The sequence below is a fragment of the Crassostrea angulata genome, chromosome 8 (genome assembly GCF_025612915.1).
Source record: "Crassostrea angulata isolate pt1a10 chromosome 8, ASM2561291v2, whole genome shotgun sequence".
Classification (NCBI taxonomy): Eukaryota; Metazoa; Mollusca; class Bivalvia; order Ostreida; family Ostreidae; genus Magallana; species Magallana angulata.
This window is the reverse complement of record NC_069118.1, coordinates 30,947,489-31,091,667: the sequence shown is the minus strand read 5'-3', so window position 1 is coordinate 31,091,667 and position 144,179 is coordinate 30,947,489. Positions and strand designations below refer to the sequence as shown.

Here is a 144,179-nt window from a genome sequence, read left to right as displayed (position 1 = left end):
CTAATTTACACCTATTCTAGGTCTTCGAGAAAGGTTGAAGAACGGAGAGTCATTAGTTGTAGCCGAAGGCTACATTTTTGAATTTGAAAGACGTGGCTATCTGAAGTCCGGAAGTTTTGTTCCGGAAGTGGTGCTTGAACATCCGGAACTTGTGAAGTCTTTACACGAAGAGTACGTTCGCTCCGGAAGTGATGTTGTCCTTGCATTTACGGTAGTATAAAGAATTTTCTTAAATGATAGTACGCAATTATATCGTCTTTGTTTGAGGAAAGAAATTATGTGCATACAAATCGTGTTTTTTAAAGTTTGGACTTGAATCGAATACATATAATTTATACAGATGTAATTACAGTTATGTTCTCTAAAGGACATTCGTGTTCTGTATTTTATATGTCATAACAACATGTAGATAATGCAAGGCATCTTTATTTCTGACGTGGTAAAAAAAATCCAATATCATAGAAATTTAGCATTTACGTACTATATAGACTAGTTTCAAAGATTTTTTTTTACAACCATTCCTACCGTCTCGTCTTGATAAAACATTGATTCAATCTGCCTACATACATTGTATAGAAATCAACTCTATATTTATAGATTTTAACCATTCTATCGGTAATAAATTGAAGGAGATCCTGGCATTACCCTAAAAGTCCGAAATGATGTGAATTTTTCATATTTCAAATCAAAATAATAATATTCTTTGTAAAGTTTCGAAGTGTTTTCATACCGATATGAATTGAAAATATCAAATACATGAATTTAATAATTGCATGGATATGATTTTAAAATCTTTAATCAATAATTACAGGGTCTATAAATATTTTTCAGTACTATGCACACAGAGAGAAACTTAAGTTGGTCAACAGAGAAGCAGACCTAAAAGCAATGAATATGAAGGCTCTTCAAATTGCGCGGGAAGTAGCAGACGAGACTGGTACATTGATGGCGGGAAATATTTGCAACACTACCGTGTACAAAAGGGATGACGAGGATGCAATAAACAAAGCACGGAACATGTTCAAGGTAAAATTGGCAAATTATTGTATTGGCAATTTATTCAAAACAGTCGAAACTCAGGCACGTAGCATTAATTTTGTAAGGGGGGGAGGGGGGGGTTAGACTCAACCAAAAAATCTCGACAAGTAAATTAAAAAAAAAAAAGAAGGAAAAATTCAAATTCTGCTTCTTCTAATGGTTATGGCCAAAAGATTAAAACTACAATATAATACCCAAAGTTGATATATGTGTCAAAACATAATTTTTGATTTATGATCATCGTGAACCTATCTCAGATGACCTTTTCTAAAATATGACCTCAATTATGACGATACATTTATAAAGAAGGGAAAAGCATAAGTCCTATTGAATTTACAAAAATATTTTATAGAAAGTAGCCTAGCTTGTCTACTGTTTAGTAACATCGACTTTATGTAATTTTGAAACTCTAACACTTCACTTAATCCACGAAAATATATTGTTTGTGTAGGAACAAATAGAGTGGGCAGTGGAAGGACGAGCTGACTTCATCGTGGCGGAGACGTTTGGAGAATTCGGAGAGGCAATACTGGCCCTGGAATGCATCAAACAGTATGGAAATGGTAAAGAACAAATAATCAAACAAACAATTTTTCAACGGTTATTAAGAGCTGCATGGTCATTGATCAATTCTTTAATTACTGTGTTGATCTCATGAAGAAGACGATTAAGAACTTAAAGGAAAGAATTGAAACTAGACAGATAAAATATACATGTAAACGGAATGTTCTTTAATAGGTCTATTCTTAAAAAAATAAAATGATCTAAATTTAAGGAAGAACTGATGTGTAATTTGTAAACCATCCTCCTCAAGATTCCTATTGATTTGCTTTGATCGAATTCAAAATTATTCTCTCTTTCTCTCTCTCATTCATTCTTTCCCGCCAAAGATATATAAAGAAAAATTACTCTCAAAATTTGGTTTCGACTCTGGTTTCGAGTCACTTTTGGCTCCAAAGATCCAAGGAAAAATATGAAGCTAACACGTTTAAAACGTTTTTACATGAATATTCCAGGCTTACCATCAGTAGTTACTATGTCACTTCCTATGACGCTAAATATGCATGATGGGATACCTGTTGATGAAGCTTGCAGACGTTTAGAAGAAGCTGGTGCGGATGTCGTGGGTTTGAATTGCGGACGAGGTCCTGAAACGATGGTCGAACCCCTAAAGATTATCCGCAAAGCTTGCAAGGTAAAAAATATATGTGTGATCCCTTTTCAGTACACTGTGCACATCGATATCATTATGAATATTATAAAGTCGTAGTATTTCGCTCAGGATTAACTTTTGTGAGTTTTACGATAACCACATACTTATAAAAATTACACACAAGTTCAAGTTCTCTAAAAAGTGACAAATTTTCTAGATTTGAAAAAAAAATCCACCACGCGTTTTCCAACTAGAAATGATCATCAAAACAAATAAAACAAATATCTTTTAAACAAGTTTTATTTCTAAAAGGGACCTATTGCAGCCTTACCAGTGCCCTACAGAACAAATGAAAACCAAGTGACCTTCTTCTCACTGACTGTACCGGGCACAGGTCAGTTTATCAATTTAGATGATGTCACTTCCTGTCTTGTTGTGATGACATAATTTTTTCTGAAATAATAGAAAATTACCTGCTATCTCAATAGGAAGTCTTTACTGTTTAATAAAACCTTTTTCCTTCTTTCTATGTCTAGAAAAAATGGCGTTTCCTCTAGACTTGTCTTCCTGTTACTGTACACGAGAGGAAATTCGGAAGTTTGCTGAGGAGAGCAAAAGCATTGGTGTTCAGTACGTCGGCCTTTGTTGTGGTAATGCACCACACTTCCTGAGAGAGGTTGCGGCAGTGTATGAGAAGCCAGCGCCCGCCCTGAAGTACTCTCCTGAAATAGAAAAGCATTTCATCTTCGGAGACGAAAAGAAGAACGACCCTTACTACACACAGACTTACAAGAAAAAAATCACCCAGAAATAAACTTATTGATCACTTATTCGAATTTTGGGGTTTAGTATATTGTTTTTTAGCTGGAGCTAACAAATATTGTAGGAAATTGTGTCTTAAATGAGTCGTTTTCTTACTTAAAGGCTTATCAAGGTTAAGGTTCTTATTAAAAAGCACACGTTGTACTATTAAAGTGTCTAAATAAATATTTAAGCACATTTAGTATTTTTATCTTCATTTATTTCGATGTATTGTTATTGTACACGAAGAGGATGAAAAGATATCTTGAAAACATATATATTTCTAGTTGCACATGTATGTAATCCTTTTAAAAGTAAAATATAGTAAATTAAAAGAAAAGCCTGTCGTATTTTCTTCTTTTTTTAATTCTGTAATTTTTAAATTTCTATTTATTATGTGTTTGAACTTCATCAAACCATCATAATCATGTTTATTCAATATAGCCATTCTGTTAATTATGACCCTATCAAGACTTGTTAATGTCATAAATACATTGATTTATGGCAAATATACATTGATGTGACTTTTCTTTATTCTTAAATTAAATAAATTTTTAAGAGTATAAAACATGATGGAAAAAAAATATTAATGCACTCCAGTATTCATAAAAATAAGCATAGCTAATAGATGGACTGTAGCTTCAATTATTCTATTCAACTTTACTTATTGCATTTTTTTGTATTTTACAACAAATGGTGTATTAATTACTCTTACACCACTAATGAAGCGCGAACTAATTTGTTTGTGCGCATTAACCGTAATTTCAATTGAGAAAGAGAGATAATTACAATGGCGTGACTGGGTCATCCTTTTTATTCAATTGACATCTCGTAATACAATAAAGTTAATATTATGATTTAATATAATATATGCATTTATTCAGCTAGACAATGACCTTGAAAACAAACCCCAAGAGGCCTAGGGGTTACAATGCTTACATAAACACAACAGATTGAATGATTAACTATTTTAAAAATTTGTAAATCTTGTAAAAATCCTCATATATTTCCCCAGATTTGACAATGCATTGAAACGAAATGTAAAGCATCATATGTAATTTCTATGAATCAACTGACAAATCTTCGTATACAAGGCCTCAATGTATCGGATATAAATGGATAAAGGTAAAATAATAAATTTACTTTGAAATCAGCATAAATAAGATTTTTTTTTATAGCTAATATAACTACTTTCAGGGTTTTGTTTTCATAGTAGTTCTCGTGTTTGTACTTACATGTAATATAATGTATGTTATCACGCAATGTTCTTATGTTTCGTTTTAATGTACATGTATTGTTGAGGCTGATTGCGTTATTTATCGTGCATTTATAATGATATATAAACAAACATTTCTTGGATACCTTAAGTGTTTAGCAGCAGCAGGTGAAGTTTACATGTAAGATTTAATTTTTGTTTAGTTTAATTTCAAGAAAATTTAATTTAAGGATTACGTTTACTCAGGGGCGCAAAAATTCCTCTATTCCTCTAACAAGACTACTTATTGTAAATTGTTAAACCACTATAGTTGAACTATTTTTCATTTTCAAAAAAACTAGGTTAATGACCTTGTGACTTGTGACCTCTGAATGTTTATCGAAAATCCGTCAAAAATTGTCCACGGGACCCTAACCAAGGTTTTCTTTATTTGATATAATTACAAATAATAAAACGATTTGGAGGGTGGAAATTAGTAAAATATGAATAATTTTAATTATTATATGATTAAAAAAAATTGTAACATCAAAGTTTGAATTTATTTTATTCCGAATTTTTCTTATTTCTTTGAGTGAGTATTATAACAAAATAACAAAAAAAAAAAAACAAAACAAAAAAAACAAAAAACAAAACAAAAAAAAAAACTTACTTATAGGAGCTTGAAACCATTGAATGTCTAAGATAACTTTTATTGCCTATATATGTGTTATTTTGTTATTGAATTAATACAAGGTGTTTTCAAAATTATGATTTGATTTCAGCCAGTAGTTTGAAACTATACACGAGACAATAAAACCATAATATAATATGTAAAACGATACGCAAAAACACATTGAAACATAATTTTTACGATTAGATTGTTGCAAAAAAAATTTTTTATGAAAAAAGGAAATGCAAAATTTGGTCCGAATATCCTCTTTTTCAATAAGTGCTTCCATCTCTTTTGGCGGGACATTTCGAAAATGGAAAGTCTACGGAGAATTTGCATTGCATTAGCCATAAAATTGCCCAGCTGACAAAGTTTATAAAATGTGCGAAGTATTCCGAGTAGTTCCGAATGGAGAAAAGATGTAAACATTTTCCATTATTATATAAATCTCCTTTAAAGACATTTTATTTCGTTCCTGTGAACTTTATGAGTAAAAAATGAAATTGTGTCAATGAAGATATCATGGCTATTTCCCCTTATATCAAATTTATCTGTATAATCGATATTTGTTTACAATATTGCTATTTTGTGTTTTTGAAACATCAAGTTTTGAGTATACATAATCCTTAACTAGGTTTCATTTTGATGCAACTGTACATCTGTACATTACATTTCATATGAAGTTGGACCCTCAATGGATTTCAAGACAATGCTTCCCTTTGTGGCGTTATTGTGTGTGCTTCTGACCAGCTTCTCAGATGCCGAACAGCAGAAACCAAGCAGCTTCCTCAGTAACTATTCCAGTTACAAAAACATCTGCCACAAACTAGGATGGGAACCAAAATGTAGAACCGAGTCCTCAAAGGGTAATAAATATGTATATACAAACGAAAAAGCAGACTTATCAGGGAATTTCACCCTGTTGAACGTAATTTTACCTGGGAACAGTTTCAGTTTCTCATTTGAGCCGTTTGCTTTCATTTCTTTATTTTTTTTCAATTTGTGTAATTATATAAACAGGAAAACATTTTATTTAACGAGGCTGAGTACAGTTCGAGTACGCATGCTTTCACGCAGCGTTTCTTTTGCATTGTGACATCATCATTTTGTTTGGCTAACGCAATGGCGTTATGGTGCCAACTGCAGAAATTCAGCGACAATTTTCGAATATACCTCGTTTGAGGTGTTAAGTTAATATTATGTTGTAGAATAAACATAAATGTCTTGAAGTATAATCTATTTGGGCTATGGTCGAAAACGCGAAGAGGGAGCAGCAAGGCTAGCACTCTGTCACATTTTCTTACCCCACCTAAATATAGCTTTATTCGTGTATTTCAAGACAGTAACTATGTATTTTATGTAAGTGACCCTTAATATGTGATGTTATGTATTTATCTATTATTAAATATGTGTGAATGTTTTAATAATATTATAAAGTTCACCATTTCCGCCTTTGTCAAATAAACAAATAGCCATTATCTGACAAATCTGGGCATACAACCCCCCCCCCCCCCAAAAAAAAAACAACAAAAAAACACCAGCTTTGATAACACCCCAGGAACAAACCAGGAGGTAAAAGGTTTTTCTATTTGACCACTTGATGCCTTTAAGCAGTAACTTTCGTATGTAGAACAGACGTAGAAATCTCTGGGGGAAAAGTTAAAAAAAAAAAGAAGTAAAAAATGTGCAAAATTTATACTTTTCAAGCAAAATCCCATAGGGTCCTGTGTTAAAAATTAACAAACTTTGAGATGACCCCCTAAAAACAAATGATGTGGTAAATGTCTGATTTTTTCATCTTAAAATACACATGTAATAATTATTTCAGTAGAAATTCATGTAAAAAAAAATTCATCAAAAATCTAGGGCAAAACAAATTAGACCCGGCCTCGCTAAACACCATAACAACTGTTGTCAAAAGGTTTTTGGATAATTTAAATGCCCTTTTTTTGTATTATCAACATCATAGACATCAGGTTGGTTTTTGTTGACTTTTAGAATTCTGACAATATATTTGCTTAACATTCTTTTAGCAGGTTGCAATGGGAAAACAATTGCCTTCCATGCAATTCTATCTTCAACGCTTACAAATACACCTGCAAATACCATCATTAAATTTGGAAAAGTTCTGGTAAACGAAGGAAGTGGATATAACCCAGCCACGGGTAGATTTACAGCCCCGGTGGATGGCGTCTACTCGTTTTCTTGGACCTACTGTACTCCCAAAGGTTCCAATGCATATCTTTGTGGATATGTAGATGGCAAGTTAATGGCCAGAATATCTAATTACGCTCAAACAAACACTTGGAAAAACACCGCGGGTCATTTCGTCATCAGACTGAAGAAAGGGAATCAATTCTGGGTCCAGACGTTCTCTCATACTGCTCAGCATATACATGGAGAGTACACATTTCTGTCAGGATACAAACTATCTGGTTGTTAAAAAGTTGGAAAAATAAAAATTGTTGTCAACTGATTCGTATTTAAACTATTTTATATTTTTTATCCAACAACATTAATCTTGTTTAATACAATTCTAACCGCCATCGTTTCATGGTTTCGAAGAAGACGGGACAAGTGGATGTTTTACCAAACGCAATACATGTGAAGGTGTAACTTTTTTGATTTATTTGTACCTATGTAACTAAAGGTTTACATCATAAAAAGAAAATAAATGACAAGAGGAAATGAAACGATGACGATAAGACATTCCACAATACTTCTAATTATGATGAATCAAAAAGCATGGGAAAAGTTAACAGTATATTACTACTATTTATTAACAATATTAACAATTAAAGGGGGAAAATCCCTTACCTGTTCTAAAACATGATATGAAAATGGTTAGTTCAGTAATTTGGTACATTTAATTACTTCATGTACAATGTATGATAGACTTGCAACAAGTCTTTAAGAGTGCATAAACATAACTTTCTCAACAATGCGAATGTATTTCTTCCTACATTCCCATTTCTCTACATTGTTAGAGAAACTTTATAGAAACAACTAGTAATAAATGATAATTAGAATAATAAAAGAATACATTCATAATGTATATGTACCTACTAGTATCTCCTAAATGTTAAAAAAAAATAATGCAGATTGGAATTCGTTGCCTGTTAAAAAATGAAACAAAACTTTGCATTAACTGTACATAATAATTAATTCAAAAGATAATGAAATCTTTAAAGCTGCTTGGTCCGATTTTATATCAAATTTTATGCACGCTTTTAAACGATGGCTATGCTTAGTATATGTATAATAATAAACATTGCAGCAGTTTTACCCGTCAATTATGCCAACTTTCAATGAAGAAAAATACGTACAAAATTTGCTAACAAAACAAACGACATTAAAAGGTACCGTGTTACTTCGCCTCATGTTAAATTTCACCCCTGACGACGAGACGGGTATAGTTGTATTACGAATTTGACACCGCTTTAAATAAAGGTCAAAATGATCAGACAAATTACAAATAAACGTATTCGTTTTGTTCGGTAATATTTCGAAAGTCTGCTTTCTTTACAATCGACGCATAGCAAGCGGGTTGAATAACCTTAATCATTCGGGGGACGAAACCACATTCCAGTGATGCATTTTGGTTTGTTTTTTCGTTTGCCTAAAGAGAAATTATTTTTATTTACTTTGAATATTTCTTACTTTGAAAGGAGACTGATTCTGTTGGTGTACATGTAAATAGGAGAAAGTCCATAAATTTCTAAGATAAACTATTTGTATGAAAAAAAATTGATACTGTAATTACAAAAAAATCGGACCAAGCAGCTTTAAAAAATCTTAATATATTCACTCTGAATTTTGTTTTCTGAAATATGGTTAAATCAATTAAGTAAAATTAGAAAACATCGTTTACGAAAATTGCAAAATATTACTTGTATGTGAAATGATTTGTATGAAAAAAAAATTGATACTGTAATTATAAAAAAATCGGACCAAGCAGCTTTGAAAAATCTTAATATATTCACTCTGAATTTTGTTTTCTGAAATATAGTTAAATCAATTAAGTAAAATTAGAAATCATCGTTTACGAAAATTACAAAATATTACTTGTATGTGACCGTAAACAATCAACATCCTCTAATTTTTAAATTGAATTTTCTCAGCCAGACATATTATACCTTAGTATGTAAACATTGCTTTATTATCACATCCCCCACGGCAGAAAGTTTTGGGGTATATAGGAATCACCTTGTCCGTATGTCTGTCTGTGCAGACGTGTCCGGTCCATATCTTTCTTATGGAGGAGCATTGGAAGTTATTAATTCACACAAATATTGCTTATAACCTAAGGGTGTGTCTTTATTTTGAACTAAGGCCGTTTGGGTAACATCAATTAATGTCACACGAAGGAACGGTACAAAGTTCCTGTCAGGTCCATACATGTGTATCTTTTTTATTGAGAATCATTGAAAGTTTTTATTTTACACAAAGGTTGTCAATGATTTGATGTTTTGTCATGCTTTTACAGAAGGTCATTTGGGCAAGCTCAAGGTCACTGAAAGGAAAAGTGCAAAATTCATGTCAGGTCATCTTTTTGAAAATATTGAAAACATTGAAAACATTGGAAGTTCTTACTTCACAAAACGATTGCTTTTCACTCTAGGTTTTTTATGGTTATTTCCCAGGGTAATTTGGGCAAGTTCAAGGTCATTGGAAGAAAGAATTTATAATTTGTTTCGCTTTATATCTTTCTTATCGAGAAATGTTGGAAGTTCCGACATAAAAATTGCCATTAACATAACAAGTTAAGTGTTACTCAAAGAAATGGAATCATTACATGCTTGCTTAAAGGTGATAGAACAAAACATCTGTTTTAAAAATCAGAGACCATTTCACTTTTAAATACTGTTTATAAGATTGCATCTGGTTCAATTGTTATTAGAATTTAAAAAAATATTTAGATAAGATAATTCCTCCTGACCAAACAGGATTTATACATGGTAAAAACATAGCTTAAAATATAGTATTATGCAATATACAGAGGAAGAAAAAAAATCTTTGGTCCTCTCCTATTGTTGGATTTTGAAAAAGCATTTGTTTCAATGCATCTTTTAGGAAGAGGGTTATTACTTTTCATTAAAAAATAACATCAGCAGTAAAACACGGAGGAAACATGTCAGACACTTTATGTTTGTACAGTAGATGTCGCCAAGGCGAGCCTTTATCATCTGATCTGCTCTTAATATGAGCTGAAATCCTGTCAGTTAAAATCCAAAAAAGCAAGGATGTCAAAGACACTCATTAATTGATTGTGAAAAATATCTTTATGCTTGCTTATAATACTTCATTGATATTGGACGGTAGTAAAAAATCTTTACAATCAAGTCTTTGTATTTTGAAAGATTTCACAAAAATATCTTGCTTTCATATAAACTAAAACAAAACACAAGTTGTTTGGATAGGTTGCAAACACATTGTGACGATATAATATGTACAAATGAAGCCCTGGAGTGGGACAAGAAAAGTTTTATATTACTTGGCATAAAATTTGACAAAAATCTGCAAAATATCTTTGATGTGAATTGAATTTTAGATTAAAGTTTCAAAATAAAAAAAAAACAAAAATCGACCGTTTGTTCTTTTTAGGGACTATCTCAAAATACAGGTACATTTACTAATAGGAATATGTAGAAAATTGTCACTTTCCGCATTTCAAAGCAAATTAAAGGGACATGGACACGATTTGACTTAAAATTTTCAAATTTATTTTTCCATTTTTAATGTTTATACTGATAGATTTCAAAGTTTTTAATGCTATGTCAAAATTTGAAAGTCAATTATATATATATATATATAAATATATATAAATATATAAATATATATATATATATATATATATATATATATATATATATATATATATATATATATAAGCAAGATACAAAGTACATAGTTCAAAATTCTCTGTTTTGTAAACAAAGCTCGAATGTTGTCATTTTTTTTTACATATGTGTTGTATTGGTGTAAGTTTCAATCAAATGTATCTTTCTTTTGTTGATAATAGTATTTATGAAGATATTGAATTAGTTTAAAATGTTTTTTACATGTCATTTCGTCTAAGAAATGGTATTCTCTACATTACATTTTTTGTAAACAACAATAAGACTGGAGCTTTGTGTACAACCAATTCTTGCCTCTGTATCTCGCTTGTAACTTGACTTTAACATTCAATATTTTGGCAAAGCATTTTATGCTCCAGTAAATCATTTTATACATAAGAAATAAAAATACAATTTTTGATCCCAAATCGTGTCCAAGTCCCTTTAAAAAATACTACAATAGCTTTTTCCTCATATTGTACATGTATTATGTGATTACTTAAATCATTTTCTACCTTATATGTAAAACATACTTAATTCTACCGTCTGGTTTTTAATTGGGACCATCTGAAAATATTAAAATGCACAAAATTTTGCCATATATTTGGAGTATTACAAATGTACATTGGTAAAATGGATTCATTCAAAAATAAAAAAAAATCCCCCAAGGATAACATTATTCCGTGTATTGATTTTCAACGGCGAATGATTTATACTTCTTCTTTTTTTTATTTCTTATAACGCAATCCAACCAAGCTTCATTTTATCATAACGTCATGAAAGCACAATGGCAACGCTCACCAACCGTACAACGGAAAAATCGTTAAAAAAAAAATACCTTAAAAAATCTTAATATTTTTATCTGTATTTTGTTTATTGTGTTAATTTTATAAATGATATCTAAAAAAATAATATAAAAGTATAAATACACTGTATTTTGTGCAGACGTTTAGAAAAGGCCAGGCCGGGGCGGATGTCGTAGGTTTAAATTGTGAAAAAGATGCTGGAACAATTGTGAAACACTTAAAAATGATCCACAAAGCTTGCAAGGTAAAATATTTACGTTCTCCTTCCTTTTTAATACTTTTTATCTATAATCATAATAACCATAAAATTATTGTATTTTGCGGTGAAATATCTTTGTAAGTTTAACAGTTACCCACTTGCAATGATACATAAACAAGAATAGAATTCCTGGATCCCCCGCCGGTCAAGCTGTATACTAGTATCGACCAAGGCTGATATAGGAACTTGACCAAAGTATTAGTGGTATAAACATTTGGTATAAATTTAATGAAAATCCGTCAAAATTTGTAGGCATGAGAGCGCTTACAAAAAAGTGTGACGGACGGAAACACGGACGCACGGACACACGGACCCACGGACGGACGCCCTGCATTTCTATGTGCCCGCTCCGCGTTGCGGCGGGGGACAATTAATGGTTTTATATATTGACCGACATTTTAGATGAAAGAAAAACCCAAACACTTACCAGTCCTTACAGAACAAATGATGAGGAACAGGTGACCATCTTCTCATTGGCTATACCAGACAAAGGTGTCATCATTTTATCTAAAAAAAAATTAAATAACATATTATTACAAGAGTGAGTCTTCTTATACATGTAAAATATTTTTTTTTAATTTCCATGTCTAGTACAAAAGGCATTTCGCCTAGATTTGTCTTCCTGTCACGGTACGCTAGAGGAAATCAGGAAGATTGCTAAAATCACCAAATGCATTGGTGTTCAATACGTCGGCTTTAGTTCTGGTAATGCCCCATATTTCCTGAAAGAGATTGCGGCAGTGTATAAGAAGCCGGCGCCAGCCCTGAAATACTCCTCTGGAATAGAAAAGTATTTCATCTTTGGATACGACCCCTGCTTCACACAGACATTCAAAATTAAAAAAAAACAAAAAACTCAGAAATGAACTTATTGATCCCGTATTTGAACTTTTGGGTTTGTTATATTACCCTGTAGCTAGGGTTAGTAGATATCTTTCGAATTTGTGTCGTTAATGTTTCGTTTTGTTACCTTAAAGGGGCATGGTCACGATTTTTGTCAAATTCTATTTTTCTGTTTTCATTATTTACAATGCTTAAGGAAATCATTTCTACTGATCAACTGAAATTTGAGGGTCTGTTGTAAAGTTATAAGCAAGATACAGGGCTCACAATTCTTTGTTATGTAAACAAGGCTCGTGCCCTGTTGTTGTTTACATAGGTTCAATATACCAGTAAACAATCTTTTTCAAACTGATTTGTTTATCTTCTTATTCATTTTAAGCATAAATAAACAGTTCCTTACGTTTAACACATTCATTAGGTCTAAAATTGTAATTTTCACTTCAACATTCGAAATATAAACAAAGGCTTTGTTTACATAGCAAAGAATTGCAAGCTCTGTAACTTGCTTATAACTCAACGAATGACACTCAAATTTTGGTTGCCTTTTAAATATGCCTTACTAAAGCAATGTGAACATTAAAATCGGAAAAAACATTTTTGATTAAAATCGTGACCATGCCCCTTTAAAGCTTAGGAAGGTTGAGCTTTTTAAAAAAGCACACATTATACTATTAGAATGCTTAAATGGGCATGGTCACGATTTTAGTCAAATTCTATTTTTCTGTTTCTATTAATTACAATGCTATAGGAATGCATTTCGAATAATAAAATGAAATTTAAGAGTCAGTCGTGGAGTTGAAAGAATGATACAAGGCTCACAATTCTGTCATGTAAAAAGGCTCGTGCAGGTTTAATATACCATTAAAAGAATTAAGCTGAGTTGTCTATCTTTTATTTATTTTCAGCATAAATATACAGTTCCTAACGTTTAACACATTCATTTTAGGCCTAAAACTGGAATTTTCACTTTCGCATTCAAAATGTAGACAAAAGTTTTGTTTACAAAGCAAAGAAATTAAGCTCTGTAACTCACCTATAACTCAACAAACGACACTCAAACTTTAGTTGCCTATTATAATAACCTTACAGAAGCATAGATAATTTTAAAATCAGAAAAATACCGACCAAAATCATGACCATGCCCATTATTATTTAGCATAATAATTTGTTTACTTGAAATTAAGATCCTTATATTATTTTAAGAGACTAATATTGTACGCAAACATGAGGGATAGATTTCTTAAAAATATATATATTTCTAGTTGCACATGTATGTTTAACTTTTAAAAGTAAAATAGAGTAAATTTTAGTTTTATTATCTTTTGTTTTTCTTTCAGCTGGTATGCTGTATTTCAAGTCCTTTTTGTTTTGTAAGTGAACTCCATGAACAATATTATAGTAATGTTTATTTATCATAACCATTCTGTGTATTGTTGCCTTGTCAAGATTAGTCGTTAACAGTTCATTGATTTATAGCACATATTTTCATCGATGTGACTTTCTTATAATAAAATAAATCAAAAAGGAGGAAACATAATTATAAAACAGTATGAAAAGCAAAAGATTTCTGCTACAGTATATAAATAATAAACATGAACAGCTTTGTATTGCATAGGTACACAGAGAGAGAGAGAGAAAGAGAGAGAGAGAGAGAGAGAGAGAGAGTAATAAAAATTCCTACGCGTGCCAGCATATTATTATTGCACATGAGTATAATGTTATTAATTATAAGTAAAAAGTACACTATAAGGACTTTGAATAGTCCATTTATCTTTAGATTTTTTTTTACACCAAATAATATTATTATATTTATAAATCTTACACCACCGTGCAAAGAACCGCAAAATTATATTTTTGTACGCATCGATCGTATTTTGAATTAGAGCGATTTTCTCCTCAGGTTTTAGATAGCCATTTTGAGTCATCTCTAGTTTGAAATTTCTGCATCACATTTAATCTTAGTAGTATATTTAAATTTTTACAAATTTACATATTTACAATTTACAAATTTGACAATGCCAATTAAACTTTATTGAATAAAATTGTTTAAATGAAATTAAATTTTTACGGGGTTTGTAAGGGACTATATTTTGTGGCGGAAGGTTTTCAAGAAGAAGATGAACAATTTTCATTACTCAATAGTTTTAGAGTACTGTTATTTCAGCTTCATAATTTTCAGCACAGACCGAACATCTAGATAATTTGTGTATTACTGTATATTCCTGATGTTCTAAATAACATATTAAACAATACTTTGATATTTCTACCGATATATTTTGGCATATGTATCTTATATTTCATAGAAGTTAAGAAATAATTAACTTCAATTTTGGCCTAAAATTAGCTTATTTCATGCTATATCTCAAATTTTGAGATGTGACACCAACTTTTTTTTCTTTTACATGAGACATTAAATGTATGTCTTATTGTATGCAAAGTTTTTGAAAGATTACATTATATAAATAGTGCCTGTTTGGGAGGGTAACAGTTGAAATTGACACCCCGAGAAAACCATTGTCAACCGCCGCTTCGCGTCGGTTGACAATGGTTTTCTCGGGGTGTCAATTTCAACTGTTACCCTCCCAAACAGGCACTATTTATTTTGTTATACTGAATGTCTTAATTTTTAAGAAAATTTTACTGCTTTTATATAGGAATAACGTGAGTTCTACAGCGAATCGTACGCGCATAATTTTCGCGCATGTAACATTTTTTAATGTTACCCGTTGCTAAGTGCGTTGCTAACGCTAAGGGTAATAGAACGGATTATGAACTGCGTCTTAACCAATCAGATTCCAGTATTTAACATGAAAGTATAACAATACTAATATCTTTTTAATTTGCGTTATAATTTGATTTTGTAATAATCTTAATGTTCTTGTGTTCATTATGTACTGGCATTTGAAGTCACCAGTAAAGCAAGATTTTTTTAAACTTTGACTTAGATATTACTCTTATAGTCACAATATGTGTTCAACTTCATGCCGTATCAAAATCATTATTAAATAATAGTTCAAACTATAACTATTTGTTTGATTTATTCAAATGATCAATTTCCATGCCAAATTTTAGCAAAATTTTAGGAAAGTGATGATTTCTGTCTGGGACCCTATATTTCCAAAAATTGGCATGTGACATGGGTCACAAATAAAACAAATGAACATTTTAGGTCCCCATCTTTATATTCAAGTGGTTTTTGGATTATTGACATTACAAGCATTTCAGGTGTCAACCTCCTTAAAAAAGAGACCATTTAATTCGGGTTATACATATATCTGTGTGATCCTTCGTCCTCGATTGGGATCTCATCAAACAATCAAGTCAGTGCTATAATTCTATATACATTAGATGATACCCCGCGCAAGCACGGTAACACACACAAATATGATATAATGCTTTATAAGTTGACCCGTCTTTTTTTTTGCTTCATTTTTTGTATATACTTTCAATTGTCCGATTTTTTCCTTAACTTATTTTTTAAAATTGAAATAAAAAACTGCATAGTTGGATATTTAGAGGAGCAGACGAATAAAAGTTGGTTTACAGTATTTTAGTAAAATTTCTATTACTGTCCCAAATAAGTATTTTAGATAAAAGACTGTTTTGAAAAACAACATGAAGAGGCGGGGCACCCCCATTAGACTTCCCCGTTTTATGCATACATCGTTTATCCATATAGACGTAGAATCTGTTCATTAAATAATGTTTTCTGTAAACTAATGTAAACTGTAAAATAAAGTTTTACTACCAATCCGTCGTGGTATGAAAATGTATGAAATTAAACCACGCTAGGTTATGCATATTTGTTTTCATTATTAAACCAAATTTGTAAGATTCAAAGTATCTGCCCGATGGTTAACTCGTCCTACACTCTCCGCCATGATGTCAATTAGTCAACCCGTTTCTTGGCACCCCGTTCTGAAAAGTTCTTTCCATCAATACTAAAATAGCATCAATTGTTCCATTTAATTTATTAACTTTTTGTATTAATCGAAGTCCGATCCTAGGTATCTGCCCGCGATGCATGATGACATCGTGTCACACTTTTCGTTAATTAGTCAATCCGCGTTCTTGGTTACCTCGTTCTGGAAAGTTCTATCCCATTCCCACCAGAGGTCGTGCTTTGCAAGCGAATGAGTATCAAAGCTAAAATCATCCACAGAAGAAACGAATCGACTCATTTTATTTATTCAACATTTGTCAAATCTTAACTTCTATGTATTTTCTAAATAGGCTCACAGTAAATACATTCACTCTTTACGTATTTATTCAATATTATTTCATTGCAAGTTTATATTTTGATCAAAACTACGCCTGAGCTAGATCCGCCAAAGCGTGTCCACCACCTTACTCTCATTTTTGCTATTTCGGGCTTGTTTATCGAAAATGAAAGTAGGTTTCTGATTAATTTTACAATTGTAACTTATCAGTTAAAATTCAATTATACCTTACGGACATCATTACGCATGTGTTGAAATACCAAAAGTGTAAGCAGTTACTCTGGTGCAGGCGTTTTGTAGTTTATTTGCAAAAATGTTTTAATTTTTAAGTACAATGTATAGATATTCATTCAAATAGAGAATGATAATGCATTAAAAACCCCAAGAGGCCAATGGAATTAAAAAAACCTCGCATTAACATTAGTTTTTTTTAGATGTCTTAAGTTTAAACTCTTCTTAAAAATTGTAAATCTTGCAAAACTTCTCAATACTTCTGCGATTTGACAATCCATGTAAACGTATTGTAAAACGTAGAAGGTGCATCAAAACACATTGATATGTATATATATAAATGGTTTATGTGTTTGTAGTGCGTTTATTTTTAGATGTTAATATGTTTTCCCATGCGCATGCACATTGATCATTCCTTATTTTGTAAACATTCTATAAAATGGTGAGATAAAAAGTGTCTATAGCCACCGTTTGATAAGAACTGACCCTTCAGATTTTCATTCGTATTAAGGATTGACATCTTAAGAACGCTTTTACGAGATAATTTGTTCGTTTAAGTGTGTGAACTTTGTATAAATCGAAAACGAAACCTAGGAGTCCAGAATGGCATTTGTGTGATGACCTATATGTACAGAGGTGTCTGCGAACATGGACGATCTGTTTTAGCAAAATGCATACGCTTTTGGTAGGTGATTCCCATGTAAGGAGATTTGAAAACTATGTGAAAGGTTCGCTTTGTAATGAAACATTTAATATTAGTGATTTGTGGATTTTCGATTTCTGCAGGATTAGTGGTGGATCTATCGCCAATCATGCGCACACCCGCGCCATCATTTTCGCTGTAAGAAACACTTGGCCTCAGCATGTAATAGTGAATCTGGGAGGAAATGATCTGGACTCGTCAGAGGACATTGAGTGTATAATATCCAGGCTCGTGTCGTTCGCATCTTTGTTAAAAAGACAATTCCACATTCGTACTGTTGTTATTTTACGTTTTATGCATCGTTCTCGGACAAGGAACATTGACATTACAAGTTACAACAGTCGAGTGGACACAGCGAACCAATTGCTCATACGTCCTACAAGGTGGTATGCTATTTTGGAAGTTGAAAGGCTTCACAAACAGTATCAATAACATTTTTAGTGATTGTGTTCATTTGAACTGTCTTGGCCAATACAAACTTTACAGACAAATTAGGGGAATTCTTCTTCTGTTTACCAGGAGCTAATAATTTCCCATGGATACAGGGGCTTCATGGGTACACACATTCATAAATCATAATCTCACATATATTTACATGTTTTCCCTTCCAATATAACATGTTTAATTTTCTTTTTTATGCTATTGCATTATTTTGGGTAATATTCTGGTTAATTTCTGAATTATCTCTTTCAAATTGCTATCTAGAGCAAACTCTAGTAATACTTACAATTTTCTTTTATTTTCATCATTGCAGCAGGTGTTTTTTGTGCACAAAGTGTGATATATCCTTGGTTGATTTATTGTTGTTACCTATGACAGGTAAGAATCTCATTACCTTTCCTTTTAAAGGGTTTTAGATATGGAAAATCTTAAGATTTGCCAAGCACATATTGCTTATACTTATTGAAGTTTTTTAATTGTGTTTTACCACAATTAAGTAGTGTCAGATATACCTATGTTTTCAAAGAAAACTACCATTGATAGTATTCTAAGTCAAGATGTGGTGCACGAATAAATTACAATCGCACTGCTTCGGCAGATATGTGGTTGTATATGATTCAACAACAGCTTCGGTAAATGGCTGTTTATAACTTTATAATTTTATATGAATCATGAATCGTTACCACACTGCTTCTGCAGATAGTGGTTATATATGATTCAAATACAGCTTCGGTAAATGGCTGTTTATAACTTTATAAATTTAGATGAATCATGATTTGTTACCATATGCTTCTGCAGATAATGGTTATATATGATTCAACCACAGTTTCGGTAAATGGTTGTTTATAACTTTATAAATTTATATGAATCATGATTTGTTACGACACTGCTTCTGCAGATAGTGGTTATACATGTATATGATTCAACCACAGCTTCGGCATCTGGTGGTATATATAAACATGTATACATATAGATCTATATATTATGATGAAATCACTCTACTATGGTTGATAGTGTGTGATTATATATATATATCATTCTCTGATATTATATGAGGTTATATGATTTCCCCATATAGATATACCTAAACTATTAGAGGTCTAGTACTCAATTTTCTAAAGCATTTGGTTTTATCATTAAATGATTGTATTATCAATATTTAATAGGATGGCATCCAGGCCGAAACGCAAAAGGACTGCGAACAAACGTTCAGATCCCTCCGCCACTGCAACCCAACAATCAGCGTCGGCCAGCAGAGAGGCCATGACTACACTATTGCAACAGTCCATGTCCAAGATCATGCCTACAATTGAAGAAACCTTCAAAACCTGCATTGCAGATTATTTCTCCAACACGAATCCTACAGCCACCCCTCAACCACAGCCTTTGGAGCAAAATGCAGCAATACAGCCACCTACCCTCCTTCATGAATTTACCGGCGGTAATCCTGTACCGAGTACATCTACAGGTAAACAAGATTGTCTGGTTGACTCCAATCCTCCCCAGACGTCTGTCATTTATTTTGATGTGTCTTGAATAAATGACCATTCCTAATCCTGTTACCTGCTTGTTACTCTTATGATTTTATAGGAGGGGTCAAACAAACATAAATGATATATCTGTTTATAGAAGGCCTGAGAGTATCGAACATAGATAAAGAAGAAATGGATAATTATAGTAAAATTCGAAAAGGAGGTAACTCTAACCTACTTTTTGTTAAACATAATTATGAGGTTGTTGGATGCACTAATTATCAAAGTTGATGAATTTTTGGTGATAACTATTTAACAAAATGGAAAATATCTTAACTTGTATAAATGTAATAAAGTTTGTTGAATTTAAGAATATTTTATGCATGTGTCCTCATGTCTGCATTCTGGCTGTATGTTTCCCCTGAATACCTGGCCAATACTTAGTCACCGTATTAAAAATAAAACATTTTGATTTAACCAATTTATGGTTTACATGTATTTCAGATATTTGATTTAAGTACATTGTAAAACTTGCTCACAAACAGCAGGTACATTCCTGTCATAACAATAATCACGAAAATATCCATTTTGGAAAATACCTCATAATAATAATTTTTTTTTTCTCAAAGGTAACACTTACTTCTTTTAATTGCAATATGCTTTAATTTCAACTAATAATCTGTTTGTATCCGCACACATTACCGTTCGTCTGAAATATATATTTTCATGAAATTTTCAATTGTTAATTGTGCCTTGATATAACTCCATTCCAATACAAGACTAATATGTAGTCCGCATATGTGGTCTGCATATACCGACTGTCACTGTAAATATAAAAAGCATGATTTAAAAAAAAAATAAGTGTTAAACAAATTGTTTTGTTTTTTTTTTTAATTTGAGCTCTCGTGTGCCTGCTTGATAGGTTATCACGCGATGCTCTAATATTTCGTTTTAATGTTTTGTTGATGCTTTTTGCGTTATGTATATTTATTCATAATATTATATATACTGATACATTTGTTATGACATTATTGTTTTGCCTCAGTAGGTAATGTATGCATGTAAGACCTAATTTTTGTTGAGTTCAATTTCGGGAAACTAACATTGTAAACTTAACTATTTTTCTTTTTGATTCACTTGTACAGCTGTGCATTTAATTTCACGTGAAGTTGAACCCTCGATGGATTTCAAGACAATGCTTCCCTTTGTGGCGTTTTTGTGTGTGCTTCTGATCAGCTCCTCCGATGCCGAACAGCAAAAACCAAGCAGCTTCCTCAGTAACTATTCCAGTTACAAAAACATCTGTCATAAAATGGGCTGGGAACCAAAATGTAGAACTGAGGCTACAAAGGGTAATACTAGTATGTTGTATATTTATTAACTGACTTACGTGTATTAGGACGATAGCAAGTTTCTTGTTCCACGAGCTGGAGACAGCAATTTTATACATGCTGTCGAGGGGGACAAATAACTTCCTATCGTCCAAGAAGTCAATTTTTATTATACAGAAAAACGATTTATTTGTTGGTGATGTAGATTTTCTTGATGGTAATGTAATTAGAGTTATGGGACTTTGACTTAATCGTAACGACTCGGGTTACACAAATTTTTCCGGGTTTAAAAAAGAAAATCGAATGCTGCCGGTGAATTTCGTCGTAGGCAAATAGCACAGAAACTCTGTCTCGATCGCATTTGATAAAAAAATTATTCAGAGGCATGATATGTCTGTCTCTCTCTCTCTCTCTCTCTCTCTCTCTCTCTCTCTCTCTCTCTCTCTCTCTATGTACAAACAGTCTTAACAAGGAATTTCACCAGATCAAACGTTTAACTTGGAGAAATAATTCCTCGTTAAGCCTATCTATTATTTTCATTAGTTGTAACTTCAAAACTACTTGAAATGTCATCTTAATTTCACATTAGAAAGTGCAATTAAATTATCGAAAGTGATATTTATTTAAGCTTCGCATTTATTTGTGTTGTATGTTTCCTTTTGTATATTTATCAGTTTAACTGGGGAAAAACATGCCATTGATGCACCATAATTATTTGTTGTCAAACGAATAATTTTCAAACCCCGTTTTGGCATCATCAACATCATTAGCATCCTGTGGATCTATGCTGATTTATAAAACACTAAAAATATATTTGGTCAACATTATTTTAACAGATTGCAATGGAAAAATTGTTGCCTTCCATGCGATTCTTTCTAAAAGACTTCATAATGTACCTACAAATACCATCATTAAGTTTGGAAAAGTTCTGGTGAACGAAGGAAGTGGATATAACACAACCACGGGTAAATTTACAGCCCCGTTTGATGGCGTCTACTCATTTTCTTGGTCTTATTGTACTGACAAAGGTACTAATGCATACCTTGGTGGATATGTGGATGGCAACTTGATAACCAAAATATCTAATTACGCCCAGGCAAGCACTTGGAAAAACACATCAGGTCATCTCGTCATCAAACTGAAGAAAGGGAATACGTTTTGGGTTCAGACGTATTATGTTACTGCTAAGCTTATACATGAAGAGTACACATTTCTGTCAGGATACAAACTATCTGGTTGTTAAAAAGTTGGAACAATAAAATTGTTGTCAAACTGATTAGTATTCAAACTATTTTATGTTTATGAATCTCAAAAAGCATGGGAAAAGTTAACAGTATATTACTCTTATTTATTAACAATATTAAAAATTTAAGGGGAAAAATCCTTTACCTGGTCTAAAACATGATATGAAAATGGTAAGTTCAGTAATTTGGTACATTTAATTACTTCATGTACAATGTATGATAGACTTGCAACAATTGTTTAAGAGTGCATAAACTTAACTTTCTTAACAATACAAATGTATTTCTTCCTACATTCCTATTTCTCTACATTGTTAGAGAAAATTAATAGAAATAACTAGTAATAAATGGTAATTAGAATAATTAAAAAAACCTAGAGACGAGCTCGTTGCAAGCAACGATTAGGTTTTCTGTCGTAGCTGCGTCATACTTGTGACGTATTACAAAAAATTGATAGCTGACAATAGTACAATATTAGATGTGTAAACACTGAGAAACAAAGTATTATACATGTATTTCTGTGACCGCGTAGATTTTACGGTGATAGAGAATTCGTCTGGATCTGCATCAGTCGTGTGCAGTACGAACCGGGTGAGGGAATGTTGGCGTAAAGTGTATAAGGTAAAAGGTTGGGGCGCGCTGTGGGCCGTAAGCTAAAACGAAGGGTAGGTTTGCCGTATTCCCGAAGGTCCACCAGTATACAGTTCCAGAGAAATAAACAGGCAATTGATGCAGGATTTCACATTATTGGACGAGACTCAACGATGGCAACATTATAACAATTTAACAGACAGACATGTTACAAACAAGTCGGATAAAGCCAGAAGTGGCGTCCGGACTCAAGACTCTGGGAGAGTCGGACGTGGCCGGGGCTGGCCGCCGTATTCCAGACTGCGCATTGACAATTGTACATAACTATTTATAAGAATCTTAACAATGAGTATAAATTGCAATTGACAGGTAATGATATAAGTAAGCTGAGTGAAAGGTTCACAGATAAAAATAATTAAATAAACTCAATGAGTCTTTGATGTCCAAGAAATGAAAATCTGATAATTGCACATTGTTGTTTTAAGAGATTAACAGTCCTTGAGACATGACACTCTGTCTCTTTGAAATCACATATAAAGTCTGAAAAGTGTCAATCACTAAATAAAAAAAGTAACTATGTAAGAAATAAACTGTGAGAAAAAATTACGAAACAGATGTTGAATTTTACAAGTAAAGTAAAAAAAAAAACTAATTGAACAGTGCATTTTGCACGATGATACTACATGTTTATAAGCAGATCTTAACACGTTGTCTCTAGTTTAATTCGCCGCATTTTATTCACAGAGTGGAACTGTGGTTATGCCCGGTACGAAGGTAAAAAGACCATTGGCAAACGTTTTACACGCATTTTTATCGAACGCAAGCGCCAATTAATCTCTCAGTAAATATGCGGAGATCCTGGAAGTTTTACAAGGGGTTTTGAAGAATAATTTTGCATTTCGAGGAGGGGGAACATGCGCGGATCAGAAAATTTGTCCGGGGTGGGGGTTGAAAAGTCAGACGGTTATTTGAGTTTGCCAAGGGATGTACGAGGCATATTTGGTATATTTGGTTTATAATGTACACGTAATTGAAAGAAATTTCGCTGGGGGGGGGGGGGGGGGGTGGTCTGGAACCATTCCCCTTCTAGATCCGCGCACGGAGAAGACCGATGCCGGTAATTTTACTGTAATTTTAACCATTTTTATTTAATTATTCATGTTCATAATTATCAGAAAACCAATATTACCTTTCAAAGCAGTTAAAACTTAAAACTTAAGATACGAACCATTTAGTCTCGGTGAGTATTGCGTCCACGTACGAAAATAATGGCAATTTTCAAGAAATTCGGATGGACGATCTGTGTCCTAGGTCGTCCATCCGATTCTTTTTCTGACTAAAAGCTACAGACCTGTAGTTAGAGGCTGTCAAACTCTTATTGATTATGTCAATTTGTTTGTCTCAAAGAATCATTTTTTAAAACAATAAAGTTTTACCTAAGAAAAAAAGAAAGAAATCGGGCAATATGGTCTAATAAAATTTCAAGAAACAACTCTTCATTGCTTTATCTGAAATATTGCATGAAAAAATTTACATCGCATTTTTTAAATTCCAAAAAGATATTCAAAATGAACTTGGATTAACCGCTAACAAACAGGCATAAAGAGAGACTGAGAACCAATTTCTTCTCTTTTTTTTTTTACATCAAAAGAAATTCAAAAATAAATCAAAATATATTTTTTCTTTGTATGCGTTAATGAAAATGTAGATCAGCAAGGGGTTCTTTTTCGTGCAAGCACCTACTTAACAGATTGCTATACGGGTCTACAACGATGACAAATATCGAAAAGGCAATAAATATTGTGAGTGAAGGATGAATGTGTAGTTTGTTTTTAGCTCACCTGAGCTGAAAGCTCAAGTGAGCTATTCTGATCACATTTTGTCTGTCGTCCGTCTGTCCGTCTGTCCGTAAACTTTTCACATTTTCAACATCTTCTCAAGAACTACTAGGCCAATTTCAACCAAACTTGGCACAAATCATCCTTAGGCAAAAGGGATTCAAAGTTGTGAAAATTAAGGGCCACACTCGTTTTCAAGGGGAGATAATTAGAAATTAATGAAAATTTTCGAGAAATTTTCAAAAATCTTCTTCTCAAGAACCAGAAAGCCAGGAAAGCTGAAACTTGTGTGGAAGCATCCTCAGGTAGTGTAGATTCAAAGTTGTGAAATTCATGACCCCCGGGGGTAGGGTGGGGCCACAATGGGGGGGTCGAAATTTTACAAAGGAAATTATAGAGTAAATCTATAAAAATCTTCTTCTCAGAAACTAATCAGCCAGGAAAGCTGAAACTTGTGTGGAAGCATCCTCAGGTAGTGTAGATTCAAAGTTGTGAAATTCATAACCCCTGGGGGTAGGGTGGGGCCACAATGGGGGGGTCGAAATTTTACAAAGGAAAATATAGAGTAAATCTTTAAAAATCTTCTTCTCAGAAACTAATCAGCCAGGAAAGCTGAAACTTGTGTGGAAGCATCCTCAGGTAGTGTAGATTCTAAGTTGTGAAATTCATGACCCCTGGGGGTAGGGTGGGGCCACAATGGGGGGTCGAAGTTTTACATAGGAATATATAGAGTAAATCTTTAAAAATCTTCTTCTCAGAAACTAAACAGCCAGGAAAGCTGAAACTTGTGTGGAAGCATCCTCAGGTAGTGTAGATTCAAAGTTGTGAAATTCATAACCCCTGGGGGTAGGGTGGGGCCACAATGGGGGGGGGGTCGAAATTTTACATAGGAAAATATAGAGTAAATCTTTAAAAATCTTCTTCTCAGAAACTAATCAGCAAGGAAAGCTGAAACTTGTGTGGAAGCATCCTCAGGTAGTGTAGATTCAAAGTTGTGAAATTCATGACCCCCGGGGTAGGGTGGGGCACAATGGGGGGGGTCGAAGTTTTACATAGTAAAATATAGAGTAAATATTTAAAAATCTTCTGCTCAGAAACTAATCAGCCAGGAAAGCTGAAACTTGTGTGGAAGCATCCTCAGGTAGTATAAATTCAAAGTTGTGAAAATCATGATCCCCGAGGGTAGGGTGGGGCGACAATGGGGGGTCGAAATTTTACATAGGAATATATAGAGTAAAACTTTAAAAATCTTCTTCTCAGAAACTAATCAGCCAGGAAAGCTGAAACTTGTGTGGAAGCATCCTCAGGTAGTGTAGATTCAAAGTTGTGAAATTCATGACCCCCGGGGGTAGGGTGGGGCCACAATGGGGGGTCGAAATTTTACATAGGAATATATAGAGTAAAACTTTAAAAATCTTCTTCTCAGAAACTAATCAGCCAGGAAAGCTGAAACTTGTGTGGAAGCATCCTCAGGTAGTGTAGATTCAAAGTTGTGAAATTCATAACCCCTGGGGGTAGGGTGGGGCCACAATGGGGGGGGGGTCGAAATTGTACATAGGAAAATATAGAGTAAATCTTTAAAAATCTTCTTCTCAGAAATTATTCAGCCAGGAAAGCTGAAACTTGTGTGGAAGCATCCTCAGGTAGTGTAGATTCAAAGTTGTGAAATTCATAACCCCTGGGGGTAGGGTGGGGCCACATTGGGGGGGGGGTGTTAAAATTTTACATAGAAATATACAGAGTAAATCTTTAAAAATCTTCTTCTCAGAAACTAATCAGCCAGGAAAGCTGAAACTTGTGTAGAAGCATCCTCAGGCAGTGTAGATTCAAAGTTGTGAAATTCATAACCCCTGGGGGTAGGGTGGGGCCACAATGGGGGGGGGGGTCGAAGTTTTACATAGGAAAATATAGAGTAAATCTTTAAAAATCTTCTTCTCAGAAACTAATCAGCAAGGAAAGCTGAAACTTGTGTGGAAGCATCCTCAGGTAGTGTAGATTCAAAGTTGTGAAATTCATGACCCCCGGGGTAGGGTGGGGCACAATGGGGGGGGGGGTCGAAGTTTTACATAGTAAAATATAGAGTAAATATTTAAAAATCTTCTGCTCAGAAACTAATCAGCCAGGAAAGCTGAAACTTGTGTGGAAGCATCCTCAGGTAGTATAAATTCAAAGTTGTGAAAATCATGATCCCCGAGGGTAGGGTGGGGCGACAATGGGGGGTCGAAATTTTACATAGGAATATATAGAGTAAAACTTTAAAAATCTTCTTCTCAGAAACTAATCAGCCAGGAAAGCTGAAACTTGTGTGGAAGCATCCTCAGGTAGTGTAGATTCAAAGTTGTGAAATTCATGACCCCCGGGGGTAGGGTGGGGCCACAATGGGGGGTCGAAATTTTACATAGGAATATATAGAGTAAAACTTTAAAAATCTTCTTCTCAGAAACTAATCAGCCAGGAAAGCTGAAACTTGTGTGGAAGCATCCTCAGGTAGTGTAGATTCAAAGTTGTGAAATTCATAACCCCTGGGGGTAGGGTGGGGCCACAATGGGGGGGGGGTGGAAATTGTACATAGAAAAATATAGAGTAAATCTTTAAAAATCTTCTTCTCAGAAATTATTCAGCCAGGAAAGCTGAAACTTGTGTGGAAGCATCCTCAGGTAGTGTAGATTCAAAGTTGTGAAATTCATGACCCCCAGGGTAGGGTGGGGCACAATGGGGGTTCGAAGTTTTACATGGTAAAATATAGAGTAAATATTTAAAAATCTTCTGCTCAGAAACTAATCAGCCAGGAAAGCTGAAACTTGTGTGGAAGCATCCTCAGGTAGTATAAATTCAAAGTTGTGAAAATCATGATCCCCGAGGGTAGGGTGGGGCGACAATGGGGGGTCGAAATTTTACATAGGAATATATAGAGTAAAACTTTAAAAATCTTCTTCTCAGAAACTAATCAGCCAGGAAAGCTGAAACTTGTGTGGAAGCATCCTCAGGTAGTGTAGATTCAAAGTTGTGAAATTCATGACCCCCGGGGGTAGGGTGGGGCCACAATGGGGGGTCGAAATTTTACATAGGAATATATAGAGTAAAACTTTAAAAATCTTCTTCTCAGAAACTAATCAGCCAGGAAAGCTGAAACTTGTGTGGAAGCATCCTCAGGTAGTGTAGATTCAAAGTTGTGAAATTCATAACCCCTGGGGGTAGGGTGGGGCCACAATGGGGGGGGGGTCGAAATTGTACATAGGAAAATATAGAGTAAATCTTTAAAAATCTTCTTCTCAGAAATTATTCAGCCAGGAAAGCTGAAACTTGTGTGGAAGCATCCTCAGGTAGTGTAGATTCAAAGTTGTGAAATTCATAACCCCTGGGGGTAGGGTGGGGCCACATTGGGGGGGGGGGGTGTTAAAATTTTACATAGAAATATACAGAGTAAATCTTTAAAAATCTTCTTCTCAGAAACTAATCAGCCAGGAAAGCTGAAACTTGTGTAGAAGCATCCTCAGGCAGTGTAGATTCAAAGTTGTGAAAATCATGATCCCTGGGGGTAGGGTGGGCCACAATGGGGGGGGGTCGAAGTTTTACATAGGAATATATAGAGTAAATATCTTCTCAGAAACTAATCAGCCAGGAAAGCTGAAACTTGTGTGGAAGTATCCTCTGGTAGTGTAGATTCAAAGTTGTGAAAATCATGATCCCTGGGGGTAGGGTGAGGCCACATTGGGGGGGGGGGGGTGTTAAAGTTTTACAAAGGAATATATAAAGTAAATCTTTAAAAATCTTCTTCTCAGAAACTAATCAGCAAGATGATTCTTTATGATTGTTAAAACTTTGGCTCCAGGACAAAAAGGTTCAGAGTTTGATGTAGCTAAATATCCCATATACATGTATAAACAATTGTAAAGGATCTTTTTGAGAACTGCAATACTCAACATGTGATATGACTATAAAATTGAGGCAGGCAGCTATTTTTTCATTAGAATCTTTTTGTATTACTGTATTGAGTTATTGCCCTTGATTTATTGATTCTTGATTATTTTAATTAATGCATCCACTGTTAACCAATTATTGTGATGATTATTTTTATGTACAATATTAAATATTCAATATATATAAGTTGTTCTGCATAAAAAGTTTTGGGTTAGGCCGGATTAGTTTGTTTATTTTTGATTTCCAATTTTTAGATACTTTGAATTATTTTAGGCCGGCACATATATAGGGACAGTGTCTATTGCATATCGATGAGCGACTGTTTGGGGTTAAACTTGAACAGGTATGGGTAGATTGAGTGTGTAAACATCCCTGCTCTATCTAATCTTCGTGTTTTCTATCCTTCGATACAAAGTGTGCGGTCATTCCTGCCCTGTATCGCATTAATACAAGTGTGCAGTCATACCTGCTTGTATTGGTGGTGGTTGCGGCGGAGCACTAGTGTATGTTGCGTAAACGTTGGTACCTGTTGAGTTGCGTAGGTGTGCGGTCATCCCTGCCTGCGTAACGTTGAGTCCCTATATATGTGCAGGAGCGGTGATTAAAGTCTGCTCTTGTAAATATTGGCAGCAATCAGGGCTATCCGAGTTCCAAGGGGGAAAAATGGATTTTATTTATACAGGATCTACATGTATTATTGTACATTGTCCAGATTGTTTGTATTATGACTCCATTAAGCTGACTTTATCATACCTATTGTTCCTCAGGTGAGCGATATGGCCCATGGGCCTCTTGTTTAAGTTTATTTTTGATACATGTAATTATTTTTATCTGGATCGGTTATGTTTGTTAGTTTGTTTTGTTTATTAAAGAGGGGAATAAAGAAATGAGTAATTTCCAAGCACGTAGCATCGTTTTTGAAAGTGTGTGTGGGGGGGGGGGGAGGGCAAACTCATCCAACAAATCTTGACAAGCAAAAAAAGAAAATTTTTTTTGAATTTTCCAAAATTTTCAAAATTTCACTCATAATTTCAAGATTTTCATACCATATTTTTTTACATGCTACCAAAATAGGGGGGAGGGGGGCAACTCCATGATAATTCAATTTTTTTATGTAAATTTTATAAAAATAGTTGCTTCGAGAAAAAGTGGGAAGAGGACATCTTTATGTCATATAACATGTGAAACTGATTTCATTCCACCCACAAGCTTGAAATAATGAAATAATTTTAATGAAAACAATATAAATAGATGTCATAAATCCCATATCAAACGACATATCACCACTTGATTCTGCGCGTCTTTTTAATGAATTTATAAACAGCGGCAAATTCTAAAATGTATTTTTAAAGGTAATGTTAGCTGCAAGTCTGTAGACCTTGTATGAAAAATTTCGGATGGTTGTCAATTTTTCCGGGATACAGACCGAGCGGTACATATATGCAGCTAAGGTAACTAAGAATGATTCTAATATAATACTTTGTTGAGTAATGCAAGCTTTTAAGAAAGCAATACTTATATTTGTTTAAAATATAACAGCCAAATACTTCGTCTTACATTCGCTATTTGTAGAACAAGCAGAACCAGTATCAGTCTGACCGGCCTCACCATATACATTGTTGGAATTTCATTGTCCTAGCATTGCATTGCTCTTCCTGTACACAATTTCTTTTAAAAATTAAACACTTAAAGTGTTCATCTACAGTACAGGCAACGCGGATCCCGTGTTTCCCGCGCCCCGTCACGGTATAGACACATCGAGGTGATCGGCCAGGTGAGACAGGTATACCGCGTTCCCATCACGGTAAACTCATCATCTACCTGTCCCCGCCACGGTAAAACTATCGATGGAAAAGTATCGTATACAAGCGGGAGTTATCTTTCCGGATGACTAATAAATTGCATGTTTCTTTATATCTAATGACGATATTTAACCAGATTTTGACAGAGATTATAATCGAAATACTTGGAGTCTTTTTTACTATTATTTTTTTTATTTCATAGCTATTAAATAAATTATAAAAGTATTTAATTTAATACTTGTGCAGCAATTGCAAATAAAATATTTTTGAATCCATTATCAAATTTTAAAAAGGTCGTTAAAATTAAAATTATCATGAAATGATTTTAATTGCCAATAAAATTATAAATGTGTACGCAGTGTGATTGTGTTTTCTTAACAATTAATTGGTCCGCTTTTATTTGTATTGTTTGTTGTTGAAGTCCATGCGTGTGAACTAATGATGAGCAAGTGATTAAAAAATAGGGCTTCCTCTAAAATTACCAACCCGGTATTTTTAGCACGTTCCGTTCATTTCTTACAGGGTCTTCTACGTGTAAAGAAATTTTTTTGTGAATTCACGTTTTAGTGAATTTGTGTTGCGTTACTTTAGGTACATGTATGGCTTGTCGTTTGTCATTGCGCGAGGATTCCCACTTTCTAGTGCGTTACGTTTTCGACGACAATCTTTAAGTGCGAAGCCGTGTGTTCTTCAAGACTAAGTCTGACTTGAATATTCAGTGTGGAAATGAGTATGACGTTCAGTGGGGCCGGCCTGAGGAAGTCGATCGAGCTGTGGTCTTGCATGCTGGATGTGAGTAGGACGTGAGTGCCAAGCTGCGAGAAATGGAAGATGCCGAGTGTCTACCAGCTTCTCCTTTCTCATCAATTTCTTTGCCACCTTCGAATACGTCCCATTCATTGTAATGCGAAAAATCAAATTTACGTGTATCCCTCTGAACCGAATTATAACAAATAGAGAGTAAGGAGCCTTAGAGATACCGAGAGTTGCATAAAATTATGTAATCGAAAGATATTGTGGATATCCCATGTCATGGTGTCGTGATGGTGTACCAGCTACCCGCCGTGACGTTCGCTCGCGAGCGAGACCCCCCCCCCTCTCTCTCTCTCTTAACAGAATAACTAGATAATTTTTTTGATATAATTAAACCGTTGTTATGTCTTACACATTTCAAAGAAATTAAGAACATGTTTTGAAAGTTTTGCTGTTGATATTTCATGCCGATAAGCCGATAAAAAAACAAACATTTAAACATTTCAGTAAATGTATTGATATAATTTTATGTGTGCATGTACATGTAATCTTATTGAAAGCTTCTACAAATATGTAAACCCGTTTCCTGTTATCGTAACCTAACCCCCCCCCCCCCCCCCAACTGCTCTATGACTGTCGAAGTTAACTTTATTTGACTTCAACCCCAATTGTTTTACACAAAGGTGTGAAACCGTCGCACTGACAGGAAATCACTCTACGCTTGAACGCACATAATACGCAGGAATGAGGCAGGTAGATAATCTGTGTAACGATATGGCTACACATAACGTACACACGTGATTCAAAATAACCCAGACGGAAAACGGTAAAGAATTCAGTCATTGAGTATACGTTTTATAGAACTTGTAAGAAAACACATTGCGGGTCTGAATGTTTGTTGATATGTCAATCTATCAATATACAGTTTGTTAATTATTTTCGATTGCTAAGGCTACAGCGTATTTGATGAACATTGAACAACATTTTTTCCATGCCACTTTTTTCCATGGAAGATAGCATATACAAGTATAAAGTATTTATAAAATTTATTTAATTACCTCTTTAGAATTGTGTATGGAATAAATAATTTATAAGTTGCTGCTGAAGGTTGTTTGGTATTTTCGTTTGTAGATGTTTTGCAAGTAAAAAACCTGAAACGCGGGGCAAGTCATAGTTAATATCCCTAATAACCGTAACTTAAAACTAGCGGCTTTGGATTCAAATATTATCGTATACGAATATTAAGTTCACTTTTTAAAATCATCTCCACGATGATAATTATATTATATCCATCGCAAATCAGTATTTTTTTTTTTTGCTTTCTATCGGGAGCAATCCCGCGTTCGTTTAAATTGCCAGCGTACATTTGTCGTGTCAGTAATACACATTGTGCTTTATATGACGGCCGTGTATACGTATTGTAGAAAAGTTGAGTTTAATTACCATGCATTGGAACCATTTTAATAACACATCTCCCAGTATTAAAACAATTCAAAATGTCTCTGTTACAGTAACACAGTGGGGCGTTAATCGTGTACGTCCAGCTCTACAGGCACGTGCACTGTCGTCTAGGCGACGGCCTGAATACAGCTAGCGACTCTCCTATCGATCGGTTACCTGAGTCTCGTAATGCATCTAAATATAGACAGGGGCACAGTTATGAAACAAACAACAAAAATAAGGTCAAAGAGGTTTATCTATATGAAATGAAAATGTACATATGTATAAAAACATTTGGGAATTTTATGTTGATTTATTTTTGCGCGCTACATGTATCAGTTAGTGCATTACAAGACGCCCTTTCATGACCTCATAAACGTGCGCACCCCCACATAAAATGGACTGAACTGACAACAATTGTTTCTGCAAATACTGACTATAAATTACGAAAACATTAAATTGAATACTATAGAAGGATTCAAAAGTAATTTCTTCACAACTTTGCTTCAATAATGCATTAGAAATGTTTATTCCTTTTTAAGTTATTGACAAGAAACTTTGGACGCCTCTAACTCCCTAATTATAAGGGCCAGCCTCTTTTTCGGTATACCGAATGAAAGGTCTGGGTAAGACCAAGAACTTTTAAAATACATGTTATAACAAATTTTTATCAGGTAGAAAACTAACACGGAAAATACGCGAATTTGTTTTTTTTTTTTTCTTACCTTTGTTTCAACATCTATACCACCCCTTTTATTTGCATTTAAATAATAAATAAAATATATCTCGCACAAATTCAATGTATTAGCTTCCAAACCAGTCCATCTTTGAGACTCTGCCAGTCATCGTTAAAGCCAAACCCCCTGGACAAAAGAAGTCGTTAAATTTTACTAAAAGGGGAATAACTAAAAACCGGATAGGGATTTTCCTCAACTAAAATATGCAACGACAACATCACGCGGCATGTTATCAGTCCTGAAAATTTCAAAAAAATCGGTGAACAAACGAGCGAAATTTAAGGATCAAATTTGGCGTTTAGAAGAAAAAAAAAAAATAAGAGATTTGAAAATTTTTCAGAATAATAGTAAGGTTTTCCGCTGAGAGCGGAAAACCTTAAATACATTCATAAACAGTATATTACTCTTATTTATTAACAATATTAAAAATTTAAGGGGAAAAATCCTTAATCTGGTCTAAAACATGATATGAAAATGGTAAGTTCAGTAATTTGGTACATTTAATTACTTCATGTACAATGTATGATAGACTTGCAACAATTGTTTAAGAGTGCATAAACTTAACTTTCTTAACACTACAAATGTATTTCTTCCTACATTCCTATTTCTCTACATTGTTAGAGAAAATTAATAGAAACAACTAGTAATAAATGGTAATTAGAATAATAAAAAAAAATACATTCATAATATAAATGTACCTACTAATATCTATTAAGTGTACAAAAAATAATGCAGATAGTAATTCGTAGCCTGTTAAAAAATGAAACAAAACTTTACATTAACTGTAGATGATAATTAATTAAAAAATTACTTAAACTTTAAAAAAAAATATTAATATATTCACTCTAATTTTTGTTTTCTGAAATATGGTTATATTAAAACATCGTTTTCAAAAATTGCAAAATATTATGTGACCGTAAACAATCGACTTCCCCAAATTTTAAATTAATTTTTCTCAGCCAGTCATATTTTACCTTAGTATATAAACATTGGTTTATTATCATACCCCTCCCCCCCCCCCCCCCCGCAAAGAAAGTTTTGGGGTAAAGAGAAATCACCTTGTCCGTCTGTCCGTCTGTCAGTCTGTCTGTGCAAACATGTCCGGTCCATATCTTTCTTATGGAGGAGCATTGGAAGTTCTTAATTCACACAAAGATTGCTTATAACCTGAAGGTGTGTTATTACTTTGAACTAAGGTCGTTTGGGCAAGTTCAAGGTCACAGGAAGGAAAAGTACAAAATTCATGTCAGGTCCATACATGTTTCTTTCTTATTGAGAAATATTGAAAGTTTTTACCTCATACAAAGTTTGCCTCTGATCTGATGTTGTGTCATGATTTTTACAGAAGGTCATTTGGGCAAGTTCAAGGTCACTGAAAGGAAAAGTGCAAAATTCATGTCAGGTTCATCTTTTTGAAAATATTGAAAACATTGGAAATATTGGAAGTTCTTACTTCACAAAACGATTGCTTTTCACCAGAGGGTGTGTTATTACTTTGAACTAAGGTCGTTTGGGCAAGTTCAAGGTCACAGGAAGGAAAAGTACAAAATTCATGTCAGGTCCATACATGTGTTTCTTTCTTATTGAGAAATATTGAAAGTTTTTACCTCATACAAAGATTGCCTCTTATCTGATGTTGTGTCATGATTTTTACAGAAGGTCATTTGGGCAAGTTCAAGGTCACTGAAAGGAAAAGTGCAAAATTCATGTCAGGTTCATCTTTTTGAAAATATTGAAAACATTGGATGTTCTTCACAAAACGATTGCTTTTCACCCGAGGTTGTTTCATGGTTATGTCCCAGGGTAATTTGGGCAACTTCAAGGTCATTGGAAGAAAAAGTTTATAATTTGTGTCGCTCTATATCTTTCCTATGGAGAAATGTTGGAAGTTCCGACTCAACATAAATAGGCCAATAACATGACATGTTAAGTATTACTCAAAGAAATGGAATCATTACATGCTTACTTAAAGGTGACAAAGCAGAACATCTGTTTTAAAAATTGGAGACCATTACACTTTTAAATACTGTGTATAATATTGCATCTGATTCAATTTATTGGAATTAAAATGTAGATAAGATAATTCCTCCTGACCAAACAGGATTTATACAAGGTAAAAATATAGCTTAAAAATATAGTATTATGCAATATACAGAGGAAGAAAAAAATCCCTGGCCTGCTCCTATTGTTGGATTTTGAAAAAGCATTTAATTCAGTGCATCTATTAGGAAGTGGGTTTTTATATAAATAGTGCCTGTTTGGGAGGGTGACTGTTGAAATTGATACCCCGAGACAACCATTGTCAACCGACGCAAACCGGAGGTTGACAATGGTTTTCGACGGGTGTCAATTTCAACAGTTTTATTATACTGAATGTCTTAATTTTAAAGAGAATTTTACTGATTTTATACACAAGTGAACTGAATTCTACGACGAACCGTACGCGCATAATTTAAGCGCATGTAACAATTCGTTGTGTTACCCGTTGCCGAGTGTTTTGCTAACGCTGAGGGTAATAGAACGGATTACCAACTGCGTCTCAACCAATCAGATTTCAGTATTGAACATGAAAGTATAAAAATACTTTTTATTCAAATATAACATCAACAGTAAATCATGGAGGAAACCTATAAGACATTTTATGTTTAGCTTAGGAAGGTTGAGGTTTATAAAAAGCACACATTGTACTTTTAGAGTGCTGAAAGGGGCCTGGTCACGATTTTGGTCAAGTTCTATTTTTTCTGTTTCTATTTACAATGCTTTAGGGTTGCATTTCTAATTAAATAAAATTTAAGAGTCAGTCGTGGTGTTGAAAGCATGATACAAGGCTCACAATTCTTTGTCATTTAAACAAGGCTCGTTCCCTGTGTTTGTTTACATAGGTTCAATGTACCAATAAAAATCTTTTTTAAGCTGTGTGATGAAGTTGAATTCAGTTTATTTCAGTTTTGTATTTGTTTGTGTTAACAGTTGTAATTTTGGACTAAGTTGTGTTCCATATTTCCAATCAAGAGTGTTTGGTATATTAGGGCTATTTTTAGCATAAGCGGTTTAATGAGTTATACTCGTGGCTGCTTGTCAAGTGTGCGGCCACGTTGTTGAATTTGTCCTCCAATTTGTTAATTTTGGCGAAATCCAGAAGTTAGTCTGGTAGACTGGTAGCAAGAAATACTGTGAATCTGTTTGGGCATTTGCTTGTCTCCAGTCGGTAAGTTTTTTGTATATATTTGGTCAGTTTCATAGTATATTTACGGGGGTGTGGTCATCTGTTATTTTATTTGTTTAAGTGAATATGTCTATAGGTTTTAGATAGGTACATGTAATTATTGTTTCAGTGCAGAGGGAGAGTTATATCGTTAAACCAGTTGTGTCAATGGTGAAGCGTCAGTTAAAGGCTTAGCGTAGCATATGTGGGACAGGAGTGGGACCGAGAACCATCAAAGGAGCAGCGCATGACGCAAGTGGGACGCACGGGAGCTCGTGTTTGATGAACGTTTATGGTAAGGAGGCCCTGGGTGGATTGTCTTCCAGTGAGAGACCTTCGAGTCCGGGACTGGAGACGGAACAGTTTGTTTACGTGTTTTGTGTGCTATGGAGGCCCAGTGGTGACTAGTTTAGGGTGTATAGAGTAAATATAGATTAGAACAAGGACAACTGGATTTAATGTGACGAATAGATAAAGACTAATGTGTACTTTTACTTTTTTTAAAATACAATTATTGTTGTCGTTACCAGTGATGTATTTTTTAAAGTTTAATATATTTATTTGCTCATACATTGGAATAAGTTGGATATCATATGAACTTCTACTAATATTTACCCACGTATCCGTGTGAAAGTTATTTTTAAAATGCTGCGTTTTTCTGCGATAACAGTTTAAACGTTTCTCCTTATCAATAACTGCATTTTATTACCCCCCCCCCCCCTTGTTAAAGTCTGTTTTTAATATTTGTATGTTTTTAAGGCTTGTTAAGGACAGTTTCCATTGAAAGAATAGAATTTTCCATACAATGTAAGTCAATTTATTTCATATCTTTTAATATTTGTATGTTAGATGTAATATGAAGAATTTTCATGACTGTACATGTACAACTGTACATTCATATGCATATGTTTTGAAGCTAAACTTCTATATGTTTCATGCAACTACACTATTCATTACAGAAATATTAAAAATTTATTGATGGATTAAAAAAAATCCTACTACATGTAATTTTACCGATATAAATAAATGTGTTTTATGTTGTGTGTCTACGTATTTGTACATTAATATTGTCTATGTCTATGTGTATTTGTGTTCGTCACATCACAAATTAATAATGCTTTTATTAACTTCAAACAGCGTTTATGTGGTAATTTTTTATTTATATATATAACATCACGTTTATCACGAAGTCTTTGACAAATGAAAATGTTGTCCAAATATATAAAAAACATAATGGTTCCATGAATGGTGTCCATAAAGAAATCTGCCAAACTCTGCACATCGATACATGTCAAATGAATAAAAGCAGCTTACATTGGAAAATTAAAAAAATTATCAAAGACTCGAGTACAAAATCAATATATGAGAAATATAAGAGGAAAGAATTCAAATGTCCATCAAAAACAAATAAAGAACCAGCAAGCACATGTGTAACATCGGAAACAGACACTGAAAAAATTACAACAAGAACTGAACACGACATTATCATATCCCAAAAAAGGAAAATATTAAACTTAAAGAAAAAATCCGAGGCTACAGAAATAAAAAACTTAACCAGAAAATGAAAAGAATCAAAGAAAAGGTGAGGAAACTGCAAGAAAAAGTGAATGTATATCAGAGGAAGGAACAACAAGAAAAAGATAAGAAAGTGGATAAAGGAGTTCAGTGCAATACTCTTAATACTTATATTCAAGAACTCAAATGTGAAATTGACAATTTGATTGCTGGGAAAGATGACATCGTAGAAGATGAAGATGATTATGTACGTGGAAAGAAGATTTTAGATTTTAAAGAAAATGCTAAAGGTTGTCCATATAATTCTGTATTATTTTTTTTAGAAGTATTGGTGTTTACCATATTGGTTTTGTTTTAGAGGCTGTTTTAGATATTTTTAATGTAAGTGTAAAAAATTTATAAAAGTAAGAGCACTGCTTCTGTTTTAAGTAGTGAAATGGGTGTTTTAAGTAGATGTCAAGTAAATTAAGAACTTTTAAATAGTAGTGACATTACAATGCATAGAGATGCAACTACAGAAAATGCAGTTCAAATTAGTACAGGGGAGAAAGTTTTGATAGCAGGTGTAAGAGAAGTGAGTGATGGGAAGGGAGAGACATGTGTGAGTGCTACCAATGAGATTTTTTATAATATTGTCAATAACGAGAGGGAGAAAGATCAAATTTTTAATTCTGTTTCATGTTTTATGACGGATAGGAGTTCCACAGAACAGAAGGTTAATAACAATATTTTTTGTCAGGATATATCTCATGATATTCAATCTTTTTAATGTTCAGCTCATCCCCTTTCCCAATTTTCCGAGGTTTGTTTAGAAGAAATATTATATATTGAAAAAGAGCTCAATATTCATTTCGATGGACACATCAGCTCTACTAAAGAGCCATTTACAAAGTTTATTTTAAGGTGTGTATCCATGCAAATTTTTTTTAAAGATGGCACTGGCGATCCAAACATTCACATTTGTATTTAAAGCCAGGGCATTGATAGAATTCCTTTGATGAATATCAGAGAAAATCGTTTCAATGTTGTTTTTATAGTGCTGCTGGTACTTTTTTTATACACAAACTTTTACTTCAATACATTTTATCGTCAAAGAGTTCTTTTAATTTTGTCCAGAATGTTATTGTTTTATCATTACAAAACAAATGTATTTTAACAATTTTTAAGAGCACTTGGTATTTTATGTAAATTATTAACAGGACCATATTGGTTAAAAGCAATGGAAGTTAACAATATTTTATCAATGGGGTCAGTTTTTGAAAGATTTTTACATGTTTTAGATTTATGTGCAGAGGAACTTATATTGGCTTTAAGACAGAAAATTAGACTATTTGAAGGAACAGAATTAGAAGATACTGTATCTGATTTTTTATTTACATATCTTATTAATGATGATTTAACATGTGTTTTTATCAAACGTTTGTGTATTGTTTTGAAAACCAAAGTTGAAAAACTATTTGCTGATTTTTTAAAAGATGGTAGATATTTAATGTACAAAAGAATTTAGATTTTTAAATGTTCATCCTGTCCCACGAGCAATATTTGTGAGGAACAGTTGATGGGACAGGTTGATTGTCGTGTACAATCATCCTCCATCTCATCAAACAATACTGTGGAAAGTAAACTATTATATGTTAACAACAAAACTTCAGAATGGTTCAATAACAAAAGTGAGGAAGAGAAAAAAATCACTGTACAAACCATAAAAAAGAACAGAGCATATATGACCTTAGAGAAATATAGAAAAAGAAACTTTATTAAGGAAACATCTCACTAACTTAAAAGAGAAAGAAGTGGAAGTAAAGAGAAAGAAGAAAAAAAGGAGATGAACTTGACGTAGTCATAAACCACATAAGAGAAAAAGGACTATGGGACGCTGAAAGTAAAGTTGATAGTGAGCTCCAGAAAATGAAAACCAAAAAAGATAGATTGTTAGCCTTGAAAAAGCAAATCAACATCCACAAAAAAGTATTTCAAGTAAGTAAACACCATAAACATTTATTAAACTTAGGCAAGAAAGGAAAAGTCTTTGTTGAAGGAACATCACGACGCAATCAGGTCATGTCAATGAATTTAAGAAATGAAAAAAGTGATACATCTGTTTGTGAAACCTCCTTTTTCCCCAAGGACCTGCTCAGTAGAGAGATTATTCATACCTGGTCAGAGGATGGCGAGGATGTTCAGTGGGAGGTAAAAATATTAAGCCATGCTAATGGAGTTTTTAAAGTAATTTAATCACAAAATTGCACTGCATGATACTTACAAAAAAATGGTGTAAATGGCATCCTACTCCCCTAACCAAGACAAATGATTACTTTTACTTTATGTAAAACGTCATTAAAAAGTTATAGCATATTTACTTATATAAATATTTCATTAATCATGGATGGTACAATGCTGAGCATTTTACTTAATGTGCTTTGATTTATATTAATTTGATATGTTACTAAATTTTATATAAACTTAATAAAAGAATAATATTAAAAGAGTAATAATGTTAAACATTGAATCAAAAGGTATTTAGAATTTAGTAAACTGTTCAATGTTTCATGTTTTTGTTTGTCTATGTCGGTTTTTGTGTTTGTGTAAATGTTTGTGTATGTGTTCATAATCATATTCAAAACAAAAAATAAAAGAATTTTATCATTAGCTTATTGATTTTGATATTCATAATATCATTTTATAAGAACAGACATTACAATAATATATTATTCAAATATTTCAGGTTTTTTATTGGAATGATAAAATAGACCGACAGCAGTGTGTTCGACTTGACGGAACAAGAAATAAACAAAGACATTGAAGACGGAAATTTATTCTTTAAAGGTATTATAATGTCATATGTATCTATTGGGATATATTGAATATTATTACATTTTATTTATAAAAAACACATAACCGGTATTTCATTTATTTTAGATGCAGCAACTAGATTGGATCATTCCTACATTTGAAAAACACTATAAAAGGAGGAGTTGTCTTTCATAGGTCATTTCACAATTATAAAGAGTAGGAGTTATGACCCTTTGGTCACACGGCCTATTCAATTTGACCAACATATATAGATAATTTGCATATTTATTAACCATCAACCAATGAAGGTCAAGGTATGGACAAACAAACACGGTTTTGAAAGTTTACTGAAGACAATTTTATTTTTAAATTTTAGGTGGACTAACTAGGTTGTTGCAATTATTTGAAGCCAAACTTTCAATTCTATCTAATGATTAAACGATATATCAGATAACCTAGTGTTCAATTACAGATAACATTCCGATTTTCTTTTCTTGTGAAATTACATATAACAGTATTGGTATTTTTGATTTGTTGGTTTATTCCTTTACACATTGTTATAGCTATATTTAGCCAGTGTTTAAAGCATTTATTTGTTTCATAAATATACTGACAATTGAATGCGTTAAAATTTAATTCACTGTTGTTTCGTTGTCAGTGTTAATTGATTAAAAATTTAGAGTTATATTTTCTTTCTTAGTGAGAGAGAGAGGGTGTGTGTTTGTGAGCGTGAGTATCTTCATATTCTATTATTTAATTTTTTTCTCAAATAAATTCATTTTTTTTTTTTTTATTGTTTGTCGTTTTCGCTATCACCACCACAAAAATCCCAAAAAAGAACTTCATTACAAGCTGATCTTTTTTCTATATTTTATTCATTCCTAGCATAAATATACAGTTCCTAAGGTTTAAAGGCCGAACATTTTTACCGGGTGGTAAATCTCAGGTGAGGGTGGGGCTTAATTATTAGAGGTGTGAAAGCCTCCGGGGCTTGCAGTCTACCTGTGGTCGTGAACGCTGCTAATCGATATACACAAGAGGCAAATTAATACACAGGAAATAAAGAATTAGTCAGAACTGGCCTTAGTTTAAAATTCTTATTGTTCTAATGACCATACAAAGCGATTTTTATACGGAAATGGTATGTGTCGTCCGAATTTTCTCTAAGCACACGTGTGTATAGCACAATTGAAAAAATGCAGTAAATTAATTCTGCTATAAAAGTATAACTCAGTACATTGTGTTTAGCACTTGACATTGTTTAAAAAGTTAATTTTAACAATTATAATAGTATAAGAAAACCATACGATCAGTAAGAATGTGGAATGTAAAGACAGCCATTATACGTCGACAATTAATGGAGTTCGTTTTTCCATGGAGTGACGTTTACATGCACCAACTTCCAACTGAGTGAATTGCCAGTAAATATAGCTTTAGTAGCATAGTGTACGTTTGTTCTAAAAAGAAAATTTTATATGTTTTGGAGCTGTCCATGCATGCATTTTCGTGGAATTTATTAGGTCACACACATGCAACATAATTCAAATATAAGTTGTGCGTATTTTCAATCACTGAATAATTATTTTTCATAATCGATTTTAATACTGGTAATGTTTAAAATCAATTTCAATTCCCCCTTTTTCATACATGACGGAAGATATCAAAGATAACGTTGTTAATTGCTAGTAAACAGACATCCGCGGACCTGGCCAGATCACGCTCGGACGATCACGTCAATCAACCTGGGTGCTATTGTTTCAAACTTGATTGACAAGCGGCATCATTTTGAAGTTTGCACAGGTAAAAAAGGAGGCGTTTGTAAAATGTTCGGCCTTTAAGATCTTTCGATTGTCGCATCAGGAGCATTCCGGACTAAATTACCGTTATCGGCTTTAATATAAGTGTAATATGATTATTGGTTTTGGCAATATTTATTCATTTGTAGATGTGTTTAAGCTCATTTTAAGTTATTTTAGGTGAAATGACAATTATATTTAACAATTTAGATAGTTGTTTTAGATTGAATCGCGGAATTCAATGAAAAAACCGACAAAACCGTATAAGGCAGTCATGTACATACACAATTTTTTTTTTCCTTTGCAGGTTTTGATGAGATATATAATAATTTACAAATGTAGCAATTTTGAGTGGGTTTGAACCATTATTAAAAAAACATTACAAAATGCAAACATAAAAATGTGCCGAACTGTATTTTTTAAGGTTGAAAATTGGATAAAAATGCGCTCTAAATGCCATATTATATTTACATGCAAGATAAAATGACCTTGAATTGATAATAAAAAAAACAAGACTAAGGATTGTGATTAACTTCAGAAGGATTTGCTTTTAGACATGTGTATATGGAAATCGGGAAAAAATATTTAATGTTTAACAGGGGAGCAGTCGTCGCTATAATTGCTCTGATTGTGTACCTCTGTTACCTTCTACAACATGAAAAGTATATTTGCAAAATATCCATACTGTAGTTCAATTTAATTGTTTACACACGCTCTTCAAATTAAACAACAATAACATGGATTAAACCATAAAAACATCAAGGGTGGAGAAACCTTAACACATTCATTTTAAGCTTAAACCTGGAATTTTCACTTTCACATTCAAAATGTAAACAAAAGTTTTGTTATGGTCAGACGACACGTTTCTCGAGAATCTTTTTTGTATCTCCTCGTAATAAAGAGTTCCAATAAAAAATATTAATTTTATAATTACTTTAAAAATGATCAAAATTTACTTTTATTCAGTTGTACGTCTAGATGGTCGAGTGGTTAGAACCGTGGCCGCTCACTGTCAGAAGCGTATACATTCTAGAAGTCGTGAGTTCAAAGCCCCGCCCCGGTGGAGATATAGTTATAATATAGTGAATTTCGCTGCGCTGTAGATGTATTTTTTTATATCAGCAATTCAAGTGTATTTTCAAGAAGATTATATAGGAAATTGCACACTCTAGTTTTTTGCAGCAATGCCTGGTAAGGTACCCTAATTTTTTGCAAGAAAGCTTGTCAAAGTAGTAGTAAACCATTAACAAATTCCTGGAAAAGGTAATCTAAAATTGAGGAACGTGTCTACTGACCTTAACATAGCAAAGAATTGTAAGCCCTGAAACTCGCCTATATCCCAACGAACGACACTCAAATTTTAGTTGCCTATTAAAATAGCCTTACGGAAGCATTGATATTGTTCAAATCAGAAAAATAATGTTTGACAAAATCATTTCCATGCCCTTTTAATATTAAGCATATTAAGTTGCTTCCTTGAAATTAAGATCATCATTCATTTTTAGAAATTAATATCGTACATGATATATAGATTTCTTGAAAAAATATAAAAATTATTTCAAGTTGCACATGTTTTTTATCCTTTTAATAGAGAAATGGAATAAATTTCAGTTGCATTATCTTTTGTTATTCTTTCAACTTATATGTAGTATTTCATTTCCTTTTTGTTTTGAAATATTATAATGATATTTATTTATCATAACTATTCATTGTAAAGTTGCCATATCAAGACTTGTCATATAAACAATACATTGATTTATTGCAAATATTCATCGATGTGATTTTCTTATAATAAAATAAATCAAAAAGCAAGAAACATAATTAAAACAGTATGGAAAGCAACAGATTTCTGCTATAAAAATAACATTGAAAAGCTTTGTATTAATAGGTACAAGAGAGAGAGAGAGAGAGAGAGAGAGAGAGAGAGAGAGAGAGAGAGAGAGAGAGTAATAAAATTCCTGCGCGTGCCAGCGTACACGAGGGTTGTCCCAAAATAATGTAGACAAGACACATAATTTATAATCTGTTCACTGCAATTTCATTAGACTTCTATGTTTTCTTCAATGACCCTTTGGCAAACAATGCTGAGAAGTTCAAATCTGTACTTTATTTATTTCTCGAGAAAATGAATAATTAGTAACAACAAGTTTTGTCAGGCGGCGCAATGTGCGACGTCGAAAATTTCCAGTTTTACGTTGTTCCTAAACCCTCCACATCGTTTACGATAACATTTACGTGTTATTTCCAAAAATGTCTTAGAAAAAATAATATGTTTAAACATGTACCCAGCATGTACATTCAATATATATTTCTAGTTTTGTTTGTTTTTTAAATATTTTTTAAGTACAAACGATCTGTCGGCTCCAAACTTGTCCTGTAATACTTGTTGTCTAACGTCCGTCTTACCGAAATGTGTCGTTCAACATTTTGACTTCTATTGATATCGTTTGGGGTTTCTTTTTTCCACTTATTGTCATCATACTTGTTCAAATATTTTGAATGGTATTTAACTACTTATTCATAAAACGCATTTCTCATCGATTTTGTTAATTTCATTTACCTCCAAAGCCGCTTAGGATTTATTTCATGGTCTTTACAAAATTGTATCAGTTACTACTGCGCCGCCTTAAACGCTGACAACGTCATTTTATTACTAGTTTATTTTTCAACTTGTCACAAAACGCGCTATAAAATATTTAAAAGTTTTGTTATAGCCAAAACATTTTCTGGGAAAATAATAGAACTATTATCAAATATCAGTGTATGTTTTATTTGAATTTTTTTCATTCGAAAAGTACTTTTCCGCCCAATTTTCAATTCATTATGTTGATTTTAATTTTTTGTTTTTGACATTGCGCCGCATGTCGAATTTCTGATCTAACATGCTTTCATTTCACTAATTTAATCTCAAACAATATTCGATTTTAAAACATTATTTGAATGCAAATTTATTTCTTGTACCCTTTGTGGCATACATTTCATCTTCCTTTGTCTTCGATTAACTGAATAACGCTACTTGTCTACGCTATTTTGGGACAACCCTCGTAGTTAACTGTAAGTATACTATTAGGACTAAAGTTTGAATAGTCCATTTATCTTTAGATTTTTTAAAATCTCTTTTACAACATATGATGATATTTTATTAAGAACTCTTAAACCGCCGTGCAAAGAACTGCACAATTATATTTTTGTACGCATTGGCCGTATTTTGAATTAAAAAAGAGACCTTTTTATTCGGGCACTACATGTAGCTGTGTCATCCATCAAACAATCAAGTCGACATTCATTCAAATTGACAATGATAATGTAGAAAAACCCAAAGAGGCAAATGGATTAAAAACTCTCTCATAAACCACTAGTTTCTTTTAATAATCAAATATAAAACTCTTCTTAAACATTGTAAATCTTGCAAAACTTTTCATTACTTCTGAGATTTGACAATGCATGAAAACGAATTGTAAAAAGTAAATAATGATATAATAATTTCTAAAGATGCATCAAAAGAATTATCTTTTTATGCAAGGCATCAATATATCGAACATATAAAAAAAATGGATAATCACGGTAGAATTCGAAAAGAAGGTAACTCTAACCTACTTTTGATAATAATGAGGTTGTAGAATGCACTTATTATTAATTTTTTTGAATGTTTTGATTATAACTACTTGGCATAGAAATGGAAAATGTATCAACTTGCATATATGTAGTAAAGTTTGTCGCATTCAAGAATATATTCTAATGTTTATTTCCTCGTGTCTGCATTTTGGCTGTATGTTTTCCCCCGAGTACCTGACCAATACTTTGACACCATAAGCAGAACCTGTTTTAATTTCTACACACTTTAAGGTCTACATGTATCTCAGATATTTGATTTTCATACATTGTAGAATTTGCTCACAAACAGCAGGTAAATTCCTGTCAACACATTAATCACGACAGATAGCGGTCTTGGTCGTATGTTTAATTACATTTAGCCGAAAAATGTGACGAACAATAATTTGCCATACGAAATCTAATCATAAATTATTTGATTTCAACAGTTTGGAATTTAGGGTTGGAATATTGGAATTGAACTATATACATGTATATGTTCAGAGCTTCGACAGACAAATGATAAACATTAAACTATGATAAATACTTCATTATTTTAGTTCAAATAAAACATTAATTGGCTATGCGCATGATTCAGAAGATAATAGCTACGGAGCTGATGTCGCTATACATTAAATATATAGATATCATGTTCAGTGTGAAGTGTTGATTGTTTATAATGATAATATAATTATTTATGAACTAATCTGAATTATTTTTCTCTCTGTGTGAATGATGATATATACGTTAATGTAGAGGGAGTGAGAACGGTCGAGAAATGTTAGGAACTGCTAGTCAGTCACAGAGATTGAGATTTGAATTTGTAAGACTTTGGAAGTTGTTTTGTAAAATCTGTACGATCACGATTTAATAAATTATTGTTCAACACTAACTGGACTTATCATTTACGGACTGGACAAGGAATTGAACCAACCCATAGCTTATAAGATATCCATTTCGGAAAATGCCTCACTCAAATGTTATTTTTTTTTTTTCAAATGAATCAGTTACCTCTTTTAATGAAAATATACCTTAATTCAAACAATAATCAGTTGGTATCCGCACATGTTACCGTACGTCTGAAATATATATTTCTAAGAAAATTTTAATTTCAATTATGCCTTCATATAACTCCAGTCCAATGCAGGAGCATTACGTGGTACTCTATTGTAAATATAAAACATGGTTAAAAAGAAATTTTTAAAAAATCAGAGTTAATCAAATATTTTTTTTTGTGTGTGTTAAATTTGAATTCTCGTGATTCTGCTTTATAGGTTATCACGCAACGTTCTAATATTTCGTTTTAATGATTTGTTGATGCTTTTTGCGTTATGTATATTTATTAATAATAAAATATATACCAATACGTTTTTTGATAGCATTATTGTTTTGTCTCAGTAGGTAATGTATGCATGTAAAACTTAATTTTTGTTGACTTCAATTTCGGGAAACTAAAATTGTAAACTTTAATTTTGATTCAACTGTACAGCTGTACATTTAATTTCATATGAAGTTGGACTCTCAATGGATTTCAAGACAATGCTTCCCTTTTTGGCGTGTTGGTGCGTGTTTCTGATCAGCTTCTCAGATGCCGAACAGCAGAAACCAAGCAGCTTCCTCAGTAACTATTCCAGTTACAAAAACATCTGCCACAAAATCGGCTGGGAACCAAAATGTAGAACCGAGGCTCAAAAGGGTAACAAATTGTATACCTATTTACTTGCTATGGGGACGATAGCAAGTTTCTTGTTCCCCGAGACAACAATTTCTTTAACGTAACGCAGCCAAGGGAAATAAATGCTGTTTAGGGGGACAATTAACTTGCTATCGTCCGAGTAGTCATTTTTTATTTCACAGAAGACAATTTATTTGTCGGCGAAGAAGATTTTCTTGATGGTTAACAAATCAGAATTTTCGGACTTTAAATTTAAGTCAACGACTTGGATTAGACAAATAATGCAATTCCGAAAATGAAATCGAATGCTGCCGGTGGTTTCTTCATAGACAGATAACACAGAACTATTTCAGGGTTGGATAGAATAGCATGTTTATTCAGAGGCAAAAATACATACACACATCTATTTATCTATCTCTGTATCTACAGGCTTAACAAGTAATTTCACCCGATCAAACAATTAACTGGAAGGATCCGCCCCCCCCCCCCCCCCCGTAAGCCAACCCGTTTTTTGGGAGTTGATTTTTAATCAACTCTCCTATGCAGTCACGCGGACAAACCGAAAGTGAAACAGTGTTTGGACCTCAGCACAAATCATTGCTCCTGACAAGACTTAGTTCTTGAAATTAATTGATGAATTCGATGTAATGTATGCTAAAGCATTGTTTTTCAAGGAAACTTATTTACAAATACCTTAAAAATAGTCAAATTTTAAATGATACGAACAATTTAAATATTTTTTGTAGTCGTATGTATTCCTACGCCAGAGTTCAATATAGTCTCGTTCAACTCGACGCTCGGCTGTCTCCGTAAACCCTTGTCGGAGATTTACAGTGTCAGCCGAGCGTTTGGTTGAACGAGACTAGAGTTCAATATTGCTTGGATCCATACAATTTTCGAGAAATATTTCTACCACTGATACATAGTTTGATTGAATTAATTTTATCTTTAAATATTATTTAACATGATTCATATGGAGGTTTCTCGACATTCTAGTCGAAAAAGTTCATTTCAAAAATTCATATTATAAAAATATACGTAATTCAAATAAGAAACTACGTACACATGTACTTGTCATGCAAAATAACATATCATTGATTTTAAAATAAATAAACATCGACAAAATCAACTCCCGTCAGTTCTTCAGTACTTTGATTTAAAATAGTTGTAAGCTCAAAAATTGGTTTTGTTGTTTCTTTTTGTATTATTAGTTTACAGGAAAACATATCATTGATACACCATAATATTGGTTGTCAAACGATTTTTAAAAAAAATCATACCCTTTTTTAGTATTAACAACATAATTAGCATCATGTTGATTAATGTTGACCTATAGAACACTGACAATTTATTTATTTAAAATTATTTTAACAGGTTGCAGTGGAAAAATTGTTGCCTTCCATGCAATTCTTTCTTCAAGGCTTACTAATGTACCTATAAAAACCATCATTAAGTTCGGACAAGTTTTGGTAAACGAAGGAAGTGGATATAACCCAGCCACGGGTAAATTTACAGCCCCGCTAGATGGTGTCTATTCGTTTTCTTGGACTTACTGTACAAACAAAGGTTCAAATGCATATCTTGGTGGATATGTGGATGGCAAGTTGATAACCAAAATATCAAATTACGGCCAGGCAAACAGTTGGAAAAATACATCAGGACATCTCGTCATCAAACTGATGAAAGGAAATCAGTTTTGGGTTCAGGCGTTCTACTCTACTGCTCAGCTTATACATGAAGAGTACACATTTCTGTCAGGATACAAACTATCTGGTTGTTAAAAAATTGGAACAATAAAGTTGTTGTCAATTTAGTTACTATTTTGTACTACTTTATGTTTTTATCCAACAAAATTGTTTGATACAATTCTTACCGCAATCGTTTAATGGTTTCCAAGAAGAATAAGAAGGGACGGATGGATGTTTTCCCAAACGCAATCCATGTGTCAATATTTCGATAGTTTTGTACCTATGTAACTTAATGTTTACATCATAAAAAGAAAATGACAAGAAGAAAATATAAGAATGACGATAAGACATTCCACAATACTTCTAGTTATGATGAATCTCAAAAAGCATGGGAAACTAAATCAGTATTTTACTACTACAGTATGTATTTATTAACAAAATTAACAATTTAAGGGAAAAATATCTTAACCTGTTCTAATACATGATGTGAAATTGGTTGCTACTTTTGATTACTGCATGACCAATTAACGATAAAATTGCAATAGGTGTTTTAGAGTTCATAAACTTAACATTCCTATCAATACAAATGTATTTATTCCTACATTGTTAGAGGAACTTTATAGAAATTGCTAGTTACAAATGGTAATTAAAACTGTAGATAATAATTTATACAAAAGGTACTGGAATAATACGGACTATTCCTTCTTTAGATCTTTTAGAAAATGATCTTAATATCTTCACTCCGAAATTTTTTTTTATGAAATCTGGCTAAATATACATTTAAGTGAAAACAGAAAACATCATTCGCGAAAATTTCAAAATATTCTGTGACCGTTAACAATCAACTTCCCCTAAATTTTAAATTTATTTTTTTTTAGCCAATCACATCATACCTTTATATATAAGCATTTGTTGAATATATGTTTTACGGTGCTACCGTTGTGGCGAGCGCGCGACAAGAAACTTTTACACATTCTTAGCATCATTGTCAACTTGGTGATATTTTGACAGTTATGAACTGACATCAAATAATTTAATTTTTAATAATGCCTGCAAAGTGCATATGACAGCCACGTCATTTCAAAGCAATTTATATATAATTATAATAATTATTATATAATTATTATAAATTAGTTTTGAAGGGTTATATACTTTTCGTTTATGAGAATGCATACGTCGATTGTGGGATGGGTGTTTTTACGTTATCGTGTGCAGAGAGAGAGAGAGAGAGAGAGAGAGAGAGAGAGAGAGAGAGAGAGACAGACAGACAGACAGACAGACAGACGGAGAGAGCCAGAGACAGAGAGACAAGAGAGTGAGAAACGAGTGAGAGAGAGAGAGAGAAAATTGAATATTTCATCTGAGTTTAAAAAAATTCGTACAAAATACATAGACTTGCTTCCCCATAACATTTTTTTTCTTGGAATGAATTGAAATGCCTGTAAAATGTAATCTGGGTTTAATTTGATCAAAATCAAAAACGATAAATACAGTATTATTAATTTTTCTTTCGTACCTTTTTTTTCCTGGTTCATAATTTCAATTTTTTTTGTTTTTTTTTTTTGCAATATAATTACGAACATATGGTTTATATCCATGCCCTCGATCGATCCCTGTTTGTAGGTGTATAATTTCCGAGTTTTCCTGTTCAATAGCTTGACATTATACAGTATCTACATATATTTTTAAACTGTTTTTCTCTTTATTTTTTTTTTATTTGGATCTAAATGGGTTTTTTCTTCTTTTTTTTTTCACGACTTACTGCATGATAAGCTTCATTCTGGATTGATATGAGAGTAAAGTATGGCTCTTGCTTTTATTAATATATATGATATCTCTATCGAAATTTCTAAAAATCTATTATCAGTCGAAACGTATCTCGAGGGATTAGGTCTGAACAAAGATTGCACAGTACTCAAAAGGTGTCTTCAAACCTTAAGGCACCGTAAATTACGAGTTAAATGCCAGCCATTGTTTGGCATAGCACCATGGTAGAAAACATTAGAAAAACAATCCGAATGAATCTGTAGGTTAAGCTCTTCTTTTTCCCTCAGCCACTGGTTCTAAAAGTTCGCCTCGCTCGCTTTATCATATCCCCCCCCCCGTGCAAACAATGTTTTGGGGCATATAGGAATCACCATGTCCGTCTGTCCGTCCGTCCGTTCATATGTCCCTCTGTCTGTGAAAACGTGTCTGGTCCATATTTTTCTTTCGGAGGAGCATTGGAAGTTCTTTTAAAATTCCCACAAAGATTGTTTGTAACCTCAGGTTGTGTCATTATTTTGAACTAATGTCGTTTTGGTAAGTTCAATTAATGTCACTGGAAGTAACGATGCAAAAATTCATATAAGGTCCAGACATATGTAATTTTTTTTATTGACTAACATTGAATGAAAGTTTTTACTTCACACAAAGGTTGTCAATAAATTTGACAGAAGGTCATTTGGGCAGGTTCAAGGTCACTAAAAGGAAAAGTACAAAATAGTACCTGGTTCATATCTTTTGAAAACATTGGAAACATTGGAAATATTGGCAGTTTTTATTTCACACAAAAATTGCCTTCGACCCGAGGGTGTTTCATACTTTTGTCACACGATAATTTAGGCAAGTTCAAGGTCATTGGAAGAAAAATTTTCAATTTTTTATCTGATTTATATCGTTTTATAGATAAATATTGAAAGTTCCGACTCAACATTAAGATTGCCTATGACCTGGGGGTGTTTCATGAACCGAGGGTCAACTAAAGAAGTTCAAGGTCATGGTTGAATAAAGCGTTATTCCTGTCTATGCCATTTCTTGTACAGTCATCTCATGCATATCTTTGTATGTTATGCTATGAGACATAAAAATGAAAACCCTTATTATATGGTATACAATGACATTCTATGAGCTTAGAACAAAAATGCCTCACAAACAGAAAAGTTCCAAACAATTCGAAATAAAATAGTAAAAAACGAAGTTTAGCAATAATCTGCAATGTAAACATTATTTTTTTAAAAATTAAATGATAAAAAAAAACCAAATTGAAATAATGTTGTATGATAAGCTATGGTATCCTATGACAAATGGGATGATATGCTTTGCTACGATGTATGTTGAAAAAAATATGCTTGAATTGTCTGTATTAAAAACACTGATTAAAAGCTAAAATTTGACATAAAGATTGTTTGAGACCTATAAGTATGTCCTTATCAAGCTTTGATCATTTGTACAAGTTCAATGTTTGAATCGTCTGTAGTAAAACACTGATGAAAAGCTAAATTTGACACAAAGAATGTTTGAGACCTATAAGTATGTCCTTATCAAGCTTTGATTATTTGTACAAGTTCAATGTTTGAATTGTTTGTATTAAAAACCTGATGAAAAGCTAAAATTTGACACAAAGATTGTTTGAGACCTATAAGTATGTCCTTATCAAGCTTTGATCATGTGTACAAGTTCCATGTTTGAATTGTTTGTATTAAAAACCTGATGAAAAGCTAAAATTTGACACAAAGATTGTTTGAGACCTATAAGTATGTCCTTATCAAGCTTTGATCATCTGTACAAGTTCAATGTCACTATTAGAAAAAAAAAAGTTGCATGCAACTTTTAACAGAGAAATTCTTGAATAACCATATTTTCTTAGCGGGGGTTATTATTTGTGAGATTGCTCACAGTACCTCTAATTTATGTAGGAAAAAAAGAGTTGACAGTGGAAGGTCGTGCTGACTTTTTCGTGGCGGAGATAGTTGAAGAATTCGGAGAGGCAATGCTAGTTATGGAATGCATTCAACAGTAAAAAAAAAATGGTAATGAACGGATAACTAAAGATATCATATTAAAATAAGTTGTAGGACTTGCATATCAATCGTTGTAAAATAAATAAAGTTCAATTCAATTTTCAACGAAAGTTGGTCATAATTAAAGAGGGCTGGACTATCATAACCATTTTTTTTATACACAGAATTAACTTTTTTTATTTTCTCAGCTTCACAATTGAACTGTATATGGACTTTTCTTTAACCAGTATTATTGCACCTAATCAAAAAAATATCTAACGTTAAAGGTATATCTGATATGACGGTTTATGAACCATCTAGCCCCTTATAATTTCATTTGAGTTGTTTGACCGAAAATTATTTTTGTGACTCTCTCTCTCTCTCTCTCTCTCTCTCTCTCTCTCTCTCTCTCTGTGTGTGTGTGTATGAATTGGGTGAATGAAATACCTGAATGAAGTGAAGCATGAATAATGTTGTTGGCCTTATATAGGGGTGTGCATGCGGCGATGAACATAACAATAGATATCGACAACTAAAATGGCGGTAGTCGGTGATTAAAAAAAAACAATACATATTTATTTGTTTATTTATATTACTTCTAACATGAATATTCTAGGCTCAGTAGTTACTATGTCGTTTACTATGACGCTTAGTATGCATGAAGAAATACCTGTTGATGAAACCTGCACGTTTAGAAAAGGTCAGGCCGGGCGGATGTCGTAGGTTTAAATTGTGAACGAAATACTATAACAGTGGTCAAACACCTCAAGATTATCTACAAAGTTTGCAAGATAAAACATTTATGTTCTTTTTTCTTTTTAGTACATTTTGATTACAATTATAATAACCATAATCGTAGTATTTTGCCGTGGAATAACTTCTGTAAGTTTAATTTACGGTTATATACCTACTTGCAATCTTCACATGAATAGTCTCAATTATTGACCGGAATTTTAGTAAAAGAAAAACCCAAACATTTCTAGAAATGATCAGCGAAACAAAAAGAGATCAGTGCAAACATCTTTTAAAAAAGACAATTGGGGATTTACTAGTTCCTTACAGAACAAACGATAACCACGTGACCTTCTTCTCACTCACAGTGCCAGGCATTTATGAATTTAGATGACGTCATTAATGTCATTATTAAATCTAAAATATTTTAAATAACCTTTTATTACAAGAGTTTCTTCCGTGTCAAAAAAATATTTCCTAGATTTGTCTTCCTGTTACTGTACAGGAGAGTAAATGAAGAAGTTTGCTTAAGAAACAAACGCATGATATAATTTTTCAGAAGTAATAAAAGATTACCTGCTATTTCAAATGTGGGTCTTGAACAAAAACTTTTTTCTTCTTCCCGTGTATAGAAAAAATAGATTTTTTTTCTAGAATTGTCCTCCTGTTATTGTACAGTGGTGTTCAGTACGTCGGCCTTTGTTGTGGTAATGTCCCACATTTCCTGAGAGAGGTTGCGGCAGTGTACGAGAAGCCAGCGCCCGCCCTGAATTACTTTCCTGAAATTGAACAGCATTTCGTCTTCGGAGACAAGAAAAAAATCACACATAATGAACTTATGATCCCTTATTTGAATTATAGGGTTAGATATATTATGATGTAGTCAGAGTTAGTATAAATCTTTCGGATTTGTGTCTCAAATGAGTCATTTTCTTACTTAAAAGCTTAAAAGGAAATTTGAGGTTTTTTTAAGAGTTCCCTTATTAGAATGCCTAATATTTAAACATAGTTATTCGTTTCCTTGAAATGAAGATACCCATCTATTTCGATATATTAATATTGTACAGGAACATGACAAATATATTTCTTGAAAATAGATATACATATACACATCTATTTGCACTTGTTATCCATTTAATATCAAAAAGAGTAAATTTTAGTTGTATTTTCTTTTATTTTTCTTTTCAATTCTGTACTATATCAATCCATAATTATCTTGTATGTTAACTTCCTCATAACCATTATTAACCTGCTTATTTTTTTTAAAACTATGCTGTGTATGATGACCCAATCGAGACTTGTCCTATAAACATTTCATTGATTTATTGCAAATATTCATTGGTGACTTGCTCATAGTAAAATAAATCAAGAAGCAAGAAACAGGTTATAAAAACTATGGAAAGCAAAGATTTCTGCTATAGTATCCATAACATACATTTATGCATGTTGATTGCATTTACAGCTTTGTATTTTACAACATATAATCTCATTATATTAATAAACTCTTACACCAGCGTGCAAAGACCCGCGAACTTATATTTTTGTACGCATTGACCGTTTTTAACTAAAAAAAAGAGACCATTTCTTTAGGTACTACATCTGTCTGGGCCATTCTTCGTCCTCATGGTCATCAAACAATCAAGTCAATGCTTTGATATACATAGTTAATGATATTTATGAACTGTATCCATAATCCATGTCAACCCTGAAATGATAAACACTACCTATCGTATCCAGTGAAATGGAGTACCTCTATGCAATATTTTGCCCAAAATGACTAAGTTAAAAAGCTGGTATTTTTTTTTTATAAATCATCAGAAAACAATATCCTATCAATATACACACATGATACATGTACAATTTTTTTTTCAAAAATTAGCAGAAATCAAAATCCTAGCAATATGCACACCTCTGATATGTATAATTGATCTGCAAAAGAACATTTTCGATTCCTATCTTGAAAGATCCGTACAATGAGTGTACCCTATATGCAATATTTTGTCCAATTTTGCCGAGTACATATCCATACAATTAGGATACTCTTTGGCAGCCGCCTGCCCGCCATATTCACCATTTTCCGTTGGAAAACCCGGTTGAAAATCCAAGTGGCCAATGGATTGAAATAAATCACCGAAACCATAGTTCGAAATGTACGAAATATTTTAATATAAAACTTATTAAGATATTGTAAATCTTGCAAAAATTCTCATAACTTCCCAGATTGGACAATGCATGAAAACGAATTGTAAAAAGTAAATAATGATATATTAATTTCAGAAGATGCATCAAATGAAATATTTTATTACACAAGGCCTGAACCTATCGAACATAAATAAAGAAGAAATTGATAGTCATGATAAAGGAGGTTAAATTGACCAACTTTTTAATAAACATAATCATGAGGTTGTAGGATGCACTAGTTAACAAAGTTAATGAAATTTTGATTATAACTATTTGGCATACAAAATGGAAAATATCTCAACTTATATAATGTAAAAAAAAAGTTTGTCGCATTTAAGAATATTTTATGCATGTTTTTTCGTGTCTGCATTCTGGCTGCATGTTTCCCCTGAATACCTGGACAATAAGCACTATTTGTTATAGTACAGAATTGAAAGGGAAAACAGATAAAATTAACTCTATTTCACTATTAAATGGATAACATGTGCACAGACATACATATATACATGTATAGCCAATTCCAATATCCTTATTTTCAACGAATCATCAGTTGGTATCCACACAGTTTACCGTTCGTCTAAAATATATAATATTACGAAATTAGGCAAGTGACAATGAATAACCCGGAAATACGTACTGTCATTGTAAATATCAAATGACTTAAAAGAAATTATTTAAAAAATTATAAAAACCAAATTCAGAAAATATTTTTAGAATTAGAGTTCTCGTGCTCATGCTTGATACCGATTATCACACACTCTTCTTAAATTTCATTTTCATGTTTTGTTTATGCTTTTTGCGTTATGCGTAATTTATTCAAAAAATTATATATATATATATATATATATATATATATATATATATATATATATATAAAGCACAGAGAAATTCGCTCTTATTGGAGCTCCACCATCCGCCCCGACCGAGGCTTGAACTCACGACCTCTGGAACCCAGTCTCCTAGCAGTGAGCGGCCACCGCGCTCCCCACTCGGTTATCTAGGCAAGACAAGAACCGTTCTTTCGATAACGAACGGAACCTAGCGCGCTGGTCGCGCACTACACAGTCGCTTGAGATACAGGTGGAATACAGTTAAACGACAATCTGAGAGGATCGGAACGATACACATTGCATAGATACAAGCACAAACATTGCAATAACTCTCAAATTGACATATACCTGCCCATAGTGAATGATAAAGATATATATAAAGCACAGAGAAGTTCACTTGTTGGAGCTCCACCATCCGCCCCGACATTTATTTTTATATATATATTAAAATATATACTTACAGTAAACGAGAAAATTTGCACATGCGTATTTTAGCGCAAACGCAAGTGCCAGTACATTAGCGCAATTATATTTTAGCGCATGCATCTTTTCTTTAAAAAAGAATACAAAAAATGTTGTTGTTTTATAAACGATCACGCCCAAAATTTAGTTTTGTGTTCACTCAAGCACGTGAACACAACGACTTTGAATTCTATCTCGCATGCACGGTAAACTGTCGTTGAGAACAATACACTTACTTTTGTGTAAATCTTCAGTAGATAGATATGAAAACCTCATTTATTGGCGATGATGTGTAATTTTTGTTGGTAAACAAGTCTGAGTTATCGGACTTTGAATTTAACGTGTCGACTTGGATAACACTGAAAGAGTCCCGAAACTAAAAGTGAAATCGATTGCTACATTTACCATGAGTTTCGATCACCATGAGAGAATCTTTTTCACAGTAATTTTACATTTAAAAAAAAACACAAAAAATAGGTATCGTCTTGTTATCTTTATATCCACTAATCAGAGATCAAAGAAATTATGATCAATCATTATTGTCAGAGTTAACGATCGCCACGCTTATAATTAATCACATTTTCACCTCGAGGCGATAAATGGTAGTGTCATGTGGAGAAGCCCTATTTTCAAGGTGCTAATGAGAGATATTAAAAAGCAATTAAAACTGAATTAATTAATCCATGTTTATAGGCACTGGTACCCGATAACCCATACCGATTACCTGTGTAATTGTTTAAACAAACAGAACCGACAGCATCTGATAAAAATAAACTGATGTTATTGTTTTGCAACTTGAAGAAATTTAATACATATGGAAAATCGTTGGCGCACTATCAATTTTAGCGCTCAGAGGCAGTTGCGCAAAAGGCGCTAAAATTTGAAGTGCGCCATATTTTCTCGTTTTACAGTATTCCAATATATTTTTATTAAAATAAGGGTTTTGACACCGCAGGTAATCTATACATGTAAGACTAAATTTTTGTTGAGTTAAATTTTGTGAAATTAATTCTGGTTTTTTTGTTACAAGTGAACAGCTGTACATTTCATTTCATATGAAGGTGGACACTCGACGGATTATAGAACAATGCATCTTTTTGTGGCGTTTTCGTGTGTTTCTGATCAACTACTCAGAATCCAAGTTTCTTCCTCAGTAACTATTCCAGGTACAAAAACATCTGTCATAAAATGGGCTGGGAACCAAAATGTACAACCAAGTGTACAAAAGGTAATATATTTCTTTTCTCTCTTTCACTGTATACAGATAGATAGATAGATAGATAGATAGATAGATAGATAGATAGATAGATAGATAGATAGATAGATAGATAGATAGATAGATAGATAGATAGATAAAAACAGGCTTAGCACGAAATTTCACCCGATCAAACGTTAACTTACTGGGAACAGCTTAATCTAATAATCCGATTTTTTTTCAATAAGTTATAATCCAAAAACTAATGAAAAAGTTTACTTTATATATAAAAGAACTATTAAATAGATACGATTTATATTGAACCGTTAACATTCCACTCTGTAAATGTGTTCGGAAAGTTTTTTTTAATTGTTGCTAGGTATGTAATAAATCCAGAGGTGCTCGAAAAAAAGTTCTCGAGACTTCCCCGAGATTTGTTCATATGAAATTTCGAGCAGAAGTATAAGTGTTCGGATAATATACTCAATATACTAAAAATACGTAAATACTTGTCGTTTTTGATATCATATTCTACTTTGTTTTATGTTAAAACATGAAAATCTACTAAGCTATATGTCTTATTTCATCATCTAGCGGTTATTGAAATTAAACGATGATAAATGATATTCATAAAAAAGTTGTAGTTCGGGTTCAGCCACTCTACATGCGGTTAAAAATATAAACATTGGGTTGCTTGATAAAATCTTAGCCATGTTTGATGCTTTTGTTGTGCATTACCATGCTTTTAAAAAAAAATAAGAATAGGTGTCTGTATTGTACAAAAACTTAATATATCGGGCCATTTTCAAGGAACATTTAGCATAAAATAGTACAGTCTGTTTCACTATTAATGTTATTACTAGGTCAGGTGCGGATCAAAAATTAATCCCCAGGGGGTTGCTACTAAGCATGTCTATTGTTGCAACAGATGAAAAAAACCTATATTTTTTTAATTATCACATTTATTTCCAGAACTCATTTTATCCTAAAATTAATAACGATAAAGTTTAAAATTAATAACCGTCTAGATTTTATATTTGACTACAAGTACCTAGATTCTAGGAAATAGACTTTAAACATGAGGCACGATTTTAACTGCGAAGCTGAAAGGGTAAAATAAAACCACGTGATCTAAATTTAATTGACAATAACATTCGCAGTGGTGCATTCATTTATTTTATTTTTTTTTTTTATTTTTTTTGTTTAATTAGTTTTACAGAAAAGCATGTCATTGATATACCATTATATTGTTGAAAGAGTTTTGTATATTTTTCATAACCTTTTAGCATTACAACATCATTACATTTAGCATCATGTTGAACTTTAAAGTATTTTTGTTCAACATTCTTTTAATAGATTGCAATGGAAATACTGTTGCCTTTCTATCTACAAGACTTCCTAATGTCCTACAAATGTCATCATTAAGTTTGGAAATGTTTTGGTAAACGAAGGAAGTGGATAGAACCCAATCACGGGTAAGTTTACAGCTCCGCTAGATGGTGTCTACTCGTTTTCTTGGACCTACTGTACTAACAAAGGGTCCAATGCATATCTTGGTGGATATGTGGATTGCGAGTTGATTACTCTTATACCGAGCGCAGCGAGAGGCGGGCGAAGCCCGCCTCGCGAAGCGAGGATTAATGGTAACGCGTATATATAAGAAAATCAGTGAAAAATGAAAGTTGAATCAGGGGTACTAAGGCCGAAAAAAATTTCTTCCAGCCCTGGGCGCCGCCATATTGGCAGCCATTTTGTTTTTAAAATGTTAGTTCGATCATTGATTGACTGGTACTTATCGATGTTTATTGCCCCTTAACTCGATTAAGTAAGTTCAAGTGTTTCAATAGAAGGTAATTTGAATTAAAAGAAATTAAACAGGAAACTAGATAAGTTTCAGTAGTTCTTTAATCAAGAAACACGACTTGTTCTATGTATGTCTTATCAAATTATCTGATGGAAAATAAAAACATTAACGTCAATGAACTGATCTTTTAGATACTTTTAATGAAATATTTAATTCTATTACAGCGGCATTCATGTGAATTTAAGTGATGAACAATGAAAGAAAAAAAAAAAATCGGAATCATGTAACTCTCTTCGGCTATTTCCGAAGACAATAAACTTGAACGTTTTACGTCTGAAATATGACGTCATAATGTAGACTGAGCACGCGCCGTTTAGTTTAACTTTGACGAACGATTTGAGTAGGCGACCATGCAGGCGGAAAAAAATCAAACTACACTGTGTTAAATCTGCGCTCGGTCCAACGGTCACACCGTTTACATATTATCAAATTACGACCAAACAAGCGCTTGGAAAAATACATCAGGTCATATCCTCACCAAACTGAAGAAAGGGAGTCAATTTTGGGTTCAGGTGTTTGCTTATAATCCTAAACTTCTATATGAAGGTTACACATTTCTGTCAGGATACAAACTATCTGGTTGTTAAAAAATTGAAACAATAAAATTGTCATCAATCTGATAGGTTTTTGTATTACTTTTAAAAACAGTTTAATACAATTCCAAATGTAATTCTTTCATGGTTTTTTAGATGGGATGACTGGGATGACTTCTGAAATGCAACACAATACCTTTTCGTGGTCATTGAAGTTTTAAATCTTAAAAAGGAAATAACAATAGAAAATGAATCAATGACGATATTACTATCCTCGATTGTTTGAAGTTCTAATTATGGTAAAATTTGAATAAAAAAACTACCGTCTGCTCCATATGAAATAACATGAACAATTTAAGCTAAAGAAACATTCATTTGACCTATGAAATGATATAAATATGATTAGGTCAATATCTTTGTATATTTGATTACTTTATTAATTATTAATAATAAAGTTACATCAATTGTTTAAGTGTGCATACACTGTAATTTCATAACAGTACAAATATATTTCGTCCAAAATTGTTAGAGGAACTTTTTAGAAACGTTTTACAACAGACGGTTATTAAAATTTTAAAAATAACATATTATCAAAAAACAAAAAGTCATTATATTTATACACTAGTACCCACCTCTAAGTATATAACATTTATGTAGATTAAAATTCAATGATTGAAAAAAATAATGACAGAACATTTTGTATTTACTACTTTATTACAGTAATTTTAGACAATACTAGTAATTAATGTAAAGGGTACTGCAATGATAGGTGCTCTTTTTTCCTCTTTAGATCTTAAGGTAAATATGTTAATGAATTTCACTCCAACTTTTTCTTTCATTAAATACTGTATTGTTACATATATTGAGTGAAAATAGATGATAAAATTTACGTAAATTCTAAAGTATTCAATGGCAGTAAAAGCAATCAACTTCTATTTTTTTTTAACCAATCATATTACACTTGGGTGTACAAACAACTTTGGATCTCAATAAACATTTTTAATATAAAAGTTCGTACATTGAATTGAAGGAAGAGCCAATATTATGCATATTTGCTTTTTTCGTTAGTTTTTATAATTAAAAAATATCCAAAAAACGCACCAAAATATACATGTACTTATAAAATTCTCAAATCTTATTTTCAGTTAGAATGCATGTGAGTCGTTAATCGATGCTTCTGCTATCACACACTACAGTTAAGTATATAAAAAATGTTCTCGGCACTATTCGCTAAATATAGTCTCTTGAAGATTTTCAGTTCCCAATTTTCGTGCATGTCTCTCATCCGTTAAGTCATCGCGACCCTTAAACTAAAATAAAGATACCCCATCTTTGACACTTTTTTGTAAATAGAAATTGCCATGTTTTATTGTCTTATGTTCTCTGTTTATTCTAGTCACAATACTGTGTTATTTATCTATGTTTTATATATGCAAGATTGCTTCTTTGATTAACAGTATTGTGTTTTTGTAGTTTACATTGTGGCATCTTTATGTTATATTTTGTACGTTGTCATTTATTATATTATTTAATAAATGACCATTCTTATTACTTAATCAATGTTTTGAGTTGTATTGTGTCAAACCGAGCACCACCATATCAGTTATCCATAAATAGAGATCTTTGTGTTGAAAAAGAGGTCGGACGGTTATAAAATAAATACCTGGACGTGGTATTACATGCAAAGTCTTCGAGTCCTTGATTTTTCGTACATTTCATGACCATTCTTTGGGTTCTTTAATGTCAGAGTCGTGATAACTTTTGGAGGCCCTACATTGGGATAAACGAAACACAAATCTCTTTGGTGGTCAAAACAAAAAATGCCTTAATAAAAAGTCATGATTTCTTATTTTTTCATTCAGTTAAGTATTGAATTGCATCTTAACAAATAAAAACTTTTCCTTAAAATTTCAAATAGACCCTTTAGTAACCTTTCATTAGAGGCAATATAAATTGGAGGTCTTGCCCTTAAGGTCAGTTTATCACCAAAGTTCACGATGAAGTCGGTGTCCCCCCTTCTCTTTATCTCTCTGGTAAGAACTTATCTAAAGCAAGAGTCCGCTTTATCGTTTTTATATAATATTCATGGTTCTACAATACTAGAATATCTTGCTAAAAACCAAAACAAAATTTGTTCAATTTGAAGTTTTTGTTGTGGCAAGCAGTGTAGATGTATAATTATTCTAATTTTATCAACTGATGTAAATGCGTTTATAACATAAAGTGCAATAACCACAAAAAGTCGTTAAATAGTTACTATAAGATAATAAGTGTTTCTGTAGAGAAATCAGAAAAAAATATATCTAGATAATACAAACAATACATTAATCTTATAAATACACTTTGCTAATCTGTGCATTTTCTATAACTAGTACTCAATGTGACAGCTCTCATTTACAAACATAAAGAGAATGTTTAATTGTATGTTGAAAAATTTATATGGTTAAATCTTACAGTATTCAAGGTCATTCGTTTTAATCTTGTTTATTTTCTTGATCGTAAAAAGTCAAAACAATACATTTAATTAATCGTAAATATATATTCGGTTGCTAGGCCGTACATTTGCCATTAGATGACTTTTCTTATTTCCTTAGCAATTAAGTTTATGACATCTACATGTATTTTTATGTTTACAGGTCAGCTTTGTAGTTTGTGAGCAGATTCTCTATGACAAAAAGCATGTAAGTAGCAATACTCTAGATCTATTATTTGCTAAACTAAAAAAACAAGATATCTGTGAGCCAATGCTCACTAGTGATACCCCCGCTCTGATGTGAATATGCAAAATAAGCAAACTCGACATTTAACAGAAAGCTGGCATCCGATTGGTACAGAAATATATCCCACAATATGGCATGCCTAAACAATTTCAACCATCTGCTATAAATAGCTGCTGAGATATCTTTGACGGAATTTTGTTTGAAAATTTTGGCAAAAAATAAACAAAGTCATCATTTAACAGGAAAATGACGTCCGATTGGTACAAAAATATATCCCACAATATGGCATGCCTTAACAAACACTGTGTAAAAATTTCAAGCATCTCTGATAAATAGCTGCTGAGAAATCTTTGACAAAAATTTGTTTGAAAATTTTGGTTAAAAAATAAGCAAAGTCGTCATTTAACAGGAAGTTGACGTCCGATTGGTACAGAAATATATCCCATGATATGGCATGCCTATACAAATATTGTGTAAAAATTTCAAGCATCTGCGAAAAGAAGTTGCTGAGTATTCTTTGACGGAAATTTGTTTGAAAATTTTGGTTAAAAAATAAGCAAAGTCGTCATTTAACAGGAAGTTGACGTCCGATTGATACAAAAATATATCCCACAATATGGCATGCCAAAACAAATAGTGTGTAAAAATTTCAAGCATCTGCGATAAATAGTTGCTGAGAATTCTTTGACGGAATTTTGTTTGAAAATTTTGGCAAAAAATAAACAAAGTCATCATTTAATAGGAAGTTGACGTCTGATTGGTACAAAAATATATCCCACGATATAGCATGCCTATACAAATACTGTGTAAAAATTTCAAGCATCTGCGATAAATAGTTGCTGAGAAATCTTTGACGGAAATTTGTTTGAAAATTTTGGTTAAAAAATAAGCAAAGTCGTCATTTAACAGGAAGTTGGCGTCCGATTGGTACAAAAATATATCCCACGATATTGCATGCCTTAACAAACACTGTGTTAAAATTTCAAGCATCTGCGATAAATAGTTGCTGAGAAAAATGTGACAGAAATATTTGTTACGGACGGACAGACAGACAGACGGAGGGACGGACGGACAGACAGACACACAAGGGTAAAACAGTATACCCCCTTCCTTCGGAGCGGGGGTATAACAATGAGAAAGAAATCTGTAACTTTTATTACGAAGATTATCATAAGAATAGCCAAACAAAATATCCCATTTAATTTTTAAAAAAATTTTAAAAAATCTTTTTGTTGCAAATTTAAAGTAAATTGATATAATACATAGAAAAGAATCAAGGTTAATTTACAGAAAGTTAATGAAAAAAAACGTTTAATTTCTCCTTCTTGGGGGTGGGAGATGGGTTGCGAGGGGGGGGGGGTGTTGTGGGGGATCGCTGGAATGGCTACGATTCCTGCTTGCCATTTAACTATTATTTTTACATATTTTTCCAAATACAAAAGGTTTCTTTTATGGTCAAAGTCACTTATTTTGCTTCAAATCTGTTTCAGCACAAAGCTGTCGTGGTACGACCAGGCACGGGTTGCTATGTCTACCATCTAAATCACGATCAAACTCAGGAGTCTTATGACGATACATTGAGACCAGCTCTTGAGGTATGCATGAACTCAAAACTATCGCTGTTTTGTTATATTTATTCATGTTTTCTCTTAACTTATTTGAAGCATTAGGGATTTATTAAAAGGTAAATAAAAAAGCAGTTTAACATTGATTTTGAAATCTTTTTTTAAAAACCAAAACGTTTTCAAATGTCTTAAGCAGATAATTTTCAATCTTGCAGAAGAAGATCATTGATGCTTTGGACTGTAGCCATGATATTCACGAGGTCGGACATCACAGCATTGACCATCTGTCTGCGGATATCAAAAGTACCTGTGCCTCCGTCCCTGTCTATGGCTTTGATCAAACTTCCGCCGGATGTGCAACTACCACCATGGCCCCTACATCAACAGACATGCCCTCCACATCAACTGATCCACCCTCAACATCCATGGATCCACCCACTACCACATAGATTTAAATTTTGAAAATTGCGCGGATGTTCGTTTTGTTTATTTTAAGCTGGAGAAAGACTCTTAAATATTTGTATCAAAAATAAATGTGTTTTTCAAACGAAAACAATACAATGTTTATTGAATGTGTAATAAGGATATAAAAAAAGGAAAAATTGAAGCTTATCATTTCATAAAAATTCGTAATCAGAGGTTGACATGTTTTATAAGTGAGTCAGATTGTACGACGAATAAAGATGTATTAAAATATGCCATATGCTGACGTGAGTGGGATTTTATATTACATTAAACAAATTGGGAAAGTAGTAGGCGTTGCGCAAAGACACCTGAAAGCATGAAGAAAAAAAAAACAATTCAGTTTACAATGAACGCGTAATAGATTAATATAACTTGAACAATTTCTTATCTCACCAGAATGTGACACATGTGCATCAACATATACATTTTGACGTTACAGTAAAAGAATATAATCTCAGATTTCATCGTGCTTTTATATGATCACTGTTTTGAATAATCAGCGTCGTTAAACAACATTTTGTTCAACAACATATACCTATTGTAAATATATCACGTCCTTGCGCCTAAAAAATGCTCCCGATCTGTAGATGATTATAATATTGATAATTATAGTGATAAAAAAACAATACTGAAATATGATATACAAAAAATTCATTCAAGGGATGAAGGATCATTTACTGAAAATTGTGGGCAGATAGTATTAGTAGGGATGGGATCAAATCCAATAAATCTCGAATGGCACTCGAAAATTTAAATATTTCGTGATGAAACATATTTTCAGCTCCGTTTAATGCAATTTTCGTTTTTATAGCAACATCACTTTACATAAGCAGCATATTTTCAATTCATTATAAATAGCTCATTAGAAATGGTCAATATGTAAAAAAATAAGACTTTTTTGTATCCAATGTTGTGCAATTAAAACAATAAATGGAATACACGTCCTATGTATGTATGAACTAATAAAAATCTTAATCGAAGATATTGAGTAATATTGTATGTTTATACAATATACAGTGTATATGTATATTTATTTAAGAAGCCAGAAATTGCATTGTCGAGTATCTTCCTCATTTTCCCCATTTTTTTCAAAATAGAAAACAGTTAAGATTTTCAAATTACCTTCCATTGTTTTTAAAAGTCATTTTGATGATTATAATCAACGTAATATCATTCGTTTTCATCATAAAAGCTGTTTCCATAAAAAAATCATAATTTTATTTTTTAGACTTTACATGTACTGATTGACACTAAATCTAGCTTTTAGTAGATGGTCAACAACAAATATTAAGCGTATTAATGAAAAACGTATCTTATATCCCTAGTATGAGAAAACTCTCAAATACTAATGTATAAAATGGAATTAAAAAGGGATTATCAGGTGTTAAATAAATATCTATACCTTAAATAATCCTTAACGTTGACCCAATTCTTGTAGAAATCTTCGTTCATCGCCCTTTATCTGAAAAACAGAAAAATGAAGTAGATAAACAAGTAGACAACAGGTATTTGAAAAAGGATATTCAAGTTATTATGTAACTGTCGATCATGAAATGTGCAAGGATTCGGTAAAAATAGCGTTTGACCAAATTGATAAGAGTATATATGTGCCAACAGTTCCATGTTCTAAGGTCACGAACTGTTTTGCGTATTCGCAACCACGTTAACAAAACATGCAAAGCTTCTGATTTATGTTTTACAAGAATTATATTTTTTAATGAGTACTATGGTTTTGATTTTTAATAGAATACAACAGTTACTAAAGTAATAAACACCATAAATGTATGCAGAAATACAAGAACAGATTAAACGTGTGCAAAAAAAATTCATACTGCAACTTCTTTTGGCAGAATGAGTTTTTATCCAAATTTTGTCTTTTTTACAGACAATGTTTATATTGAAAAAAAAACGTAAACAAACGGTGAAAATGTCACTTACAATGTATATAACATAATGAAATATTCAGAGCATGTTGAAATTGTGTAACACCTAGTTGAATAGCTAGATCAACATTTTTTCCTGACTGTTTTCAAAAACGTCTTAACATAATCAGGAGGGCACCCTCTTGCTAAATTTTTGTTATTATGGAACAACAAGACGTTCGTTGTTAATAAGAATGTTATATCTGAGTGTTAACATCTCCGTTAAGCCCCTCGGAACCTCTTTCATAACCTTGATTATTATAAGGTGATCGACTGACGGTGCCATATCAGATTTTACCAAAATGAAGTCCGTGATAGCATTGGTCTTGTTCCTTGCAGTAAGAGTTTTTGTTTGTTTTTTAAATAGATTATGAGAGAGAACCTAGAAAATGTTAAAATCTTTTAAAGTTTATGAAAGTTATATTGATAATAATGAAAATGAGAATATAATAGAAATTTAAATTACAAAGGTAAATATGAAAATCGAAATCGTTTAAGGTTAGGATATAGACAAGCTACTAGTATTTGGTTAATATTATTTGAATATAAAGGTTGAAAGATACGCCTTTACTGTAGTTTTGTGTTCCATCGAACTTGATATTTCATCAACATAATAAAAATGTCATATTTCTTTTCATTAAGGTCCAGTATGTGGAGTGTGAACAAGTTTTGTATGATCGTAAGCATGTGAGTACCATCGACACTTTTAATAAGTATATGCTACAATATTAAATTTCACAGTTTTTGTTTTACAATCCAGTTTTTACTCTAAAGAGGCAACATTCATATCTAAAAGAAAAAACATAGCTTAGGACAAAATCTTTTTTTAACTACTGAAAAGATTTTGCAATATAAAAAAAAACTTTTTTGTTAAGGGTTTTCGTAACTATATATACTTTAACATATCAAGACCTAATTTAAAAAAAAAAACAACAACAATTTCTTTATTTCAACAGCACAAAGCCATCATCCTCAGACCAGGAAATGGTTGTTATGAATACCACATGAACCATCAAGAATCTTTGGAATCATTTGATGACGCACAAAGACCCGCATTAGAGGTACTGTAATCACTTTATATTCATATCCAAGTATATTAAATACTGACACATATATAAAAATGGATTATATCATTTTCATTGGGTTCTCTTCTATGCATATTTTATGAATGATTAACTATTCACCTGTCTCAATGTGGAAAATAATGGATTCTAATGCTTGCATATAATAACATGAAGCTAATTTTCATTTGATTGCATTTGAAATTTGTTAAGTAAATGCAGGTGCTAAATGTGGTATAATGGAAAACACAAATATGTCATTCAAAACAAATATCTAGTGGCGTCCATTGCTTGTCCACAATAAATGATGATCTTTTTGTTGCAAGTTTTTTGCTTTCATAAGCAACATTCATTTATTAAGTGATACGCAACCTCTGATAAAATACCGTTTATGATATATTAGGCAAAAATGATCGAGGCCTTGGACTGCAGTACTGACATTCATGAGGTTGGTCATCACAGCATCGACCATTTATCCCAAGAGATCAAGAACGCATGCGCCAATGTCCCAGTGTACGGGTTTGACCAGACAGGTTGTCCAACTTCAGTTGCAATGCCAATGACGTCAGTAACTCCATGAAATTATTTGTAAACTTGTCAATAAAACATCCCCCCAAAAACGGTTGCATTTGTTGTAAATAAAAGATAGTTTTATGATGTTCTTTATTTTTATAAAACCTTTTTTTTAAATCAGCATGAAATAGTGTTTGACAATAATAAGTTTCAAAGTATACAGATTTACCAGTTATATATGCATGATTTCTTTTCAATTCGTCCAGAATGAAACTAGGCTAACAGATTTTAGCCTTAAGAAAAAAACGAATAGTCAAAATGACATACAGGGACTCCATAGTTCTTCATTACAGGGAGTAGTTTGTCGACAACTCTTTCCTTGCATGTTGAGTTGAGTCTTAAATACTTTTCAAAAAATATAAAAGGGTCACTTTTGAATTTTGATGGCATTCCACTCATGTTAACACCTATAGACAAATAACAAGTATCATATAGCAACATCATTAATTTGGTATCAAACAGATGAACCCAGTTTCCAGAGAGTTTTGGAACGTTTCCAGGATCGAAAACCTTATGTAGCTATACTTAGTACTTTTTAAAAATTTCTAATATACAAACAGAGTTTCTTTAACTGACTAGAATAACTCTTGTTTTTTATAAGTTCATCACATGTAAATTGTATGTACCTAAATATAACAGAAAATGTTTAATCAATAATCTCTATGTGAAAGGTGTTTTTTTTATTATACGTGAGAGAGAGAGAGAGAGTGAGAGAGAGAGAGCATCAAACTAATGAATAAGATTTCTAGCATATAAACGTAATACATATATTCCCAATATCTGCAATTTTGTTAACCGTAGATATTTTTTTTTATGTTGCAGGGATCATTTTTTCATACTTTTCTGCTAAATGTAATCGTTCATGTTTTTGAGAATTGGTATAGATAAATTGCTATACTAGACAAATTATGAATATTCAAATTTTATATTTTGTTAAAGGATGTAAGTTTTTAATTGCTTTTCTTTCTCTTGTATATTTTTTATCTTAAATGTATTTTACATATTAAAAGAGATGCACTTTGATTCAATAACATCATTGACCAATAGTATACCTAAATTATTAAAACTTTGTGAAAATACTGATCTTCATCCATTATTAATTTGAGGAATATAGTTACCATATACATGTGTGTTCACAATTAAATTCAAAGTAATTTTCTCTTTACCTTTGACTAACTTTTAAACTCAGCCATCCAGGAACTATTGCTTGTTTTTAATTCTTATATTCTTAATTAGATCCATTCCAAATATCCAAAGATTGTCTATCAATATTTAGTTCTGAGCTTAGTAACTTTATCCTTTTTGAAATGGAATGTAGAATTCGTCGAATCCAAGTTTCCCTCAGAGTAGATAAAAAATCTTTATAATTGACCATGTGAAAACCTCCCTTGGCATACTCCTCGTTTATTTTTAGATTTTTCAATTTTTCCCGCTTCAAATTAAATTTTATCATTTTTAAAGTCTTAAATGGGCCCCAATATTTAGTGTTTGGAATTGCAGTTATATTTTACCCTAACCCTAACTTTAACTCTAACCCTAGATCGTGTTTTTATAAGAGTTAAACATTCCTTTCATGGTCTTCCTAAAGAAGAAAGATTTCTCTTTGCTAATTGAAAAGATATTAAACAGATAACTTTTTAATCCCCCAAATTTCAAAAATTCATTTCACTTGACATGTCTTGTCAGACATATTAAGTAACAAATATTTGATATCATTAGAGTGTATGCAGGCTTAGGATCGCAACAAAACGCTGTAAACATACAGTTTAAGATAAACAGTTCAAGGTTTATCGTAAAGCTTACATGAATTTCAGGACAAATAGGTGACCTACGTTAAGATAACACCGTCAGATGGAACCGCAAATGCCGTGAGTGACTAACACAGACTCTTTATATGGGTCAGAGCCCGTGACCTTTACCTATTTCAACTAAATTCTAAATAACCATTTGTAAGTTGAATTATAAATATTTAACTTTTTTACTTTTTCACAATTACACCACCAAATGGAACCGCCAGTAGTTAGTTGAATTATAAATATTTAACGTTTTTCCTTTTTTACGACTACACAGCCAAATGGGACCGCCAGTGTCTAAAGTGACTAACTACTTTAATAGGTCAGACTCCATGACCTTAACTTAATTTAATTAAGCTTAGAATAACTATTTGTTTGTTTAATATATATATATATATATATATATATATATATATATATATATATATATATATATATATATATATATATATATATATGACCATCAGGGATTTTTCTTTCAATTTAGCTTTAAATCACCATTTGGTTTTCCATTTATAAATTTCCCAAAAGTGCATCTTTGATTAAAAAAAAGAAAATCGAAAATCATGTTTTAATCATAATCACATAAAAACATAAAAAAAAAATTGTTTATTCCACGGTAATATTCACAAGTTTTATTCTATTCGTTGTCATACAACGGCATCTTGGTTCAAGAGTACTGGTCGAAACTGTGACGTCAAATGATGCATATCTTATAAAGAAAGTCTCATTTGATATTGAATTCTTACATAGAATTTGCCTGTCATGAACAACTAAAATTAATTTAAAATTATCAAACGTTAATGAATAGTTTGAATGTAGTCATGAAATCTAAGTTACCTAATATTATATTGGAATATCATAATGTACACGCGTTCATGTGTAAGAGTACCTTGGTCGACTTTTCTCTCAGTTCCTGTTAAGTGTCACACTGGAAAGTGCGAGTTTCATTGAATTTACAATGTGACAATTTATTATCACAGTGCAAATTGACAGTTCTAGAATTAAATGTATTTTAAAAGTAAAGACTGTAATAAAGTTCATTTTAAAACCGTCAATTTTGCACTGTAGTCGCATATAAGATTAAAAAATATAATTATGTTGTTTGTTTTTTTTGGTTTTTTTTTTTAGAAATTAAAGAAATTTCAGTAAAGCATTATAATGGATAACATACTCTTAGTTTATAGACGATAAACTTTGGAACATAAAAGAAGATGGGATAATCATTCTTAAATGCATTACAACTCCCCTCTATTGGGGCCCCAAGAAAATATAATATATGGGGCTGTCGACATAATTCTGTACGGATTTTACATAACTAGTGAACAATGAGGACCCTGTGTTTACTTCTCGCTGTGGTAGGATTCTTATCAGCAAATTTTACCCTCTTATACCCATGAAACAATATGAATACGATATATGCTTAATCAGTCTTTAACTGTGAATAATTATGTCAACTTGTAATTATTTAGAGTAGTACAAAAACTTAAAAGAAAATATATGTATTCACAAAAAAAAAAAAATTGAACTGGGTGTACTAAAAACTCTTCTTGATTTAAAGCAATTGCTGACGAAATGTTGTATTACATTTCTAAGTCGGCGGTGTAGACGTTTAAAAAGAATTTTGTAAATACAAGTATAACAATTATGTCTATGGTAGTTGTCTTACACAAAATGTATCAAAAAGATGAAACAATAGTTGTTTACAGTTTTTGAAACAAATCTAAAAAAACAAAACAAAATAATTTCATTACGGTTATTAACATAAGAATATATCCCATGATTTCCGCTTAACAATTTGGTCGAGTTAGTCTTTTTGAATGGAAGGATGTGTTTGCAGCTGAACGTACATGTATTCCAAGAACAACAAAAATAGACAAGTATAGAACAATCATTCAATTAAAGCAATAACTGAAATTGTGTCGCGATATTTATGAATCATTTTAAATGGTTATTAATGGCTAAAATGTTCACAGTTTTATTCCAATTTGAAATGAATAGCAAATGCAAGTCAAATATTTTGTTTTATTTTCACCTATTAGTTATAACAATTATTTCCACTCAGTATTTCTTTTAATAACAACGTCTACGTTGTTGCAACACGTCTCGAAAAAAAAGATAAATATTATATTTCATAATCATTTACTTTATTACCCCTCGTTACCTTACAAATAAAAATAAACCCCACATATGAAAATTTTTGAAACTTTTATTAAAACTTATACAAAAATATTTCAGCGTTTTAAAAGTAAAAAAATTAAGTGTTTTACATGTGTTGCTCTGTATAATCGGTAATTATATCATTTTCAATTTTAGGTATCTTACGTGATTGCAGAGCAAGTTCTATATGACCATAAACATGTAAGTATTGTAAAACTTTAAGTATTCTTTTTTATCTTTATGAATAATCTAGCAATACATTACATTATGCTAACTTGTCATAAACTAAAGGACTAATTTTTAATGGAATGGTTGGAATGTGTTACATAACTATGATACTTTATGAACAAGAATGTTATATATACATATTTATAGTTCATTTGCTACACCCTCAATTTGAAGTAATAAATTTACTATGTGCTCTTCATAGCACATGGTGCAAATACTATAATGAGATATGTTTGAAAAATGTTCTCTTTAAAAAAACCCCACATCTTCAGTGTGCAGAGGAGTGTATACTGCATAACACATTGTGTCTAATACGACGCATAATTTCATTCTCGTTATATATTTCTCAGCTTCAAAAAATATAATGAATAAATAGAAAGATTTTATAAATTCCTTAAACAATCATATTTTCAAAGTAAAACTGTGAAATATTCACCAAGCACGGAAAGTAAAATTATTTTCTGTCTGATTACTTGCAATATACACAGGTATTTCATTCATCGAAACACAATACATTGGACGAACAAATTTGTAAAATCAAGTTTTGAATAAAAATAATATTGAAACCATTGCACTTGTAAGAAGTACTCAATGGAAGACGAAAACAAAAGATATTTCAAAAATCCTCGTTCATATTTGTAGAACGTTTTCCTGTCTCACACATGCGCAAACCACACACCGTAGCAGATCGTGCAGTGACAGCATGAACTTGAAACCCCCGATTATATTTTGAAAAACTGAATAAAAGATAATACGTTTTTACTTCCTTGGATTAATTATCACCTTCCTACTGTGTTGGAATTTGAAGTGCAGCCGGGGTCTTCAATGATATTACGTAGATTTTACTCTGAATGAAATACACACGTTTGATGCAAGATAATTCAGACGTCAAGGAAAATCTTTTTTATTGATGTTACTGATTACAGTTTCCTTCATTCTCTTTAACACCATATAATTATTTTAACGTGTAATTGATGCATTCCAATATACGTGCAACCTGAATGCCTCAGTCGAAAAGTAAACGACCATAACTTTCTTGAACGGAATTAAATACTAGTATATCCGAGTGGCAGTTGAGGAGCAATGGAAACTAATTTGGTGACCAAATGCTTTTATGAATTCATGTAGATTTAACAGTTATCAGGAAGGGGACCCCTGTAGTATTAGTCCAAATATGTAGCCAATAAGAAAATTGTTTCATAAAAATGATAACATTTTATCAATAAATTCGTCGATTAATTATCATTTGTCGGCATTGTTCAAACATATTCATTAACAATTGCATGATACACATTTATACACTGTATCAGACATTTTTTATGCATACACCTGTTTTTGAATGGAATGTTACTATTTTTAGCACAGGGCGGTGATTGTGAGGCCAGGAGAGGGTTGCTATGAGTACCATATGAACCACCAGGAGTCTGCCGATTCCAAAGATGACGCACTTCGTCCCGCTCTTGAGGTTTGATACAGTAACTCTGTTTACTTATTTAGCGCTTATTTTCGCACAGTATTATTTTCGCTCGAAATATAAACCTCATTAAAATCTGCCCTAAACAAAAATCACTTTTTAAAAAATTACTATTATTATATAATAAAAGTAATTACAGTTTCCTATTTCAAGGGCATTGTGCTTATTGCTAAACACCGCTCTTAAATAGGCACTGTCCGCCATATTTCTCTTTTAACACGGCTTTCCCTTCAACCTCTATATAAGCCACAGACCTCTTAACGGTTTATAGTAGTTCGCTGTAGAGGTATCACCTGTGTAGATGTATTGTAACATCATGCCTCGCTGTGTTACTCGGTCGAGATGAAATTATCAAGTTTTACGCACATTTCTCTAGCCAAAAGAGTACTAAAATAAACTTGTCAATGCATTATTAACAAACAGAACATGCACATAAAAATGAATCAAATGCGAAAAATAAAAAAAACAACAAAAGGAATAGTACACATCGGCAACGAGTTGCAGGTGTGCAATCGGGTGTAACGAAATCGAAGGATTTATATACCAGGGCTGGATATTACAAAAGAACTTACGACAAGGTCGTAAATATTTACAACCTTGTAAAATGATCTTTAATGAACAAAATTGACATACAGTGTAAACCATTTGTTCACAAATACTTCAATTCCCATTATTATATTTTTGAGCCATTAGAATAAATCATTGATTTGTTGGTGACTAATTAGCATTCATTAATTTGGTCGTAAGTCGTAAGTTCTTTTGAAAAACGCAGCCCAGGTACCTGTGTGACGTTGCCTATTTACAAGCGGTGTTCAGCTTTAAGAAACAAATACGAAACAAAACAGATATAAAACGGCTTTGTTCCCTATTTTAGGCAAAAATGATTGCAGCTCTGAACTGCAGCCCTTCAAAGACCGAAGTTGGCCATCATAGCATTGATCATTTGGGTCAAGACATCAAAACAGCCTGCAGTGGTATCCCCGTCTACGGCTTTGAGCAACATGCCGACTGCGCTTCAAATTCCACAACTATGGCTCCACCTCAAACGACCACGTGATTTGGATCATAAATGTATCATTAAATCATCAAACTTGTAAATTTCGATTTGTGTTCAGCCTTTTGCATCATCATCAGATGAACTGTATGTCTCTGGAGGAGGCATTTAAAATTGCCATATTTGAAAAAGAGATTCGTGAATATTAATGTTGGTATAAAGAGAGTTCATGATTTCTTCTTATTAATCGAAATTCAAAACTGGAGAGCTTACAACGCATTTATTTTTAACCAAATTCTTAAAAAGAAATATGTTCATAATAAGGCTATCAAAACGTGTCTTTTTAATAAATACAATCTCGTTTTACAAATGTCGTACTAAATCTTCAAAATGAATTCAAATCAGTAACCTCATTTTATTTTTTCCAAATGTATTACTGTTGTGTACAAAATAAATGTATATATAAATAATAACAAATAATTGATATATACAAATATTACTAAATTCAACTGAATCTAACGTTATCACACATATGTGCATAATTTTTATATAAAAAGGAATGTACATAAACATCAACACTTAGTTACTTAAATTTACATATTTCCTTGTAGAAAATTTCACTTGATGTAAGTTGAAATCGAAGGTCAGATTCAATTACTTTGTGCAAACAGGATGAAATGATTCGAAGTAAAAAATGAAATGAAAAAATAATAACGCCAAGAGTTCATTAACAAAAAATATATATGACATCAGTTTAATATGAGTAAGCAGTATTCTAGTAGTGTTTGTAATTTTACTAGGTAATTTTATTAAAAAAATAAAATATTTTTTTTTGCCTGTGTTTGTTTAATCACTTTTTAGTCATGGATAATTATTATCATAACGAGATCATAATTTCTTCATTACACCAATCAAACACAATAAAATAAATTATATCAATGAGGTCTATACAGAAAGCCAAAAGCAAAACCAACGGTAATAACATTATATATAAAATATATAATTACTAGTATAAGTAACAAAATATATAGGAGATAATTTTATATTCCAATCAAAATGACACACTTATACATCGTCATGGTCTGTTGACTACTGTAGCACTGAGAACATCACAATCACACACGCATTTAAACAACATACGTTATTACAACCAAACTCATTTACTTGGAAAAAGATATAAATTCAACATAAAACCTTGGGTCATTATTAGCTCAATATCAAAATATATCACATTATGCATGAAAAAGGAAGAAAAAAAAATTGCGACTTACTTGTTGATGGTTTACTTAAACATATGAGGAAATGGATAATTTTTAAAACATAGGCTGCTTTCCATTTTCTTTCTCAATAAACCGGTTCAATATTTAAAAATATTTTTCATTAATACTTTACAAAATATTCTTAAGAGGATAAAATTTAGGGAGAACTGATGGTCAACATTTTAACCATCAGTTCTACAAAAAACTTTCAGTTAGGATTTGTTTACCTATGAACTATCACTTAGATGAGAGAAAGCCATAAATCTTACATTTCAAATTTGGGTATTTTACTTTATTTTTATATAGAGCTCTTTTTTAAAAAGAGATCAATAAGGCCTTAAAAAACCCACGAACATCGACCCCTTTTTAACTATATGTAGCATATCACGTGCTTCTTCATCTTACAGTCTTCTTAACATGTTTTGAATATCACGCAAAATAAACTCTGCATATTTATTTGTATTTAATCATTTGCCCTCTAAAATCTTGCAACAATAATAATTCACACAAATAAGGATTCCAGAACCTTCTTTTATTTTCTATAGACTAAGTATAAAAAAACCTAAACTAGAGTAAAAAATGGACGAAACAGAAGGATAAGAAACTTAATATACCGTTTCAAAGAATGAATCAAGATATGTTATATGATTATGAAAGACATGGTTTATTTCAAAATTTTCCTCCAGAAATTTGGCTTATCCTTCGGGCCACCAGGCTTTTTTCCGAGTCTTGTTTTGAATCCTGGAATGAAAATTGAGAACATAGCGACACCACTGAAAAGCTGCAAAATATTTGCAATTTTAATCCAACTTGGGTATCATTTTATAACACGGGGCATACTTTCTAAAGATACCTTTTTATGTCTTAAAATAATTATTAAACTTCCTTTTTTCTGATTTAACTCCATAAATAATAAATATTTATTACAGCTGCCAATAGTGGTTACTTATTCAATGCCATTTTATTGACAAAAAATGAAATAAAAATAATTCAAAGTATACAATTATCGTATGAAATAAATCAGAATTCTTCTTGCAAATTTTGAATATACATTTCTGGAATTTTTTTTAAATACTGTGAGAAAGAGAGAAAAAGTCTTTATCCATACAGAAATTTTATGAGAAGAAATGTCCGAATTTTTTCAGAATTTCTCGAAATTTTGTCGTGAATTAATATTGTAAGAATGGGAAGAATACAAGCATTATCATTACATTACCTGGGATATGACTTGTGTCTGTCCCCAAGTCTAAAAATAAACAAATGTAATAATGTACCTGATATAACAATAATCAAATTAATTACGAAATGAATCTTGATTGATGACTGAACAAATCTGATACAATAAATGTGTTTTAAAGAGGAAATGATTTAGATTTTGGTTAACAAACAGCATAATTAATGTATAAAATGTTAAAATGTACGACGGTGGTTTGGGTTGAGCATTTTTTTAACTTATTGTAAAGCTGTCAAATGATTGTTAAGATCAAAACTAAGCAAAAAGATAATTCATTTTAAAAACCCTGAAAGGCCCAAGGACCAACATCTTAGTAACACTTCTTTAGTGTGTATCTTGAATACAGCCACTTTTTAATTAAATAACTCTGAAATTCACATTAACTTTATAAGGAATATTACAAACATGTACAAGAAGTAATGTTGCAATATACAAGTTTCAAAATAGTAGATTTAGAGTGAAAAATAAAAAGATTAACCAATTCTATTTGATATCAATTTTGCACCACATCTTGCACCACATTGTTAGTCACAGGGGAAGGGAAAGACGTCGAGGTTAGCAAAAATTGCTGCATTCTTTTTTGTAAAGGTATAGAAAAAATGATTTCTCCCTAAACATAACAAATTTACGAACTTTTTATCCTATTTCGGCCAGTTATCAGAGGGTTTAAAAAGTCTGAAACAACAATTTATCAGGATTTCTTACACATCGTTTCAAAACTAATCCTGGGCTTACTGTTTACAGATATTACAATCTATAAAGTATCACAGTTCTGGAATTGTCATAACAGTATCACTTTTTATAGCATTGAGGATCCTAAGAACAATTTTTTTTTTAAAATTCAAATGCTAAAGGCAATACCCCTCCCGACCAAGGTTTGAACAATTAAGAATCAACACTGTAAAAATAAGTTTTGTTCAAAATGTTTGTGTTAGTACAGTAGTTTGTGAAAAAAAAACCGACAAACAGACGGACAGACGCCAGACAAGGAGTGACCAAAATAGCTCACGTGTTTAACAGCCGAGGTGAGCTCATATGGCACTAGTATTATGAAAATGAAACCAAGACTATGAAGCCAAGAAATCTTAATCCATTCTCTATTTATGTTTAAAATAACATTTACATTGGCGATATATACAATCATTTAGGGTGATGAAAAAATAAAACAATCTTAATTTTCGACCTTTTTTTTTTTATTAATCTGATTATAAAAGAAACTAGCGGATTAAAATTCTTGGCCAAATGAAACCAACAAAACAGGACAAAATCGTGGGAAAAGCACGCTAAGACAGGGATCAGAAAGGTGGTGACTAATACATAACTCATACTACCGTGGTTCCTTTCTACTAATTTGGATTTGATAATTTTCAACATATTTCTCAAAGAAAAAAATCCCATCGCTTGGGGAAAAAACTGCTAGGCTTTTTACTAAATTTTAACTAAAATTTCTGATCATGCATGCGTGTGATGATTAAAAATGACGTACTACATGTATGACTGTCTCTAGCAAAAGTTAATAGTTGTAGCCTTCTTAATGGCTTTCTAGCGAATATCTATTTATTATCTAACTAGAGTTATGATCTAAATGACAAGTTACAACAATGAGTAATAATTATACGTGAGATAGAAAAAAAAAGCAAAAGAAAACCGTTAATTTTCAATCAAGTTTCGTCAAACAAGCGTTTAACTTACGCGGATCCTATTCTTCACAATGTTTGTTGGTATTGCATGCATTTCTATTTCAAAATATGATTTATCTTTAAAACATTGATGAAAAAAATAATGATTTGATGATTTGTGGTTCGAACCAAGAATTTTATCCGCCATTCTTTATAAATCAGATATATATATATATATAAAAACATCAGAGTAGATATATACATTTTAAGATTGGAAATTCAAATGAATATCGACTAATATTAATGGGGAAAGTCCTGAAAATCTTAATAATAAAGATTGAATATTGACGGATAAATACATGTTTATACTAAGGAAGAACTATAATAGACCTTTAAATATATATATATATATATATATATATATATATATATATATATATATATATATATATATATATATATATATATATATATAAAGTTTAAAAGAAAGAAAGTCATACAGTATTTTTTTTAATTATATTTCTTTTACTTACACCAAGTACTATTTGCTGTAATATCTAAACGAGTATCTAAATGAGTTAATAACCTTCATTTTCTTCAAGAAATTCACTCTTTCATAACGTTTATTGATAAATATAGTGTTCGAAAATATCGTAATTGTTTCTTATCTAAACATTTGCGCGAAAAAAGTCAATATCCATTTGATACTTTTTAGGTTTAAAAAGAAAAGTTGCATCTTACTGCATAACTTGTTTAGAAGTAATTGTGTCCTATAACTAATATAAATCAACAAGTTTGTTGATTTCAAATGAGGAGATAAAGCTATTAAATAACAAAAAGTTGTGACCCCGTTGTCTTGCTTATAGCTCGATCTGTGACAATGCTTTTTCGGTCAAGGTTTAGAAATATCTTTATTAAACCTTTTAGAAAACAAGATTGGAAAATTTGACTTAAATTGCACTTGTCCCTTTGAAAAAAAATCACTGAATTTTGAGGGATCTTAATCAATGGTTTAATAATTGGAAATTTTTCACAATTAATTTGTGTCTTGAATACTTGGTGTATGGACAGTTTTGATAATTGAATAAAATGATTTAAGAAAACTATTTCCTCGTAAAGCTGTGTAAATGTGCATAAAAAAAATTAACAAGATTTAAACGACTCAAATATGAGTATAAAACACAATTTAGACTAATTATGGTACAGGTATATTTCTTAGTACTGACCTTCGTTATTGTTTCCAATATTAAGCTGCAACAAAATCCAAAAGTACTTTTAGGAATTAAATCCAAAAAATTGCAAAAAATATTTCAATGACATTTACAAATTAAATTACGTATTATCAGTAACACCTGAGAAATGTTTTATCGAATATTTTCTTTTTCAAAACTAGAACTAATTGTTACTTACTTTGTCTTTGATGTTGTGCTTCAAATTTGCTAAAGTTGTGTTACCTATGTAAAAGTACGATAAGAACATCAATATTTGTCAAAATATATGATTTTCGTCTTGAAAATAAATATCCACACGGATTTATACCAGCAAAGTTTTCATAATATTTTATAGAAACGACAACTTTCCCTGATTTTAGATTTTATATGAGAAATTTGATTTTAATTGTATCATTTATAAAACACTGCTCATAATCATTATTAATGTGTAAAGTTCTCATATCTGGGAAATAGATTTCATAAATTTTTGAATAGATAATATGAAAAAAGACTTCATACAAGTTCAGAGTCAAACAAAGCTATATGTTTCAAAGCACTGACACATTTGTTCGAAGAAACGGATTTACACAAGAATGAATAATGCATTTAGGTTACTTATTGTAAAAGATGTACGAGAGGAAATAAATGAACACAATTTTATCAAACTGTTTAGTATCAAAGTAAATAATAAAACATTGATCTCACACATACAAGGGGCAGACATAAAAACGTAAGGTTAGGTTTTCTACACAACCATAAATATTTATAAATACAGCATCTTGTTTTTAAATTCAAAACACTTTTTTTTCATTTCGAAGTATTGAAATGGAAAATAAAGTTTAAAGGACCATGCAGGAAAAGAAAAGGTGCAAAGGACAGATCCCGAGGTCGAAACCCTTTGCCAGCCTCACAATCTTCTCGAACGAACATTTCATAATGTCAAAAACATCCATCATTAGGTTGACGAATGCATTTGTTTGCATGAACGCGATTGCTGAAACTTTCTGAAGATTTTAGAGAACCAATAGGGATATGGTTTCAACAAGGTCATTGAGATGACCCTATGCGGGTAACCGAGAAAGGGAATGCAAGACTGGTCATGGGTTTCCGACACACGTAAAGTCTGTTGTCATACACTGATTCCCACATCAGGCCATGTGGGTGACCAATATTGCATGAGCAAACCTTTAAAAAGTCCCGCTGAAATACATGTTAAAACTATAATTAGGTTTCTGAAAAACCTATAAAACGATGGTGGATGTCTTGTATAAATAGATAATGCGTTATATCTATTTAATGTAAATATACATTTATATCATAATACAAGTTCTATTCGTTTCAATTTCAATAAAGTTCATATATGTATTAAAATTTTACACGGAGTTATGCAGTAACTATGTTAAAATTAACAATTATAGGAATTAACAAAGAAAGCTTGTTAAGTTATATTAAGGCAAATGCAAAAAGAAAAGAAACAAGTGCAACGATACCGTCCATGCCAATATATTCATGAAATACACCAAATTCATGTGATTGCACTTTCATTCATCAAAACAACTATTTTCTTTAAATATGCTATAATATGCATGATAAACAAGTGAATGTGTAACAATTTATTTATTACGGTCTTTCATATTTGATTTATCTATAGTCGTGAGTATTTTACTTAGTGAACACTGCAGGCTAGAAAGGGTAAAACAATATAAGTTTATAAAAAGAAATAAAAGTCGGGAAAAAAGCAGTTCGCCAAAAAAATGTCTTAAGTTATGAAATTTGCTTCCATATTGCTTGTTACATTCATCTATGTTAAAAGCATGTTATCCCAAAATGGTAGTACAAAGCAACTCTTATAAGCTTTCAGTGATGTGGCTACTTCGCAAAATTTGAATCAAGTCACTCACTGCTTTTCTTGGCCGGTGATAAAAAGTCGGCCTCTATTTCATCATAATCTGGTAAAGACGCACACAAAGGAAATGTATTTTTCTTTAAAAATGCTAGACAAAGACTTTTTAAATATTAATAAATTCCAATTTTATGTTGTTAAAATGCTTTCTAAAAGACTATCCCATATTCTATTTTCTTTCGATAATAAATTAAGAAAACTAGACACTTGTTGCAAAAGCAACAAAAAGGTCTTCCGTTTTGATATACATGTATCAATTTAACTGTAAGACATTGCTTCTCTTACATGCAAAAAAAAGTTGATATGATAATTATTGTGAATGATATATCCAGACGTTACTTACATGTAAAACAACGAGAATGAAAAAGAAATCAATTTTTTAAGTACTTTCTGTGACGACCGGAAGTAACGCCGATCTAAACAGAAATGTTAACCATTTGTACAATCATATGTCAATCTTTCCTCAAAGTTTGGTTGTTCACGACTTTGCCAAATCTAAGATCTATTTGAAACAATATTTTTTGTCTCGGGACCGAAACGGACGAACGAAAGTGATGAATAAAAACAAAAGCTGGTATTTCTCGTACATTTGCTTAATGTACATCACTGTTTATCAGGCTAGATGAAATTCCAAGAAGGTCAGCTAAACTTGTTAAAAACAGGATTTGTTTGAACCCTTCCGGTAAGAACCGGAAGTGACAGTTGACAAAATTAAACCCGTTAAACACATCCCCAATCAAAATTCTATCAAACAATCTATGAAAGATTCGTGTCTCAATCACTTACAATGACGAAAATATTGCGGATAACACATGTACATACATAGGTCTATCATCCCACAAAGATTGATCGTTCAAGCCGTTACCGTTTTTGAGATCTCCAGGAATCAAGGTTTTTTGTCTCGGGACAGGAAACGGACAAACGGAAGTGCTCAATGTAAATTGTAATTAATTTTTTTTTTTTGTACTTGCCCTTTCTACTTAATTGTTCATCGAGTTCACTACAAATATCAAAGGAAAACAGTTAAACTGATAAACAGCTCGATTTGTTTGAACTCTTCCTGTGTGGACCGGAAGTGACGGAAGACAAAACGAAACCGGTTAAACACATCTTCAATCAAATGTCTATCATCCATGAAAGTTTTGTGCTTTGATCGCTTATAGTTTCTGAGATCTCGTTTGTACAAAATGTGTTTCAAAAAAGCTACCTGAGATATTTGAGATATCTCACTGGAAGTAGAATTTTTTTGTTGAGTTAACATCGCATAGACAATCTATGCATAGATTTATACTTATATATTTATTTTATGGAAAAAGAATTTTATGCGAAAAAGGAGTTATTTTCGAAGTGCTTCCGGTGACGACCGGAAGTTACGACGAACAAAACAAAATAGTATAAACACATCTACTGCTATGGGTCTATCATCCCACAAAGTTTGGATGTTCAAATCTTTACCGTTTTTGAGATCTCGTTGATACAAGCTTTTTCAACGCGGGACAGGAAACGGACAAACGGAAGTGCTCAATCTAAATTGTATTTAATATATCTTGTAAACTTGCCCTTTGTACTTCATTTCTCATCCAGCACACTACAAATATCAATGGAAATAAGTTAAACTGATAAACAGCTCGATTTGTTTGAACTCTTCCTGTGTGGACCGGAAGTGACGGAAGACAAAACGAAACCGGTTAAACACATCTTCAATCAAATGTCTACCATCCATGAAAGTTTTGTGCTTTGATCACTTATAGTTTCTGAGATCTCGTTTGTACAAAATGTGTTTCAAAAAAGCTACCTGAGATATTTGAGATATCTCACCGGAAGTCGAAATTTTTTGTTGAGTTAACATCGCATAGATAACCTATGCATAGATTTATACTTATATATTTATTTTATCGAAAATGAATTTATGCGAAAAAATAGTTATTTTTGAAGTGCTTCCGGTGACGACCGGAAGTTACGACGAACAAAACAAAATAGTTTAAACACATCTACAACTATAGGTCTATCATCCCTCAAAGTTTGGAGGTTCAAGTCTTTATCGTTTCTGAGATCTCATTGTCCATAGCTTTTTGTCGCGGGACAGGAAACGGACGACAGGAAGTGAATTTTGACAAAATGAAAAAAACGCCTAGAGATATTATCATTTTCTTTCAGTCCTGAAAATTTCAAGAGAATCTATCCAGCCATCTCTGAGAAATCTTGTGGACAAAAAACGGACCAAAAAAAATAATAATAATAATAATAAGAAACATTACAATCACTATAAGGTCTTCCGTTGGAAACGGAAGACCTTAATAACAAAACTTAAAACAAGATCATCCACAACTTATGAACTTCTAATAGTAAAGAAAACTCCATAGCGATCTGGGCTATGAATAAGTCTTCTAAGAATATGAAGTGTCAATATGTTTGACTACTTTTGTCTGAATCACCCTACTTCAGCAAATAAATGTTATTGGAACGACTTTAAATTCAGCCATAAACTATTTCTCAGAAGTAAAAGAATGGGCAAGTAGCCAACTGGCCTTAACATCAGCTGGATAAGTGTCAAAGCCATTTGACCTTTTAAACATCTCCTAAATAAAATGCCGAAGCTTGCTGGCCTAAACATCTCTTGAATAAAATATCAAAGCATGCTAGCCTAAAAATTTCCTGCATGTACATGTAATGCCATTCAGTAATGGCTAAATTCCACACTGCATATGCTCATGTCATGAGAATGAAAATTTGCAACATAATTTTGATGGCTGGAGGTAGGGTGGGTAAGAAAATGGAGAACGGTGTTGATTTAAATGCTGTATTCAAGGAAAAGGCTTGACAAGGTCAGGCAGCCCATAATTTAGATCATGAACCAGAAATCATGTATGCTCAGGTTATATATGAAAACACCAATAGATCCCAGTGAACTTGCACTTAAGCCTTTATCATAGAGATAAAGGCTTAAGTGCAAGTTTTAAATTCTTTTTATTTTCTCTACAACATAGGAGTATTCAGGAGTCGCCTGAAAGGCTTAGAAATTGACTTAATGAACAAAAATGGCAGACACTCTAGCAATCTGCAGAAAGAAATAAAAAAAAACGCAACTAATTCTCAAACCAAGCATTACCCAGGGTATCTATTGCATGCATTTGCTAAGGACTTTTTTTTTTTAAAAATCAACTTACTCCCAGCTTTCCAGAAATGTCTAACATCTATTTATAATCAATTTTTAAAATTACTAAGTCTATCTTTAACTCAGAAATATAACATATCGAAAGAATTTTTTTTAATAAGTATCTTTTACTGATTCTAATTTCAATCTCTATACTTGTTTAATATTCAGAAGTTTATCATGAAAGCCATTGCAATCTTTTGGGTGTTTAAAAAAATATGTTCATACACAAAAACACATACAATGTACACATTGTATTTCATTATTTGTTTCGCACCAATTTTGTGGATTCTGTTGTTGAGAAGTATGAATAATAATAAACAATTTGTTATAATTAATTGCTCATGAAAATGTGTCTCTTTGAAACGTCCTTAAATTGATACAAAATCCACAAAAGCTGTGCTCTCAAATGTACACGAGATCAAAGATATACATATAATCTTGTTCATTATAACTGCAATACGCCATTAGTAATAAAGTGATGCATTCTATAGTTAGTAATTTATTGAAGTTCTACATTTTTCTCATCATACTTCATGAAACAAAAAATAATATACAAAAAAGCTTCAGACATCAATTAATTAATGTATTGAAGCATCAACTTTGGGTTAATAGGAAAAGATCATGCTGTAAAAAATTAAATCAAAATATATACACATATATATATATACATATAAGTGTTCACTATATACATGTACATATGATTTTGTTTTGAGAGTTACTTCTATATACTACTAGTTTGTGTGTCTCTGTATGTAGGACTATGTGTCAATACAACTTATCACAACTCTATAAATTATATAAGTAAAATTAATATGAAATAACTATGTGAGATTATATCCAGATATTCAATCAAAATAAATGTGTTCTTAATAATTTTTTAATAAATTAATTTCTCCATATTCTTTCAGAATTTGGTAAGAGAATGAGCTCAATCAATATCATTATGAAATTACGCTAGTAAATTTACTTTTGAACAGATAATTTCAGTGATATCAGTCTTAATTTTTAGAAAAAAGGTAGGCTGGTAAAGACAAGTCAAAAAAATAAATTTAAGACTTAAATTGCAAAAGAATATTTTCCTAACCAGTATGAATTATAAGTGATGTTAATATTCATGTAATATGTAAAATATTAGAAATGTTCAAAAAAATTTCAATTCAGTCAATTACTTTGCAATGGGGAATAACTCTCAAAAACTAATTATCACAAATCATATTATGTACAATAACTTGAATAATATCATAGGCAATCCTAAATGGTGATACAGGTATATTTTGTATACACTGTTCAAGCCCTCTTTATACTTGGCTGTGCATATTCAAAAAACTCACCACAAACTTTAATATTCAAATAAAACAAGGATGCATGAGCGATATTTCTAATCTATGTTTACCATCAAAGCTGCATGTTTTCAAATTGTTGAAACAGTATAAATAAAAGATATATTATGTACCATACTGTATTTATAAATGACTAACATATATTTTTCATTGGCCTTTTAATTATTGTTGTTTACCATTACAAGCTATGAAAATGGATTTAAATAATGTGTACATATGTGTATATTGATTCCATGATTAAAGTATTATTCGCAAATCAATAAATCAAACAAACTTTCATGATGGTTATTATAAATCAATTATTTTTCATAAGTTTAATCGTTTAACAAAATTATACACAGGCACAATCATTAAAAGCAATTCAATCTGATTTTTTAAAATCAAATGAACATTGTTCTGTCTGCATTTCATACATCCAATGCTTTAATATGGTTAAATTAAACCCCTACTATATTTGTTTGATTAGAAAGTGCACAAATTCATGCAACAAAATCTTTCAGACAATACAGATCTAAGGATATAATTCTGGGTTGATCCAAATGTAATGTCAGAATATAGGCTCTGTATACCTGTAATATAGCTATATAATTTATTTATATTCCTCATAGTCTTGTATCTAAAATGTTTGGAGAGGTATAGTTTTTATTACACCCTAACATAGACAAAATGCTTGTAGTGATATAATACATCTAATTACAAGTTTTATTTTGATGCCCCAAATGTTGAATTCTAGGTTGTGCTTGTTACAGTGGCTCTTCCATCAATTTGAACTTACTCATACATGATGAAACAGAGATTCTGAGACATAAATTACAATTTCAGACAATGCAGGAGAAAGAAGTCAAAAACCATGAAAATAAATTACATGGCATTATTTTTGCAACTTTATAATTTCAAATCTAGTCTGTATATGTTCAGTACTTTGAAATTTTTATATCTAAAAATCAAAAATAGAAAATTTATTTTAAGTTTTAGGCCTGATAAAAAAGTATCTGTAACATCAATTTTGGATCAACCCTTATAAGACTACTCTTGTGGTAAATATTTCTCAAATTGAGCATTACCAGCAGTCTACACCATATTTTTAACTTACCGGATTTCCTTTCTAAAGTGGTCATTCCATGAATTGTGTGGGCGGAGGGTGCATGAACAGGGGGGCTATCCTCCTTGTAACCCCTGTTAGGAATGGGAGGGACATCCTGCAATGAGAAACTAGGTCATTTCATGGCTACATATATCTTACACCATGTGGTTCATTCATCATAATAAGCCGATGATGCTGATCTTTGATATATTTAAATAAAGCTTAACTTTTTACAAGAACAATTGAAATAGTTTCAAAAAACTATACAGATTCTTAAAAAAAATGTCCAAGTAGATTCTCTAGAAGTATTTGAGAAGTAATTCAATTTCAAATATATCAATTTGGAAAAATTTTATAGACATGACGTCATTTAAATTTGATTAAAGAAATTTTATATTTCTCACCATATCTGCAACCTCTGAAATATGGAGAAGAAAATTATCAACTTTGCAATAAACAAAAAATAGCGAGTTTCAAAAATAATAAAATGAACAGATATATCCATCAAAATCTGCTTAAAGAGCCCAAAAACCTTAATTTCTTGGAATGTAGAAGATACTTTGAATTCAATATTTTAAACACATAAATTGTATTGAAAATGCAATGCAGTAGTTTTTTGTCACCTTCAAGTTTTTCATAGTGAGACAAATATTGCATATGTTGAACCTTCCCAGTAAAATTAAGAATATATAAATTATAACAGACCTGAGTATATGTCACTCCTCATCGAGGAACCAATTCTAGAATCACTGCTTCTCTTGTTAGAAAAACTTTCGCCTGGAATAACTTCATATGCATTGTCAAACTGTGCACTCATTGTCCCCCCAACACTCCTGGAAAACGTGCTATTTTTCTGCACTTCCGAATACACAGCAGGTCCGTGAGAAGAAGTTCTCTGTAGATTCTCAGGCACTGGTCTAGCCATCTCATAACAATCGACATTCTTTGCCTGAGAAGGTAGTCCATTGGAACTACGAGAAGAGTTCACGTCGGCATTTGGCTTACCCCCATCTTTATCTATGTTATTGTTCACATATGAAATCCGCGGATTGCTGCTCACCGTAATCACCGTTTTGTTTTTGGGAGCCGAGTCTCTGTTGGTTTGTCTGTAGTTCACTTGAGGTCTACTGGCGTCGGAACTTTCGAAAACTGGTCCTGATGAAGGCTGTGAAAACTGAAGCCCCTCTCTAGATGGGGTAGATTCTTGGAAGTGGTTACCTGATTTAGCTTTTGCAGAAGTTTCAAACTGAGGCCCCGACCTGGAACTAGCAGGCTGAGGGAAAGAGTTGTTAAAATTACTACTGGAAGACATTTCAAACTGTGGTCCTGACATAGAAGGAAGGGACTGCTGAAAGACAGGTCCAGATTTCTCTGAGGATAATGAGGGTCCAGGTTTTCTAGAATTTTCAAAGACAGGACCAGATCCTGCCGATTTATGAGGATCTTCAGGCTTCTTAGCAGGCAGAGCAGGTTTTTCTCTCTTCGGGAGCTGAGGGCTAGACTGTTGGTTGTGAAACACCAGCTGATCCGATTTGTTCATGTTTTCATACTTCCCGTCATCACAGATATTTTCATAACCCGCTGGCTTTCCTCCATGGCTGGATTCCGGTTCGAAGGCGGGTTTGGGTTTAATTTCGGGTTTCCTCTTTGAGCCCCTCTTTGGAGCGGCTTCTGCTACTTTTTTCAGATCCTCCAAAGCTTCCTCAAAAGCCTGAGGGGTGGAGTACATGTCAACTGTTTGTAAGGCATCCCTTTCCAAAATGGAGACCATTGCCGAGACTGATGGTCTTTTGGTATCATCTTTTCCTTTGCCAGCTGAATTGTTTATACCAACTGTTTCATATGGATCTACTTCTTTATCTGAAGCACAAATTCATTCAACCATAAATTGTTTCATCCACACATGACTGATATTTATATGTATTTTATCGATATCAATTCAATAATACACATCATTTATTCAATAAGTAGAAAAATTCATATAGCTTTTTCATGTATCACTGACTAATATTAAGCATTCTGACTTTAAAGAGTACTAGACTAGTATACAGTATATTCAAAGGGATAAAGAAAATAAAACTATAATCTCAAAAACTTAGGCAGCAATAAGTCTATTCAAATCTCTAAAATGCTTTCATGAAGGTCATGTTATAAACTGCATACAGATAACAATGGTGAATTCAATGCCTTTTTCATCTCTTAATTAATTGAATCATGGAAAACTTGGCATTTTGGGGCCATCAAAAATACTTACTAGGGTCTGTGTGGCCATCCAGTTCCACATTATAATACCCCTCCTGAAAATATATTGGGCAAACATATAGATCAATATGTACATTTCCAAGATACTGTGGAATTGTTTTTTATTCATGGGGGTCAATAGTCGTGGACAGCCAAAATGTTCCTGGTACAGTGGTTCATGGGGCGTATTTTCATTAGTAGCAAGTTCTGGATAATTTTTATAAATATCAAACAAAAGCTTGCATATGTATGTATGTTCGAGGGGATATAAATTTATGGGAAAAGGATACCCATGCAAATCACATATATTAGTCCTCTACAAATAACAATTCCACAGTGCATTATCTATCATGTCATATCAGAAAAAGACCATTTTTGTACAAATCACACTCACAAAAGCACAAAAATAATCGTATGTCAAATCATAAGTCTATATTCTATTACATGGTATAATGAAACAAAAGTACCCTTAAAAATGCCACTTAAAGTATAGTATTATAAAAACATATTCTTAAGTATATAACATTATATCAAATAGTGATGAATATTATATAGTACGACACAAGATTGAAACGCATGACACAAAATTGTATCATAAGATATTGATTTATATGATATCAATAATTACAATATTGCCCTTACATCTCTCTGTACTGGCTCAAAGTTGGCGTAAATATTGCCTTCCAATGCCTCCACGTGCTGCTGAAATAACTCCCTCACACACCGATGGGCCATCTCAAACTGATCCTGAAAATAACACAACATAATATATGACATACCCCATACATTTAGGGAAAAAAGGATTATAGGCAGTCAGCATAGTCAGAGTATGTGTCAATGTACATGTATTTAGTGCTGAAACTTCTGGGCAATAAAGAAGTGAATGTAAATATACAAATGCATTATCTATTAATGATTGATACCTGTATTACTGGAGTTTACATCATACCTGTACTGGTTATTACATGTACATACATGTAATTAGTACAGGTACTTGTAAATTACCTGCATATACAATGTACTAACATGTACTTATTAATATGATATTATAAAAAATTAATATTAATGTTGATTTTCTTATGATTATGCGATGAAATCTGGATCACAGACAGAGTTTACAGTAAAACATGAACTCTTGATCATACCTGCTACAGCATATACATGTACTAACCACTTCATTTATATAATAATATTCACATGTTTTAGTCAATGTACTACTTAAACCTGTACTTATTAGAGCCTGGATACTGACAGTTAGTACATGCTTGTACAATATAGTATCTAGTATGCACTTTTAAAAATGTTCTCGAACTTGTACCTTTATGACAATATAGTACACTTAATCTTGATCATACAGTCAGTACATTAATGAATGTATAGACTATATGTGTACTAGTCTTATATTTACATCTACTAAGTATGATTCCCTCTATTTCTTATGGAGACTTATAGTTAATTTATAGCTCTATAGAAACCTCGAGAATGAAATCTACACGCCCCGTTTAACAATTGGTCGAAACCTACAGCAATCAAATAAAAAACACAGACTGCACGAAATAGTCATGGTGAGGTCAGACTCAAATTCCAATAGGAGACAATTTGGCTGTTTCTTTTAGAAAATTTAATGATGTACATTTACAGTAATGCAGTTAATTTAACTTACTTTTAACAATCAATTTGTTTTAAAATCTAAAAGAAAGCTTGTAATATAAACAATGAAAAACTTTCTTTCATATCGATGATTCATTCAGGATGGGAGGGTGGATCGCAGAAAAGAATTTCACAACCAGCTAACGCGGGTTATGTATTTTTTCTGCAAGGTCACCACCTTCATATCCTGTATGAATCATCAAAGAAAGCATTTTATTATTGTTTTAATACAATAAATGTACAATGTAACTATATCTTCTTATAAGAACCTTTAAAAGAACAAAACCATCATTACTGTAAATTTTTAACGGGTTGAAAGATTAAATATATTTTTTTCATTCATCAGGGTTTAAATTTTGACATCACAATGATTATCGCACAAGCTTATGCTGTTACGGTTGCATTTTCATAAGCATAAATATACAGTTTTGATCATAACTCTGAACAATTTGACTTTCGTAAAGGTAAATTTCGTATTATAATAAGCTGCATTGTTTAAAAGTCCACCATGATATGAACTTGGTAGCCACATGATCATACATTATCTATTCAGAAGGCCTTTGAGCATCACAGGATTTGATCATGTGACCAAACAAGTTTATATCCCAGTGAACCTTTTAACATAAATGTAGCTTTTTTTTTACCAATGTAGTTACTGGGGTCTGAATCATAATATAGTCCATGTACATTGTGTAGGTATTATAAAAAAAATGTACTAAGTGTAGTACATGGTCTAATGACCCCTGTACTTACCGGAGTCTGAATCATTGACTGTCGCTGCTCCCTCATAGATTTCACAATCTCAAACAAATCAAAGTCACAGTCCAGTTTCTACAACAGAAGTGAATAACATGTACATCAAATTAGTGTGTTAGGTTTTGGTTGTAACAAACACACAAATTTTATGAAAAGTTAAAAACTATAAGTATACATAGATTGCTTGTACATCATATTAATGTATCTTATATAAACTCCGTCAATTACATGAGCCTATCTAGGGTTGGGGTGGGATGGGGGTGTCACCTCCGCCCCACCCCCAGGGAAAAAACTTCAAAGAAAGGATACTAAACCTTGTTAAATCATTTCCTACAGTAACTTAAGGTACCTCACTACATCTACTTTTATACTTTTTGAGACACTACGTCACAAGATGGCGATTAAAATGGTTTGTTAAACTGTTTATGTCATTCGAATGAGTTGTATATCATCGTAGCTCAGTGGCTAAAGTATTGGGCTTCTGAACAGCAGATCATGAATTCAAATCCGCCTTGAGCTTTTGTTCATGTAAACTGAATTAAATTTTTGAAAATGTAATTTTTCATCCAAAATTGCACATTTTTTGCCTTTTAGACTTAAATACTTCTTATCCATTATGATACCTATCATAATCAAGTAATATTCTGCTGATTTGAGAAAATATTCCATGGTGTAGTGAGCCACCTTAATGTTATCTGAAAATCATAAAGCTAGCTAAGGAAAGGTTAAAGGTCAAAGTAAGGGTAGGAGCAATCTCTCGAGCAAAAATTTAAGTGGGTATCAAAGGAAAACGAAGAAAACATGTACATCTTTTTCCCACAATGGAGAGCAACAAATAACAGAGAACAGACTTACTCCACATTTGAGCACATCCCAAGCATAGTCCACAGCACATATAGTCCCTGTCCTACCACACCCAGCACTGTCAAAGCAGCGAAAATTATCAATTATTATATTATAGCCAACAGTTTTATACAAGTACAATCACTGTCACAGTGGTATAATGTAAAAACTCATAAACTTTCGGAAGTTAAAGTTGGTAGATAAACCACAATAATGATCTAACCTCTTGAGTGATAAACAAATTAAACCTTAAAGTGTTGAATTATACTTATAAAATTATACTCTTAAAAGTGTAACAAATCATTTCTCTGAAAATCATTCCCTCTCCATAAATGCATTATCTACTCTGAATTCCTGTTATCAATCAAATATTAGTGATTTAGAAATTTTAATGCATTTAAATGAAATTTCAAACTTTTATAATTCTAGAATGTTTACTTCCTAACATTTCTGCAAACTTAAATAATACATAATTCAAACTTCAAATTAAAATACTATAAATTAAAAGTCTAAAATTCAATTTTTCAGTACATCTACTGCAATTCTTATCAATTTTTTTAGCTCTCGGCTCACATTAGGTCTCTGCAGTAAATGTCTTAATTTTGCACTTTAAACCAGGTAAATACAGGTAATTGAATTAATTTAATTTAAGTGAGAGACAGAACAAAAGAGTATTTCATCATCACATCATGCCCTTCACCTTGATTTAAAAAAGATGCTTTAAACATTTGATTAAGAGTGTACACAGACAATTAATCTTCTAAATTCAAGCAAGAGATGTGTTAACATATCTCCACATTTTTCACAGCACCTGCAATGGACTATAACTGGGGCAAAGCTTTTTTCGCGAGCCTTGATTTCCCTCATCTTGGCTATCATTGTGAGGATGACGTCGATATCGTCGGGGATTCCGTGGTCCGGCCAGCCGGTGTACTGGAACTGGGTCACTATCCGACGTTCGTTTTCGCCGTCACGCTTCACTTCAAAAGTTCTCTCAACACAGTCGTCTGCAAACCAGTTTTCTTCTTGCTGAAATTATATATTTTATTTAAAAATACATCACATCAGTTTACAGAAATGAGTTGGCATAAAGGTAGAGATTTTATATTCAAAGATTGTGATTTTGCAATACTGCAAAGAGCAGATTTAATGGTCATTTTTAAGGAATTTCAAAAGCTTTTTTGACTAGAACGAAACAAGTTTGCCTAAAAAAAATCCCTTACAATTAGTTTATCAATTAGGCCAACAAACACAAGATTTTTTTTTATAGTCCTTATCATAAAGGCTTCAACTTTAAACATTTTCTGTGTAGAAGCATCATTATAATTATGATAAAAAGTCAAATTCCTACGCATTGAATGTCTATGTCTATCATGGCAGGTAACTTTCAAAATCAAAATAGCTTACATGTTTAATTTCTTATTTACAATAAAAAGATTTTGAAATTGTGTTGCTTGAATAAAAAAAAAAATCAAACATGAAGTTTTAGGAAAGTTGTGCCATGTATGAAATTACTTATATATATCATGTATATCATTAATATCAATGCAAACACAAAATACAGTCAAACTTTGTTATCTCGATCTTGATGGGACTGTTTAAAAACTTTGAGATTAAAAAACTTTGAGATATTAAAAAATAGGTAGTTGGAACTTTAAATTAACTTTGACATATCCATTGTATTCAAAATATCAATATTCGATATATCGAAGTTGAACTGTATAAATATATCCTCTTTGAAACTTTGTCCTTGCATGGTGTTTTTTAAATTTGTTGTGTAGTTTGGCACAAGCAAAACTTGGAATATCTGACAAAAACAGATGATAATTTATGTGTTGCATAGATACTTGCAACAATTATAAATCATGATGGTCTGATATTATCTCAACCAAAATCACACTGTGACACTTTCTATTTTTCTGTGACATTGATAATGCTGCATGCATGTCCAAATAACCTTACAAATAAACAGACAGCTGTTGTCCTTTTAAGTGCAGGAAACTGTGTTTATCCATTAAACATAGAGATAAACAGCTGTTCCAATTACATTGATACAACGACGCTTTCAGAGAAAAAAAAAATTGAAAGAAAAACATTCAAACTACAAACTCTTTGAATCTATCAAATTAAAAGACTGCAAGAAATCAATTTAATAAAAGGAAACCCATATATACAATTGGAACCACATGGTGTTGTAGCATAAAAAAAAAAATCTGGAATTTTAGAAGGCATTGACTACCATAACAAAAGTCCTGAATTATAGTGATTCATTTGAATCCTTTAATGTAGCTTTTGATGTACAGTCAGCTCACGCATCTTTTACCACATACACCATAGCATATAGCATAACATTCAATGCTCATAGCATAGCATTGGAATCTCACACCATAGCATTTGAATTGCACATCATAGCATACGTACAACCTCATAGATTCTAATTCATCATAACATACCATAGCATATAGCATACAAAATCATTTTAAATGCTTTCATTTTAGAGAAAAAATGTTTACATTGCAGATTAGCGGTACACTTTGACTTATCATTTCGCTTCGAAATGTTTGGAACTCTTTTGAGTACGGAGGTGATTTTGTTTTAATTAAATCTTTGTAATGAGCTTACCATAGCATAGCAAACCATTTAATTAGCCCTTTATTTCAATTTCTCATACCATAGCATGCAAATCTCATAGTTTTGCATTAAAACAACATAGCATATCATTAAAATTGCATACCATAGCATAGCATAAAACTGTAAAAGATATGCATGAAATGACTGTATATAAAGCTGCAATAGTGTAGCCATCTCAGATTTTTTATATCTGAGTGATGTTAAGGTGGAATAACACATCGTCATAAAATGGCTGACCTCTGTTCGAAACGACATTTTGTTTTATAAAAGGGATTTTATCGACGGCAAGATATAACATACTTCATAGCCGAGTGGATAAAGTGTCGGACTTGTGATCCGTACATACCGAGTTCGAATCTCGCCTGGGCTTTTGTTGTTGCTTACTGAATTGATTTTTTTAGATATTCATTTTTTATCCCCAATTTGCAAAATTTTCGCTTATTTGACAAATTACCGGTATAGTTTATTTATCATTTAATCTTTCATAAACAAATAATTTAGTTAATTTGAGTGACTTTTTCCAGGTGTGTTATACCACCTTAACTGGAGAAGCTCTCCCAAATATATAATTCAAGAGAGAGCTACATTATTGCAGCTACTTTAGATGAAGATCAATCTTATAAAATCATTCTTTCCTAAGGAAGTAAATCTTGAAGTTGAAGTGGATATTCATAATTTCCGTCCAATTTTTTTTCACTCTTAATATTTCAATCTTGATATAAGGTCAAATGGATAAACATGGTTAATATACAGTCAGAACTACTACATATAAAAGCCTGCATGCATATTGAACTTAATACACTTAATCTTTCATTAAAGCAGTCTCCAATTCAGCTGCAGGTCTGTAGCTCCCTGTTTTGAAAAAATTTGGATGGACGACCTTATAAGCTGGCACAGACAAATTTTTTTCAGACCGGGAGCTACCAACCTACAGTTATTTCCAATTGGGCTAAGCTATTCCTATTTGAAAGGCAAAACATGTTATAGCATTGTATGCAAAGTCTACAGCTCCACATGTACTCAAAATTCCCAAGTATCAATGCAAATAAGTGTGGCTGTGGCATATTGACTCTAATTTTGATTTAAGTGTATGATCCAAAGGCAATGAAGAGGCTGTATCACGCATTTTTAGAGGAATTTAAGCTGTGGCATATTGACTCTAGTGTATGATCCAAAGGCAATGAAGAAGCTGTATCACGCATTTTTAGAGGAATTTAAACTTTAAAATTAGTAGCATTTTTAGGTAACTTACTGACTAATTAAATGCCAGCAATTACTTAATTTATATCCACATTTAAATATAGTTATCCTTTGATTTGAAAATTTTCATAAAATCAATTAAGTTATTAATTATGAGTATTCAAAATATACGAGGAAATGCGGACTTGGATCGATCGGACCTTTGATGAGTGCGCAATTCCTCTCATGATACCAAAGGCATTTAATCTCCATCATTAAGTTTTATCTGCTATAGAGTAATTAATATACATGTAGGACCCTGCACATTTTGATTGAAAGACTGTAATTATATTCCTCATTTTATGCAAAGACTTTTGAACGCAATTCTTCCGTTTGGTATCAAATTAGAAGAATATATACCATATAACCATGGGCACCAAATTTTGTTGTAATAATCATCATAATCATATACTGTGGTTTCATTAATATTCAAGGGTATCAATTTTCGTGGATAAAGTGAAAATCACAGTTTCAAGGATATGTAAATTCGTGGCCAATGACCCCATTAATACAAAATGTTAATAGAAATTGCATTTCAATGAACATTTAATTTCATGGATCAACTTAAAAATGAAATCCACGAAAATTGGTATTCAACAAATATTGATGAAACCACAGTAGTTCAAAATTAATCATAAATGTCATAAAAATAAAAGTCACAATCAAACATCTTCAAGAAATAGTTCTCATTGATTTTTACGTGAATGATAATGTGTTTAAGGAGACTAATGGGTGGTCAATGTAACCATCAAATCTTCCTCTAATCTTCCTTGAATTTGGACATAATATGATAATTTTGGCCTTAAACTAAAATTTAGTTACTAAATAAAAAATCAAAATTTTTTTATAAGCTTTGAAATTTGAGCATTGTCCTACATCTTTATACGCAGCTCTTTTTCAAAAAAGGTAATTATAAGCCTAAAAAATGGCCACGACCATCCAGTTCTCTTATAAGAAATTAGAAATTTACAGACTTTACAAAATGGCAGCTTACTAAGTGCACATGTATGTTTCCGTATTCTTCATCTTCACTTGAAGTCGAGGGCCAATAGCGAGCACACTTTTTCTGCAAAAGGAAAAAATCCATCTTTATAGATGCATACTTGATAAACATCAATGTGACCAAATCAGGAATGAAGATCATTCTAAAAATGTTGTCACTTAAAATGCTTTTAAGAAATGGAGAGAGCCCAATTTAAAACTGGAGTTCAATAAGGATGTTATTTTTATCATCAAAAGAGATATGTGCATAAAATGGAAATGAGAGCAAAAAAGTCGACTAAAGAAGAAACTAGTGGTTGAATTGAAATGAACATTATATATCTCTTCAGTTCTTAATACAAGTAGAATACACTTAACAGACACAACTCAAGTGTCTTATGTACATGTAAGCACTTGCTGCAATTTTGTTTTTATTTATTGAAAGAGGGAGATGAATGAATGAAAACAAAATAATCTAGGTAATACAGACACTGTGCATGTATACTGTATTTAGTACTTGATTACCATACTCATGATTTGTCTGACGCCAATTTAGTATCTTAGATAGAGCATATGCCTTGATCTTGTACAGGTCTGATCAAATTCCGCCTAAACCTAATGTCTCGCCTGAAGAACCCCCCCCCTCCCCCCCCCCCCAACTTATGAAGTTTAAAAATTGTACAAAAAGAGTGATATGGTTTAATTGATTGCATGTCTGTAAATATCCCTTTCTGTAATTCTTCGTTGGAAACATCAGGACATACTGATGATAAGACTTAGTTATTGCCCAATATCAAGAAATCTTCTGCCACTCGTTTCATTTCATCTGAAAAACTCATCATCAGTTTTCATTTTCTTTTTAAGTTAAATTAAATTGGTACCAATTTTACATTTTAGGCTTATGGTTGGTCATAGACTTGCTAGGTTTGAAAACCAAGAACCTTTTCTTTTCCACAAGATATCACAAGTAACAAACTACTTAGACTCTTAATTACCAGCTAAGCTATTTGTTTTCTTTTTATTCAAATTTGACCTTGACATATTAACTCCTCACCTTGCCAACTTCGACCTCTTTACAGGCCATGAGTATGACCCTCACATCCTGCTCCCAGGTCATCCTCCAGAATTCGTTCAGGGTGGTGGGTAGGGGGCCCTGGGAGGCAATGTATGCATCATTGTTGTGTACATTCTACAAAACAAGAGGGTCAGAAAATACCTAGTAATTCATTTACATAAAATGGCAGAAAATGTGGGATATAAGATCTGTCAGGCGAATGCATTGCAGATTCTAAAAATGACTATTTTGATATTCAAACCAATGGAAAGCCATAATTTGGCAAAATCATTATGTCTCTAAATTTAAAATCTGCATGCATACACTTAAAGTGAATTTACACTAGTTATGTGGTAGGCTTCAAACTGTGTAATATTATACCCCCGTGTATACTGTAAAAATTTAAAACTTTAGAGTGGTGAATCATGCATCCACTTTTTTGATACCCACATGTAATATGTTCGACTAAAGAACAAGCGTACTTAACTATCAGTGTATATATCACCACTTTTACACTATACCATCTTCACATTATCAAGGTTCATTAGTAAATTACAATGATCCTTGCAACATCATTTGTGTAAAGATTTGCATTCACAAAACCTTGACTCAATTAAGGTTATAGGCACAAACAGAAAAGGCGTTATAAATTAAAGCCAGACTGCATATGGTACGACATTTTTTTTATTTTTGCTATTAAAAGCCTCTCCTATTTTATATTTTCTTCCTGCAATAAACAAGAAGCATATGTTGTACTTAAAATTAGAGTGGACTTCATGACTTGAAATAAAATTGATTTTAAATGAATGATGCAATAGCTACAATATTATCGAACAAGTACTTGTAATGTGCTTGAAACTGCATGGAGACCAAAGGTCTTGAAATACATAGATTTTTAACAATGTTCTATGCAATTCCATGAATAATTTGAACAGATGTTTTATTTTAAGGGTCCTATTTTCATACTTGCAGCTGTCTCGTGTAAACCCAGGGTTGTCTCTAAGACCCGGGGGGCGGGGAATTCCTCTGCCTATAATGCCTTACTTACCCGGCTATTATTGCATTTCAAACACAATCTAGCTATAAGCTAGACCCCCAGACCCCCTTCTACTTGTTTATTTCTTCCTTCTACTTCTATTTTTGGAGACAAATCTGTAAACCTATCTAAACTGGAGCACCCTTGCTTCAATTAAATCCATGCAGGGTTAATTTGTCTTTTAGACCCAGGGGGCAGGAAATTCCCCCACCTAAAATGACATAATTACCAGGTTATGATTGCATTTCAAACACAATCTATCTATATATTATATTAAAGGTACATGTAGGCCCCCAGACCCCCTTCTGTGTTTTTATTTTTTCCTTCTACTTCAAATTTAGAGATAACTGTGTAAATCTAGTGTGATCAACACATTATAACCATGTAATGAAAATCAAAATTTTGGGGGGAGTCTGATTCATCTTGAAATTTCTTTTTTCTTTCAAAATTCAGGCAAGGAATTTCAAAAGTTTCCATGCAGGAACACAGTCACTTATAATGGTAAATAATTTAACTTGGTTGTAACGCGGCATTTTATTGAATGGAAAAATTTAGTTAAATTTGTATAACCTGCTTTGCATGTCACAAGACATGTCACAATGCGCTAATGTCAAAAACGTACTAATCCGCTTGACGTTATGTTTGAATTTTGAAAAGGTTAATATCATTATTAAAAGTACAACGCACTCAATTGACTTTCAAAGCTTTGGTAACAGTTTTACTAACCAGGATGTAGCTGGCATTGATGTAGTCTGACCCTTCTTCTCCTTCCACTTCATTCAGGACCACTCGACTGTCATCAACTAAAATTATTAAATGCACAACCAAATCTTCATTCATTACTTCAACATCATGGCAAACTGACTGCATGACCAAATCGTTCATAATTCAACATCATGGCATAAGCTGAATACATGAACAAATCTTCACTACCGGACAGTATCCATAATTAAATATTATGGCATGCTGAATGTACAGTGGAGCCTCAATTATCCGGACGCTTTCGTTACCAAGTCCAATCGTCCGGATAGGTGAAGCATCCGGATATCTGAAATGTGTCGATTGTTGTCTTGAATGATAATGTATTTGTATACAATGGCTCCCAGTGTTGATACTAGGTTTTTTGCCTTTCATACCATATAGCAACACATGCTAGAGTTGTCTGTTGATATGAACGTTTTTAGATATAAAGAACTCTGCTTTATTTTATTATTTTGTCATGAAATATTAACCTGACAATAATGATAACCGAATCTAGATAAATTCTTTGTGTCTAAGTGTGATATGTGTGTGATACACTGTTGTTCGCAATTTTCCAATTTTTGAAAGTGATTTGGGAAGTCAGTGTGTTTATACAAGCTACTCATGAGGGTCTAGCATGTAAAAAAGGTGTGAAACTTAATTGACAGGGGTATAATCTTTTGTACTGAGTAGGGTATCATCAATTTTTACAGTCCAGTTAAATGAAGCAAGATTAGTAGTAAATCAGTGTTTTGTGGTAAAAACAGACCGTCCGGATCCGGAACGCGGAATTCTGGATAAATGAGACAAAATAACGTATAAAAAATCTGGTTCAAAATAAAATCGTCCGTAAACTGAAGCGTCCGGTTATCTGGCATCCGGATATCTGAGGCCCCACTGTATATATGAAAAAGCTGGGTTTTTTTGGTGGTGATGAAAAACTCTTAAATTTGTTTGCAAAGATACAAGGGTTATACAGATATATTCATTTTGAAACTTTGAAAATACAAAAAGAGCCTCAGGTGCTACTGCGTGAGCAATCCTAAGCTTATTAAATACATAATACTGATTTTTTGCTTCAAATTGGCCTTGTTGTAATTGAAATTAAATATTTAACTAAGTAAAAAATAAGCCCATGAACCTTGTGAACTGATGAGGCAGCCACTAAACTGATCATACTTTATAATCATTATGAATGTATACATGCATGGTGGTATATATGCATTATACATTTATGATTTCACTCACACGGAACGATGTCCCTGTAGCGATTCTTTTTAGTGTTGTATGGCTGTTTGCCCCAATTCGCAGGAAAAGTGTCATTTTCTTTGTGATGAGCGGCAATTTCTCTCAGTTCCTGTCAAAGGAAACATCCCATCAAATCATCCATTCACAGCTTTTTATCTCTTTTAAACCACATCTAATGTTTATCTATATACATACATGCATATATATAGGGTAGTACCTGTATCATTAAGTTTACTAATACATGTACTTAATAACTTATACATAATATACAGTGTAGCATCAGTCATATTCAGATATAATGTATACCATGACTGTTGAATACTTTATACATTGTTATACATGAGGCAATGTCTAATATTATATTATTTACGTTCTACTTGCAGTATTACTAAAGTATATACAATATCCCAATTGATATGGAATGAAAACTCTAAATACCAATTTTTTGCTCATTTCAATGCTATTTTACATATAAAGCACCTCTCCCATCTTTGGCTTCTTCTAATTAAACTAGTCGCATATACCGGTATGTTAACAACTTTGATTTTTTCTTTTTAAACTTTGTCTTTGTTACACAGTTTTAAAAATCGGTGACTTAATTGATTTAATTATTTGGCTCTGCCTTACCAATCAGGACATAACGTCAGCACTTGCTGTTTGAAGAATGCATGTGCATGCATGCATGGTGCCTATGCTTTTAGGATAACTTAGAGCAATACTGTCTGAGAGCAGAGGATTGGAAAACATTAAATTCCATAAGAAATCGTTTATTATCAAAAAGTTGTTTTATATGCAGCACAGCTAATTTTAGATTCATAACAGGAAACTTATTTCTCTCCATGATACCAAAAAAAAAATCATAGGAAACAATTAAATTCAGTGATGTAATGACAAACAGTTACATAACAACTACATAACTTTAAAAATGTAATATTAAATTCAAGGCTTATTTTAGTGTTGTGAATTATATATATATATATATATATATCCGGTACATACACTCTCTCAATATAATATGGCTTATGCAAAATGAAACCTGCATGCAATTGTCTATCTAATTTTATGATCACTAGCTGACAATATATGAATAGTGCCTGTTTGGAGGTTGACAAAGGTTTTCGAGGGGTGTCAATTTCAACTGTTATCCTCCCAAACAGGCACTATTTATTTTGTTATACTGAATGTCTTAATTTTTAAGAAAATTTTACTGCTTTTGTATAGGAATAACGTGAATTCTACAGCGAACCGTACGTGCATAATTTTCGCGCATGTAACATTTTTTAATGTTACCCATTGCTAAGTGCGTTGCTAACGCTGAGGGTAATAGAAAGGATTATGAACTGCGTCTTAACCAATCAGATTTCAGTATTTAACATGAAAGTATAACAAATAAAAATGCCACCCAAAAAATTAAAGGAATCTTTTTTTTAAGAGACAGAACAAAAAAATTGAAAAAAATTAACAAAAGATTTTGGAAAATTGATCAACTAGCTTATAGCTGCAGTCAGTATAAAAAAAAGGGCTGTGAGTCAGTATATTATAAATTGGATTTTTACAACATTAAGTGCATCGATCCCTCATAGTAATTGGTTGCTTCCCTATTTTTATAAAGCACTAGTATATAGCTGATAAAAGTTTTTCACAGCTTCATACATTAAAACAGTAATGGATTCATGCATATTACCAAACTTTATATTTCTCTAAAATATTTTCATTGTAAATCAACATTTTTAATGATTTAGTATATATTTTGGGACATGCAGTCATAACTCTGTAATAATTATGAAATGCATACACAAATGTTAGTATAATATAACATTGATTTTCAAAAATATATATACATGTATATGGTATATGTTTCATTAGCTACATTACATGTAATTTCCTTGACCCTACAACTGTACATGTAAATGTGAATATTAAAAAAGACCAGAAATTCTTAACTGCTGCAGAAATCTTTTTTAGACAGTGCACATACTTTTCACAAGCTATATACAGCAAACCTCAGTTATAACGAAGTCACTGGGACCTAAGAAATTACTTTGTTATATCCGTAATTCGTTACAACCGTATAAGAAATTCATTAAATTTACATAGCTGGGGATCCAAGATGACTTCGCTATATCCGTGAATTCGCAATATCCGTGTTCGTACTAAACGAGTTTTTCTGTATATGACTTCCTCCTACTGTAAATTATGAGGTAGTTGGTGTGTAAAAGTCCAGAAATTCATGATTGCTGCACAAAGATGGGAAAGCTTTTGAACTCAAATTTACATTCGGTGTATATTTCCCTTTTGTTTGAATTGGAAATCTGTGACGTTCAATGCCTAAATGCATCAATTTTTTTCTGACTTAAATGGGTTTTTTTTCATGACAACTGTAATCAAATACATGATTGTATAAATGTAAATTTATGGTTATAAGAGGAAAAGATTCATTGAAATACCACATAAAAATCTTAATTTTTTCCTTCTTACAATCAACTTTCATCATTTTGCCATATCATTAAATCGCAGAATTTTTGGGGGGTCTTTTTTAGTTAGACAAATTTCACTTCCTTTCAGGACCCCCCCCCCCCCCAAAAAAAAAAAGAAAAATGAAATACATAATCAAAGGACCCTGCAATCTATTAAATGGCTTAATATTATACAAGCCTGACTTGTATTGGCCTATATGATCTCTTTAATGACTTGAGCTTTATCATTATTAAATCATTGAATTCCAGAAAATGACCAAACTTTCATGATCGACTTTAAATGCCATAACTTTTGTTTCAATAAAGATATATCTTCATTAAATGAGCTCTTTCAAATGGCACCAAATTGGTTTTACAATTTCGAAAAAAAAAATTGCCTGGGGTTGCATGAACTGTCAGTACAATAAAAAAAGTTCTTTTCTTTTTTTTTTGTTTCAACTGTTTAACTCTTAATCTGAGTAGAATCAAGATGATTAAGAAGAGAGTTCAAAAAATTTCCATTTGGATAATGAATTTTAAATTAAAGGATTTAAAAACTCAGTAAAAAGTTTTTGAATATTTGCTCTCATTGATATGAAATGTAAACTTATACATGCAGTAACATGCATCAAAAATTCTTAAAATTGTCACTCGATCCAAAGGTCAGTCGTAAACTGTGAGAAAAATCAATTTTGCAGAATTGCATCATTATAAGTCTATTAAAGGAAGGTTTAAAATGTGTCACTTCCTTTAAACCTCATTTGTATAATCGTTGTAAATAAACAAATAAGCTATAATCTAATTAAAACAAGCACTTATTAGTTATCAATATTGAGAGATCGACTTAAAATATACCCCAAAAAAATAATTATGTTAAATACGACTTTATACTCCTAAAAAAATATATATATAGCTTCTCTCAAACCTTCTCCCCTTTAATTTTTTATAATACTGTGACACAGCAAGGACCAATTTTGAACCGATGGAGGTAAGAGCTTCAGGCCCTATACCTAAGTTAAGCTTAGACTCACTTTTTGTCTTGGTCATAGAAAATTTAGTGGAAAAGTGAGACTGAAATCAAAAGCCATACAATTTAAATGAGCTCACTTCAAACCTTGTTCCAACTTTTCTGCAAAATATACCATATTCCTTAATATATAAAAGGGAAACTATATAGATTAAAATTGAGACATTATCAAAGTTTTATGGCCCTCGTGTCAGGTGGGCAGCCACTGTTCTCAGTCACTCAGGTAATATCAATTGATCATATCCTTTTGACCTTTATCTCTCTTCCTTAGTAAGATTTAAAGAATCTCTAACACCCAATTTCCTTAATGTTAATGCTATCGATAAAACCCCAACCTTACTTTTGATCTCTACATTTTCTCAGCCTTTAACTGGGTTTGAGATAACAAGATTTCATTGTATTGAATCCTATTCAATATACATGTAGTATAAGGAACTCTGAAAATTATTTGCCATAAAAATTATCTGAGTTAGCGTAAAAATGTTTAACTGTATCTTTAGTTTATCAATGTTAACTGCTTTACATCCTCTTAAATGCAAATTTTTTGCGTCCATCATGTATATGTACTTTGTATTTTAAGATTATAGATAACATGTACTATGATTGTGGACTGATAATCTATAATTTTTATAAATAAATGAGTAAGGGTTTTATCTATATAGATTCTGTACGTAACCTCTATGCATGAAATTTCAAACTCCATTCCACAAAATGGAGTTTGTAGAATACTGTCATGAGCTTATCAATGATTATATACATGATAAGAATAGAATTCTGTTCTATAATCCTAATCCTAGATTCCCAATGATACAAATCAGATTATATATATCTAATATAGATTTTGTGACTTTTAGATTGCATGGATTAGAGTCAGACCATTTCCTATGAATGCAGCAAATTTGAACTTGACAATTAAAGCTCAGTCTTTCGACATGTTTAAATACTGGTTTGCAGTTATTAATAGTTGGACTGCGCATGAGACAAGCAGATCATGGGTATGATATGAGTCTAAAATGTAAAAAAATAAAACATGATACACGTATAACATTAAGCCTTTGGAAACAACTGTACAATTATTTGCTAACTCTGATAGTGATCAACCGAGTCAGTCAGCAAGCTTAAATATTTCCGATATCCCACAGTGATAATGATAAAGTAAAGAATAAAAATATTATATCATGTTAATTCAACTTTAGATGAGGTATAGCTATACATGAATAACAGTAAATAGTAAATGTGTTAATAACTAAATCATTGATCAGCAGATATCTCGATAGAGTGAAAAAATTGTCATCTTATTTTAAGAGCTAGTACGTGAAAAATGTCATCAAGATTGCTATAAAAAAGTACAGTATGCAACAAACATCTACAGGATATAAAGACCAGTGAATATTTTTCCTCTTACATGTGAATAACCTTTAGGCCTTAAAGACCCCCAATGACAAACACAATTATCCCTCGCACCAGCGACATGTATACTTATAATACACATCTCTGCTTGCACCCCCACCGTCCCATCCATGGGGAATTTTTTTTTTTTGATCTGTGCATGTGGTAGAAGCTTAGTGGGCTTTGATATGCAGAAGCAACGTACAGAGACATTGTGTTAGGTGTGGGTGCCACTGGGATCAAGGAGGAAGTAAACACATACTTATCACTATCATATACTGACTATCAGCTTTTTATATTCATCCCTTTATCTCTGTTTATTACAGCTTGTGTCCTAGTTAATAGTTATCCCATCAATTTACATAGGTATCGCATATGATGACTATAGATAAGTTTAGCCAGGGTACATATCTGAATCGACAACAACAGTAGCTTCACGGTCTGTAGATATCTCGGCAGGTGTGTATTGGACCAGGTAAAATAACAAAACGGGGCATAACTCGTGCAGACTCGCTCTTCGTAAACAAACCTGACTAATCGGCACACCAACAAATATTCCACAATTTCTATAAAACTGACACCCTCTTAAAGAAAGAAGAACCTTTGTTGACCCTTCCTTTCTGAATTCTAATGCGGGTACCGTTATTTCAGGCGTAATGTGGGGGGTACATGTACACACTGTTAAGTCGCCTATGTCCGAGGTGTCAAAACTCACCCTGTATTCTCGGTGAAAACCATTTCCGGCGGGGTCCTCCTCTTCAATCAAGTCGTCGACATGTTTGATAAACTTGTCCAGGGCCTGTCGAAGTCGTAGAGATGGCTCGTCCATTACTCTTTCGCTCGTTTGTTTCAGCTGGGAAAAGTTGACTTAACCATTACGGAAGTTTAAATTGGACGAGTCACGTGATCTCGATCCCGAAAGATATTTTCTTTTCAATTCCTGTTTAGAAGAAATGTTTATATTTAGTTCGCTTTAATTCGAAAGGGGGCGGATCTATGGATACATTTTAAATTTAAGAGGGGGAGACTGTTTTGAAGATCGTGCATATATATATTTTTTTGGATAAGAATAAGCGTGTAGATGCTTTTATATAACTTACATTTACATATAAATAAGTCGTAATTTTGCAATAAGTTTTACGCTGCAAAATGTCAATTTTATGGATTTTCACATTTTCAGCTCCTTGTTTGTCTATTAGGCCTAGACGAAATAATCGCTGAGTTTGAAGGATCATCGGGTGGGGGGGGGGGGGGGGGGGTGGATGCATGGCGATCAATCCTCGATCCTCCCCCCTCCCCCGATGAAATAAAATTCCAAAAGAAAAAGAAAAAACAAAGCATATTGCTTAAAATTTTAGTTTGGATTGCCAAAAAAGGCTCATCCAAATCCTACTACTGACGAATTAACTCTTTACATATTCCACGTTTTCTATATATAGCTAAACGTTTCGATCGGCCTATATCGGCCAAATTAAAATTATTCACTCACATGTTTAGAAAAAGTACAGAGAAAACTAATTAGGGAATTGGCTTCTCAATAAGTAAAAACAAAACATACATGCATAACAGTTAGAAAATTAATTTCACTGTTTATATTTTTCCAGAAATTCCAAAATCACTGTTCAGAAAATTACAAAATAGCTAAATAAAAGAACGCATCAAGTTTGGACACAAAGTTCAGCTGTGGCCATTTAGATTTTCTAGAGCTCTGTGGGCTGGGGACGGCTGCTACAGTACCTTAATTCTTCGTTTGGTAGTTTTGAGAACTGGTCCTGGTAGCTGGGTCCAAACAATTTAATTAAAGTTACTTTATGGATGCTATCTCTGACCGAATTATTAGGTCGTTCGTTTACCTTGTCCAGGTCCATTAAATTTAAAGTGGCACGGTGACTCAAAATATAGATGTTTTACTTTTTGATTATGACAACGGAAATAAAAAGAGCTACTCGAAATTTTATCATATGGAAGGTTTCACGCATCATAAGTCATTACCTATCAATTTACAGGCCATTTAAACCCGTCCGGAAATTGCACATACAAACAAACCGAGTTATTTTGGATATTGGTTTAGTGTCACGTGATTGCGTTTTCTGTCTAAATATAGTTACAATGGGATTGACATACTGAAAAAAAATTGGAATTGGAAGCTATTCGATGTCTCTGGTAAGAAATATGCATTAATTTTAAGTACAACATATGCTTCTTGTTTATTGGAAAAAGAAAATAGGTATCTACATACATTATCTATAAAATTTAATCATTATAAATATAGAAATAAACAAAGAAAATAACACACACAACTTATTGATTAATTGTAGCTTACTATGTTATAATGTTAAATAACCAAAGTTTCAAATAACACACAGTTCAACAATGCAAGACTTAGTATTTTTTTAGCAAATTTATTATAGGTACAAGAAAAGCACAGAAATTACCTTTGTCACAAAATAAACGCGAAAAACTGCAAAAAAAAAAAAAATGCATGTGATGGAATTTTAGAATGTTCAAGGAATACGTGGACAACTTAATCTATACTGAAGCAATATGATAGGTTCAAAATGCAGATTTGAAAATTTTAAAAATATATAGGTACGATAGAAAATGTAAAAAAAAAAATCTTTGATTTTCAAGAGTAATTTTTCGGGGAAATCCGTTTGCCTTAAAGGTCAATTCTTTTTTTCCCTAATACATTGTAGAACCTTAATCTATGTTAAGCATAAGAGTGCTCGCGAGCGCTCGCCAAAATTCCTTATCCATGCAACTCAAGTTTTAGCGAGCGCACGCCAGCACCCGCCCGGCTGAACACGCCTCAGATGTTTTGTCTGAATAGCGGTATGACCATGACAGTAATGAAGAAAATAATCACTAGGTGGCAGTAGGTGCATGAATCATACAATTAGTAATTGGAGAATAAGAACTACTATATGTAATATCGAGCCTTTATTTAAAAATGATCGACTTACAAAATGTATCTTTTGTTATACACATGCACGGATATGGAGTGAACGACGGATAACTAATATAAGCTATTTTGAAAAAAGTACAATTTAACATGCTACAATTCAAGTTTGTAACTGTAGGATAGTTGTTGAATGTTACACGCATAATTATGCATTATTGGCAAACTCAAAGAGAAATGGATTGCATGGCATAAACACCAATTTGGATAGTATGACACATGTATCAAGTCACAGTATTCTGATTTAAAAGTTGACAACTAACAGAGAGTTAAAGGACATCAAGTAATACTAATAAAATCAATCAATAAAGACCAATAAACACAATAAAACCAAAATGGGGTTAAATTTTTTTATATCGTTGCAGTAAACGTATTGGGCCATTAGCCCCGCGAAGAATGTCAAACAAAAACACCACATGTAACTACCGGGTATAGGTTCTGCGATGCGCATCTACATGTATGAAAATTATGTTTATTTCTCTATTTCAAATTCTTGTATTAGATCAGACAGAAATAAAAGACTTGTCCGCACACTAATTGTTATAAATTTGTGACCTTCTGGATGAAATATAATGTTCCTAGGAAAATAACCTTGACCATTACCAATTTCCAGACTTCGCCTTGATGTTCCATCAAATTTGATTTGCTTTGGCAGACTACTATATGAACAAACAATGATATTGTCATTAGAATCAAAAGACAGACCAGTTGGATAAATACCGGAACAAGAATACTCCGACAGCTTGTTTCCCTTGGTGTCCATGACTATGACTTCGCGATCTGTGGTATATGCTACTTTTCTACCAAAAAATGACGAACAAATAAAAGGTCTGGCTCCTGGTTTGACATATGGAAGGTAAAACTTTATTGTGAAATCACTACATCGAAATGAGACTGATGATTCGTTGGCGGTAAAGAACCCGTCTATAGTCCTTGCTATTCCCTGCACGACTCCTTCTACTTGAATCTTCTCAAGTTCAATAAATTCCATACCCTGATTGTTTATTTCATACAGGACAACAAAAGTCCCAAATGCTACATATATTCTGTTCATACTATATGCATGACAAATGTCAAATGGTTTACTGTCACAATGGTGTGTGTTTATCAATTTTTCAGTACAGGTATTGTACACCTTCAATGCATTTTCATCCGAAATGACAACATTTACGTCATCTATATATAATGCAAAATACTCCAAACCTTTTATTTTTGAGCTGGATGTTTCATGAAATGTTGAAGACATTAGATCCAGATATTCTAGCCATGGCTTAGAAGTTGGCAAACCCAAGAAAAGAGATTTCCCCTGAACAGAAATTCTCTTTGGAGCATCGCTTGGCCTCTTTGAAAGAATCACATCTTCAAATTTCATGGAATCTGTTATATTATCAAGTTGATTTGTGTCAAAACCATAAGATTCAGTCAGGTCCCATATATCCAAAGACTTCAAACGGTTGAAGTGACTAAGAATTTGACCGTTAACTTTCGATTGAATTTTAAAAATCTGTTTGTCAGAACCGTTGTCAAGAACCGAGGAAAGCATGGACCTCGCTTCAGTGACCGTGATATCAAATCGCTTCAGTTCATCCAACACTACCTCAATTTGGTCTGTTTGGTAAGCATGTTCTACCTCGAAACGTTTAAGCCATTGTTCATGAGCCTGGTCTAAATACATTTTAGCTTCTTCAATTTTGTTTGCGAATGAAGAGCAAATGTCCTCCTTTGAAGTACAGAGAACAGCAATCTGTCTCTTATTTTCCTCCTGCAGCACGGTAATACAATCATGAAGGCTGGATAATAATTTAAGTTTGTCTTTAATTTGGTCTTTGTCAAGACTCATCACTAATGCATCGATGGAATCAAAATTAGCACATCTTTTATGACGGTTTGCAAAGCACACACCACAACATAGTTCGTTGTGGTCTTTGCAAAAGATGTCGACGGTTTTCCCTCTGTGAATGTCACAGGTCTCTTCTATATCGACGGCTTCACACCATTTTTCCATTTGGCCCATCTCGACTATTTTGTGACCCTGAAGAATAGGGACCCGTGTATGGAAACGTTTACAGTCTTCACAGAGAGGTTCTGCACACGATTTACACCAATGTTTGGCCAAGACAGTTAACTCTTCCCGTTTGCAAAACATACAATGTTTTATGGGAAGCTTTTTGGGATTAAATGTCATCGTCCATGCCCATTTATTTAGCGGAAGGATTTTCGCCCAATCTTCGCTTGAAATATCCTTTTCTGGTTCCTTAACTTGTTGTCTACACACTGGGCAGTTAATGACATTCAAATCATCTTCTTTGTCTCGGGTTGTCGAACTTGATATAAACGTCTGAATACAAACCTCACAAAAAGTGTGTAGACATGGCAAGTATCGCGGGATGTTTAATCTCTCGAGACATATCGGACAACGAAATGGTTCCTTTTCAGGCTCCACGATTGTTGACTCGGCCATTACGTTTTACTTTCGTTTTAGAATCCTAGACTAATACAAATGTACCGATGCCCATATGTGTCATCAATAGTTTTGCGACAGGTTAGATAGCAATGGCAGGATGTGGATAATAATAGAACCATTATAACAGGAGCTTGGACTTTGGGTAGTTGTGTCAAACAGCAATGTCACGTATGCCTGTCTATTTCATTGCTGCCTACTCAGTGAAAGCTCACTGAAATCAACACGATTTGTCTGGCTTCTGAGCTAAGACTACGCAATCGGTGCATATTTCACTTGAATCCAGCATCATTTTTAACATGTTTTGACGCAAGAAGTGATAGCTACGTCCTACTGAAAGTCCAAGGCCTTGTAATAATGGTTCAAGCTAGTATTTCGATTCTAACCTTATACGGTATTCCAAAACAAACACAAGCGTATAGAATGGTGAAAAAGATATACTTAGAAACGTTTATCTATGACTGAAAATGAATCAGAAATTTTAAGGCCAGTTTTATGGTAACACTAGTATATATTTAACTTACGTCAGAAGCTCCTCCAATAAATCAGAGAAATTTTATAATCATTCTGAAAATTATTTGATATTATCAATTAAAAATGAAGAACTTCAAATGAGAAAAAAAAAATAAAACTGTTCGTCTGATTTCCTGAATTTGTTAAATTAAAAGTCATGTATCAAAACTGGAACTATAATCAAATGTTTTGGTAATTTCTAGATGTTGACAGCTCTTTCCTGTTTCAGGATATCAATGTCATTTACCCATGCAGGTTGTGAAATTTACAGTGAGATCTTAGTGATGTGTTTCTTGTTTAATTTCAGTCCTGTGAATTAATGTCTTATGGTATTCCCCTGTTCTTGCATATAATTATATCTGTTGATTATCCTTTGGTTATTTGGCTGGTCATTGTTATGTTTAATCAAATACCGGTATATCATCATTAACACCACAGCTTCAATTGATCAATGATCTGTAAGGTGCCTTAAATGTGTGTGCTTTTCAGCCGTGATATTGTACAGTAAGTTCAGTTGAACAATACGATCTATGAAAGTTAAAGGAAGAGAATTCAGACATACCTTAAACTATTCTAAAGGAATTCGAAAAAAATTCTTCCGAGGACAACTTCGTGCGCTGCTGTCTGGATATATCATTAATGTGCTGGATGAGGATATAGTGATTTATCCCATTAAGACGACTGCATATGGGAATTTCCTATTTGATGCAATTTCTCCAGGTAATGAATCAAGACATACACTTCGTAAGACTTGTTAATGCAACTTGTTTATAAAAAAAAATCATATTTTTATCTTTAAGTTAATATTTTAATGTGCAGCTTGATGGAATTCTTGTCACGTTTAATTTAGGTATCTTAACTTTTGCTTTATACAGTCCGTAAATAAGAATAAGTATGAATCCGTTCAAAATACGAATCATTGTATTTACTGTTTTAGTTTAAAATGGTTTAAAGGCCGAGGTTTTTTAACCGGTCATTTTACCTCAGGTAAGTTCAGGTGGGGGTGGGGCTTATATTGAAAGGGTGTGAAGCCCCGAGGGAAACATGCTCGCTTGTATATACATGTCTACATACATGGGGTGTTGAAATGCTCTCAACAGAAGTTTTCCGATGATCTAATTAAATATTGTTCTTAATTATGAACTAAGAACAAATTGTCAATTGAAAGGAATTAAAAAGCACAAATAACTGCGTGCGACATTGACAAAATCTTTCGTTAGTTAATCAAGTTTATGGCGGGATCTACCAGGAATTTATCGCGATGTTTAATGCAAAATGTGATCATCGTACCGTACTCAAATACTAATGCATTTATACAACATACGTTTGTATTACTTCTTCGATCAGCTGCTGAAGTGCACCCGCTGCGCATTACTCGTTCCCTTTCCGGCTTGTGGTAAAATTTCTCAAAGAAATATGATAGCTAACGTTATAAATCATGAACGCAGTATTTAATTCTACATTGGCGGATCCAGAGGGGGGGGGGGGGGTTCCGGGGGTCGGTTCCCCCCTTTCTCTGGGACTAATGAATTATTTTTGAAAACTTGTAAGCCCTATTTAAAGGCAATTGTCCCCATTTATAATATAAATAGTGAAATTATCTCAAATAAATGCTTTTAAAATTGCTTATTTAAAGAATTTTTACAACGTACCTTAATTTACTTGTACATGTAATTCTTGATGAAAACCCCCCAACGATTCTTTTTTATCGAAAAAGGTACTCCTTTTTACTCATCAACATCCGGTGTTCACATCGATCCATGAGTAAACATGTGGACAATTTAACAAAAATTACTTAAGCAGTTTCGCTGAAAACACACATTTATAATAACACCTACAATGTATTTTCTGCTTTACTTCTTTAAAAAATCTACTATATTTCATACAGTTTTGAACTGATTGGCCATCGAGTAAAACGACGTTCAAGTACGAGTACGCGCATTCGCTTTACTTTAAACAGTTGCTTTCAAATGTATTGTTAATTAACTTAATTATAATAGAAAACTTTTACTTCGTTTCATACGAAAACATCGACCCGCTTATGCAAGTTATGCTATTTTTCTGGAATGCTAGCTATACCGTACCTTCATTCCCACATGAAACACAAAAGAAAGCCTTTTTTGTTTTGTTTCCAAGAATCGGAAATTATTTTACAAAATACCGTGTAAGGGGTTTATATATAAACCATTATGAAAATGCACAACTTTTCAAAACTTTCCTGAAAAAGATCGCATCTGTACTAGTGCCGGATGATGTGGCGCATCCATTATACAGAGGTCACATCAAGTTCCCTGGGACGACTACTAGTATTGCTTGTACAATTGTATTACACGTGTTCCATCTATTCAGCAGATAAACTATCCCCATTTTTGTCATATCCTATCATTTAGACCTTTATTTAAGATGGCAATCGATAGAAATTGAAATCAATTAATAGTTCAGAATATCAACATCAAATACATAATTTTTTTTTTTTTACCAAAAATTCATTTTTATAATAGCTTATCGTAATAAGTCTGAATTATTTTTTGTTTCTTAGTGTTTCGTTCTATTAAGCATAGCATAGACGCACATTCTCATTGCTGGAGACTTGGTTTTATGAGGCTAGATATTATGCAAATTTTCCTTACCTAAACCAAAACGTTCAATAATGCAGTGCACTCTGATATTAAAATAGATAGGAAATAGATATTGACGAGATAAATGTTTATTAAATGTACGCACGGAAAACGTTCGAAAGGCCTTGTTTATTGACAAATAATGAATTTTGCTCGCATTAATTTTCATCAATTGGAACCCCCCCCCCTTTTCAAAATTGCTGGATCCGCCTCTGTTCTATATTCTCAATCATTCACAAACATCTTTATTCATAAAAGAATGTTATCATGGATGATCGGCGTCACGTGAATTTGACAGACTGCAGCTAATCAGCGCGTTTGGTGTGGTACAAAAACCAAGTACGAGTAAATTTTGAATTCCTATCTTTCAATTTTCAGTAGCAGAAAATTTTATCTCTGTCAAACAGTAGTTTATTTTTGTCATAGTGCTAAAAGACATCGCGTTTTATTGTCAGGGTATGCGTCATAAGACAAAAGTTAATTGCACGATCGTCGTGAGCGCAAGACATGGTATACACAGGACAAATAAACGAATGTCAATCATTTTCTAACATCCAATCTGAGGTCTCAATTCAGTTGATTGACAGGGTTTCACTGACCAGGTAAATTTGAAATGGTGCTTATTTTCTCGGTCTTCAAGTACCGACTACATGGGTTGCAAATTGAAATTGAAATTTCAAAGTACTCAGCTTTCGATTTCAATGGTGCACAACAGTCATGCATAAAGTTACAATAAGGACTTTCGTTTTAATAAAAAATCAATATAAACTTATAACGATTCCATTTTTTTTTAAATTAGGTATTTTAAAATCTGGTTTGCTATTATTTAGTTGTAAAAAAGGTTTACTGCGAAAAAATGATAAATGAGACGTAAAAAAAGTTACATCCAGAATTATAAATATGCCTTGGCAGCAAAATAAATTTCAAAAAATACAGCTTACATTGCTAAATCTTTTAATTTGTATTTTCAAAACAAAGCTTATTTAAAGCCCACTACATACCTTAACTTTTTACATATTCCATGTTTTCTATGTAGCTTAAAGTTTTCATTCGTCCCAAATTCACATTAATCACTCACAGTAAACATGTTGTGAAACAGTACAGAGAAAACAAAGTTACGGAATTATCAAATATAGGTATACCATATATTCCTTATTTTACGCGAATACTTAATTCCGCGATTGAACCGTTTTGCCTCATATCGCGAGAATATAAAATCGCGAACGCTGAATTTTTATCATGGTTTCGTTTATTTTACATGTACACCTGTCAAAAAAAGCGAAATTTTGAGATTCGTGAAATGTGCTTCTTGCAATTTTAAGCGGATATTAATTCTTCGCGTTAAATTAGGAATTTACATATCTATAATATTTAATCAATAAATATAGAAATAAACAAAGAAAATAACACACAATTAATTGATTAATTGTAGCCTACTATGTTACAGTGTATAATGTTAACTAATCAAAGTATAAAATAACACACAGATCAACAATGCAAGTATTTTTTTTTTAGCAAATTTATAATAGGTACAAGAAAAGTATAGAAACATGATGGAATTTTAGAATGTTTAAGGAATACGTGGACAAATTAATCTATACTGAAGCAATATGATGGTTCAAAATGCAAATTCGAAAAATTTAAAATTATGTACGATAGAAATAATAATAAAAAAATTAATTTTCAAAAGTAATTTTTCAGGTAAATCCGCCCCCCTCATAGGTCAATTCTATTTTTCCTAATAGAACCCTAATCTAACCTGAGGTATGTTAAGCCTAAGAGTGCTCGCGAGCGCTCGCCAAAAATTCCATATCCATGCGACTCAAGTTTTAGCGAGCACACGCCAGCACCCGCCCGACTGAACACGCCTCAGATGAGGTTGCGAAACGGTTTTGTCAGTAGCGGTATGACCATGACGGTTTTTTAAAGAAGTAGTGAAGAAAATAATCACTAGGTGGCAGTAGGTAAATGAATTACATAATTATTAGTAATTGGAGAATAAGAACTACTATATGTAATATCGAGCCTTTATTTAAAAATGATCGACTTAAAAAATGTATCTTTTGATATACACATGCACGGATATGGAGAAAATGACGGATAACTAATATAAGCTATTTTGAAAAAAGTACAATTTAACATACTACAATTCAAGTTTGGAACTGTAGGATAGTTGTTGAATGTTACATGTATATGCATTGTTGGCAAACTCGAAGAGAAATGGATTGCATGGCATAAACACCAATTTGGATAGTATGACACATGTATCAAGTCACAGTATTCTGATTTAAAAGTTGACAACTAACAGAGAGTTAAAGGACATCAAGTAATACTAATAAAATCAATCAATAAAGACCAATAAACACAATAAAACCAAAATGGGGTTAAATTTTTTTATATCGTTGCAGTAAACGTATTGGGCCATTAGCCCCGCGAAGAATGTCAAACAAAAACACCACATGTAACTACCGGGTAAAGGTTCTGCGATGCGCATCTACATGTATGAAAATTATGTTTATTTCTCTATTTCAAATTCTTGTATTAGATCAGACAGAAATAAAAGACTTGTCCGCACACTAATTGTTATAAATTTGTGACCTTCTGGATGAAATATAATGTTCCTAGGAAAATAACCTTGACCATTACCAATTTCCAGACTTCGCCTTGATGTTCCATCAAATTTGATTTGCTTTGGCAGACTACTATATGAACAAACAATGATATTGTCATTAGAATCAAAAGACAGACCAGTTGGATAAATACCGGAACAAGAATACTCCGACAGCTTGTTTCCCTTGGTGTCCATGACTATGACTTCGCGATCTGTGGTATATGCTACTTTTCTACCAAAAAATGACGAACAAATAAAAGGTCTGGCTCCTGGTTTGACATATGGAAGGTAAAACTTTATTGTGAAATCACTACATCGAAATGAGACTGATGATTCGTTGGCGGTAAAGAACCCGTCTATAGTCCTTGCTATTCCCTGCACGACTCCTTCTACTTGAATCTTCTCAAGTTCAATAAATTCCATACCCTGATTGTTTATTTCATACAGGACAACAAAAGTCCCAAATGCTACATATATTCTGTTCATACTATATGCATGACAAATGTCAAATGGTTTACTGTCACAATGGTGTGTGTTTATCAATTTTTCAGTACAGGTATTGTACACCTTCAATGCATTTTCATCCGAAATGACAACATTTACGTCATCTATATATAATGCAAAATACTCCAAACCTTTTATTTTTGAGCTGGATATTTCATGAAATGTTGAAGACATTAGATCCAGATATTCTAGCCATGGCTTAGAAGTTGGCAAACCCAAGAAAAGAGATTTCCCCTGAACAGAAATTCTCTTTGGAGCATCGCTTGGCCTCTTTGAAAGAATCACATCTTCAAATTTCATGGAATCTGTTATATTATCAAGTTGATTTGTGTCAAAACCATAAGATTCAGTCAGGTCCCATATATCCAAAGACTTCAAACGGTTGAAGTGACTAAGAATTTGACCGTTAACTTTCGATTGAATTATAAAAATCTGTTTGTCAGAACCGTTGTCAAGAACCGAGGAAAGCATGGACCTCGCTTCAGTGACCGTGATATCAAATCGCTTTAGTTCATCCAACACTACCTCAATTTGGTCTGTTTGGTGAGCATGTTCTACCTCAAAACGTTTAAGCCATTGTTCATGAGCCTGGTCTAAATACATTTTAGCTTCTTCAATTCTGTTTGCGAATGAAGAGCAAATGTCCTCTTTTGAAGTACAGAGAACAGCAATCTGTCTCTTATTTTCCTCCTGCAGCACGGTTATACAATCATGAAGGCTGGATAATAATTTAAGTTTGTCTTTAATTTGGTCTTTGTCAAGACTCATCACGAATGCATCGATTGAATCAAAATTAGCACATCTTTTATGACGGTTTGCAAAGCACACACCACAACATAGGTCGTTGTGGTCTTTGCAAAAGATGTCGACGGTTCTCCCTCTGTGAATCACACAGGTCTCTTCTATATCGACGGCTTCGCTCCATTTTTCCATTTGGCTGATCTCGACAATTTTGTGACCCTGAAGAATAGGGACCCGTGTATGGAAACGTTTACAGTCTTCACAGAGAGGTTCTACACACGATTTACACCATTGTGTGGCCAAGACTGTTAACTCTTCACGTTTGCAAAACATACAATGTTTCATGGGATTCTTTTCGGAATTAAACGTCATCGTCCATGCCCATTTATTTACCGGTAGTTCTTTCACCCAATCTTCACTGGAAATATCCTTTACTGGTTCCTTAACCTGTTGTCTACACACTGGACAGTTGATGATATTAAAATCATCTTCTTTGTCTCGGGTTGTCGAACTTGATATGTACGTCTGAATGCATACCTCACAAAAGGTGTGTAAACATGGCAAGTATCGCGGGATGTTTAATCTCTCGAGACATATTGGACAACGAAATGGTTCCTTTTCAGGCTCCACGCTTGTTGACTCGGCCATTACGTTTTACTTTCGTTTTAGATTCCTAAACTAATACAAATGTACCGATGCCCATATTTGTCATCAATACTTTTGCGATAGGTTAGATAACAATGGCAGGATGTGGATAATAATAGCTAGTATTTCGATTCTAACCTTATACGGTATTCCAAAACAAACACAAGAGTATAGAATGGTGAAAAAGATATACTTAGAAACGTTTATCTTTGGCTGAAAATGAATCAGAAATTTTAAGGCCAGTTTTATGGTAACACTAGTATATATTTCACTTATGTCAGAAGCTCATCCAATAAATCAGAGAAATTTTATAATCATTCTGAAAATTATTTGATGTGTTCTAATAAAAATGAAGAACTTTAAAGGAAAAAAATAAATAAATCTGTACGTCTGATTTCCTGAATTTGTTAAATCAAAAGTCATGTGTCAAAACTGGAACTGGAGTTTAGTTGTTCAATTTAATAATCAAATGTTTTGGTAATTTCTAGATGTTGACAGCTCTCTCCTGTTTCAGGATATCAATGTCATTTACCCATGCAGGTTTTCAAATTTACAGTAAGATCTTAGTGATGTGATTCTTGTCTAATTTCAGTCCTGGGAATTAATGTCTTATGGTATTCAACTGTTCTTGCATATCTGTTGATTATCCTTTGGTTATTTGGCTGGTCATTGTTAAGTTTAATCAAATGCCGGTATATCATCATTAACGCCACAGCTTCAATTTATCAATGATCTGTGAGGTGCCTTAAATTTGTGTTTTTCAGCCGTGATATTGACTGTACAGTAAGTTCAGTTGAACCATACGATCTATGAAAGTTAAATGAAGAGAATTCAGACATACCTTAAACTATTCTAAAGGAATTCGAAAAAATTCTTCCGAGGACAACTTCTTGCGCTGCTTTCTGGATATATCATGAATGTGCTGGATGAGGATATCGTGATTTATCCCATTAAGACAACTGCATATGGGAATTTCCTATTTGATGCAATTTCACCAGGTAATGAATCAAGACATACATTTCCTAAGTCTTGTTGATGCAACTTGTTTATAAATAAAATTACATTTTAATCTTTAAGTTAATATTTTAATGTGCAGCTTGATGGAATTCTTGTCAAGTTTAATTTAGGTATCTTAACTTTTGCTTTATACAGTCCGTAAATAATATTAAGTATAAATCCGTTCAAAATACGAATTATTGTATTTACTGTTTTAGTTTAAAATGGTTTAAAGGCCGAGGGTTTTAACCGGTCGGTTTACCTCAGGTAAGTTCAGGTGGGGGTGGGGCTTTTATTGAAAGGGTGTGAAGCCTCGAGGGAAACATGCTCGCTTGTATATACATGTCTACATACATGGGGTGTTGAAATGCTCTCCACAGAAGTTGTCTGATGATCTAAATAAAAATTGTTCTTAAATATGAACCAGGAACAAATTGTCAATTGAAAGGAATTAAAAAGCACAAATAACTGCGTGCGACATTGACAAAATCTTTCGTTAGTTAATCAAGTTTCTGGCGGGATCTACCAGGAATTTATCGCGATGTTTAATGCAAAATGTGATCATCGTACCGTACTCAAATACTAATGCATTTATACAACATACGTTTGTATTACTTCTTCGATCAGCTGCTGAAGTGCACCCGCTGTGCATGTACTCGTTCCCTTTCCGGCTTGTGGTATAATTCCTCAAAGAAATATGATAGCTAACGTTATAAACCATGAACGCAGTATTTAATTTAATTCTATATTCTCAATTATTCACAAACATCTTTATTCATAAAAGAATGTTATCATGGATGATCGGCGTCACGTGAATTCGACAGACTGCAGCTAATCAGCGCGTTTGGTGTGGTACAAAAACCAAGTACGAGTAAATTTTGCATTTTCAGTAGCGGAAAATTTTATCTCTTTCAAACAGTAGTTTATTTTTGTCATAGTGCTAAAAGACATCGCGTTTTATTGTCACGGTATGCGTCAAAAGACAAAAGTTAATTGCACGATCGTCGTGAGCGCAAGACATGGTATACACAGGACAAATAAACGAATGTCAATCATTTTTTAACATCCAATCTGAGGTCTCAATTCAGTTGATTGACAAGGTTACACTGACCAGGTAAATTTGAAGGTGGTGCTGATTTTATCGGTCTTCAAGTACCGACTACATGCGTTGCAAATTGAAATTGAAATTTCAAAGTACTCAACTTTTGATTTCAATGGTGCACAAAAGTCATGCATAAAGTTACAATAAGGACTTTCGTTTTGATAAAAAAAAATCAATATAAACTTATAACGATTCCATTTTCTTTTTCTTTTTTTTAAATAGCTATTTTAAAATCTTGTACAAAACTGGTTTGCTATTATTTAGTTGTAAGAAAGGTTTACTGCGAAAAAATGATAAATGAGACGTAAAAAAAGTTAAATCCAGAATTATAAATATGCTTTGGCAGCAAAATAAAATTCCAAAAATACATCTTACATTGCTAAAAATTTTAATTTTCAAAACAAAGCTTATTTAAAGCCCACTACATACCTTAACTTTTTACATATTCCATATTTTCTATGTAACTTAAAGTTTCCATTCGTCCCAAATTCACATTAATCACTCACAGTAAACATGTTGTGAAACAGTACAGAGAAAACAAAGTTACGGAATTATCAAATTTAGGTATACATGTACCATATATTCCTTATTTTACGCAAATACTTAATCCCGCGATTGAACCGTTTTACATCTGTCAAAAAAGCGAGATTTTTGAGATTCGTGAAATGTGCTTCTTGCAATTCTAAGCGGATATTAATTCTTCGCGTTAAATTAGGAATCTACTATCTATAATATTTAATCATTAAATACAGATATAAACAAAGAAAATAACACACACAATTAATTATTTATTAATTGTAGCTTTCTATGTTATAATGTTAACTAATTAAAGTATAAAATAACACACATTTCAACAATGCAAGTATTTTTTTTTCGCAAAATTATAGGTATAAGACGAGTATAGAAATAAACTTTGTCACACGCGAAAAACTGCCTAAAAAATGCGTGGGATTGAATTTTAGAAGGTTCAAGGAATACGTGGGCAAATTAATTTATACTGAAGCAATATGATAGGTTCAAAATGAAAATTCGAAACATTTTAAAAATATGTAAGATATATTTTTTTTTTTAAATCTTTGATTTTCAAAAGTATTTTTTCAGGAAAACCCGTCTCCCTTATAGGTCAATTCTTTTGTTACTCGCAATAGAACCTTAATGGACTGCTCGCGTGCGCTCGCCAAAATTCCTTTTCTCTGCTACACAAATTTTGACGAGCGAGCGCGAGCACCCGCCCTGCTGAACACGCTTCAGTTTAGGTCGCAAATCGGTTTTGTCAGTATCGACATGACCATGACAGTTTGCTTAAGAAATAAAGGAGTATATAATCACCAAGGAGCAGTAGGTCCATGAATTACATAATTACTAGTAATTGGAGAGTAAGAACTACCATGCAATATTGATGGAGCTTTTATTACAAATGATCGACTCATCTTTTAACATACACGTGCACGGATATAGAGGGAACGATGAATAACTAATATAAGCTATTTTGCTTGCCTCACATATTCACTTAATTAATTTAATTTCGATTTAAAGAAGTACAATTTAACAAGCTACGATTCAAATTTGGAACTGTAGGATAGTTGTTGAATGTTACATGTATAGTTTTTATTGGCAAACTCAAAGAGAAAGGGATTGGCATAAACACCAATTTGGATAGTATGAAACATGTATCAAGTCACAATATTCTGATTTGAAAGTTTATAACTAACAGAGAGTTAAAGGACTTCAAGTAATAATATCGAAATACCAATGAAATCAATCAATAAAGACAACACAATAAAACCAAAATAGGGTTAAAAAAATTTATATCGTTGCTGTAAACGTATTAGGCCATTGACCTCGCGATGAATGTAATGCAGAAACACTACATGTAACTATCGGTCCTTCGAGGCGCATGTACATGTATGAAAATGATGTTAATTCTCTATTTCAAATTCTTGTATTCGTTTAAAACAAAACATAATATTTCCCCCCAAACTAATTGTAATAAATTTGTGACCTTCTGGATGAAATATAATGTTCCTAGTAAAATAACCTTGACCATAACCAACTTCCAGACTTCGCCTTGATGTTCCGTCAAATTTGATTTGCTTTGGCAGACTACGTGATGAACAAACAATGATATTGTAATTAGAATCAAAAGACAGACCACTAGGTGTAATACTGGAACAAGAATATTCCGACAGCTTGTTTGCCTTGGTGTCCATGACTATGACACTACTTTCTGTGGTGAATGCTACCTCTCTACCACAAAATGACGAACAAATAAAAGGTTTGGCTCCTGATTTGACATATGGTAGGTTGAACTTTATTGTGAAATCACTCCATCGAAATGAGACTGATGATTCGTTGGCGGTAAAGAACCCGTCTATGGTATTTGCTACTCCCTGAACTACTCCTTCTACTTGAATCTTCTCAAGTTCAATAAATTCTAATTCTTTTATTTCATACTGGACAATGAAATTTCCAAATGCTACATAAATTCTGTTTATACTATATGCATGACAAATGCAATATGGTTTACTTTCACAATGGTGTGTGTTTATCAATTTTCTAGTACAGGTATTGTACACCTTCAATGCATTTTCATTTTCGTCCGAAATGACAACATTTACATCATTTATATATACTGCAAAATACGCCAAACCTTCTATATTTAACCTGGATGTTTCATGAAAGGTTGAAGACATTAGATCCAGATGTTCTAGCCATGGCTTAGAAGTTGGCAGACCCAAGAAAAGAGATTTCCCCTGAACAGAAATTCTCTTTGGAGCATCGCTTGGCCTCTTTGAAAGAATCACATCTTCAAATTTCATGGAATCTGTTATATTATCAAGTTGATTTGTGTCAAAACCTTAAGATTCAGTCAGGTCCCATATATCCAAAGACTTCAAACTGTTGAAGTGACTAAGAATTTGACCGTTAACTTTCGATTGAATTATAAAAATCTGTTTGTCAGAACCGTTGTCAAGAACCGAGGAAAGCATGGACCTCGCTTCAGTGACCGTGATATCAAATCGCTTTAGTTCATCCAACACTACCTCAATTTGGTCTGTTTGGTGAGCATGTTCTACCTCAAAACGTTTAAGCCATTGTTTATGAGCCTGGTCTAAATACATTTTAGCTTCTTCAATTCTGTTTGCGAATGAAGAGCAAATGTCCTCTTTTGAAGTACAGAGAACAGCAATCTGTCTCTTATTTTCCTCCTGCAGCACGGTTATACAATCATGAAGGCTGGATAATAATTTAAGTTTGTCTTTAATTTGGTCTTTGTCAAGACTCATCACAAATGCATCGATGGAATCAAGATTAGCACATCTTTTACGAAGGTTTGTAAAACACAAAACGCAACATAATTTGTTGTGGTCTTTGCAGAAGAGTTCGACAGTCTTCCCTTTGTGAATCCTACAGGTCTCTTCTATATCAACGGCTTCGCTCCATTTTTCAATTTGGCTCATCTCGACAATTTTGTGACCCTGCGGAACTGGGACCCGTGTATGGAAACGTTTACAGTCATCACAGAGAGGTTCTGCACAGGATTTACACCATGGTGTGGCCAAAACTGCCAACTCTTCCCGTTTGCAGAACATGCAATGTTTCAAGGAATCGATTTCGGGATTAAAAGTCATCGCCAAAGCCCAATTATTTAGCGGTAGCTCTTTCGCCCAATCTTCGCTAGAAATATCCTTTTCTGGTTCCTTAACCTGTTGTCTACACACTGGACAGTTGATGACATTCAAATCATCATCTTTGTCTCGGGTTGTCGAACTTGATATGAACGTCTGAATACATACCTCACAAAAAGTGTGTAAACATGGCAAGTATCGTGGGATGTTTAACCTCTCGAGACATTTCGGACAACTGAATGATTCCCTTTCAGACTGCATACTTGATGACTCAGCCATTCGCGGAAACAGTTGAGAACCTTTTACTTTCGTTTCAGATTCCTAAAACAAATGTACTAATGTTAGATAGCAAAGACAAGATGTGGATAATAATAGCTAGGATTTCAATTCTAACCTTAAACTGTATTCCAAAACAACCACAAGAGTATAGAAAGGTTAAATAGATATATTTAAAAACATATACAATGTATCTATGATTGAATATCTATACTTATAAATAAAGACATTTTGCAAATAAACTACATAATGCATGCACCAGAGTACTTGCTTACACCTTTGGTATTTCAACACATGCGTGATGATGTCCGTAAAGTGTAATTGAATTTTAACTGATAAGTTATTATTGTGAAATTAATCAAAAACCTACTTTTATTTTCGACAAACAAGCCCGAAATAGCAAAAATGAGAGTAAGGTGGTGGACATGCTTTGGCGGATCCAAGTCAGGGATAGTTTGCATCAGTGTATATTTCTCCTTATGTTTGCATTGGAGATCTACGTGTTTCATTTTTCTATGAATACAATTTGCTAATTCATGTGCAATGAGCACAGATACAAACTTCCTCACGTGTTCTGAGTATATTTATTTTTGTATGATTAAATAAAACTTTCAATCTTACATAACCAATTTTATATGTAATTTTGAAAAACAATAATTTATCTAATCTTTAATAAAGAAGATTTTTCTCCACAAAGTTTCTGTTACTAAATAACATGTTTATATGGCTGTTCCATGTGTGTTTCACATCCCTGATTAACAGCGCAAATAATGGCTTTATAGTGGCGATACACAATATTTCATACAAATAGGTATCAGTATGAAAATATAAATGCTTATTTTTGGATTTCGTCTGTCCTCTGACACACCAAGCGATGCAGACAAATTATCATACCGCGCTAACGCGCGGTATTCAATTTGTCCGCACCACTTGAATGGCTTGGTGTGTCATAGGATCGACGACATCCAACATTGGCATTCAATGCTAAAATATACTTGCAAAGCAATGATATTGATTGATTCCGTACATAAAGAGTGATTATATTTACTGTGAGCCTATTTAGAGAATACATAGAAGTTAAGATTTGACAAATGTTAAATAAATAAAATGAGTCGATTCGTTTCTTTAGGGGTCCATTTTAGTTTTTATACACAATTGCTTGAGAACTTTCCAGAACGGGGTAACCAAGAACGCGAATTGTCTAATTAATGAAAAGTGTACGACGAGTTCATCATGCATCCCGGGCAGATACCCTGGATCGGACTTCTATTAATACAAAAAGTTAATACATAAAATGGAACAATAAATGTAATTTTAGTATTAATGGAAAGAACTTTCCAGAACGTGGTGCCCAGAAACGGGCTGACTAATTGACATCATGGCGGAAAGTGTAGGGCGAGTTAACCATCGGCCAGACATTTTGAATCAGACAACTTTGGTTTTAAATTTGCATGCAAATGGATAACAATGCATATTACCTAGCGTGTTTTAATTCCATACTTTTTATATCACAACAGATTGGTTGTAAACCTTAGACATTAATTTGTAAATGAACGGATCTTAGTATATACTTCTGTATATTTAATAAGGATGCCCCCCTTCTAGAATTAAACTTAACTATTTAATACAGTCCTTTATCTGAAACTCTTAATTGGGAGAGTAATACAAATTATATTGAAAATTGACAAAAAGAACCAAATTTATAGAGAGATACACTAAATACCCAATCACTGATTTGAAATAAATACAATAAAAAAGTGTATTTTTTGTCAGCTGCAACTAACAGGATAAAGGCCACGTACATGTATATTATCAATTTCAGTTTAGATTTTTTCATTTCTGCCCGCTCCTCTAAATATCCAACAATGCATTTGTTTTTTATTTTAATTTTAAATGATAAGATAACGAAAAAATCGGATAAAGTACATGTATATACAAAACAGTACAAAACTATGGTTCAACATATTTGAAAAGCATATGATAATAATGTGTGAAGTGTTAATTCCTGCGCTTGCGCCGGGTATCATCTAGTCATTAAGAAATTCTAAGGCCAGTTTTATGGATGACACTAGTACATATTTCACTTAACTTACATCAGAGGCTCCTTTTTTAAACAGTTGATTACAGAAATTCTAACATGAATCTGAAAGTTCTTAAAATTGGATGAAGAAAAGTGACACGTCTAACATTAACATTAATGGCAAATTTAGAGGGGAGTCTACCTTTTGAAATTATAAATTAAAACAATTAAGAACTTCAAGGGAAAAAGTATATAAAATTATGCGGCTGATTTGCTGAAGATGTTGAATTTGAGGTCATGTATCAAAACTGGAACTGGAGTTCAATTGTTCCAATTAATGATCAAATGTGTTGATAATTTCTAGCTGGTAACAGCGCTTTCCTGTTCCAATGTCATTGCCAGTGCAAGTTTTCAAATGTTTAGTTAAATCTTAGTGATTTGTTTCTTTGAGCATGTCATACTTAGCTCTTCTTAATATCAGTCATGTAAATTTATGTCTTATGGTCTTCCTCTGATCTTGCATCTCTCCTGAGTATCCGCTAGCTACATGCATTTGGCTGGCCATTGCTGTGTTTAATCAAATACCGGTATCTCATCATTAATATCACAGCTTTAATTTATCAATGGTCTGTAAGCTGCCATCGATTTCTGTTTTTCAGCCGTGATCTTGACATTAAGCTCAGGTAACTCAGTTTATGATATTTTCAGAAGTTAAACTTATAGGGGCACGGTCACGATTCTGGCCAAAAATTATTTTTCCAATTTTAATGTTTACAATATTTCAGTAAGGCCTTTTTAATAGTCAACGAGAATGTGAGTGTCATTTGTTGAGATATAAGGGAGTTACAGAGCTTACAATTCGTTGCTATGTAAACAAAGCTTTTGTTAACGTTTTGAATGTTGAAGTGAAAATTTCAGTTTAGACCTAAAAAAAAATGTTTAATTATATGTTAGGAACTGTTTATTCTCGCTTAAAATCAATAAGAAAATTGACAAATTAGCTAAAAAAGGATTTTTTACTGGTATATCAAACATATGAAGACAAAAACAGGACACGAGCCTTGTTTAAATGACAAAGAATTGTGACCCCTGTATCCTGCTTAAAACTCGACGACTGACTCTCAAATTTCATTTCATCATTAGAAATGCCTTCTTAAAGCATTGTAAATGATAAAAACAGAAAAATATATTTTGACCAAAATCGTGAAAAGCGAAAAAAGCACTACCATGAAAGGTATTTAACACACAATAGATGGTTTTTCATTATCATCAGTGGATTTTTTTTTCATTCTGAGTAAACGTATACCTTAGATAGGAAATTCCCATAGCCAGTTGTTTGTTTGTATGTAGTATAGTATAGCAGTTAACTAATTTTGTTAACCTACGGCGAACCTATTATGGTATACCAAAGCACTTCCATCTCGATACGATCTGGCCTCCATACCGACTCCACCTCTCCAATGCACTGACACAGTGAAATTAAGATGTAATGAGGTACACTTGCATGCCCCGTACAGGACGTATGGGTTGTCCCGCAGTTTAAAAATAAATATTAAATATAAATAAATAATGAACCACCGGTGTACCACATCTGGTGACAGTGGTATTAATTTTTCATTGGCCGGACGCATAAAAGCAAGGTCATGTCAAAACTCAAAATTTAAATCATAATAAATCATAGTAAAAATGATGATGAGATTATAAATTTAGAGTTTTACTACAAAATAGGTGATTTACTAAATTTGCTAAAACCTGTATACAACCTGGCTATGGGATTTACCTATTTAAGGTATACGTTGACCTACTTTTTGGTATAATGGCCATTGAAAATTTAAGAAAAGTCCATAAATATTTTACAGTTTCATTAAAGTTTTCTTAATTGTGAAAATTATACAAATTGCTTAACTATTTTAATAATGAAATACAGTTAATGTATGGCAGTGACACTAAACAGACACAAAGCATTAAGTTATCATTCACAATTTTTATGAATATTCCAGTACGAATTTCCTCTATCAGTTTTCAAATTCTTACCCTTTTTTGATTCAATCAATTGATACAAAAAACCTATTGTTGATAATACTAAAACATTTATAGCATTAAACTAGGTATATTGACCTAACTCTGCAGGCATACAAGTTATATAAGGTCTTTGTTAAAAACTTTGAGATATGGTGTTTTTTATTGTTTTAGGCATTTTAATATTTTTGTAGCGTGTGCCATTTTAATATATAAAAAAAAATGAGATAAAACCAACAGAAAATATGCAAAATTATGCTGACTAAAAGATAAAATCTTAACTTTGAATATTACAGTACTACGAAAAATATTTCAGTGAAAAACAAAATCTGAAAATATTAGTCCGAATTTCCTCTGTTTTGCTAAAAGTCCAACTTTGTTTGAACTTAATTCCATAATATAGTAAAAATATCGAATGGTTTGTCAATAAAATTCATTTCATGAATACTTTAAGTGTTTAGAACAAATTTTACTCATGACATTGAACTTTGTAACAATCCGAATTTGAGAACTCAAACCCTGAGTAAACAACGTCCGTAATGCAACTTCACTTGCGTGACAGGTAATGAATCAATACATATATTTCTCTAAGTCTCGTTTTATACAACTTTTTAAAAAATAAAGGAAAATTTAAATCTTAATACTGTAAGTGCGGCTTGATGGGGCGTTAATCAACAATTACATATACAGTGGGATTTTTAAAAAAAATTGTGAAACAAAATTTAGATATCTTAACTTTTGATTCAAACAGTCTGTAAATAAGAATCAGTAAAAGCAGTATCCGTCCAAAACATTGATTATCGTATTAACTATTTTAGTTTAAAATGATTCAAATCGCAAATTCACATTAAAATTATTAATACATACATTTTTTTCACAGTCGAAAATCACTTACCGGAAAAAGGCGGGGGGGGGGGGGGGTACTACTGCACCCGTTTATAGCTACGGAATTTCGAGCTAGGATCAAACCTTTAATATGTATTATACAGTTTGAATGAGTATATGCATTAAGTGATTGTTAGATTCTGTGTTTTTAATACATTTCAATTTTTTTCCAATGTTTGCCAAAAAAAAAACCCCAACTTGTACACCTATACCTAACATTAGGGACTGTCATACATGTTCAACTGACTTTTAAACAAAACTAGGTGGTCAATTTTGAAAAAGCTATGTCTTTTTGTTGACAAACATTTATAACTCTTTATAGATGTTTAATAGAAAGAGTGTGTAAACAATATAATTTATAGGAAATTTTCAAAAATATGAAATTTTGTGAATCTTCCGGAAGGTTGTGAAAAGAATAAACGTTATGATTGTATATTTTCTGTAGAATTGATAATACTATTTTTATTGACTATTATTAAATTTTGCTAACTTATAACCTAACACGATGTAATTCGGTGCTTAATTCGATAAAGTTTGAGTTCATGCTTCAATGTGTTTGAGTTTGGCTGTTGAATGTTTGGACCATGAAAGCTGAAGTTCACTGTAGGAAAACAAACATGCCAAGATATAAATATTTGGCCTCCTTAGTAACTTTATAAGTGTTGTTTTAATTGTTCTAAGGAAGAAAAAAAATGGTTTAACACAAATTTCTAAAAAGATGGGTCCATTATGAATTTCAAAGTACACAGCTTTCAATTTCAATGGTACACAAAAGTCATGCATAAGGTTACAATTAAACATAAGGACTTTCGTTTTGACAAAAAAATCAATATAATCTTATGATGATGCAATTTTCTTTAACAAATAGCCTTTTTAGCTTTGTACAAAACTGGTTTGCTATTATTTAGATGTTGTAAAAAAAAAAAGGCGCACTGCGACAAAAATTGTAAATAATATGAAATGTTATACCCAGAATTATAGATATGCTTTGGCAGCAACAACAAAATAAATTCCCAAAAATACCGTTCGTATTGCTTAGAATTTTAATTTGGATTGTAAAAACAGGTCTGTAATTTAATTATCGCTTCTTTAATATTGTAAGGACCAATTCTATCAAACGTAGCCTTTTTAAGTCCAACATATTTGTTTAATTAACTCTATACAAATTCCATGTTTTCTATGTAGCTAAAGGTTTTGATCGATTAGGAACTAAAATTATTCACTCACAGTCAACATGATGTGAAACAGTAACGAGAAAACATGTATCTCGGATAGTTTTAAGATTAATGGTCTTGTTTACAGTAAATTCAAAATCACTGTTTAGAAAATCACACACACAAAAATAGATAACGAAGAATATATTCAAATCGAGCTATCATCTGCCGCTTGCGGAAACAAAATTTTGGACACAAAGTTCTGCGGTAATTTAGGTTTTCTACGCTGTGGGCTTGGGACGGCCGCTACAATACCTTCTTTGTTGGCAGTGTGTTGAGGACTGGTCCTGCCAGCCGGGTCCAAACATTTTAGTTAAAATAACGTGATAAGTGCCATCTGTGTGATAAATGTCATCTGTAATCGATACATTAGAGGTCGTTCGATCTTCTGACCCAGGTATTATTAGACAAGCGATAAAAACATTGAAAAGGTCTCTCAAGACGCTTGGGCACCTGTGTCTAAAGAATATAAACGTATACTAGTATATATCCTTTCAGGTGATGGTCAATTTCCATGTAATCAAACCGAGATATAATTTATATCTATATAATTTTATAATAAATCAAAAAAAATTACACTCAATTAATTAGTTATAGCATACTGTGAACAATGTTAAGTAACCAAAGTATGAAATAACACACAGTTCAAGAATGCCAGCATTCTTTGTAAAATTAAAGGTACAAGACGAGTATAATTGTAAGAACAAACGTTGTTACACTATAGACGCGAAAAACTGCAAAATAATGCATGTGAAGGAATTTTTAAAAGGTTCAAGGAATACGCGAACAAATTAATCAAATATTCGGAGGCAACTTCAGCATTCCCCACACTCGCAACAATAATTTTGGCGAACTCTTGCAAGCACTTGCTCTGCTGAATACGCCTCTGGTATCGGGAATTTTTGCGACACCCGCTCGGCTGAACACGCCTCGAGCTTAGATGAGGTCGCGAATCGGTTTTGTCAGTTGCGGTATGACAATACCTATTTTCATAAGAAAAAAATTATCTCTAAAATGCAGTAGGTGCATGAAAAAATTGATTACTTGTACTTTGAGAACAAGAACTACCATGTTGTATTCAAGTTTTTTTTTTTAAAAGGGCCTAGATACGACACTACTGGCTCTAAAAAGTACTGAAAGTGCCACTTATTTACTGATAGTTTCTTAGATTTAGTGATATTGTACTGTTTGTGCTGAGAGTTGCTGATATTTACTGATAAGTTCACTGTTGTTACTGATAATTGCTGTGGGATCTGATATTTACTGATGCTTTTGCTGTGAGTTCTGGTAGTTACTGATTTTTACTGAGCTTTACTGTTGGTACTGAGAATTGCTGATAATTACTGAGAATATTCGTTAACAGCTAGGGAATTTTAAAGAGATTAATTTTAATTACTGTGTCACAGGGTCGTAAAGAAATAACGATCTGGATTCGTGCTTATATACTAGTATGCTTTTATATGATATAAGAAAAGAAACCTAGAAAACACAGAAAACACGTTCACAACACAACACACAAACACACCCACACGTTGACGAAAATACAATTACATGTACTACATATATTTAACTAAATTACAAATACAATGGTTTTCCCAATTATAATACCGGTGATTTACCGACAGTATCGCTGAATATGATATTACAATAATATATGTTTAACAGTGATCTTACCAGGTATCCAGGACTTAAAATAATAATTGGAATATACTGAATCTTTGAATATCAGGAGTACATTGGTACATGAATCTAGAGCCGTAAAGGGTAGAATCTGTGGGTACTGGATTTGGCGGGACTTGCAGTTATAAAGTGAGCGAAGTTAGTAACGCATGCATATTAATGACTTAAAAGTCGTCTGTCATTGATCAATGAGACATATATACCTGGTCACTAATAAAACCCATGTGACATATCACAACAATCACACGTGCATTCATTCATACATACAGCAATACGTTCTATCAGCAATGCGCGCTTATGAACATTAAATAAATAAATATATATGAACTATGACAAATGTAACATGCAAATTGTTCAGATATTATTTAAAAATATCGGAAAACAAATACCGGGCAATTTTTGAAAAGAAATATGAAAGATCTAACTAAAGTTTTATCAATAGTAATTTCTTTTTTACAACAACAACTATTAGATTTGATTATTCTTCTTATTATCTGCTTATTTATTTTAATGTATATTTTTTCTGTTTGTTCTTGTTCCAAGTTTTATTTAAGCTGATTAACACAATTCAGCACAAATAAAATGCATGTAGAAATTATAGAATCGCTATAAATCCCATCCTGGTGTTACATTGTATATATAAAACAATCTAATATCCTAAAAAAAATCTTTTAATGAAGATTGTACCTATTTTATGTAATTGATAGATACATGTAGTTAATGATTCTCAAATTTGCGCGATCAATTCTTTTATTGAAGCGTGTTAAATAGTTAGAAACTTTTTATCCTGACCATAATCACTAAAATTTGTTTCCAAAATATGGAACGCCATGCCTGCCTTATAGCATAAAACTATAGGTACATTATATCAAATTATCACTACATTGTGTCAAAGTCCATTACATGGTGGGAATATATCTTAACGCGAGGCTAAATCGTTATTACGTGATGTCAAAGTGTTTTCTGTGCGGGGCTCGAGGTCAAATACGTTTATGTTAACGATATAAATTGTTTAAAGAAAATTAAGAATTCATCTATCCCTTTGCATTTTAAATTCCCATTGTTATTTCTCTCAGCACACAAATAAATATGACATTATAATGACAATATATTTTATCATGTAAATCGCATTCATAACTTGCAAAAAACATTTGTTTAGCATTTCAATCGCTTTCTTTTCTCAAATTTAACACTAGCAATCTACATGCCCATAATTTTTTAATGGAGCTGTTTTTTTGTGGTATTTATGATTACTGATCAAAATCATTCTATGATTATGGAAAATGACTTTACAAACAAGCGTTTAACAAATTATATCATCGTTTTAATTTTTAACACACAATTAAAAAGAAAATAACTGATTAGTTATGATGTACTTATTTGAGTTGAACAAATTTTATTGTTTAGAAAGATGTCAAAAGAATTGAACAGATGTTCTAAAACTAAGGTAGTCCTCTTCTGGTTACATGCATTATATTCTACAATGCAATACAATTAACAATGATAAGAATTATGGTAGATTTAGCAAAACAGAAATGAAATACTTGTTTTAAATGATGTAAAACTGTTTATAAGTAGCTGTTGAATGAGAAAATTATGCAAACACATTTAAATAATCTAGTTAAATCTGGATGTGTGAACTGCTTGAAGATTTTCACATTGTCATCATCAGACACAGATTAATCAACCCAGAGTATTAAATGTACATCAATTTGTTTCAAAGAGTTCAACGATAAAAGATTGTAAATTAGGGATTATCTTACTAATGAATATTTTTCACAAACAACAATTGCATTTTCTAAGATTCAATATGAACAGATTGGCTTTGCTAATATACTGCATCGATGAAGAGAATTAAGAATATAACTAGAGCCGAACTCGTTGCAAGCAACGAGGAGGTCTTCCGTGACAGCTTCAAGTCAAGAAAGGATTGTCAATCAGTTTAATAAAACCACCCCTTCTTCTTACACTTTCAGGGTCTGTCAATTATTGATAGGAGGTCATTTTCACACTACATGAGCCTTAACTTCTAGCCAATCAGGGCTTTAGAAAATAAAAATCAGGGGAAAACACTCAAAGTGTCAATTTTAAAGATTTCTAACTTTTGATCATTTGTTACGGACCAATTCGGGGCCTTTTTCCGGAAACGAATGTCCCTATAATATTCAACAAAGGGGAATAACTCAAACCCTGAAGTTACGCTTTCTTCTCTTTTTGTGACTTAAAAATTAATCTAATTTACAATACACCCTGAAAATTTGAATAAAATCGGACGACAAACAAAAAAGTTATCAAGGTTTAAAAAACGTCTAGAAGAAGAATAACAATAATGAAAAATTACCATCAGAATCAGTACAAGGTCTTCCGTTGGAATTATGCCTTAGTTTTGTATGATGTTCAAAAATTTTCTACCAAAGGAGAAATACTTTGGAGGCTTTGTAATAATTTTTAGTTTTTTTTCTCATTGTACCACTTGAATTATATAATCGAAATCTATGTTTTATAAATTGCTAAGTTTTACTTATATTTTTGTTTTGTAACTTTTTTAATTTGAAATATTTTCTAAATACATATAGAACAAAAGTTGTGCAAAAATTAAAGGGCTTTAATTTGTGACCAGAAAAAAGGGCCTAGCTCCTTAAATAAGGGATCTACGCGCCAGGAAAGTATTTGCTGTATAACTAAAAAACGATACATGCTACGATAATGTTGTCGCTGGAAAAGTTGTTTTTAATTATCTTATCAATCTAATTGTTACATAGTATTGTTTAGATATTGCGTAATATGAGAGTTGAAAGCTTCACGTGAAGATATGCATATCCGCTTTCATTTTGCTTATAGGGAATATCTCCTTGTGCGTAATAGTGTTTTAAAGTCGCAGCTAATACTTTTCTTGTCTAAATATATCCCCAACCTATCACAGACATACCTTTATCTGTTTTACGAGAATTCTAACTCTTCAATGCAGTCTGGGGGTTACATTAATACATAAAAAATAGGCATGAACTAATTGTCAAGAGTTCAAATGTAGAAAATGTAGAAGTGATGGTTTTGACCATTCCTCAAGTAGACAAAGATCATAATTAAGATAAGTACTTATTTCTGATAATCTAGAACAGGAATCATTTTGTCAAAACTTCAAAAACACACATCGTTGCCGGGAACCAAGTTTTTAAAGCATCAAAATAAGTACCGTTATCAAAATTCATGAACATGTGTCCTTCTGGATGAAAGACAATATTTTCCGGTCTTGAAAAAATATTATCATTCTTCTTGATGCATCGGCTTGATGTTCCATTATATCTTATTTGTTTTATCTCTCTATTGTTTAAACAAACGATGATATTATCTCCAGAATCGAAAGATAGACCGATTGGGTTACTCGGGGAACAAAAATATTCCGACAGCTTATTTCCCTTAGTGTCCATTACTATGAAACTATTTTCTGTGGTATATGCTACCTTTTTACCACAAAATGAAGAACAAATAAAAGGTCTTTCTCTTGATTTGACATATGGTATATCAGACCTTATTGAAAAATCGCTCCAACGAAATGAAGCTGAAGATTCGTTGGCCGTAAAGAACCCGTCCGTGATTTTTGCAATTCCTATCACAGTGTTTTCAACTGTAATTCGTTCAGTTTCAACAAATTGTGTACCCAGGTTTTTTATTTCGTACTGAACAACAAAGCCTCCAAATGCGACGTATATTCTGTTCATACTATATGCATAACACATGTCATATGGTATACTGTCGCAGTTGAGTGTGCATACTAATTTTGAAGTTTTACTAGAAGTATCATATACATCCAAACTTTGTTTAGTTTCGTTGGAAAAGACAACTCGGTTGTTATCAATAAATAATCCAAAATACGCAAAAATTTCATTTTGACAAGCAGACACTATCTTCAAGGTCGCTGACATTAATACCACGTTCGCCAGACACGGCTTTGGACTTGGTAAACCTTCTCCCATCAAAGATTTACCACAAACAGAAATCCTGTTCAAAACATCTCTTGACCCTTTTGATTGAGTAATATTTTCAAATTTCATAGTCTCGGTTAAACTTTTTAGCTGGTTTGGTTCAAAACTGTACGAATCGGTCAATTCCCATATTTTCAAAGTTTTCAAACGGTCAAAGTGGTCAAGAATTTGGGTATGTAATTGAGATTGTACAACGAAAATTTGTCGGTCAGACCCGTTTTCCAGGACCGAGGAAAGCATTGATTTGGCTTCAGTCACAGTCGTATTAAACCGTTTCAGTTCATCAGACACAACCTCAATGTTGTCGGTGTTGTGAGTATGTTCAACATCAAAACGTTTTAGCCACTGTTCATGAGCTTGGTCTAGAAACATCTTGACTTCTTCGATGTTCTTGGCAAATAAAGAGCAAATGTCTTCCTTTTGAGTACACAATGTATTATACTGTCTCTTATTTTCATCACGTAGCTTAGAAATGCAATCAACAAGGTTTGATAATGAAATAAGTTTGTCTTTCATCTCGTCTTTACTAATGTTTTTTACAATTTCATCGACCGTATCAAAATTTGCACACCGTTTATGTTGCAGTGCAAAACACGCACTACAGCACAATTTGTTGTGATCTTGGCAAAAAAAATCAAGAGTTTTTTCTTTATGAATGCTACAGTTTTCATCCATATCAATGTCTTCTTTCAAATTCTCTTCATCATTTAAGTCAACGATCTTATGATTTTGAAGAATTGGAACCCGCTTATGAAAACGTTTACAATCGTTGCAGAGAGGTTCTGCACACGATTTACACCAATGTTTGGCCAAGACTGTTAACTCTTCCCGTTTGCAAAACATGCAATGTTTCATAGAATCCTTTTCGGAATTATACGACATCGACCATGCCCATTTATTCAACGGAAAGCATTTCGCCCAAGCGTCACTGGAAATACCCTTCTGTGGTTCCTGGACCCTTTGTCTACACACTGGGCATTCAAAGACATTGACATCATCTTTTTCGTCAGGGGTTGTCGAACTTGATATGTACGTCTGAATGCATACCTCACAAAATGTGTGTAAACATGGCAAGTATCGAGGGATGTTTAACCTCTCGAGACATATCGGACAGCGAAAAGATTCCTTTTCAGACTTCACACTTATTGACTCGGCCATTAGCTAATCCAGACCGGAGAGTGTTACTTTCGTTATAGATTCCTAGACTAATTCAAATGTACCGATGCTTATATCTGTCATTAATAGTTTTGCAACGTTTTATATAGCAATGGATGGACATATATATTAATTGCTAGCATTGGAATTCTAACCTTAAACTTACTATATAGTACCTCAAAAATGGACTATAATATAGCATTGTGAAGGTAAGGTTTGCGGCTTGCATTTTTTAATTAAAAGTTGTACCAAAGTTACATACTATTTTGTTCTCTACACTAAAGCCTTTTTTTCATGAAATTCAAAAGATTTTGCCCATCCCGTTTTATAACCACATAAAGTCAAAGTTCATGATTTCCAATTTTCACGTTAATGAAATGTAAACAATTTTGTGAAAATATATACATTTTAAATGTGACTATAATGGGGATTATTCGTACTTTAAATGTTCGAAAACAATGTCACTATTTATATCATAATTCATATTCATTAATTTCTAATTATATATATAATGAACTATCTAAAAATAGAATAAAATAGAACAAAAGTCTTAATTTTGGACTGCTATTAGGTAAACGATTTTGAATCTTTCCAAGTCCACCGATTTCAGGAAAAACGTATCCTAGGATATGTGTAAGCTGATGTTTCTAAAACACTATTCAAAACCATATGACGCGAATTCGTTTTTGGTTTTGTAGAAATTGATAAAATGCTTGTGTCCTGTTATTCATTTATTGAAACTACAAAACCCCGCGAAATAAAACAAAACTGAAATCAATTATGACGTCATATAAATTTTGACGTCATAGTTGAAATTAAGGTTAGTTGGTGTTTCGTCAATGAAAATGTGTGAGTTATCCCCCTGTAATCACAAACCGTACTTTAATCAAAAATATCTATCAAATATCATCGAATATATGACAATCAGATAGTTTCCCATTTCGGCCATTTTACTTCAGCATCTAAATTCTAACTGTGATCGTTGTACTGTTTAATGATAAACTTATGACAGGATACCACGACTCGTTGTTCCACCTCTCTGTACCATACATCCAATACAAACAAATAATAAATTTTATTAATGGTGTTTCGCGAAAACAATCCCCAACAAATCATTTTTGTTGATTATTGACTTTTATTTCAAGATTTCCGTTTTATTTGAATCTAACCTAAATGTGTACCCCTCAAAGCATGTAAGTGAAATAATTGCGCGTACGAATTGATTAAAAGTTCTGCTATCGTTATGCTTGCGAACATGTTTTGCTGTCCTTGACATTGGTAAACAAATATTTTATTTACATTGAAAACGTATTCCAAATAAATGATAATGAGGACACCAGAATTGCATCAGCCATTATTTTTTAATATTTGAAGTTTAAATTAAATTGCATTCCCCTCTGACCCCCCCCCCCCTCCCCCCAAAATAAAAATAATAATAACCGACTATATGCAATAATCTGTATGAACAATTTTAAGTAGGATTTTGAGTTTATGGTACATACCATGATCAGAAATGAACGTTTGAATGAGTCATTAAAAATCAAATAGACCTATATTTGTATAAATAAAAGGTACATATGCCTTCACATGTACAAGGAACTAAGATCATATATGATTTACTGCTGAAACAGTAGCACAGAAATAGTATTGTTGAAATGTCATTACAATGTATATCAAATGAAGTAATATTGAAACGACATTAGGCTTAACTATATTACAATGAACAATGAATTAAATCAGTCCTTCGGTATTAGTTTCCAGTAAGGCTGTGAGAAATGAAAGAAAACCCCCAAAGAGGACAGGTATGTGTTAAAGAAATTATAAACATGCTGACATAAATTCAAGCACAATTTAGGGAAAAAAATGATTGTTTTATACTTTCCCGCCTTTTCTTAAGTGTGTGACAATACAAGTTTTTGAAACCATGTCATAGAACCACATCATTATGTTTCACCAAGAGAAACGATTTTAGAAAAGCCAAAGCCAAAAATTGTTCAAAAGATGCCAACCTCTTTTACATAAAATACAGAATAAATTTATAAACAAGACCAAAACTAGGTAAAAGATAAGAAATTGTTTTATTCAATTATGAACATCAATATCACACTTAAAAACCTTTAAATCAGCGAATCTTGAAGGAGTTAAAGAGAATTTTCAATTTCAAACATACAATTTACAACATTAATTTTTTTCTATTGAAAGTGGTATTTATACCAACAAATAAAATCATTCTGTATTTGTCCAACGCTACTTAAAAAATATACATTCAACAAAGTATAGCATCGTTTCAAATTTAACACACACAAAATAAAAAAAAATGACGCATTTCTGCTGATCTATAACAAGAATTCCTTTGTCAAAATTTCAAAAACACACATTATTGTATCACCCTGAACATTTCCGGGATGAAAACAAATTCTGCTCTCAAGTGTCATCAACATGTGACCTTCTAGATGAAAGATACTATTTTTCGGGGTTGTCAATAAATTATACTCCCTGATCCATCGGCTTGACGTGCCATCATATCTTACGTATTTAAGCTCTTTATAGTTTAAAAAACGATGATGTTGTCTTCAGAATCGAAAGATAGACAATTTAATTTGCTCATGGAAGAAGAATACTCCAACAATTTCTGCACCAGTGTCCATTACTATGCCATTACATTTTGTGGTATATGCTACCTTTTTACCACAAAATGACGAACAAATTCAAGGTCTATCTCCAAATTTGACATATGGTTAGTCAGAATTAATGGAAAAATCACTCCAACGAAACGGTGCTGAGATTCATCGGCCGTAAAAACCCCGTCTGTGGTCTTTGCAATTCCCCCAATAGTTTTTTCAACTTGAATTTTTTCAGTTTCAACACACTGTGTACACAGGGTTTTTATTAATTTCGTACTGGACAACAAAGTTTTAAAATGCTATGTATATTCTCTTCATACTATATGCATAACAAATGTCATATGGTGTACCGTCACATCTGAGTGCGTATACCAATTCTGCAGTTTTAGTTGAAGTATCATATATATCCAACGATTTGTTAGTTTCGATGGAAAAGATAACTCGGTTGGTATCAATAAATAATCCAAAACAGGCAATACTTTTAGTTTGACAATGAGACACCTTTTGAAAGGTTGCTGACATTAAGCTCACGTTCGCCAGACATAACTTTGGACTCGGTAAGCCTTCTCCTAACAAAGATTTACCACAAAGAGAAATCCTATTTAAACATTCCTAGACCCTTTTGCTTTAGTGACATTTTTAAATTTCATAGTTTTGGTTAAAGTTTTTGGCTGATTTGGTTCAAAACTTTACGAATCGGGCAATTGCCATATTTTTAAAGTTTTCAAACGGTCGAAGTGGTCAAGAATTTGGGTATGCAGTTGAGATTGTACAACGAATATTTGTCGGTCAGACCCGTTTTCCAGGACCGAGGAAAGCATTGATTTGGCTTCAGTCACAGTCGTATTAAAGCGTTTAAGTTCATCAGACACAACCTCAATGTTGTTGGTGTTTATGTTCAACATCAAAACGATTTAGCCACTGTTCATGAGCACGGTCTAGAAAGATCTTGACGTCTTCAATGTCCTTAGCAGATGCAGAGCAAATGTCTTCCTTTTGGATACACATTGCATTGTACTGTTTCTTATTTTCATCATGTAGCTTAGAAATGCGATCAAGAAGGCTAGATAACGAAATAAGTTTGTCTTTCAATTCGTCTTTACTAATGTTTTTCACAATTTCATCGACCGTATCAAAATTTCCACCCCGTTTATGATGCAGTGCAAAACGCGCACTACTGCACAATCTTGACCAAAAAAAATCAGGAGTTTTTCCTTTATGAATGCTACAGTTTTCATCCATATCAATGTCTTCCTTCAAATTCTTTTCATCATTCAAGTCGACGATCTTGTGATTTTGAAAAATTGGAACCCGCTTATGAAAACGTTTACAATTGTCGATGATAG

General features: G+C 32.5%; 11 protein-coding genes and 3 pseudogenes across 25 annotated transcripts in view; 9 read left to right on the top strand and 5 right to left on the bottom strand.

Annotated features, from left to right (window-relative positions):
* The window catches only part of LOC128160196 (S-methylmethionine--homocysteine S-methyltransferase BHMT2-like), a 4,339-nt gene extending 1,312 nt beyond the window's left edge, over positions 1-3,027 (top strand). Inside the window, exons 2-7 of the mRNA XM_052823483.1 lie at positions 21-211; positions 832-1,026; positions 1,490-1,601; positions 2,055-2,233; positions 2,504-2,585; positions 2,728-3,027. Of these exons, the coding sequence (XP_052679443.1) occupies positions 21-211; positions 832-1,026; positions 1,490-1,601; positions 2,055-2,233; positions 2,504-2,585; positions 2,728-3,005 (1,037 nt within the window). The 3' untranslated portion in view covers positions 3,006-3,027. The remainder of the gene's footprint in view (positions 1-20; positions 212-831; positions 1,027-1,489; positions 1,602-2,054; positions 2,234-2,503; positions 2,586-2,727) is intronic.
* Positions 3,028-5,508: 2,481 nt separating this feature from the next.
* Positions 5,509-7,333, top strand: LOC128160197 (collagen alpha-2(VIII) chain-like). The gene is made up of 2 exons (XM_052823484.1): positions 5,509-5,723; positions 6,894-7,333. Exons 1-2 carry the CDS (start codon positions 5,552-5,554, stop codon positions 7,298-7,300), a joined length of 579 nt encoding a protein of 192 aa, XP_052679444.1. The 5' UTR covers positions 5,509-5,551; the 3' UTR covers positions 7,301-7,333.
* Positions 7,334-20,720: 13,387 nt separating this feature from the next.
* On the top strand, positions 20,721-22,243 carry LOC128158304 (complement C1q tumor necrosis factor-related protein 3-like). The gene is made up of 3 exons (XM_052821086.1): positions 20,721-20,730; positions 20,839-21,021; positions 21,837-22,243. Exons 1-3 carry the CDS (start codon positions 20,721-20,723, stop codon positions 22,241-22,243), a joined length of 600 nt encoding a protein of 199 aa, XP_052677046.1.
* A 16,797-nt stretch (positions 22,244-39,040) lies between these two features.
* On the top strand, positions 39,041-40,997 carry LOC128159199 (uncharacterized; annotated as a pseudogene).
* A 6,743-nt stretch (positions 40,998-47,740) lies between these two features.
* On the top strand, positions 47,741-49,705 carry LOC128161259 (collagen alpha-2(VIII) chain-like). Its single transcript, XM_052824512.1, has 2 exons — positions 47,741-47,919; positions 49,273-49,705. The coding sequence occupies exons 1-2, from the start codon at positions 47,748-47,750 to the stop codon at positions 49,677-49,679; spliced, it is 579 nt and encodes a 192-aa protein (XP_052680472.1). The 5' UTR covers positions 47,741-47,747; the 3' UTR covers positions 49,680-49,705.
* A 4,300-nt stretch (positions 49,706-54,005) lies between these two features.
* On the top strand, positions 54,006-61,198 carry LOC128160889 (complement C1q subcomponent subunit C-like; annotated as a pseudogene).
* A 1,907-nt stretch (positions 61,199-63,105) lies between these two features.
* On the top strand, positions 63,106-65,990 carry LOC128160189 (uncharacterized). Its single transcript, XM_052823472.1, has 4 exons — positions 63,106-63,177; positions 63,781-63,825; positions 65,355-65,459; positions 65,645-65,990. The coding sequence occupies exons 1-4, from the start codon at positions 63,142-63,144 to the stop codon at positions 65,876-65,878; spliced, it is 420 nt and encodes a 139-aa protein (XP_052679432.1). The 5' UTR covers positions 63,106-63,141; the 3' UTR covers positions 65,879-65,990.
* A 2,050-nt stretch (positions 65,991-68,040) lies between these two features.
* LOC128161196 (uncharacterized) lies at positions 68,041-69,497 on the top strand. Its single transcript, XM_052824422.1, has 4 exons — positions 68,041-68,154; positions 68,459-68,503; positions 68,773-68,877; positions 69,281-69,497. The coding sequence occupies exons 1-4, from the start codon at positions 68,119-68,121 to the stop codon at positions 69,455-69,457; spliced, it is 363 nt and encodes a 120-aa protein (XP_052680382.1). The 5' UTR covers positions 68,041-68,118; the 3' UTR covers positions 69,458-69,497.
* Positions 69,498-72,508: 3,011 nt separating this feature from the next.
* Positions 72,509-76,207, top strand: LOC128159572 (uncharacterized). Its single transcript, XM_052822701.1, has 4 exons — positions 72,509-72,601; positions 73,560-73,604; positions 74,992-75,096; positions 75,980-76,207. Exons 1-4 carry the CDS (start codon positions 72,572-72,574, stop codon positions 76,160-76,162), a joined length of 363 nt encoding a protein of 120 aa, XP_052678661.1. The 5' UTR covers positions 72,509-72,571; the 3' UTR covers positions 76,163-76,207.
* Positions 76,208-76,489: 282 nt separating this feature from the next.
* LOC128159560 (tyrosine-protein phosphatase non-receptor type 12-like) lies at positions 76,490-109,111 on the bottom strand. 15 transcript variants are annotated; one of them, XM_052822680.1, is made up of 20 exons: positions 108,914-109,111; positions 103,327-103,435; positions 102,064-102,140; positions 100,302-100,436; positions 99,261-99,332; positions 95,208-95,425; positions 94,409-94,475; positions 93,551-93,628; positions 91,790-91,894; positions 91,161-91,203; positions 89,612-90,766; positions 89,311-89,324; positions 88,916-89,021; positions 86,493-86,519; positions 82,608-82,622; positions 81,622-81,665; positions 81,438-81,462; positions 80,745-80,768; positions 78,575-78,604; positions 76,490-78,099 (listed from the first exon to the last, which is right to left on the bottom strand). In XM_052822680.1, the coding sequence occupies exons 1-20, from the start codon at positions 109,025-109,027 to the stop codon at positions 78,023-78,025; spliced, it is 2,535 nt and encodes an 844-aa protein (XP_052678640.1). In that variant the 5' UTR covers positions 109,028-109,111; the 3' UTR covers positions 76,490-78,022. The 15 variants fall into 15 exon arrangements, with proteins under 15 accessions (XP_052678640.1, XP_052678638.1, XP_052678637.1 ...); XM_052822678.1 differs by lacking the exon at positions 80,745-80,768 and adding an exon at positions 80,285-80,328; XM_052822677.1 differs by lacking the exon at positions 86,493-86,519 and adding an exon at positions 83,324-83,371.
* Positions 109,112-110,497: 1,386 nt separating this feature from the next.
* On the bottom strand, positions 110,498-113,629 carry LOC128159562 (tripartite motif-containing protein 45-like). The gene has a single exon (XM_052822691.1). It carries the CDS (start codon positions 113,616-113,618, stop codon positions 111,630-111,632), a length of 1,989 nt encoding a protein of 662 aa, XP_052678651.1. The 5' UTR covers positions 113,619-113,629; the 3' UTR covers positions 110,498-111,629.
* Positions 113,630-118,776: 5,147 nt separating this feature from the next.
* Positions 118,777-121,253, bottom strand: LOC128159564 (tripartite motif-containing protein 45-like). The gene has a single exon (XM_052822692.1). It carries the CDS (start codon positions 121,251-121,253, stop codon positions 119,265-119,267), a length of 1,989 nt encoding a protein of 662 aa, XP_052678652.1. The 3' UTR covers positions 118,777-119,264.
* A 3,247-nt stretch (positions 121,254-124,500) lies between these two features.
* LOC128160888 (tripartite motif-containing protein 45-like) lies at positions 124,501-127,256 on the bottom strand (annotated as a pseudogene).
* Positions 127,257-138,193: 10,937 nt separating this feature from the next.
* LOC128160887 (uncharacterized) lies at positions 138,194-140,212 on the bottom strand. The gene has a single exon (XM_052824190.1). It carries the CDS (start codon positions 140,210-140,212, stop codon positions 138,194-138,196), a length of 2,019 nt encoding a protein of 672 aa, XP_052680150.1.
* Between the last annotated feature and the right edge of the window lie 3,967 nt (positions 140,213-144,179).

Bases quoted from the DNA above. Each gene is read 5' to 3' on its own strand.
- LOC128160197 (XM_052823484.1), top strand. From the start codon at position 5,552: ATGGATTTCAAGACAATGCTTCCCTTTGTGGCGTTATTGTGTGTGCTT. The intron at 5,724-6,893 runs GTAATAAATATG...TTCTTTTAGCAG, and splicing joins TAGAACCGAGTCCTCAAAGG to GTTGCAATGGGAAAACAATT.
- LOC128158304 (XM_052821086.1), top strand. The intron at 21,022-21,836 runs GTAATACTAGTA...TTATTTTAACAG, and splicing joins TAGAACTGAGGCTACAAAGG to ATTGCAATGGAAAAATTGTT.
- LOC128161259 (XM_052824512.1), top strand. From the start codon at position 47,748: ATGGATTTCAAGACAATGCTTCCCTTTTTGGCGTGTTGGTGCGTGTTT. The intron at 47,920-49,272 runs GTAACAAATTGT...TTATTTTAACAG, and splicing joins TAGAACCGAGGCTCAAAAGG to GTTGCAGTGGAAAAATTGTT.
- LOC128160189 (XM_052823472.1), top strand. From the start codon at position 63,142: ATGAAGTCGGTGTCCCCCCTTCTCTTTATCTCTCTG. The intron at 63,178-63,780 runs GTAAGAACTTAT...TTATGTTTACAG, and splicing joins CCCTTCTCTTTATCTCTCTG to GTCAGCTTTGTAGTTTGTGA. The intron at 65,460-65,644 runs GTATGCATGAAC...TCAATCTTGCAG, and splicing joins CATTGAGACCAGCTCTTGAG to AAGAAGATCATTGATGCTTT.
- LOC128161196 (XM_052824422.1), top strand. From the start codon at position 68,119: ATGAAGTCCGTGATAGCATTGGTCTTGTTCCTTGCA. The intron at 68,155-68,458 runs GTAAGAGTTTTT...CTTTTCATTAAG, and splicing joins CATTGGTCTTGTTCCTTGCA to GTCCAGTATGTGGAGTGTGA. The intron at 68,504-68,772 runs GTGAGTACCATC...TTATTTCAACAG, and splicing joins TTTTGTATGATCGTAAGCAT to CACAAAGCCATCATCCTCAG.
- LOC128159572 (XM_052822701.1), top strand. From the start codon at position 72,572: ATGAGGACCCTGTGTTTACTTCTCGCTGTG. The intron at 72,602-73,559 runs GTAGGATTCTTA...TTTCAATTTTAG, and splicing joins TGTGTTTACTTCTCGCTGTG to GTATCTTACGTGATTGCAGA. The intron at 73,605-74,991 runs GTAAGTATTGTA...TACTATTTTTAG, and splicing joins TTCTATATGACCATAAACAT to CACAGGGCGGTGATTGTGAG.
- LOC128159560 (XM_052822675.1), bottom strand. From the start codon at position 109,027: ATGGACGAGCCATCTCTACGACTTCGACAGGCCCTGGACAAGTTTATC. The intron at 91,895-93,550 runs GTAAGTACAGGG...TGTTATTTTCAG, and splicing joins AGTCAATGATTCAGACTCCG to GATCAGTTTGAGATGGCCCA. The intron at 91,204-91,789 runs GTAAGGGCAATA...ATATATTTTCAG, and splicing joins TTGAGCCAGTACAGAGAGAT to GAGGGGTATTATAATGTGGA.
- LOC128159562 (XM_052822691.1), bottom strand. From the start codon at position 113,618: ATGGCCGAGTCAACAATCGTGGAGCCTGAAAAGGAACCATTTCGTTGT.
- LOC128159564 (XM_052822692.1), bottom strand. From the start codon at position 121,253: ATGGCCGAGTCAACAAGCGTGGAGCCTGAAAAGGAACCATTTCGTTGT.
- LOC128160887 (XM_052824190.1), bottom strand. From the start codon at position 140,212: ATGGCCGAGTCAATAAGTGTGAAGTCTGAAAAGGAATCTTTTCGCTGT.